This window comes from Artibeus jamaicensis, unplaced genomic scaffold (assembly GCF_021234435.1).
Source record: "Artibeus jamaicensis isolate MK-2021 breed Jamaican fruit bat unplaced genomic scaffold, CSHL_Jam_final scaffold_754, whole genome shotgun sequence".
Lineage (NCBI taxonomy): Eukaryota > Metazoa > Chordata > Mammalia > Chiroptera > Phyllostomidae > Artibeus > Artibeus jamaicensis.
In genome coordinates this window covers 7086985-7227789 of record NW_026522054.1, presented here as the reverse complement: position 1 = coordinate 7227789, position 140805 = coordinate 7086985, and the positions used below count along the sequence as shown (strand labels likewise).

Below are 140805 nucleotides of genomic sequence, written 5' to 3'. Positions count from 1 at the left end.
GGCAGCCGAGTTGCGGATTTACGAGCGTGTGGATCGCCGAGCACCGGCGCCAATGGCTGCGGAGACCCTGCCGGTCTCTACGGCCTTTGTGTTTTCCTCTGTTCTAACCACTTGGTTTGAAATATAATTTTGAAGATGCTCGTGAAAAGTGTAACAAATTCCCGGCGGGCCTCTGTTTAAATTATTTACTACCCTTCGGAACCATATCTTCATTGAGCTATGTTAAAAGTATTTTGTCGGGATGTTTCTTTATGGGGCCCATCGGGCTCCACAGACGGGCCGTTTAATAAGCCCCGCACCTGGCAGGATGGACGGCCTGACCCCCGTGCCCCCGCTCGGGTAGACGTAGTGCGAGATTGCTTTGTGAAATAAAGCTGTCGGTAACATTCACAAAATAAAAAATGATCGTATTCCAATACTCTCTGCTGAGGACCTGACAGAGCTGAAATATGGAATAAAATTGAAAGTAGATTAGTTTTGGGTCTTAAGTCATGTTTTGACAAGAAATAGGAGAGGAGAACATATCTTTGAACTTTTAGTTTTAAAGTTTTTTAATGAAAATATTTATCATTGTGCAAGGCTCCCTCTTCCTTGATCACAGCGAGGCTGCTCAGCCTTAAAACAATCCTTCTCTTACCGTGGAGGATGCGCAGGCCGTGTGACCTTCACACTCCACGCGGCGAAGGGGGCTCGTGCGGCCACGGACGGCGTGGCGCTCGCAGGTTTGGGAGCGCCGAGCAGGAGACAGGCTTATGGAGGAGGCCAGGGAATCAGTCATTAATAAGCCACATATTTTCCGGGCTACATAATGCATGTAAATGGCGGTGGCTGGCTGGCGCTGCTCCGGCTGGCCGGCGCTGCTCCGGCTGCACGGCGGTGCCCGCCTCCCCGACGGCCTGAGTCTGGAGAAGGAGGGCAAACCCGGCAGAGTGGCTGTGGTTGTCTTCCACCCGGAGGAAGGTGGCACGGAGGCCGTGTGCACAGTGGCATGGTGACTCCTTCACCGCCGGGCTTGTCTCTGAATCGGGTGAAATCGTGGCTCGCATGTGGTGTGGACGGTCAGCAGGTCAGCAGACGGCGTGGGCTGAGCGGGGGTCCAGAAATCTGCAAACATCCCCTGTGGTCCAGCGAGAGACTTAGCTCTTGAAATCACGGTGCTCCTCCCCCCAGGGTTTACACACGGAGCGGCTGCAGAGGGCGGGTGGGCAGGGCTCCCCCCATCTCAGAACGAACTCTCCTCTTTTCACCCGCTTCCCCTTAAAACGGGTCTGGGGCGCCTGGGCTCAGTGGCCCTGTGCCCAGGGTCACTCCAGAGCCTGTAACTGCGGCTTCTTTTAACAACAAAGTCTCAATGGACTTTCTCCCCCAATAACCGTGAGGCCCACGATGGGGTGAAAACTGGTCAGGCACAGAGGGTTGCTGCTTCTAGGCATGAAAAAGTCTGTGCACGCTAATCTTCATCTTCCCGTAGCCAGAGATTTTCAACGTAGACTGGAAAAGTCAAGATTGTTCCGGCTCAAAGTGCTGAAGAAGAAGTTTTTATAAGGTTTCAAACAATCTCTCCTGGGAAAATTGAAAGCCACAAAGCACATTAAAAAATGATTTAGAAGCATGTGAGTTACAGCTGTGTTTCTGAGTAGGTGAGGGTCACGCTGAGTCCTGTGAAAGCCCGGTACTCTCAGTCCTGAATTCGTTCCTTAACCGGTTTTAACCTTGACTTTGCCCAGTAATGTCGTCATGCAGGGCAGTGAGCTGCTGTCAGCGCTGGGCTGGATATGAATAACCAGTTATCGACGATCTAGGTGAAATTTGCATCTGATTCACTCACATGCTTTCCCGCCAAACGTGACTGGTCCAGTGGGGCCCAGGCTTCCTGGGAAGGGTCCGAGTCCGCTGCACCTGTGCAGTGAACAGTCACACCCAGGGTCCTCGGCTGGTAGGAGTCGCTGTGCCAAGAACGAGGTGCCGGTGGTTGTAGCGTTCTAGAAGCTAACGGAGGGGAGGTAAGTGTTGATGGAAATCTCACCATGACAACGGCAGAGAACGGGAAAGGGACTTTCAGGTCACTCGGTGTAAAGAGCTACCTGTGGACATAGGAGAGGGGACAGAGTGTCCACAGGGACGTCCGTTTATGCAAAAGCATCCCCTTGAATGCCAGCATGGGATTTGGGCGTTAATTCTGCCCCTAAGAACGGTGGTGCCTTTAGCAGAAGAAACCAACGGTCTTAAGTCAGGTGTATAATCTGTGAGACGGGGACCAGATGGAGGGGGCTGCACCTGTGTGTGAATTAAGCAAAATGACCCACAAGAAAGTGCCTGGCGTGGTGGCTGACCCACGGCCACCTGCCCTCTTCTGCGCTCTGAACTACAGACGTCCACTGGGGCTCTGCACCCCTATCTTACACAGGTTTGGGGGGCTGGATGACAGTGGGGGTGTTCCCTGTGATGGGGACCCAGGAGAAAAACCATGCTGGCTCCATTGTGGACAGATGACATTTGGGGTCCCTGCTGCCGACATTTTCTGTAACGCAAAGAACAGCGTCAGCGAGCGAACGCCTCCGGGCGCAATTTCACAGGTGTGGGGCCCATGCCCCACACCCACTGCTCTCCTCTAAAACACACTTTTACACGCCCGGGCTCACTTTATTCCCTGTACAGCAACACTTGGTGCCTGCGAACAAGCGTGCTGGAGGTCATTTGTGCCACGGGACCCGTGACTAAAGAGAGGGCCTCTCCAGTCCCAGGGTAACTGCCTCCAGAGCGTCAATGGGCAGGCAAACTCGTATGAGCCATCGTTAATTCTTCGTGTAATTAATGCAGGAAATGCATTAATTTCGTGTTGATGGGAAAGGAAACTCAAGCATCACAGTGGTCGTAGTGACGAGGTGCGCTGGCAATTACACGCGGCAGATGACCGTACAAGCCGCACTTTATTACACCAATAAAATGTGCGTGCTTGCGAGGCCCGCAGGAGCCTGTTCACTTGCTGTCAGCCGGGGAGCCCTCCCCCCAAGACGAGGAAGGTTGTTTTTCCACGGTGAATTACTGCATGTTGATGGAATAACACGTTCCATGACAGTTATCAGAGCCGCCAAACTCCAGCTCGGTGGGGACAGAAGGCAGAAGGAGAGACCCTCATGTTCCTCTGGGCGGACGGACAGGTCAGGTTGTCACCCCGGTTGTGATGACAGCTGCCTCTCGGCGTCCACGGCAGATACGGGGCGGGGGGATTTCATGGGGGAAGCGTGCCCCGCGGCAGGCGCCCCCGGGTTAACACGTGGCTGCGAGGACAGGTACAAGGCCCCGAGTGCTGAGTGACAGGACCAATCGATACCTCTTTAGGTGTCTGCCAGTCACTCCATTAGGGAGGGAGGCAGGCCGGATTAGTTCCGCCTCTTCTCAGATGCTCGAAGGACGTGCCAGCTCCCCCCGCCCCCCCGGGGTGGGAGGGGAGGCCCGGCTTCGTTTCCAGGAGGGGTGGGGAGCCCCGGGTCTGGCGGATGTGCAGAACAGCCCAGGGAAGCCGGGCTGCAGAAACGTTTGTGGGAATGCAGAGGATGTTTCTGTAAACAGACAAGCTGACCACGTGTGCCCGACCGGCCCCCCATCCAAACGCAGACGCCGCCAGTGGAGGCGTCAGGAGCTCAGTGATTCTGCTGGAAACACCCAGAATTTTCAGAGAGCCTTTCCCGTGGGTTAACGTTGAGAGGAGACCCCAGCTTCGTGGGCCCAGGGAGAAGCGAAGGGAGGTTTCTTTTCCCTTTCAATAACTATGAACTTGGAACTAAAAATCACTCGATTGCATTTTTTTCTCCCGAATCTTGCGTTTTAATTTCCCTCCCAGAATGCCCACTTTCTTCCACTTCACAGAAGTTCTGTATCGCCCAGAAAACCGTCGCTCCGCTGGGTGTGGGTGGGAAGGGCGTGGGGCCGGCTGGTGGGTGTCCAGAGCTGTCTGCCAACACCTTATGTGCGTGTGGTGTTTCCAGGGAAGGGCCCAGGGTGTTCTCGACTTTCTCTGAAGGGTCTGTGCGCCCCCCTCCTCACACAGGAGGGGCATGTTGGGACCCCAACCCACACCCAGCACGCAGACTACCTGCCTGGGTTCCTCTTGGTGGGTTCCCCTGGCCGCTCCTGGGATGTAGTTCCTTGGAAGGCCAACAGGTGGCGGCCTAGACACCGCCTGCAGCAGCCCCCTTCCCCTGACCCCAGAGGACTTGCAGGGGTAAATACAAGGACACAGGCACACGCCATCCCAGGGCAGGCTGGCGTTGGCTCGGGTGGACTGTGGATGTGGCCCATCAGACCTCCCCACGTACTCCGGGAGGAGGGAGTAGGAACTGAGCGGGCAGTTCTGCCTGCAAGTTCCCACACACTGAAAGACAGCACTGGCCGCGTGCAGTTTTTGTTTTGTTTGTTTGTTGGCTTCGTTAGGCAGTGGTGCCTTGTCCCCGAAAAGCACAGGACTTGATCCCGGGCTGACTCCAAAGCACTTACCCGCCATGAAACCAGGCGTCCTCCTTCGACCACACAGTATCACAGCATCATTGTGTAAACACCGTAGAAGCCGCTTTAAGATATCGGCTGATTATGAACAGTCTCTTGGCGCCTACACCAAAGACCTCTCAGTCCCTCCATGCCTCCGGGGGCTGAGAATGTCAGAAATAGGGAAGCTGTTTCCCACGTGCAGGTTCGGACTTTCTGTTTCGCTGCTGGCGTGTTCTGGAGAAGCAGGGGAAGAATAGGTGTTTGCTCACTGACTCGTAACCGCACGCACACAGGCCGGCTTTTCCCACCTTAGACCCACCTGCCAACTCAAGTGCTGGGCGGTTACAGAGCAGCCTCTGGGTCAGAGGGCTGGTGGCAGTGACGTTCCCTGGCAGACTCGTTTGTTTGGTGGTGCGTAAGGGGGCAGCTGAGGAAACAGCCCTTTGGTGGGCGTGCAGAGTGGGCTTTGCCCATCGTCACTATTCCTTTGAAAAGTTCCCATAAAATGCACCGCCATGAGGTAACAGCAACCGAAGATGCTTGGTTTTAGGCTGCTCTGTGTGGCAGAAGGTGGCGTTGGACCGCCGTCATCAAAGGTGATGCAGATTTTGTGGGCAGCGTCTGGGAAACACTGGCTGCCTGTGTCCGTTTGTTTTTCCGTCCGGTTCAAACTGTGAGGCTCCCAGCAAAGGAAAAAAAAAAAGAGTCTCCAGGGCAAACACGGCCTGAGCCCGGCTTCTTGCCAGTAACAAGTGACTTCAGAAGGGCCATTAGCGGATCAATTAGCTAATCAATTAATTGGTTGGTTTTTATTTTTTTTTGCCTAGTCCTCTGCTAAGTGTCATGAGGACTAGGAGACAGATTTCAGGCCTAATTTCTTAGTGATGCTTCGGGTGCCTTGGGGTGTGAGTGTCCAGTGTGTCTGGCAGACACTCCCCAGTGGGAGTCTCCGTGGGTGGGGCACTAAGGGCACTTTGTCACCTACTGTAACGTAAATACCTCTCTGTCCCCTTTCTGAGAGTGTCCATCTGCGCGAGAAGAGCAGAACTTAGCTGTTTCCCTTCGGCTTCTCCCCGCCACTTTCCACCCCGGTGTTCACACACCCGAGTTCCTCCTACAGAATGTCTTCACTGACCAAAGACTGGTCCAGAGGGGCTGCCAGTTCGGGCGTCTTGTTCTCAAGGATGACGTTTGTGTTGTTTTTTTCCTGTTAGCTCCGCCACATGGGAAAGAAAACGCACGAGAGGTTGTCCGCCACGCCGGTCTGGGAACACAGAGCCCGCTGGACTGCAAGGTTATCTTTTGGGGGTGAAGGTGGGATTCAGCCAGCACAGCGGGTTTGGAAGGGCAGCCCCCTCTCCTGGGCTCTGAATTCACCTCCCAGAGCACTGCGGGCTCTGTGTGGGACCGTTTTTAAACGGTCCAGGTGCACTGGGTGATGGAGAAGCTGACTCAACAAACTAGACCGACTGTACCCCACTTTGGGTGATAGTTTCCCTGGGAGAAAAGGGCTATTTCTGGAACCTTCTGATTCTATGTAGTTTCCATGGCTCTGACACAGTGTCTGTTCACGTGGACGTAAAGCATTAAGAAAAAAAAAAGCACAGTAGCTTTATGCAATTCACAAATAGCTTTCTCTTCATCCTCTAAAAGGAAAATGCTTCTGTGACATGTTGACTTACCTGTTTTATCAGACCTGTGGTTATTCCATGGGTTGGATGTTGAAGTCGCAAATTCCCGAAGCAGAACCCTAGGAACAAATGTTCCGCAGCACAGTCATACGTCTTGTTTGGAAAACGGTCCCACGTGCAAATCTGGGAAGGGCCAGGCGCCACGGGGCTTGGCCGCTTTCTTGGCCACGAGCCTTCGTGTGACCTGAAGACCCCCAAAGCAGAGGACGGGCAGGGCACCCCGGGGCACCGGCCACCTTTGTTCCCAGGGAGGGTCTCGCAGGACAGGTGCGCTAAGAATTTCACCTCGGGAGGCACATGTTCACAGATTTGTTCTTGTTCGAAAAACCTTGATCAGAGGAAATGTAGACTCAGCAGGGCAAAGATGGTGAAGGGTTTATTTTGACCGGTGAAACCTCTTTTAATTATACATCTTACCTTCCGTTCACAAAAACAAAAACAAACATATAAAAAAAAGCCAAACCTCAGGCCCAAAAGGCAACAGGCAGGTGTAAGTAGTGAAGGGGCACCTTAAAAGAAAATGCATGTTACCACGAGTTTTAAAACGTGCGTTTGGGGGAAACTGTAAAGAGGCATTAGAATAAGGCACCGTCTGAGGCACGGTTTAAAACCAGGGTCTCGTGCAGACCCCTGTTCTGAAGAGGCCCCTTTCCTGTAACAGGCTGGCAAGCCCGGGCCTCGAGTGCAAAACTTCCCAGGGGAGACCTCGACAGAAGGGGTCACGGGCGGCTGGGAGGAGCCTGCCCGGGTGGATGAACAAGTCAGGTCATTGCCAGGCAGTAGTTTCATTTCGTGGCAGTCTCCGAAGGCACTGCCCTAGTGGGAGGTGGCACTTCTGGTAGCAAACCACACGAAAAAGGACATTTTCACGTACGAGTGGGAGTGTGCAAGGAAGACTGGGGACGTGTTAATCGGCGGGCCTCGCATGCAGGTGTCAGCAGCCCTGGGCTGGGTGGGGGGCAAGGCCGGATCCACCCTGCAGGCTGGGCGGGGTGTTGGGGTGACAGAGAGCCTCTTGTCCCAGCTGGGTAAGTCTGGGAGACTACTGCAGGTGTCTCATGGGGGGCTTACTAATGCGCGTCTGCAAGAAGATCGTAGATAAACAGGCATGACACCAACTGTGTGGAAGGTGTCAGGATTCCCACCAATGGGCCTGCCAATGTGACAGCAACTCAGGTTCTAATTCTCACTCCCTGGGCAACGGGCAGAGCGACCTGGACTGAAACTCCGGAGCCTGCAGGAGCCTCTGAAGCCGAAGAGCGGTGCCTGTTGGGGGTGCGTTTCGGGAGGAGACAGCGCCACCTTTCTAACCGCCGCGGAATGATGGGCTGAAGGTGTGGACGGAAGTCACCGTAAAACCAGAAACGCGGGCCGCACTGCCTCCCTAGCGCTTCGCCACGTGGGGGCGCTTCTTCCGCGCAAGAGGGTTGGATAAGCACGTGCTCAAATCACACTCTGTCGCATTTGCAAAGAGCTCAGCGTCCTGACGAGGCTCAGAGTAGCCAGCCCGCGATGGATGGGCGCAGGACCGCCTGGCAGGGCATGCAGGCCTGGGGCCTGGGTCCGTGCCACGGGGGAGCGCAGAGTTCATGTAACATGAATGGATTTAACCTGCCGCGGTTTGTGCAGGTTCCTGGGCAGGCAGACCGGGCCAGCAGTGTGGCCGACACCTGGATCGCCCTCAGGGGACTGTGGGCTGGGACTTCAGCAACCGGCCCAAGATGTCACTGAGCCACGTGGAGCGCTCTGCACCTGTCGCTGGAGCCCCATGTAAACACCGAGGGCCAGGACGTCCTTGCCTGGCCCGTCTGCTTTTTATTGTAATGCAACATGGCGTCATCCAAGCGCTATTCCTGGAGACGGTGTTTGGGGGAAAGCTGAGCGACAGAGAAGAAACTCTTTCTCCCTCATCTCACTGTGAATACAAAGTCAGCATTTTGCAGACTTTGATGTATTTTAAAGAAAACCACGTGTTTTAGCAAGGCCGACACACCAAAAGGGGTAAGAAAGGGCACTGGTTCAGAGAGGGACCGGTCAGTGCTGAGCAGTCCCTCACTGTCCACCCCTCCCCCATTCCTGGAAGTGGTTTAACCCTGTCCACCACCTGCGGCACAGAGCCGGGTGGGGCCCTGGACCCCCGATCTGATGGAGTGGGCTGGCCGGGGGGCCCGGGCAGTGAGGTGCGCATTTTCATCGCTTCTGAATTTCCCTGCAACCTCCTTTCTTACAGAAACTGTGTTAGAAAATGGGTCCAGGTTCTAAAGTGAAGCCGTAAAGCCCGTCTAATCCGCACCCCTCCACGTCGAAGTACTGAGGGCCTGTCAGTGGGCAGTGTGCTGGGGCTCGCCCCGCTCCAGGCCGTGGGAGGTGCCAAGACGGCCCCTTAGAACTTAACGTTGTGGGAGAGTGGATGGCAGAGCCTGAGGAATCCGCGAGGAACTCCAGGGCCAGCCGGGGCCTCTGTAATATGACATGGGGACACTGTGTGCCCAGGGACCGTTTACCTGGGGAACACCGCTCTGTTCCAAACGACCGGGGACCATTCAAGGTGGCGAGTGAGAAAAGTCTGCTCTTTGCAGTAGCTTATATTTTATGTTTTCTGTGGATCAGGGTGTCAAACTCATCTTCACCAGGGGCTACATCAGCCTCACAGGTGCCTTCAAAGGGCCAAATGTGACTTTAGGACTGTGTAGGTGGAACTACTCCTTAACTAGGGGCAAGGAGCTTGGCGCTGCCTCCGGACAGAAACACGGTGCTGGGCCGGATCTGGCCTGTGGGCCTTGCTTGTGCCACCTGCAGGTTGGAATGTAAAAGACACATCGAATCCGTTTTCTTCTATTATGTTTGCAGGCAACGTTTTTACCCTCGAACAGCTCTTGCCGCCCCTCGACGGCTGGCCTTCTATGCTGGCCCTGGGAGTGCCTTCCCGTCCTGGGGTTTGAGAGTCAATGGCTCACAGGCTGGAGAGGGGCCCCCCATGGACACGCGTCGGGGGAGACTACAGAGAGGCCATCATGGCGTGTTTGAAGCAGGGTGTCCTCTTTAATCCGCGGCGTTTTATTTCTTGCACTGCTGTGTCTTCGGGGCCGTCCTCGTGGCCCGCAGCAGCACCACGAGGGGCGCTGAGTCGGTGCTGGCTGTGTGTCCAGCCCCCCACTTTGAGCTCCGCTCCGGAAGCTCTGCCTCGGAAGCTCTGGTCCACATGTTCTGGCAGAAACTAGTTCCTGCTAGACCTCGCTGGGGACAACAGCATGGGCCAGCATCCGAGACTTCTTTTTCTTTTTTGGTCTGTCAAACACAGAGTACTCTGCAGGTACCAGACCCTGTGCCGGACCTGGGGGACTCAGGCCCGATGACAAGGAGTCGCTGTCATCCTAGAATGTCAACTGGGAAGACACATGTCTAGGCTAATGATTAAGGAGCAATTATTGGGAACTTTGGAGCCAACAATGACCAGATTTGCATCGTAAAAATGGTTGCTTCAGCAGTGCAATGGAGAATGATTAGAGGGACAGGAGCAGAGGGGACTGGCTGGCTGGTGACATGACCCAGGGCCAGGGGCCACGAAAGGGGCCTGAGCAGGTGGTCGCGTTGGGGTCAGAGGGAACTGAGATCCAACAAACAGAACATGTGACATTGATTCCGAAGTGTGTTTGGAACACTGACGTGGTGCTGAGGCCCAGGTTCGGCCGTGGTGTCTGTTTTTTTTAGAGGCGTGTAAGACTGTGTGTGTGTGTGTGTGTGTGTGTGTGTGTGTGTGTGTGTGTGAGTGATGACCACTGGCCTCTTCCATGGGGTGGAGTTCGGTTTGTAGCAGATGAAACTTGCAGGACTTGGGGTGTCCCAGAACTCGAGGGCTGGGGGGACAGCAGCGGCTGAGTTGTGGGTCCCCGATTCCAGCTGAGAAAAGGCTGATGGGAACATTTTTTCCTCATCCTTTTCTTTTTTCTTTAATAGGCCAACTAGAAAAGTCGTTAGTTAGTACGTACCCGGAGCTGCGTTGCCAGGTTGAAAGGCTGTGGAGCGGACTATCTGCTGTTGACTGACGTCGCTGGCAGATGTGCCTTTGACACTAAGCTGGTTCTGGGTGTGGGCAGCGCCGTGCACCGCACTCCCCCCCCCCCCACCGGGCGGCGCTCCCCCAGCGGGGCAGTGTGTCCGCACTTCCTGCCGCCCGGCCGCACTCCTTTCCAGCGATTCCACCGTCTCCCCAGGACACAGTGACTTGAATTTGTACGTGGCCGACCACGTGTGATTCCAAGCATTTGCCATATTGGTATCTTTATGGCTCAGACGCTCTGGAATGTCCTGTCTTTCTCTGCCCGTCAGCAAAGCAGTTTGCATTCAGAATCACGCTCATGCAGGGACAGGGGTCATTGCGGGTAGAAATTGAGAGCACTAAGCCTTTGTCACCCAGCGGCCTGAGCTGGGAGGGTGTTTTTGGCTCAGGAATAACAGGCCGACAGGGAATAGTTGTCAGTCGCCCGAACAGGGAGTTCGGAGGTTCTGGGGATCCTGCCCCGGACTCGTCTCTGGCGAACTTGAAGCTTCTCCAGCTACTGTCTCCTCTCTGCCCTGCACGTGAACCTGGCAGTGGTGGAGGAGCCTGACACTGTACTCTGACCGAACACTTAACTCAGTGGCTGGACATTACATCTCTTATACTGCCTTTATGCAGGTGGTCATATTTTTTTTTAAATTTTTATTTATTTTAAAGCAGTTTTTCTTTTATTGATTCTAGAAAGAGGGGAAGGGAGGGAGAAGAAGAGGGGGAGGAGCATCGGCGTGAGAAAGAAGCCTGGGTGGGTAGCTCTCGCTCCCGCCCTGGCTGGGCATCAGACCCACAGTGGAGGCTTGCGCCCTGACCGTGAACTGAGCGGGTGCCCTTGTGATTCTCGGGGGCGAAGTGCCAACCCCCTGAGCCATGCCGTCAGGACTAAGACACTTTATTTGGGATGTGAGGAGCCGTGCTACTTGTCAGATTGATAGAGATTATCCTGGAGGCTGGTTGCACCCTGTGTGCTCTGGACAGAGCCACAGCGCGGCCTCACGTGCGGTGCGGCTGGCGCCACAGCAGAGTGTCATCGCCATGCACTGAGACAGGCTGAGGGGCCGGGGACACGCCCTCCTGCCACGTCCCCTCTGGCGCCTGCGGTTAGGAGGGAGAATGAGGATGCTGCGGACTGCATGGCCCGGTATCCAGGTCTCCCGGGGTGGACGTTAATGGTAAACGTCTTAGACTCTCATTGGCGACTTACAAACGTGTCCGTGCCGGAACACCGGGTCTGTCTCGGCTGTTCCTGGAACGTGCACACCGCGTTGTCGGCGATTCTGCAGGACAGTTAAAAGGAGGTAGCAGTAATGGGACATCGTCTTCAGTGAAAAGGCACAGGGGTGACCTGGTCATGAGATGGGGAGTTGCGACTTGGCGTGGTGTCGGTCGGGAAATGGACGTCCCTGGTCCAGCGTGGCGGGGCTGCTCCGGTCCCACCGCATTTCCGGGGGAGGTTTCTCGGTGCCACCTTCAACACGGCTCTCTCCTGAACTCCCAGTCAGTCCCACCTGTGTTCCTTCCGTCCAGAAACAGTCCCCGAGCCCTTGGGCACCAAGCCCTTCGGGTAGGCGAATGGGGCCTGTGGTGGCGCAGGCAGCATCCGGGGGGGCTTGGCTCAGAGGGGACAGAAGGGACGGCTGGTCCCCACCCCTGCTCTCCCAGGCTGGGCCCCTCCCGCCTCCTTCCTCTACCGCCCCCCAGTGGCCTCCTAGGAAAGTCCAGCCCCTTCTTGCTGCTAAGCCCTCTTCGAAGGCCCTCCCTCTGAGTCCCGTCTCTCACCTGTCCCCCTTTTTGTGGGAAAGTCGGAGGAGGGCTGAATGCAGGAAAACGGAGGGGACACGGGGTCTTCGGAGTGAGAAGGCCTGGATCCAATTTCCTGTGCTCCTCCTGACTCGGGACTCAGAGCAAGTTACTTCAAGTCTTCGAGCCTCCCCCCACCCTGTCGATGACGTCTGTGACCCTGAGGTGGCCGTGAGGAGTGACCGAGGTGACAGTTGCCTTGTTTCTGGGTGCAGACCCCAGCCCCTCTGTGGGGCTGCCCCTGGGCCCCGGGTGGGGCCAGTTCTGTGTTTGGCTTTGCAGTGTCTGTGCGTCCCGGCCCACGGGTCCCGTGAATTTGTGTGATTTTCCATTTCCGTGGGTGCCCAGGAGCCCGGTCGGATGGGGATTCTGCAGTTTTGTCAAACGGTTTGGGCTTCTCCCTCCCACAGGATCCCCTGCTTATTCTTCTAGGCAAGTCGACAGCCAGCTCAGCGGCCCCTCACTGGGCCTCTGGGCCTGCGTGTCCCTGGCAGGGGACCTGCAGTCGGAGCCGACAAGGGATGGGGCCTCCGCTCCCGTGAAAACTCGTCCGTGGCCTCAGAGTCTCTGCTCTGGCACTGCACGCAGGGACAGGAAAGGATGCCAACAGCTGACGTTCCCGAGTGTGATCATTTTATCTCTCTGTGGTTTTCCGATGCGGGGCTCGCGTGCCCGGCAGCTATGCCAACTGGCCCGACTGTTACTTACTGTGGAAAAGCGCCCGGCCCCTGGGAGAGTCTCCAGGAATTCAAGGCCCCCACCCCCCGCCACTGCGCCCTCCTCGTTGGGCCCTGGTTGGTCCTAACCAGGTTCCACACTCAGATGTGTTGGAAAAAGCTGGAATTGTTTCCTCTCTCTCTGGTGCTGGTTTTTCCTGGGTGTTAACTTCTCGGAGATATTTAAAAAGTGCCATGGACACCGTGCTGTCATTGTGTCCCATCAGCTGGAGGGTGGCGAGACCGGGGCTCCCCAGGGAGGGCGAGGCGGCCGGGACAGCTGCTGGTTGAGGCCTGTGAACTGTGACGGCATTGATGACCTGGAAAACACGTGGCACACAGTGAAGAGAGACATGGGGCGTGGTGTGGATGCCGAGGAGTCTGTTCCTAGGAGTCGGTTCTGCAGGAATAAAACCGCCCGTGCGTTTGGCTTCCTGCGCACACCTGCGCTGCAGCCTGGTTCCAGGTGGTAGGAAGCTGAGCCCCGCCTAAGGCGCCGTGGTATGAAGCGCTGGCACGAGCGGCTGAACATCACACTGTGGAATAGTATGCAGCCATCAACAAGTCCGAGTCCTCGCTGTGTCTGCTGACTGAGAGAAATGGCCACGGCATACTCTTAGAGGAAAGAAGCGAACTGCCGAGGTGTGGGTTATGGCTGCACTTCTGTTAAACTGGACCACCCCCCCGCCCCAGAAATGTTTGAGAGCCCTGTGACCCTGGGGAAAAGTGGGCGGCCGGAGGCTGCCCTTGCTGTTTGCAGGCCTCAGCTGCTGGGGGTGCAGAGAGATAAGGAAAAAGCCAGCAGCAAAGCCTAGAAGCCTGTCCCGTGGTGGACCCGTTCCACAGACAGCGAGGACACAAACAGGCCTCTTCTGGTGCCGCTTCATCTACGGAAACAATGAACATGTCAAACAGGCACCAGGCGGAGGCAGGAATGAAAGGAATCACGGCTACGAGGGTCAGCCACTGAGAGACAAGTACGGGCCCCGAGTGGCACCACCCCGAGATCCAAACCAACAAAGCGGGTGTTGACCACCTGGGGCTCGCTGCCCACAGGTGGGCAGACAGGGGACAGGGGCGAGTGGGGAAAGCAAAAGGGAATTTAAAAAATGAAGGAGAGGGCACACACAGGGCCCGGCAGAGGTAAGGTTGGTAGGGTAGTCATAGGGGTGTGTTAATGTGTAGTTTTAATTTGAGTGCTTCCCCTGAAATGTCACGCGGTGTGCTTGAGTGTGGTATTGGGATGTCACAGAATGACATGCTTATAATTTTGTGACAGCACATTTTATGAACAAGGGGCTTTACTTGTGCCAGACCCTGTGTGTTGAGCAGTGGAGGTAATGCCCAGGAAATCAAGGCGTCCCAGGGACTCTACTCTCCGCACCTGTGGTTAAAAAGTCACGTAGGTGCTTCCCCAGGGGCAGCGTAGGGAAACCACAGTTACTGTAAAAGCTACAAGTAGCAAGTGGTGCCTGGGACTAAGGACCGGCCTTTGCAAAGAGCACCGCTCAAGGCTGACCGTGGTCATGATTTGAGGGTCATGGGTGAGCCATCCCCCGGAGACAGGACAAGGAAAATTCAGGGAGGGCGTGAGACCTCCTGAGTGCCGTTCTCCTGCCCCACGTGGCTCGTCCCAGGCCTGTCCTCCGGGGACTCGGGGTAGCTGCCTGCGAGCCCCTGGGGGACCAGACCGTTCAGCCCTCGGTGGCTGGCTCTGGTGAGCAGGCCTTCGGGGAGGTGGCTCTGGGGAGAATGGCAGCCGTTCATCAGTCTCTGGCGTGAGACCTGTCTCCTTGGACGGCTCTGACTTGGGTCTTCTCTCCTTGTTTTTCCAGGCGCGCATCCGTCCAGGCCCGAGCGCTGAACCCTGCCCCAGTGGGTAAGTCGTTCCGTTGCGGGAAACGGCCTCCAGAAATAGACGCGCCCCGGGAGCGCCGGGCTTGTTTGTGACCGGCTGCAGCCCGGCGTCCAGCTTCTCAGGGCCCGTGGGGGCGGCCGACTTCCCCTCTTTGTCAGCTGCCCCCCATGTGTGGCATTCTCTCCAGGCAGCGATTTTCAGCCCGTGCCCCCAGAATGTGCAGGCCATGCAACACCTGGCTGTTGAGTCGGGGGGCAGACCTCCTTCCCCCCAATTAAAAAATGACAGCAGCCAACACAACAGCCTCTGTTTGTTGTGGACGAGACAAAATTAGACCTATGTTTTTTTCTGTCAGATTGGCAAGAAACAATATATTTTTTTGGTGTGCCGCAGGAGTTCAGGAATGGGTTCACAGTGCCATGAGGCTAAGAAGGTTGAGCCCTGGCTGGGCTGTCCCGATGCCCCAAGGTGGTGGGTTCAAATCCCAACCAGGGCACACACAGGGAGCAACCAATGATGCCTCAGTGAGTGGAACAACGAATTGGTGTTTCTCTCTCTGAAATCAATTTAAAAGAGGAAAAAGCTTGAGAATCGCTGTCTTGAGGTGTAAGCTGTGGTGTGTACATAAGCTGGGGTTGGCAGGCCTGATCGCGGGGCTGAGAGAAGCCACCCAGGACCCCAGCGGTGGGTCCCGGCGTGGGGGCCAACTGCCTGGCGTGCACTGCCCTGGCCCGAGCTCCGCGGCCGAGACAAAGACCTGGTTACTGCGGCGGCGGCTGCTGCTCGGCCGGAATGCATCCTTGACAATGGCTCTCATTATAGTTAATGAGCTGTTAGTGTTTCCATTAAGGGATTTTTTTAAGGGTTTATAACCTGGTAAGAACAATAATTTGTTTGAGCCCCAAACTGCAGTAACAGGTGAATGGCCCAGCCACGGAGTTCGCTCTTATTAATGCCGCCCAGGCAGGGGTGCAGGGCTCTGCCCGAGGGTGTAGCCCAGGAGAGGAAATATTTGGAGCTAGAGATCTCTCCCTGTTTTTCTTTCTTTTCCTTTCTTTTTTTTTTTTAACAATCAAATGGGGAGATAGCGTGATGTGCAGCTGGAGAGAGACGGGCGGTGATGGGGGGAGGTCAGAGCCACGGGGGGAGGGGACGGAGAGGCCACAGGAGACCGAGTCAAGTGCAGAGTGTCCTCATCAGCCTTGACCTTCCAAAAGCTCACCTGGGGCCTGAGTGAGGAATTCGGCGTCCGGGCAGGGCCGTGTGTCATCTGTCAGGAGGTCATTGCAGCAGTGCGGGTAGGAGGTGGCTGGCGTGTGGGTCGGAGGGGACGTGACTGGGAAGGGTGCCCTGGGGCAGAAACCCTAACTCCTGGTCAGTCCAGGAAGCCGGGCACCGCAGGGGTCAGGCCCTCATTGGCTAAAACCGCGGTAGCCGACGGCGGCCCGTCTGTGAGCCTGTCAGGTGCTTGGGGACATGGCGTGGCGCGGTGTCCTCTCCCTGTCCCCGCGAACACAGTGTGGTCACTTGCGTGTGCAGCTGTGGCCCTGGGGCCGGAGTCTGTCCTCACTGGTTGTCTCTGTAACGAAACCCTCTTCTTAAAGCAGAAATTCCCAGACTCCTGCTTGCGTGGGCTGGGGGTTGCTTGTCACGGGGATTCAGCCTGCGTGGCTATAAAATCGTCGTCACGTTATCGTGTCCACGAGACCTGGATCTCTGATTTGTAAACATTGGCAGCTATGGGTGTGCAGACGTCCAGTGTGTGGAGGGGTTTGTGCCCCTGCTGTGATGGGCACCTTGACTTTCCTGTCTTTAATTCTTTTTGGGGGCTTAAAATAGGTGTTTTAGACTCATAAAAGCAGGAAGTGAGCGAGACTTTATGTCTCTGTGCTGTGTCCAGAGCCCATCTGTGGGTCCCTGCTCCCCGGGGACGGCAGCAGCCTCAGCGTGGGGACAGCCACCATGTGACCAGTGTCCATGGCAGACGGTTATCCGTTCAGTTATTCATTTGTCCTTCCGGGTGGGACCTGTGACCACACAACACAGGTGGCAGAGACAGACAGGTTTCCTGGGTGAGCAAAGGTCTCTCGTAGATGGTGGTGGTGTCGGTGGTGGCCAGTGTCACCGGCGCCACTTTACTTGGGGCTTTTACTGGGGTCGGGTCAAGCCAACATCTTCATGTTGCCTTTGCCCCAACCGGTCCGCCTTCATTCCTCCCTCCTTTCCTGCCCCCTTCTCGCAGATGGAACAGTGACTAGTGCTGCATTTGATCTCTGTTGACTTTTATTGACACCTCTGTGTGTGTGTGTGTGTGTGTGTGTGTGTGTGTGTGTGTGTGTGTGTCTCCCCGTGGTGGCTTCGGGCATTTTAATATCACCGTCCACCCTCAGATGTCATGTGATTTCCTCGCTCCTGCTCTGGTTAATTTTTGATAGGATCACGAGGGGAAGAAATCAGTGCTTGGCCTGTGCTATTTATGTGAAGATCAGCTGTGCTCCGATTTGCATTTTGAAATCAATGAGCAGGTGGCTGAGGTCTCCTCTGACCAATCAGAGAATTGACCGTGCAGCCCCGCCCCCAGGTGGGTGGGTGCCCGGGGCGGCTTTCCCGGGGGCTTCTTTTCTTCAGAGGCAACTGGGCTGTTTCCCTGCTTTGAAACAACTGATGGACCCGAGGGGGGTCACGGGCAACCCTGAGTGGGGCCCTTCCTTGCTCCCCTTGAAAGGGGAGCTGAAGCAAGCCTGCTGGATGGTGACGTCACAGTCCTCACAGGCGGTGGGGCTCAGACGCTGGTGCCCCACGAAAGGGCTTGGGGGTCACTGACTCATGGTCTGTGAGTGTGAACAGACTCGAGGGGCCCTGTCCGGCAGCGCCTGCCGCGTGCCACCCTTGGGCGCTGGCATGTCACGTCTCTGGCAGAAGAAGTCCTCCTGGCCTTGCTGCCCCACAGAAGTGAGTGTCTTACGGGGCAGGAGGCAGGGGGCAGCTCCTGGTCTGGGGACAGCTGCCTGTGCCGGTGGCTCAGTGCAGATTAGCTGCCAGACATGGGCCTTAACGAACACACTGTTCCAATTCCCTCGATTGAGATGCTGCTCGTGCAGCCCGGCCACCCCTGAAACCAGCGTCCTTGGCCCAGAAAGGAACCGCTGTAGGCCATCGGGGGCCTTTACCAACCTCGGGGGGCAATACTGCCCTCGTTTATGCAAGGATTGGTTTTAGGTTCAAGTGCTGCCTCCTGGACCACCCTCCCCCCTCCCCCCCACCTCCCCCGTGTGGCTTTACAGGGGTTCATGGCACGTGTCCCCGCACAGTGAGCTTCATTTTCAAGGTGGCAACTTGGCAGCTTGTGATGCCTTCCAGGAGGGTGCACCCGAGCGGCCGTTCCAGCAGAATCAATAGGTGGGGAGAGCTGTGGTTGTGGGGAGGGGGGCAAAGGAGTGTGCGCTCTGTTTATGGCTCGGAACTGCGTTCCAAGGTGCGTCTTACCTGTTTAACACACACACACACACCCCACCCCCCACTGGTAACTATTCTGTTTTTAACTGCCTACCTGCCGTAGCTGTTCTTCTGGTTCTTATCAGGAGACGTAACCTTGAACTCACTGATGCGAACACCTCCTCCAAGCTCTACAGAGAGAAGCAGGATTTATGGAGCATTTGCCCCAAGCATTTGCCCCCCATCTGTTTTTTAGATAAGTCGTCACCTACCTGTTGTCTCCGACCCCTGGGGGAACGTGGAGTTATTGCATGTCCTCTGTCCATGGTAGCAGTGTTTCTGTCATCATTACCTGTGGGGACAGAACCGTGACACTGAGCTGTTTAAGGCAACGTCCAGGTCTCTACTGAGAAGAAGAAGAAAATGACGTCGGTGAGGGGACTAGAGGTGGAGTCTTCAGCTTTGAACTTGAGGCCTGGTTCCCCCTGCACCATGGCTCCCGGAAGCCAGTGCGCCAGTGTGGCTGGACCTGACGTGAGGGTTAGGTCAGCGGGCATGTTAGCACCGTGACTCGGGAGGGCTGATGTCTGCTTTCAGTGCCCATGTTGACAGTCTCAGTAAAGAAATGATGCGTTCACCCCCCTTGACACGGGGAAGCAGCAGCAGAGGGGGGGCCAGCTCCGGGAGGAAGCACATCAGGGGGACGGCCCCTGGAGCCCTCTCGGCAGCAGCAGCAGCGAGAGCCCGCAGTGCCGTCCCGGAGAGTGTGCATCTGTCAGTCTGTGGGCAGGGCCGACGGGCCCCCCAGGAGGGCAGCTGGGACGCCGGACACGGCAGAGGCCCATGCCCGGGGCCCTGACCAGACGTCCATGCTGCATGGGACGCCACTGTCTTCAGGCCACAAGGGATTGTTGGCGCCTCCACGACACAGACGAGAGACAACAAGAGCAAGCCGAGCGGTGCGTTTCACAGGGGCACGGACGACGACGCGCTTCTCCCGGAGCAGTCACCTGGGACCGTGTGAAGTCCCTCGCTCCTGGCCTCGGGGACAGACTCTGTCTTCCGGGCCATTTGGGCGCGTGGGACTGGCATGGACCGGGCCCCGGTGGGGTCCAGAGCACCGGGCGTCAAAAGCCTTTCCTGTTGGAAAGAAGAAGAGGCCCTGGATGTGTTTATAAAGGCTGGCATGAGGGACAGGCAGATGGGTCCCTCTCAGCTCGGACGCCGACCCTGTCTGTGGTCGGAGCAGCTTGGGACGCAGGGCGCTTGAGGCATTGCCAGGAGGGACACTGCACAGCTGGCGTGAACTTGTGTGGCTCAGCGGAGATCCTCTTTTTGTCCTAGTGGCCGGGGCCCCCTGGGCAGCGGGGTTGGAGGGACGGGGGGCGGGGGAGGCGTCTCCTCTTTGCACAAGTCCCTACCACGGTCACTGGGGTGCCAGTCAGGGACGGGAAAACCGCTGCCCTTACGGAGGCAGAATAGGTAGCAGCGAGGGGAGACCCCGAGAAAGGCAATTACCACACTTAGGAGCAGGTGCGGGGCAGCCTGACACGGCCAATCCTTCACGGGGCCTCTCCACGCTCTTCTCATTACAGGAGACGTGAGCGCGACCGCGTGGGGGCCGGCCGTCAGGGTTGGGGGCGAGCCGCCCGTGATGGATGGCGGCGCCGGGCGGAAAGTGCTTTGTGGCAGTTTTTAGACTCCCTTCCCCGAGGATCTCGAGCAGAAAACCCGCCCTGTACCCGTGCGCTGCGGCCCGTTTGGCTCCTCCGTGCACCCAGCCCTTTGCGGGCAGCGGAGGTCACTCTGGGAAATGGATTATTGACTCTTCCTAAAATATTACTTCCAGAGACGATGAGCCCGGGTCAGCCCTGGAGAAATAGAATCCAGGCTGATCCCCGTGGCTTGGGGGAGTTTCAGCAAAGGCAACATTGGGACCCCGGGGGTGTGTTCCCCTTCACTGACACCAACGTGGGTTTAGCAAGGGGACTGTGCTCTGAGTGCCGCAGGCCAGGTGACCGGAGGCGTGAGTGTCCTTCAGGCTCCGGACCGCAGACAAGATGAGGAAATGGGCTTGCGTTTTCCGAGGGGCCGAGGCCCTGGCTCCAGGTCCTGCATCTCAGAGATGGGTGTCCCCCAGGGCGGTGGGGGGGTGGCTTTCGGCCCACGCCCTGCGCTGGGTTCCTTCTTGGTTCTCATCTCCTCACGCCATCTTACCACACTCTTTTTGTGCCGGCGGTGTGTTTAACACCACACCCAAGGATGGAGGCTCCTGGGCCCTCATCCCCAGCCCCGGCGTCCAGAAGTCCTTTTGCGTCTTTGACGACTGGGCCGGAACAGGCCTTGGCTGGTGTGTGGGTATTTGTCACGTTTATTCTCAGCCCGGCAGGAACAACCAGACATCTCCCTGCACAGGGGCCTCGGTGTGCTTCCTTACGGGGGGGCTGCCCGAGGGCCCCCCACTGTGCAAATGTTACCTAACGTGGCTTATGCCCCCCATGACCCTGCCAAAATGGGAAGAAACCCGTGGCAGGCCTGGCTCTGAGGATGTGGGGTAGGGATGCTGCGGGGCCGCCGCGTCCACCATTTATAGGTGGGGGAAGGAGCACAGGCCGAGGGTGCGGGCTTGGGTGGGTGGGGTTTCCTGGTAGGGGCTTGTGCCAGAGGAGGCTGGAGCCCACCGAGCCCTGACGTGCGACTCAGGACCAGGGCCTCACGGGGCGGGGGCCCCCTGCGGCGGCTTCCAACTGTGCCCCACGATCGCCCACCGGAGGGGGAAGTCAGGCTGGGAGCAGAGCAGGAGTGAGGTGCAGACCAGCACCAAACAGGAGAAAAGGCTGCGCACCTTTGTGAGGCCCCTCCCTCGGCCGGGACCCCGATAGGACGGGCAGCTCGTGGCTGACCTCTGGACACCCACCTTTATTCCACCTGCGTGAAAGAGCCCGTTTCAGTGGTAACATTGCAAAAGCAACTTTTAAGTCATGAAGTTTGACCCTGGGAGGAGGCGGGTGCTCATGTTTTGACGCTGGGGGAGGGGGGGAGAGACAGAGAGCTGGGCAGCCGTGAACAGGGCGGATTCGGCAGAGATGGGTGGTCTCCCACCTGCTCTGCCGCAAGGATGAGGCCGCAGCCACCAGGGGAACCGGACGGTGGTCCCCGGTGTGACCGAGTGGCCCGGGGTCCCTGGGCGTTGTCAACGAGGCTTCCCCGGCTCCCTCGCAGGTTGTCACAGTGTTCGTTTCACACGCAGTGCCTTGAAAACCAGCTGGGGACAGGCCGGGGGGTCTGGCTGGCCAGAGGACTCTTGCTGTTGCCTCAACAATGAAGAGCAGAAGCTCCAGGCTGGACAATCGTCCTGGCCATTCCCACCGCGGCCACCGAGAGGCCGTGCCACAGTTGCTCCTGCAGTTTTGGGGTCCATTCGGGAGACCCCGAGTGTCACCCTGACACCAGGACGTCTGGCCAGCGGGCGGCACAGGTGGATGGGCCGCTGGGCTGGGCACCACCGGCGTCTCGGCGTCTTTCCGCGGTGAAGGCGATCCATCAGCGCCGGAATCTGCCGGAGCCGAGAGGTGACAGGGAGTAACGTCGCTTTCTCTTCCATCGACAGGGGCCATAACTCCTCGCTCTCGGGGGACAGATTGTAAAAGCCAATAGCCGGGAGCCGTGAAGCAGGCAGCAGGGAGGGCAGGAGAATGGAAAATTAAAGAGGGAGCAGAAATTCTGTGTCAGGCTTCGGGGACACAGGACGAGCCTTCCCACGTCAGCCTTTCGATCGTCTCGGGGTCGCTGTGGGGCCGATGATTACAATCGGGCGCCTCCCGCCCGTGTGGGTTTCTGCCTGTTGTGGGCATTTTCCCAGTGACTGTTGTTAAGACGCCGATACTTAGTCTCTGAGTGTCTTTGAAGTCACGGTTGGGAAGCACTTATTGACAATGTGTTTTGAAATACCACCACAAAGGCAGATGCCTGAGCCCACCTGGGCGCTTAAAATGTGTAACGGGACGTCTCTATTTCCTCTCCCAAACTTGTATACTCACCTTGCCAGGACACCAGGGCGTTCGGTGCATTTCCAAGCTGCTTTCAAATCCATCTAAATGCGTGTGGCTTCAGTCTTTGAGTGACAACCACTGACACACCCATAGCTCTTAGGGTCTGCGGTTTCAGTGAGAGCTCCCGGGCCCGGGCCCCGTGAATAAGTGAGTTTCGAGGGGGCCCAAGGCCTGCGTTCAGTGAAGCCAGTGTGCAGCCCACAGAAACATTCCCCAAAGAGGGGCCTCGGGACTCAGCCTGCTTCTGGGAGACGCTCTCCCTTCTCCTGTGTCGACAGCGGGGCTGGCGTTTAGCTCAGCCTCCGGGGGCTCCTCACCGCCGGTGACGGCCGTCGCTGGAGCTGCGGAGAGGTGGACGAGACAGCCCATTTTTCAGGCGGCGACAGCAGATCTTGTTAGAGGATCCGGAGCGGGGGTCAGTCAGGGCGAGCCTGTCGACGCCCGAGGGAGGGAGAGAAGTGAATTCATTCTGCTGCCGGCACTTCGTCAAGCGCCAGGGGCTCCCCATTGAGAGCCAGTCACCCATTCCAGGCTCACGGCCCCAGAGGTCACTCCCTCGCCATAAATCAGGGCGTCAGGGCGGCGCGGCCGCCTCCTGCCCCTGGGGACGGAGTGTGAAAGAGGACGCTGCTGGGGCGTGAGGATGACTCCGAACGTCCTACCACGTGTTGCTGCCCCGCAGGCCGAGTGCCCAGGAATCGATCCCCTGGATGCAGTCATTAAAATGCACAGTTTTTGTTTATTGGAATGAAGCAATTAAATGGTTCAGTTATGCCAGGCCTTACCTTTTCTGATGAAAACTATTGATTTCTTGCCACGGCTTTATAAGCGACAATATTTTTGATTACTCTTGACAAACCTCCTTGGAGTGTTAATTAAAACCGCACCACATGAGCAGGTGTGGGAGATCATTAGCTGGCGTGGACTGCCCGTTCTGCAGCCCTTGCATAATAAACGGAGCCGGGGGGGGGAGGGGGGCCAATATCTTCATCAGCAGAATTAGCGTCTTCCCGTCTGAAGAAACAGGGTGGCGTCCCACTTCGGGTCCCTGCGGCGGAGTCGTGGGCTCGCTCCTACCGCGGCCTGCGATCCCAATGTACTTTTGAGGTTCCGCTTTCATCCTCTGAGTGGCCGAGTGGCCGCCGTTCTTGTTTCTGAGATAGCAAATGTCTCAACACATATTGATACGGAAAACTGAGGACTCAAAGCTCTCTGTGAGCGTATGCAGATGGAGTCATGAATATTCATATGATTCCATTAAACACTTAAAAGTCCCTCAGTCAGAGACCTGCAACGTGATTTTAAGAAATATTTTACTACTTGTCTTCAGGACCTGCATAAAAAATGAATATTTGGGAATATGCTCTCTGGAAGACTACATTCTATTAATTTATCATCAGAGCTCTTTTTGAGGGGGTTATTTTTTTTTTGTTATAATAGCTACTATTGGGTTGTTACATTTTAAAAATTAAAAAAATAATGATTATTCATAGAACAGAGGCAAATACTATCCACGTTTTCCAGAAACAAATGTTCTTTACGTTAATGCTATTTGTTCTGAAACATGATTTAATGAGGAATTCACTAATAAGGCCATTCTTGTATAACACAGAGAGTGTAAGTCATCGAAATTAGACGCAAAGTCCTCTGTGAGCTGGTGCACGTCCGGAGCGAGGCGGCTGGTGTTTCTGGGCCACGGGAGCGTGCGGAGAACTCGGGGAGGCCATCTGACTCAATCCCTCGCTGCCGAAGCAGCTGTTTAAAAATGCACCATTTTTCATTAGTTTGGAATTTCAAAAAGGACTAATGAGTTTATAGATGCATTATTTACTATATTCTGATGATGTGTGTCTAGCTGGAGCTCACTGCTAGACTTTGAAATAAGTTTTTTTTTAATGCTTAAATCTCAACTTCTCTTGGTAGAGTGACTGGTGGTTTACGAAGGCTCTTTCTACTTTCATTCTCCCATTGGATTAACAACCAAGTTGCGTGTTTCAGGAAACGGTTGTGTACCTTTTTCTGATAAACCCCTGGCTCCTCGCACACACTGACTTAGTAATAATTATACACGGTAATCATTTGGTGCCACGTGGCTGTTTCGTAGCCTCTGCTGCGCAACTACAAGGTCAGTGTCACGGAAGCTGTGGAGTGTGTCCGCCCGGAAGTCTGACCCTGCACTTGTAACTTGGTGCCAGGCGGCACCTGTGATGATGTCACTAAGCAAAGTATTGGACACAATGCACATGAAGCGGCTTTGCAGGCGGTCAGCACCCCAGTCTTAGGGACTAGACCCATCTCTGCATAACGGATTGCCCCAGGTCATGGCTCCTCCGTCCGCTCCGAGTCCATCTGCGGGGAGGCTGGAGGGTCCACTTTGAAGGTGCCGGCTCGAAGGTTGGTGGTTCGCCGGTTGGCACTGGCTGTCAGCTGGGAGCTCAGCCAGGGCTGTGGGGTGGGGGGGCACTCCACGTGGGCCCCCACTGGCTACCCGGGTGGTCTTCTAGCAAGGCAGAAGGACACGGTATTTTAAAATTTGAGCCTTGGGTATCCCAGAGCATCAGCTGGGCCTTGGGTGAGGCTGGCTGAGGCAGTCCTGGGGGTCTACTTAAGTTCAAGCTCCTCCTGGAAAGAAGCAGGTTCAAGGTCAGGCGGTCGGACAGGGACCTGTGGAGGAGCCCGGGGATGATGGGCGGTGGCCCACAGTGGACGATCTGATTTGCCACAGAAGTCATGTGTTCAACACCTTTGACACACGTGTTATTTTGGATATGACTTCATTTGAGAGAGGTAAAAAGCAAATGGAAAATCAAATGGAATTTGAATAATCCAACTGTATTCTTTAAACAACATGCTCTACTTGTGTTTTATTTCAGAAAAAAAGGCCTAAAGATAGGTGGTTTTTAATGAGATAATTGGTGTGAAATCACTTTGAAATGTGTAAGCTATAAGAAAAGATACAGTGAGGACTACAAACCATGGATTAAAAAAAGTGTAGCAACTGCTGCATCAGCCCACACGGAACCATCCTCTGAAAGTCAGTTACACTCTGACGGAAGGGAGTTACACTGTTTCAGAAATTCCAACTATTTGGTCAGTTTCTATCAATTGTTACATTGGAACCTCCTGGTGCCCTTTGCTCTGACAATCCTGTTTGATGCTCGCTGAAATTTGAGATGTCTGTGGTGAAGAATTTTGTGCCTGGGACCTTTCACTCATTCCGGGAATATTTATCATGTTTCCAGAGTGAGCTGGGCTCTGTTCTCGCCACTTCAGAAGTTATTCTCAGGGAGGTGCTTTCGGCATGCACACTTTTATGCATACTTATGCACACACCCATTTTACTTCACAGATGTAATACCTTTTTTCTGCGTCCTTGTCTTTTGAACTGAAGTATAGGCTTTCTTCGTCTAATTTTTAATCATGAAAATAGTTAAGTGACTGGATTTTTAGTAGTGACCAGAAGGTGGATCATGTTCTCGGTACATAATTAACCCGTCCCTGGAAGCTGGAACGTTCGGTATAAATTGTTCAATAGACCATAGAGACCTCTTAAAAAAATCAGGAGCCATTTATTTAGGTATTTTAAAAATCATTGTTGAGGGTCCCTATCTGCCAGTATAACAACTGGACAGGACCCAATTCTCAGCATGAAGTTGCTGACACTGATATTTCCACCAGCATTCCTGGAGGTGCATCCCGCTGTCCCCAGCAGCTCGGGCTGCCTAGTGCGGTGCGTGCAGCCCCCAGTGGTGTGGGCGGGGCATGCCCACCGCACAGGTGACTTGTCTGCTCTCCTCTGTCCCTGCAGGAGTGCCCCGAACAGCACCACGCCGCTGGTGACGCTTGCTCTCTACCCACTATCTAAACTTTGTGCCCCGGGGGCCACGGGCACAGATGCCACTCGGGTATAAAGCTCTCTAGGGCTGTCCAACCCCCTTGGGAGGTCTGGCCGGTCCCCACACGGGGGTGTCATTATGTTTCTGACACAAACGATCTGACAGTGAGTTGTCCTGTACCCATTCTCCAGTTTCCAGGTCTTCTGCACGCAGTGACATTCCGTTTCTGAAACTGTGTTTACCTGGACATAGTAAAAAAAAAAAAATGAAAGCCACCAGCCTGAAGGGTGCCCAGGTGCCTGTGGGGTGTGCACACCTGCTCAGGTGGACGCGTGGAGCACTCTCTCTTCCGGGTGACACTTGTCGCTCCTGAATTGTCCCTCCTCGTGCCCCATTGGAGGGACACAGGAAGCGAGCACACAAGACAAAACTCTGCGCTTCCAGGGACTCTCTCCTCTTCTCTCTGGCACGCCCGCCGCCAGCTCTGCATTGGTCAGCCATTGCTGGGTGCTGTTTGCCGGCAGAGCCCGCACTCCCTGGGGTCTGTGGTTCTCCCTCCCCCGCCCCCTCCCCACGTGAAGAGGGTCCTGCCTGCCAGTGGTACCCCCCAGGCGTCCCTGCAGAGCTTTGGCACTGGTCCCCTGCCCTTTCCAGCAGTAAACGTGACACCGCCTTTGAGAGACTCTGGCAGGCAGCCTCGGGGGGGTGGGGGGAGGCAGGCGGCCGGGCTGGATCAGGCAGAATATTCCAGCACACACTGCAAACTTCTCCGTAAGGTCCCCAGGGGGGGTCCAGGCACTTTGCTGGGACTTCACATATATCAAGTCTCCTCCGGAGGCTGTTGGTGTGGGGCCAACACAACGGGCCGTCCAGACGGCCTAAACCAAGCCAGTGGCTGCTCGCTGCCACGAGAAGCTGTTGACGTCAGCCTCAGGGTCTCCGTGAGTGCGGTTCACACGGTGTCAGAGCAGAGCCGCTGGTCACTGTCCAGGAGGGCCGGCCCCTCACTCACCGCTGCCTTGCTCTCCAGGCCCCGGGGAGTGAACCTGAGTTAGGACTTTGCAGAGTGTCAGCCATGTTGTTTTCAGGGTTCCTAGTGACTGGCCCCCCGATTCTCTATATTGATCACGCACTGCAGCCTGGACCCAATAAACACAGAGCAGAGCCTCGTGTGCCTGGTGGGAGGCAGTCATGGGAGGTGGGGGAGGGGTCCCCACTATCTGCCTCTGCAGACAGGCCCCCGGCCCCTCCTCGACTCCTCTCAGGGGACATTTATGGGGCAAATGGCTTTGTTTTCTTCCTCCCAGTGGCGGGGATATCAGGGCCTGTCGTCTTCAGGATTAATATCCGTGACTGATAAACTTGCATTTCCCTCTCTTCCTCCTCCGACCTCCTGCACGAAGCCCCCGCGCCCTGCTGTGCTGCGCGGCTTGGTGGGGCCATCCCAACCACCGTGCGAACCCCAGGGGCCAGCCGATGCCCGGTTCGGGGACACACAGGAAGAGCCGTGTCTGCGATCGGCTTTGTGAGTCACTACCGATTTCTTCTGTTGTAACATACCTCAAAAAAAGAAAGAAAGGAAGAGACAAGTCCACTAAATGCAGCTGTTGATTCATCTGCACTGGAACTCGAAGTATTGGGTCGGCCCAAGAGTCCGTTTAGTGTTTCCATAAAATAAGACACTTTTTTTTTTCATTTTCACCAGTAACTTCACTGATTGGGATATTCTGAGTATGTCGGCTCTCTCCTGCTATTGGCTGCTAGTGGGCAGAGGCCGGGGAGCTGCTAAACGTCTTCCAATGCCTGAGACGGCCCCACAGCAAAGGACACGTGGCCAAAATGTCAATAGTTACCAAGAAACTTCGCAACCCACTTCTGACACGTTCAGCCAGTCACAGCACCTTCTCCACACACGGCACAAATCTTTTTTTTTTTTGCATTTCAGCTGGTTTTTACCTTTCTTGAAATAATAAAGCATAATACACCAAAAATGTTGTCTATATTCTTGCATCTTCAATATAAAAATGGCTGCCCAAAAATTCACCAATTTTTTCTTTTTATAAAAATTCACCAGTTTTGATAAACTCCTTTTAAACACACACTGATGTGACAGCTGCCACAATAGAGTGTAACAAAAATGCTTTAAATGAAGTTAAAGACAAGCACTACTAGACCATTGTACAGAAACAAACAAACATTTTGGCCAGTCAGTGTAACAAGAACAGAAAAGACCCTCACACATGTAAGCTCAGTAATCATCTGAGGAAATATTGTCTGTATAGAGAGACCATCTCAACCTAATTTTATATCACATTTGGGTTCCGTTTCATACATGTGGAAAAAGTTAAACAGCATTTGTTGCCTCATTTCTAAGAGCCCCACTGGGAGTTTTTTGATGTGTTTGTCAACATGGGTGAGCTCGTAAATGACGAAACTCAAGGGCTTGAGACAACATGACCTGCTGGCTGCTTTTCCCCAGAAATAACCTTCACTTAAGTCGAGAGCGAGATGGGTATCAGGCCGTGCCCTTTGCTGTGCCTACACACTGAGTCTTGTGATTTGCGTAATCCCCAAAGAAGGAGGGATGCGGGCTGGTAGGAACACAGGAACAGGGGGCGGCACCATCACGTGGGAACGCCTTCATTTTCACAGTCGTCCTGCAGAGTCCGAGCCTCTCAGTACATTTGTTAGGAACCGGGTTTGGGCCGCCTCTGTTTTTGTGGGGTTACAGATTTTCCTTGCACAGTCACCTGAGCGTCAAAGCTCTGGCTCTCATGTTTCAGCTTTGTAAAAAAATACATATTGTTTATAAATTGTTCAGTGAGACCAGTTACATTCTGTGTTCATGAGGAAGGACTTGGAAGTGTCCCCTGACCCCGCTTTGGCTGACGGCTGCGTGGGGGCAGCTCTGAGATCGGAACCAGAGAGACCGTTTTGTCAGGGGTTGGTGCGCGTGGTGTTTTCCGTGGATGGCTCAGAGCGACTGCATCGGATTTTGAAATGTACAGATAGTACAGATGGGAAAATAGAGTCAGCCAGACAAGAGCTTCGGCGCCTGCCAAGGGTCACGCACCGTGCCCACGGTGGACAGACCGCCGTCCGTCCGTCGGTCCACAGGCGAGCCGCCGCTTTCCTGTTTATGCCTGGGCAGAGTTCCGCTTCCTGTAGCTCGCCTTCAGCCCCAGGTTTTTCCGCTCACCCCAGGGGTTCTCTTCCTTCAAGCGGCTCATTATTTATCATTCAAGTAAGCCATTGGAATTTTGTTAATTCCTGTTTTACTTAGCACATGCAAAATGCTATCATTATCCGGGAGAAGATAATGGTAACTTGTAACTGTTACCCAGAGCACTCATTCAGCCACCTTTGCCAAACAAACCTGGTCAGGTGTCTGTGAAACGGGGCGAATGCCAAGGTGACGACCTTCCAGCCCCGGGGTGGGGTGGGGGGGCAGAATCTGAGGTTAACGATCACTAAGACCCGTCTAGCTATTAGGAGACGGTTTAGGCACTTCATTGTTACGAAACTGGTCAACATTTAGAAATCCCTGTCGCTTCAGCCAAATCCCGAGTCGGTCACAGTTCAGCTGGCATCCAGTCTCCCTCCATCCCTCCCCTCTCTGCTCCTTAGCAACACTCCGGAGTCTGGGAGAGAGAAAAGCATACTGCACAGTTGGCTTACTCGTCCGTCTTCACTGGAGCCATTTGCAGTTTAAGATAAGACACAATCCTCAGCTAAGGAAATGCGACTCTGGGGACTCGGGCTGCAGTCCCCTCGGAAGGAGAGGCATTTCTGGGGGCACACACGCAGTCCAGGGCCCTGGGATCACATCCCATCAGAACTTGTGTTTTCAAAGCCAGATCACCCACGTTTGTGGGCGGGGGTGGCACACCTCTCAAAACAATTTAAATTTAGAGGTAGTCCACGTTGAGACTGACCTCACCTGAGAAATTTGTCCCCCCCCACCCCACCAAAGTCTGATGATCTTATTTCCTAATTCTATCCCAACAGAAGGGGCATCTCAGATTTATTTTCTTCTTATTTCTCCGAAAACACACTATCCTGTCAAACGTTTTTGAATTTCACATTTATGAATGTTATGCACTCTTATAAATTATATTGACTTTTAAAAAATACCCATTTTTAAACCACAGCCGTAAATGCCACCCTGGTTTTCGGTATTCCCCTGTTCACTTAGTCCCATAAGCAGGTTCTATGTGTAACTGGGCGTCAGTTGCCACTCGAGTATTTTGGGGATAAAAGTACAAAACCAAGGGCGATGGGCTGTGGTTGAAAAGCCGACAAAAATGCGCATTCTGATTCGTGGCTTGTGTGCGTCCTTGCTCCTATAACACTACTGATATTTATTCGGAGCTTTGCCTTGATCACCCACCGAGAGGAACGCTTTTGCTCTGTAGCAGTTGGTGGAGAGACCCTTCGACACCTGGCTGTCTGATTCCTGAAGAGTGCCAGGTTAAAGCAGGGAAGATGGGGTTAATCTGCCACTGGGTTTCCCTATAACACACCTGATAGCTGGGGCGATGACGTTGGACACAAACTAAAAGTTTAAGGGCATGCGTCCCCGTATCATTTAAAAAAACCAAACAAACCGAGACTTGGCAGAGAACTAAACGCTCGGCGCTTCTGTAGCTGAGTCGGGCTGAGATACCCCAGGCTAAAGATATGGTTCTGTGGGAAGGAAAAGCTTGTGGCTGGAATTCCGCCAGGCCTTGGGGTGCAGCTGGCCACTGAAGCCTGCTGAGCCGGAAGGGCCCCTCGGGGTCCCAGGTTGCCCGACCTGGTCCCTTTCTCTGATTCCTTGCTTTTGTCTCCAGATGCGTGGAACTTGCCCAAACCTCCTCCTTTCAGAGTCTGCCGTTATATTCGGAACCCCGGATGGTATTGCTCGCCTCTGCCCCCCCCTTTTGTATTGTCTTAAAGAAAATTGCCATGAGTTGCCGCGGTTTGGGGTTCTTGCTGAAGAAGCAGCAGGGATTCAGGGTCTAGGTGAGTTCCGTGCCGCCAGCCGTGTGTGTGTGAACGCAGCTCGGAGAAAGCAGAGCAGGGTGTCCCGTGGGCCGCGGAACACCTAAACACGCCGTCCTTGGAGACTTGGGCCCACGTGTGGGGCCGTGCCGGCCCGCGTTTATCTGTCACCTGGAGAGGGCCCCATGGCCAGCTCCCCCACGGCCATCAAGGCCACGGGCGGGCAGAGGTCACATTCGCTGCAGAGGGATGTCCCAAGGAGCTGGAGAGCTTCAGGAGGCCGGCCTGCTGGCTGCGATAATGTCATTTCAATGAAATCTGACTTTCCCAGCTCCCTGCTGAGACGTCTGTTGCCTCTTTTCTGACAACATCCCGGCTCCTAATAACTTCTGTGTGGAGGCAGGAGCACGCAGTTTCCCGTATCGTTCATTACGCTGTACCTTTGCTTCCACTGGCTCGTTACAAGGTTGCTGTAAGGGTCGCTTGCCTCCCCACTCACAGTTTCAACAGCTTTTTTAGTAATTTTCATTAAAAAATTTAAAAGATTTTATTTATTTTTAGAGAAAGGGCAAGGAAAGGAGAAAGGGAGAGAAACATCGATCTCACGCGCCCCCAAACTGGGGACCCGGCCCACAGCCTAGGCAACTGTCCTGACTGGGAATCGAACCCGTGGCCCTTTAGTTCACAGGCCGGTTCTCAGTCCACTGAGCCACACCATCCAGGGCTTTTTCAGTAATTTTCACATTTGTTGCAGGCTGCGAAATAATTATTGGTATTCACAGGTGAATTTCTAAGAGTGACCAGGTGCCCTTGTGTGCGGTAGCTGGTCCTGCAAGTCCCCTACAGCCACAGGGTGACTCATACACGTGCTCAGCCCACGAATGTTCACGTAGACCTACTGTGTGCCATACACTGGGGACACAGCGGAGTACCTCACGGCTCGGGGGCAGACGTTCACACAATAGTGTGAAAAGCCAGAGGATCAGGTGCGACCTGCTTTCAGTGGCTGGGAGTCCCGGGGAAGGGCCTGTGTCTGCAGCAGCTGGGAGCCCGTCCTCTTAACCGGCCCGAGTCGGGCAGGTTCCTGGTGGCAGGAACAGCCTTGCGGATGCCGGACAGTGGGAGGGCGGGTGAGGGAGCCCCACAGCACCTGTGGGAGAGGAGCAGAGGAGGGTGGGCCAGCCGGCAGGGCTCGGAGTGCTCAGGCTCCCCAGGAGCCCCCGTGGGGCGTGAGGGGGTGACGGGATGTGACCAGAAAGGGGCCACGTGGGCGGCTGAGGGCTGTACTGGGTGGGCTTCAGTCCTACCCCCGTCTGTCACCTCAAATGTCTAGGTGCTCCTGTCGGGGGACAGCCCTGGCTCACAGGTTCTTGTGAGGATGAAGCGAGTGGATCCGTGCAAGGTTCGTTGGTAGTGCGGTGCGTTCCTAGCGTGGGGCGCGGTGAGGACTCCCGAACTCTCGTGGGGTCCTGTGCTGTGGGGCCACTGAGAGCCCCGGCGTCCCAAGGAGACGAGGGATAAAAAACTTCCTCTTTGTTTTCCTTTCAGCCTCCTTGTCCCAGGTTGCAATTCTACATGAAACGCTACATGTTTGAAAAATGTAAGAATTTCCAATGTATTGTTCCTGAGAGGAGAACTTCCCGCCGGTCCAATGTCCCTCATGAGTCCGACCGGGGACAAATAGACGTCACTCACCACGGGCAGCCAATCGACTGAGGCAGGGTCCGGGATGGGAGGGGCAGTGGGGGCTTTTCACTCAAGTTTAAGGAGACGACCGGGCCAGAAGCTTGGCAGACTGTGCCGTACGTTTTGGGGGGAGCTGAGCGAGAAGCGATGCCACGGGAGGTGGAAACGAAGCTCGTCCAAGGGTGGCCGAGGCCACGGCGCAGAGTCTGCAAACGGCCCCCCCGCCCCGGCCACCTTGGTGGCCTGTTGTGAAGTAGAGGCTGCCCCTCCCAGGCGGGCGGGGGGATGTGGACGCTGCTCCGCCCCGTTATTGATGGGTCAACAGAGTCGTGACCCGTCCCCTTCTGGGGTGTCCTCGAAACTCCTCCCGCACGTCTGAGGGTGCGGATGGGACCGGGCAGAGTCCTTTGTCCCTGACTCAGGGTGCGGGTCGAGCTTCGGGTCGTTCTGTTCAGTGGACTGGTTGCCTCTCCCACGCCCCCAACCGGGGACTTGTCCAGCAACCCAGGCCTGCGCCCTGACTGGGAATGGGACCGGTGACCTTTTGCTTTGCAGGCTGGCACTCAGTCCACTTGGCCACACCAGCCAGGGCTGATTTCTCTCTCTCTCTCTCTCTCTCTCTCTCTCTCTCTCTCTCTTAAACCTAGCTGCTCAATTTCCAGCACCTGCAATTTACACAATATTGATTTACTCTAGATGGTCTAAATGAATGCACATTTATTTCGTTTTTGTGTGTGATACTGTCTCTTTTTTTTTTTAAACGATGGCTCTGCTTTTTCCTTTCACCACAAACCCTAATTTAAGGTTTTTAGGGTCTCTTTTCTTGTTATGGTCCCTTGCACTGGGGGTGGGGGGGATATGGATCCCAACGTTCCTTTCTCCTTGTCGACAAGTGACGCTCTCTTTAAAGACCGGCGTTTTCTCACTCAGGGGTGCACACTTCACCTAAGCCACCTGTCTGGAGGCAACTCAGCCTCATGGATGGCCCCACGCAGACTCGTGGTATTTCTCACCACGGGGTCCCTGCAGCGGCATGGAAAAGGCCGCCGTGCCTGAGTGAGACCTGAGAGAGTGCGTTCGCCTGGCGACCTACTCAGTGGCTGCCTGACCTTCCTCGCTCCGCGGGTGAAACGGAGAATCTAACGAGGTGGAAGGCCTCAGAACCTGTGTGCTGCCCCGCAGACGGCCGCTGAGACAGAGAGGGAAAAACGAGGCAGGCAAAAAACATGTTTAGAAAGCAGCCTTATAATTTAGGATGCCGGTAAATTACTAGGAAGTTGCGCAACCCCTGTTTAATGGACACGGACTAATTATAGCCCGGGAGCGGCAAGGCTCATCCTGCGGATGTGCAATATGATTCCTTTTGGAGAAGCAGCAACATGCAGTGAACACCGTCCATGTCAGCTTATAGACCCGCAGTTCCAAAGGGATTTCTGAAAAAGGGGCGAAGAGCCGGCGTGTAGCGACCCCGGCTTCGGACTTGGAACTGGTCTCGGGCAGCTGTTTTTGTAAATGGAGCCACGTGACTCAAAATTCAGAGTCCCGGTTCTCTCCTGGGTGACATTTGTATTTTGAAACAACTCCCTCTGTTTCTTAATGAGAAGGAGACTTGACTCTTTGCTCAGTGGTTCATACGCCTGAGCTTGCCGAGGGCTGCCAAGAGCTCTGAAAGGCGCCGTGCCGTTGTTTACAACAGGTGGGAGACGGTCACTGAGGTTTGGGGACTTGTCTGGAGTCACACGGGCACTGAGCGGAGGCCCCCAGACCTGACGTGTCACGGACCTGGGTCGGGGTGGTTAGCTGTCCCGTGGACGGTTCCGGGGCCGGGTGACTTTCCCCGTGTCCCCGAGCCCTCAGGGAGTTGGTTGCTCTCAGGAGACCCAGAAGGGATGCGTTTTCCGGTCCTGCCCAAAGGCTGCCCCAGGACAAGACGGGGTGTGCACACCTAGTGGGTTTTCTAGTTGGTTTCGAAGCACTGTCTGCACATTTTCAGTTTCTGACTCAGATGGAGGAACTTGCAGTGTTCGTTCGTTCATTCATTCATTCACTCGCTCGTCCTCTCCCAGGGGCCAGTGGCGTTTGGGCTCCGGGGAAAAGGCCGTGAATGAGGCTCAGACGAGGCCTGCACCCTGTCCAGGTTCGGGTTCCGGTGGCAGCGGAGTGACAATGGGAAGTACAGGCATACGGCGGCAGGCCAGGGGCATGAGCCAGGCAGCGAATTGATCTTGAGTAGTGAGTTCGTTTAGACTCCCTGGCACGGGGTGGCTTGTCTCATGAAGCAACCTGCAGCTGAGCTGCGAGTGATGGGCGGCAGCACCCTGCTACTTGAGGACAACATTTGGGGCGGGAAGGAGCCGAGCCTGTTCGAGGGAGAGAGAGGGCGGTGCCTGGGCCGTGGAGGCCGGGAGGGAGCTGGCTCGATCCACACCCAGCTTCCCGTGTGGGAGCTTGCGTCTGCCGTCCATCTCAAACCCTCAGGTGTCTTGGCGTTCAGAGGTCATGTCCACTGCACATGCCACACAGGTGTGGTGTGGACGTGGCTGTGTGGCGTGCAGTGGTGGGTGCTGGAGACGGTGATGAGCGTGCTCCTGCCCCTGGGGCGCCTCCGCCCTGGGAGGCAGCTCAAGCAGGAAGCAGACCTGCATTGCTGTGCAATGCTGATGTGACAAGGGACAGCTGTGGGCGGAGGGACAGGGCAGGCAGGGACAGCAGGCGAGGCTGCAGGGGAGGGAAGCCCAGTTTGAGGCTGCAGGTGCCGGCAGGCCTGGGCCCGGCAAAGGGTGGAAGGAGAGGGTGGCGGGAAGTCAGATGTGGGCGGGGCTGGTGTGGGGGGCACAGAGTGCGAGGGGACAGAGCCGCCAGTGAGCTGGGGGCTGGCCGAGCAGGGCGTGCCTGTCGCGCCTGATAGAGTGATGAGCAAGTGCATCTTCTGATGTTTTATCCTCAGGCCAGGACATTTTTTCATTGCTTCTTAGAGAGGGGGGAGGGAGAAAGAGAGAGAGGGGGAGACAGAGAAACATCTACACAAGAGAGAAGCCCATTGATTGGCTGCCTCCCATACGTGCGGGGATCGAACCCGCAACCTTTTGGTGTGCAGGACAATGCTCACCATAGCGTGGCCAGGGCGAGTGTATCTTTTAAATGGAGGCCTTCTTGGCCGGTGACATTCTGCTAGTTTCAGGGGCACCACCCAGCGATCTGACATCCGTATACACTGTGACGACCACCATGGTAAGTCTAGTCGATACCTATGCACCAGGCTCACACACACACACACCCCTTTATGTTTCAGAAACAACGTACAAAGTGTTGGGAAAGGCTCAAGACCAGAGACAGGGAGGCCATTTAAAGCATCTGTGGTTTTCAGAGCAGGTGTGTGACTCCGGCGTGGGCGGTCAGATTCTTGCACCCAAGCGACAGCCAGGTTCAAGCTCAGAGGGGAGCGTCGTCTTCGGCTCCTGGTTTGCCCCTGGCATCCCGGTGGGACTGCTGCCTCCCACCGGGTAGAGCTGGGGTCCCTGGTCTCAGTAGACGGTACAGGCGCTTTCACAAACAACTTATCTCGGTCATAAAGGCTGTAACAGTAGCAGGAAGGAAGGTCAAGAAGAGACTTGAGTTATGGGGGAAGCGTGGCTTGCCTGACCGTGTTTCCCTCCACCCCTGCCCCAGGCAGAAGTCCTTTGCCTCTGAAAAGGGTCATGTGCCCTCACCGTGTCCGTCCAGTGGACGCCCCAGGCAGAGGCGCTGGAAATGCAGTGTGTCTACCTGCCCGGCTCACACCGGCCCTGGAAAGTGAACTCGGGAAGGCATCTGCCAGTTGGACATGAACCCAAACTGCTACTTCCTGCCCCTGGTGGGAAGCAGTTTTGTGCGTTTTTTCTGTTCAGCCCTGAGTGCATCTGGATGTGGCAGAAAAGACGGTGGCCGCCAGTGCGCGGCAGAATTCAGCCGGGGGCCTGATGCGCTGTGAGGTGTTGCTGGCTGGTGTTCAGCCTCCTGTTAATGTGCGACATATTTAAACTGAGGAGCTGCGGACCCGCGTCCCACAGGCTCCCTCCTAAGGACGCGTTTCATCACTTTGAAAGATGGGCCCGTGGGTGGGCCTTTTCTTAGATTATGGTGATGTTCTCCGGAGTGCTCACACTGGCTTGTGGGACGCATTACAAGAATTAAGGAACAGTCCCGTTGGGATGAGTGTGAACAGCTTCTGTTTACCCGGAGTCATTCACTTATGTGTGTTCAGAAAGACCAGACTCCGCAGGAAACTGTATAATAATGTTTGTTTCCTGGGAAGAATTCTGATAAAACCACCCATTTCTCATGTTCTTGGCAGAAGCCAGACAAAAATGCCGAGTCCTTTGTAGTCTCTAGATGTGTGGGTGTTTCCAAGTTTCCTTTCTGGGGGAGAAACTGTAGCGTGCACGTGTCTCTAAGTGTCTAGTGACACTTTGTGTAGCTGACCGCACCCAAAAAGGACACTGTAACCATCCAACGCGAAACCCTAGGGAGGAACGATTAGCCTGTGACAGTGAAGAGAGGGCAGAGGTTTTATTCTGAGCCCCGGTTTGAGGGACTTGCAAGTACAGCTTCCTTCCTCTTTGTAAATAACTGACACGGGTTATCCCCGAAGTCAGGAAACAGACAAATATGTGTGATATACATTCAGAGTATCTTCGGTCTTTACGAGAGATGTGCCCATGTTCAACGTCTGCTTTGAGGAAGGTGCTTTGCAAGGGCAGCACACAGCACATGGCAGGCCCGCTTCTCTGCCCCCAGAGAAAGTGCTTTGACCCCTCTGACCACCACATCTGGCCCTGTGAGGGGCAGGCTCATGTGTTGCCCCCCCCCCCCCACCAGGGTGCTCTTTCTGAAGTTGAAGTTACTGGACATCATTTAGAAAGGGCAAGTGGTAACACAAAGTAGCAAACGAGGAAAGCTAACAGGTAGACAGCATTGGGGGAAGTCAGGAAGGCTTCCTGGAGGAGGTGGCACTTAGGTTTGACTTTTAAAGGAGCAGCAGGGCTTGGCCAAGTGCAGAAAGTGAGAGTGGGTGATCCTTCTGGGCAGAGAAGAACTTCTTTTCCTATTTGAGTGCCACAGAGTGTAGTGATCATGAACCCTTCTCCCCCCCTCCCCCACCCCAAACCGAAGCCCTCCGGAAAGGCAGGAGCCACTAGCCTGTCGTGTGCCTCACTGCTGAAACCAGGGACTGGACTCCCGTCTCCGAAGCTCCCGGCAGCTCTGTGGTTAGTTGTGGTTTGTGAGGGACTGGGCCCCCCAGTTCCCTGCAAGAACAAACAGGAACATTTGCTATGCTTTTTCTTCCACCCACCCTTGCCATAAAGCAATCGTCCCGATTTTGACATGGGGATCTCTCTCACCCTCCCCTCTTCTGGCGTGACTCTGCTTGTCCCGCCCCCAAGGCTTTCTCCCTTTCTCTCTGCTGACGGACACTAAGCCGATGTTGGAGGGAGCACAGGACAGGAAGGGGAGCTGAGTCATCATTCCTGTTCGCTCCGGCCCAGAGGAAGACAGCAGGGGACAGAATTCAGTCCCCAGGTCCAGCACTCGGAACAAGCAGGGGCTTTCCTGCCCTGGGTGGGGGCAGTTCACGGGGCGGGGGGGGATGAGAGATTTACTCCAAAGCTGGGCAAAGGGCGAGGGACGACGCCCTGTGTGGAGACCAGGCTGGTGCGAGCAGTTGCCTGGATGCTCCTGGATTTCGCAACCGGCCAACGCTGAGTTGAACAGGATTCCTGAGAAATCCAGAAAGGGGTTCCCACCTCCGCCCCCGACCAGGCTGCCCCTCGCTCGCTGAGTGACACTAGTTCCAAAGTTTCTTACCAATTCGTTTTTAAGGGTTGAATCCCAGAGGCTGCGGTGAGTAGGACGTCAGGGTCTTCTGGGCAGGCCGGCTTGGGGGCCAGCTTGGCCGCCGAGGCATCTCCGCCTGACCCTGCGCATGTTCAGGTCATTCCCCAGCGAGCTAGACAGGTGGGTTTGCCGTGCGGGTCTGGGCTGTAGGCTTACCGGCCATTACTGGTACAGTTACCGAGGCAGTCGGGACGATTCTACATTCTCCCTTTGCCGGTTCTCCTCGTGCTAAAAATAGGGGGAGACTGGAGATTTAGATTTAAGTCCCTCCGGCATATTGGGAGAACAGCCGTGTTGCACACACGTGCACAGATGTACAAGCACACACACTCATGTGGCAGCAAGACGGGCGGGGACAGCTCCGATGTCACGTACGGAAACCTGGCTGGCCTGTGAGTCTCCGGACGACACTGCCACCCAGATACGGTCCTGCCCAGTCTAGGGTCCTTTGGAGAGTTGGCTGCAGAAGGCTGGAACTGCCACTGGAGGTACACCTTTCTTGTCACTGCGGCCGCCTCAAGCCAGGGACCCCGGACACGGCACAGAGTTGTGCGTTCAGCAGCCATGCCCGTTCTTGGGGAGATTCGGGCAGGTTGTCGGGGAGTGAACTTGGGAGAGCAGGTTCGCCGGTCGGCCGTGGAAGAAGGATGCCCAGGGAAACATCACAGCGCCTTTCAGATCGTGCGTCCCGGGAACACATATTCTATTGTGGAAACTTAAGAAATCGTATTTACCAAGAGTACGTTTAAAAACCACAAAACTTATCTTGATTTTTCTAGCCGTTGCTATGGTTTTGCATAATCCATCACGAAAGCCCAGGCACTGCCGTGATGGATGCAAGCCATCCGTCTCAGCCGGGCCACGGCTCCGATGATCTATTGGAACCATACATCGTCACGGCGCCGTCGGCCTCGTGATGCATGACGGCGCGCCGCCGTCGCCGCCGCCTGGGTCCGCACACTGGGGCCTGTGTGTCCGGGGCAGGGAGGTGGCGGGCGGGCGGTTCTGGGCTGAAATGCAGGTGAAGTTTGCAGAGCGGTGACGTCCACAAAAGCACGTCTGTGGGACTGGACCAGCTTTGGAGCCCCGCTCGCCCCGGGGGACGGGTGCAGCAGAGAGTGAAGGGTGGCCACGGAGTCACATGCTCTGAGTCGGAGTGGACCTGTGCCCGGGCCGCGCCTCCATCAGAGGTGGGGGTGGGGGCAGGGACCAGCCCGGGCTTCCCCGGCCCCCAGACCCACACGGCTCGTCTGAGTCGTTTGATCCCCACGGAAGGGCCACCAGCCATTCTTCGCCTGGTTTGGTTGTTTCATTTATTTATTTTTAAATAGTTTGTAGTTATTTTTAGAGAGAGGGGAAGGGAGGGAGAAAGGAGGGTGGAACATCATTTGGTTGCCTCTCCTGTGCGCCCCAACGGGGGACCACACCTGCAGCCCCAGCCTGTGCCCTGGTGAGGAATCGAACCCACGGCCTTTTGCTTTGAGGGACGACGCCCGACCCACTGAGCCACACTGGTCAGGGGTAGGGACCTGACTTCAGACATTGTTGTTTCATTTCTGTCTCCCCTCCCTTAGGAGGGAAAACTGCCTGCCCCGCACCCTTCCTCACCCGCCACCCGATCTGGAGATAAGGCCTTGGAGAGCGGGATCTGGTCCAGCCCAGGCCGAGCCGGGTGGGCTCCTGGCTTCCGTCTGCCCTCTGAGCCTGACCACCGCCTGCTGGGGCGGAGGGAGGCGCGGCCCCGAGGGCAGCCCTGCGGGGGCCTTGGCTGCGCCGTTCTGGTCATTCTGCCAGGCAGCCGGCTCCCGGCAGCCGTGCCCCCGCCACACACTGGTCCCGTGTGCAGCAGCTGGAGTGGCTGCTTCTAAACATGGACCCCGTCCCGTCACCCGCGGCCACTGCAGTGGCTTCTCACAGCAGATAGAGTGGCACCCAGGCTCGTGCCCTTGGCCCGAAGTCCAGGTGCTTGTAAGGCCACCGGGTCTTTCTTCTGCCCCTTGAACAAGCTCCCTGCTGTCTTGGGCTTTTACACTCATCCGTGATCTTGACGGGCTTCGAGGCTGCTTTGTTGTCACTGAGGCCTCGCCCTGGGCGCGCCCTTCCCGGAGGCTCTCCTGGATCCCCGCTGCTCCCGTCTTCTCTCTCCCCCAGTGCTGGTTGTTTATTTATCTGTTTATGGTTCCCCTTGCGGACCCTGCAGTCTGTGGAAAGCCTGACCTTGTCTCGAGTGCCCTTGGCTGTGTCCCCAAGTGCTTCCGACGGGAAGCTCACCAGTAATGACTAAAACCCAAGGCTCTGTGTGTGTGTTGATGGGTTGACTGAAAGTGAGGACAGCAGTAGGGGGTGAGAAGTACAAGATGGGGGTTACAGGGGGGGGGGCGGGACAGAGGTCGTCACAGCTCGTCAAGGGCCCGGGGAAGGGAGCTGACAGACCCGTGACACGTAAGGGACGGGGCCTTTGTGCAGGAATGAGGAGAGAGAGCCGGACTCGAATTGGGGCCCATCCTGTGCCTGCCATGGCCATACGTGGTGACATTTATCTTCCGGCTGCCGGAGACCGGCGCAGATTTGGAAAAGCCACTCACACGCCCCGCGTCACGCCGGGGGGGGGGGCAGTTGCAGCCGCCGGGGGCCTTCTGTGTTCGTCACAATCGCGGGTAGTTTCGATGTCTACTTCTGTGTATTTTTCTTCCCTTTTAGAAATGTCTACTAAAAATGTTTTCCCCGATGACAGCCAGCGTTCATTATTATTCTGTGTCAGTTTCGGGTGCACAGCGTGGCGGTTAGACAGTCGTGCCCTCCAGAGAGTGGCCCCCGATGTTTCCAGTGCCCACCGAGCCAGAGTTGTTCCGATGCGGGTTGACCAGCTTCCCTGTGCTGGGCTCCGCGTCCCCAGGACTGCTCCCCACGACTGCTCTGAAAATAGCCATCTCTACCCCTCAGTCCCTTCCCCCTCCCCCCGGCCCCCAGCCTGGATTCCATCTCTGGCTGAAAGTACGTCATGGAGCCGTCAGAATGGAGAACCGGTGTGTGATGGTGGACAGGTATTTCCATCGGATGGTAGAAAACTAATTAATGTCAAGTAACCCTTACATCTTACCAGGGAAGGAAGTGTACCTTCTAACTGATTACAACTATCCCTTGTCAGAGAAAGCGCTCGGAGCCTGGGGTGGGGGTGAAGAGGGACATTTCTGGAGCTTTCTCCCCCTGTAGAATTCATCTGTTCTTTGTCCTGTTTTCTTGGGGTCTTGCGAAGCCACTGACTTTTCAATCTCGGGTAAATTAACTCCCACTGAGATGCTATTGATTTAGCTCATCCCCCTTCCCAGAGACATTCGCGGTTAGCACAATCCCCGAGGGATCTCGGCGGACTAGGGGCAAGCAGGCAGCATTTAGACAGCGCCTCCAGGAAGGAGGTCCTGGTGGACTGGCCCTTGGTCAGCACGCGCCCTGATTACCCCAGCCTGTAGGGGCACCACCCCTGTGCTCAGCGTTTGGGACTCGGGTGACCCAGATCGGACGCCGTCTCTGTTCTCGTGATGTGTCCATCACCACCCCCCACCCATCCTGAGCCTGGGAAGGACCAAAAGGTGCGTGAGGCTTGGCCGGTGGAGCCCAGGCAGGACTTTATCTGCCATCATGCCAAGCCCATACATGACCTTTTGAGGAAAATAACATCATGGAATCCAGCTGGGCCTGATTCCAAACCTCGTGTTCAGCGGGTGGCGCGGGGGGAGGGGGCCGTCAAGGACAGGTGTGCCTGGGTAGGGGGACAGGGACCAGCAGGGGAAGGGACAGCGACTGTAGCTGAACGAGGGGGGAAGGGAGGGAAGGACAGGGGTTCGAGAGGAGACAGGCAGGGGACGGCGGAGGGGCGCACCTGTGTGTGCAAGAGCATTTCTTGGCTGCGTGAGCGTCCAAGATGCGTGAGGGTCAAGATGCAGGGCCCGGGGCTCTTCCTTGCAGGCACGTCCCTGTCACCTGGGTTTCATCGTGGCCCCGGGTGTTTTCCTGCTCCCGTGGGGAGCAGGACCCCGAGACGCCACAGGGTGCCCCCAGGGTCAGGGCAGGCCCCAGGTAGATGTCACGGGGCCGCAGGACCGGGGACCGAAATGTGCCAGCAGTGTTTCTCTTCCGGGTTTCCCCTTGCCTTCCTTTCACACCTGCCTTTGAGTGGACTGAGACCAGGGAGCCCAACACAGGCACAGGCAGCCGGCACCTCTGGGGTGCCCAGGAGTCCCACGTGTCCACGCGGTCAGGGGGCTGGCACCTGCGGGAGCGGCTGCAGGTCACAGCCTGCTGGTCCCTTTGCAGGCGAAGCCACAGGGGCCCGGTTGGAGCTGACAGATGCCGCTCAGTTATTCCCTTTGATCCATGCCCATTGCCCACCGGCATCGCACTGTGGTGCCCCCTCTGCTGCAGGCCTTGTCTGCGGGGGGGTCCGAGTCTGCAGTGGGGGTGGCAAGGGGCTCTGGTGTCTTCCCCGCCCCTGCCCCGCAGGGCCCCCAGATCTCCCCGGGTTTGTGCGTGGTTGGCTTCCGGGCCGTGATGGACCGTGACCCCCATGAGGAGAGACACACGGGCATCTTCCGACGGCCTGTGGCAGTTGCTTGTGCCAGTTCTCAGATGGCTGGGTTGGCCAGTGGGCTAGAGAGTCCCACAGAGTAGGGCTGGTCCCGAGCGTTTCGGGTGCCGTGGGATTTCCGGGTCACGCACAGCAGGCCCTGTGTGTGGTTACTACCAGCACACAAAGACTATTCTTTTATTAGTGGCATAATATCCCGTGAAATGGGTACACTGTGGCTTATTTCATCATTTTCCTGTTGATGGATCCTGGTGTTACAGCCACGGCTGTAGTTCAGAGGGCTCTGTCCCATCTGTTCCTGGGCGCACTCCTCAGCAGGCTCATGCAAGCGTGTCTGTGAGCCGGGTTCCTAGAAGTGAAGTTGCTTGTTCTCTGGGTTACGTGAATTTTGTTGCACAAGCCGTCAGCGTTGAGAATGCCAGCTTCCCCCAGCCCCTCACCGCGGGTATCTAAACTTCCCATCTTTGCTCATCTGGCAGGTGCAGATGGGTTATCATTGTGCTCACTTGCATTTTAAGATTGAAAAGGAAGTCGAGCATCTTTTAATATGTCGAGCCACTTAGAGAATTGGTCCCTTGTAGCCGCGCTGAAATGGTGGTGCCGGACTATACCGTACAGTGTTTCCCCCTTGGCATTTAGTCCTGGGCGTGGAGGATGGGTGCTCATGGGGTCCCGAGATGTCAGGGCTGAGGGAACCCTGAGACCCTTCACCGAGCTGTCCTTGGACACCGATGAGGAGGCAGAGGTCCAGGCACACTGGGCCCAAAGCAGGGCGGTGCCTTGTGCATACTAACGGGAGCTCTGCCTGGGAAATTCAAACCACTCATTTTAATCTGTTACCACCCCAGTGAGTTTCTTATGGCCGTACACGCCAACCCCATGAGCCTGCGTCTCTGGCCACAGTGTCCCCCTTCACAGAGCGTTTTGTCACAGCTGAGTAACCCAGAGGCCAGGTCAGCTCTTCGAGAGCAGCCATTAAATGTTCTGCAGGGTGTGTGGGCTCAGTCAGCACCCACTCAAGACAAATCAAGTGAGAAAAATCAATTTTCTCGCTCCTGCCATCACTTGCTGTTTTCATGGATTATTTAATACAATGAAGTCGTTACAGGACACACAAAAAAATTCCGAAACTCCGAATTGTGTTCTCATCATTGTAGAGTGATGCCTCGTGAAAGGACACCCGTTTAATTTCCACCTCGGGGCTAGAATTTTCCCTTCCTTCCACTCCTCACGGGGCCCTTAAACGGTTACTGAAATCGGAGTTCGTTATTACAGGCGTTTAAAGACGGGGCTTGGTGTGTCCCCCAGAGCACCCCAGCCTTCACCACTCCTGATGCGCTGCGTAGGGCTTCTTCTATGGAAGGAGTTAGACACGTCTGGGTCTTCTTGTCTTCAACTAAGTGTTCAGAAAAATTCAGAGCAGCTGGAACCTGTCAGCTGCAAAGTTGTCGACAGGACCTTCTGAGGGATGAGAAGCATAAGGGTTTGAAGGAGAGAATTGAAGAAAACAAAAATAAATGGCAGTTTAATATTTAAGTTACATGTTTCCAAGTCGCCCTCATGAGGAAGCCAAAAAAAAATAGTAAGGTTCGAGTGTTCAAAACAGAAATCGGGGGTGCGCGCTTTGAATGCTGTGACCAGGAGCCTGCCCTTTGATCTGTGGTCTCAAGTGGCTGCTTTTTCACCCAGATGCTGAGTCCAGCCGGGGTCTGCATTGAGGGGACCGAGCGCACTACCTTTGTTTTCCAAGCGTCGTTTTATTTTACCTCTTTCCCTTTTTGGATTCCAGGTTCTGGTTGGTTAAGTACTGGGATGCCGAACACTGTGCCCTCGTGCTCGAAAGTCCCTGACTTGCGCGTGGGCCGTGCAGACACGGGGAGTTCTGTTTTACTGACCTCCTCTCCAAGTATATTCCTAAGAAACGGTTTAAATCAATTGAATTGTACCTTTGGTTTCAGCTAAATGCAACTTGGGACTGGCTTGTTAAATGCTAATACAAATGCTCCTGCTTTCAGAAGTTAACTTTGTGAAAATGGTGGCAAACAGGGATGTTTCTAATACATCCTCGAAAACACAGATGTCTAAGGAAAAGCTAAGGCTGAGGCTGATGCGGCCGGGGCGGGGCGGGGGGCTGTGCCACGCCTCTGTCCCCGGTTCTTCTGCCGGAGCCGCCAAGCCCGAAGAGCTGGCCTGGGACCGAGGCCCGGCGCACCGAGGAAAGGCCCAGGGCCTGGTGATGACTCGGAAGCAGGGCACAGTGCGAGGCAAGTGCTGAAGCTGTGGGTTGGGGCGCGTGTCACCAGGCAATGGCGGTGCCTTACTGGGGGCTTGGGAACCCGTGGGGACAACTGGGGCAGACGGACAACCTCGTCTCTGGGATCTGGGCAGGCCGAGGGGGAGGGGCTCAGGGGGTACCATTCAGGACCAGGACAGTCGAGAAAATGGGGGCCCCTGAGGGAGTCAGAGAGGCAGGTGTGGCCGCGTGGGATTCGGGGCGTGGAGGATGGGAGTGACTTGAGCCGGGAGGGGACAGTGGGTCCCCCTCAACGGGGTGTGCGTGTGTGTGTCTCGGGGACAGAGGTGTGTGGCGTTAGTGTCCCCGACCTACACAGCATCACCCTGTGACGTTGGCCAGGTAACTGGGTTCGGCAGCCCAGCTGACACGTAAATCTTAGGAATGGGGTCCATGGAGAAGGGGGGTCCTGGGACCCTGCGGTTTCCATGAAGACCAGTGGGAGGGGGGATGTCCCGAGGGGTGTGAAGACCCAGCGTGCCGCTGGGCGCAGACTGGCCACGGAAGGTGACGTGAACCGACCGAAAACCATGAAGGAAAAGGGGCTCGACGGTGCCCCCTGTGGCTGTGGAGGGACAAGTGTGACCCGCACCCTCTACCTGACACCTCTGCTGGGCCAGGGGACCCTCCCGGGGTGTAGGGAAGCGCGAGGGGCCAAGGGCGGCAGATCCCTGTGCCCTGCCTCTCAGGGCACGTCCATCGGCTCTGCCCTTAGAACCCCGCCCTCCCTGTGACTAGCAGGTGGCTTTCTACGGTGTTATTAACTGTTGCCGACTTTGCTACAATTCACACAGGAAGTGGCTTTCAGGGGCGTGCAAGCCAGCCAGTCTAGGCAGGCATGGCCACCTGTGGAAGCCATGTCCCAAACGCCAGCGTTTTTGGTGGCCAGGCTTTGTTTACACTTGGAAAGCACAGGTTTGCTTAGAAGGAGTGACCGCTGGCCCTGTGACTTCTCAGGGACAAAGGGTCACACAAGGCATGGTGAACATGGGGTGGAGAGGCGCTGCCGTGGGGCGGGTCGCCCCACAGTTCCTGTCTCTGACCTCAGCTCTCCCCTCTGTCAAATGGGTACAGAGTAGCTCCTCAGGAGAGGCTGGGAACCGGCCAAGTGCGGGCTGCCGTCATGGCGACATGTGGCCACTCCTTCCTCTGTTCACACATCATCCCAGTGCCATTCGGGCTGTTAGTGTGTCCTCAACACTGGGGGAAGAGCCTGGGGTCTTTCCGGATGAAAACTTGCTCATCGGCCACTGCTCGTGTCTGGCTTCTCCACCAGCGTGATGTTCATCCAGACTTCCCCTCGGCGGTCCGGCGGCCGCCCCGTGGGATGAGAGCCACGGCCGCGGGCGTGTTTGTTCCCCATCTGGCCTCCTTTTTCCCTGGGCTGCTCCCGTCCCCGCAAACAAACTGCACGGCTTCTGTCTGGTGACCGTTTGCCTGCTGGTTTGTTTTATTCTTTCCTCCGTTGAGGCCAAAGTCCTGCCCTCGCCTGACACTGAAAAGTCTCAGGAATTCAGGCTGTAATGTAGGTGTGAACACGGTTTCTCGGGAGCAGTGTGCCCTGAGTTGTGGGTGACCTGTGGCTGCCGTGCTCGTGCTCAGGGCTGCTGCAAAGCCCGGCGTGGCCGTCACGGCGGGCGTGGCTGCTGTGGTCACGCCCGCTCACACGCAGCGGTAAAGGCCTGCGAAGTCACCATCGTCTGCATCCATGTGGAAGGCGTGGTTTTTTTAGGGTGGAGATGATTCTGAATTTTACCCTCCGGGTTTTATGGGCTAATTAATTGTGTTAGGATATAAAATATTATCCTCCTTATGCAAGAAAAGTTTTTCAAGCTCCAGGCAGGGGGACTCTGTTCCGCAGCCTTCACGGCGTCACGGCTCTGACTCTCGGGTTCATCTGAACTGGCGGCTCCTTGGGACGGGCGTGCGTGTCCTGTCCCGGATTAGAGGGAGGTTTCCATGGTTTCCATGGTTTCCGACCGCACCCCCCTGTCCCCCGCCCCACAGCCTGTCCCTGCGGTGAGCGCTACAGTGTCAGAACCTGGTTCTCCGACGTCCTGTGACCGCCGTCCGGTCCTCCCCGCGCCCCACCTCGGCCTCCTCTCCCGCCCTCTGTCACCGGCACCCTGTCTTGGTCACCCTGCACGGCCTGCGGTGACGAGGGACACATGGGTGGCCGGTGCCATCTGTGCCCCTGCGTGCCCGTCTGTCGGGAACGTCCTCTGCTCTGAGACCTCTTCCTGGGGACTGTTTTAAGGTGCAACTCCCACATCACCCCCACATCCCGCCCCACCCTTCCTCTGGGCCCCCAAAGTCCCTGTATCTGCGATAGTGTCAAATGTCGATGATACTTTATATTTTTCAGGATAAATTACTTCTAAAATGTTCATGCTAGTGTTTTAGTAAAAACCTCTTTAGGAAAAAACAAAGTTGCCTTACTTTCTGTTACCTGCAGCGGGGCCTTCAGGACCCAAAGGTGTGTGTGTGTGTGTGCTCACCTGGAGGCCTTGTTAGTGTTCGGGGTGGGGCCAGGGCGGGGCCGGCTCTCTGCCGCCCTGCGCAGCCCGCAGGTGACGCAGTGGGTCCTCAGAGCACACTTCCAGGAGCAGGGACCTAGAACCCGAGAGACTGGGCCAAAGAGGCGTCCTTTTCAGAGCGAAGTCAGCAAACAGACAGGAGTTGTTTATTCAGGAAGTTCTGCTGCTAAGGGTACACAGTGTGTTAGGTGCTGGGGCCCCGTGGGGTGCACCTCCCGGTCTGAAGGGGGCGAAACCACATAAATGATGTTGGGGCTGTGGGTGCCCTGATGGGGATAGACTGTGTTTGGGGGTGAAGATAGACTGGGCCAGTGTGGGAGGGCGATGGGCTGATTTTGGCGCGGCCAACCACACCCAGGAGCGTGGGGACGGGCGGTGGGGACAGGTGCCCTGTCCCTCCATCTCTAGGAGCCTGACAGTTTCAATCACACGCAGTACGTGTGCCCCTCAGCCCATGCCTGCGAAGCCACAGTCACGCCCTTCCCTGACCGCTACACTCCTGACCCAGGCAGCCACCGAGGCCGCGGGCCGCATGCCGCACGTGGGCATGGTCGTGAGGGCCCGAGGCGTCCCGTGCCTGACCGTGGGAGGAACCCCGGCGGGAGGCGGAGCGCACTCTGGTGCCCTCTGCTCGGGGCTCCGAGGGGCCCAGGGAGGTGACTGACAACGGGTGCCTGCTGGCTGCGCGCAAACAGCTCCCGCCTTCCCATTTCCTGCGACAGCAGTGAACCGCGCTCGGGTGCTCACACACACAAGCTCGAGGTGGCCCAGTGCGTGCCAGTGGCCGCCCCGTCCTCCCTCGGACCCTCGCTCTGCGGACAGCGCGGCAGCTTTGGGCAAGTTTCCTGCGGCGGCGGGAAAACAGGAAGCTGGCTTCTCCGCGGCCGTAAATCAGCGAGGATGGAAAGCCCCTTCCCTGCCCCCCGAGTGCCCGAGCTCCGCGGCCCCGGCGGAGGGGACACAGGAAGTGCCGAGTGTGCTTCGGGTGTGCACCTCAGCCCGCCCGCCGCAGTCCCCCCAGCAGCGCTGCCCTGCGTGGCCGCAGTTCTCCACCGCAGGCGGCAATGGGGGCTGCTTGGGCATCGTGAAGGACGTGCCCTTCTCACTGGTGCCTGGCTGGTCCCCCCTTACAGGGTTTTCTTTTGTGAGTGTGACAGCCTCCTCCAGCCTCCTTTAAAAAAGTCCCTCCGTGTTTCAAGCTCCTGCCCAGGGGCTGGTCTGCTGGCCCCGTGTGTCCTGGTCTGGGAGGACCCTCTCGTGGTCACCGGTCACCCAGCCTTGGTCAGCAGCCTCCGCACCAAACGTGGCCCCTCTGCCAGCTTCTCTCTGACAGTCGGTCGCTTTTTCGGGGGCCGTCTGCCTGCAAGAGGCTCCTGTGTTTTCTTGTCGAGTGGAGACCAGGTTTTGGTCAGAGGCCGGTGCACATCACGACAGAGCGAAACACACACGCAAAACGCAGAAAAAGCAGCATCACAGTAGAAACCGCTGGGCCATGCTGCCCTGACTTTGGGTCTAGTCACGCCAAGGGGCCCGTTTTCAAGGACACGGGCTGACCACGCGGCGATGGGGCGATGTTGGGAAGGGAGCAGTGTGGACACGGAAGGTCAGAGGAGAAGTGGACGAGCCTCTAAGCACCTGTCTGGCCGGCGTTGCGTTTCACAGACCCTGCGCCACTCCAGACGGAGACGTGCGCCCGGCCCGGGTAAGACACCCGGCTGAGTGGCCCCCAACCAGCGGTGTGACCTCCAGGAGTGTCCGGTCCTGAGGCCTCGGCTTCCTCATCCACAAGGGACCCCGGATCCCACCTTCTTCGGGGCTGTTGTGAGAACTGAGGGGGTGATGGAGGTAACGGAGAGCTCAGCACCTTCAGGGGCAAAAATCACCGTCCATCATCGTCGTCCTTGTTTTCGCGAGAGACCTGGGTGCAGCTGGGGGCTGGGATGGTGGCCGGGTGCTGAGTGTCCGACAGTCCCCGTCCCCCACCCAGGTGGGGCCACTGCTTTCAGGCTCCGGTGACAAGGGCGCGGGGAGGGTGAGCAGGCACCGGCCGGCACTGCCCGGGGAGCTTGGCCCGAGTCCAGGCCACACAATGCTCAGAGGGACGCTGGGCACTCAACAAAGGCCACACGGGGGGAGCGAAGGGGACATCAAACCTGGGACGGCAGTGCTCGGGGGCTGGGGGCACCTGCTTCCGCATGTATTTACAGAAAGACGCTCACTCCGCCCCAGAGTGGGGCTGCCCAGGGCCTCACTTATTCCTGGGGAACCTCGTCCGGACAGGATTTATTTTCTTTAAACAGTGAGAACTTGAGACATGGAGCCAGGGCAGTGGGGGTGAGCAGAAGGACCGGCACAGGACCTCTTCTCTCTGCACATGCTGCGGCTATTCTCCTAGCCCCCCGCGCTTCTGCCATGGGGGCGCTTCTCCAACAACCAGGGAAGCGACGGGTCTCACTGGGGCCTGAGAAAACCCGGGTGACTCTTCACATGGGGACGAGTATGTGGGCCGGGCGAGACGGTTATGGTGACGTCTCCCACCGGGAGTGGACGCCTGCTCCGGCCGGATGCCAAGCACAGGTTTGTTTTTGGTGTTATCACTTAGAAAAACACGCCTGTCAGCGCCGCCTGTTTTGACTCTGAAGGTAATGCACCGTTAGTGAGTGAAGGTCGGCCCTGCGGGGGGCTGCGGCCCAGGCTCCGGGGAAGGCCCCGCAGCCCAGGCTGGAGAGCACGGGGCTTACGACCACCCGGAGCTGAGGGACCCCCGTCCCATCACCACCCACATCTCTGCTGTGGGATGGTCGGCGGCTCCTCAGTCCCGACGAGATGGGGTTGTGCAGAGGATGCGAAAAAATCACTTTTGGGCGTCAGGGTGAATGCTGTCCTTTGGAGACAGAGGCCCCCAGACACAGCGGCTTAAAGAAGAGCAGTTTCTTTCTCCCCCCGCCCCGCCCCCCAGGTCTCACCAGGGCACCGAGGGTCCAGGCTGGGGCGTGTGAATAGAATCTCGCAGTCGGGTCTGGGGGTCGCTAAGGGCAACCTACCTGGCTGGAACGTGAGACGCAAACCAGGTGCTGCCTGTCTCCCTGGACGGACGACTCCATCTCCGACTCCATCTCCCCTTGGCTCCTTCTCTTCGGACGGACGTGGCCTGAGGACAGTCTCAGATCTAGTGGCCCAGGGGGTCCAGCCTGGGGCCTGCAGCCCCAGGGCTCTGCTCCACGCTGGCCCCCGCTCAGGCATGGAGTGGGGCCGGCCCCGCACCCTCGACTCTGCAGGGTACCCAGTCCTCTGTGTCGCACTCACTTCAGGGAGACACAGTAAGTCGTCCAATTCCACCCCCTTTGTGCCTCGGTCCCTCTCTCCTGGTGACAGACACGCAGCGTTTCCGGTCGGCTCTCAGCCTGTCTGCAGACAGAACCACAGCCGTGGCCCGAGATGGGCCCCCGTGTCACTGACCCTTCACCGGACACGAAGCTGGTGCCTCCGGGAAACGCAGAGCTGCAGGGACAGTTCCGCGGAGGATTCCACTCAGCCCTCCCCAGGTGGCGCGAGGGAGGCTGGGCTGTGAGATCCCAGGGAAGTGTCAAGACCACTAAGTCTCACTGCGCTTTGACCTGCGCGGGGCCGCACACGCTCTCCAAGGGTTTCTGGTAAAAATACCCATCAGAGGTGGCTTCAGACCGAATGTCAAACTCAGTTAGAGGGACGAGCCTCTTCCAAGTCATCATGAGTATCGGCTGCAACAATCCAGGGCCTGCCGGCTGCCCCCCCTCCCCCACTGATGGATCTAGCAACTCCGGGACTGTTGTTCCAAGGGCTGGCGGCTCGGCCCCGCTCCCGCACCGTGACCCCCGCTGGCCGTGCCTGGGGCTTTCCAGAGCCTCCCTCCCGCCTCCTTTAAAAACCACACGTGGCCACCGATGAGGACGTTTTGAAGATGACGTCCTGTGTCTGCTTGACCCGTGTGACGATTACCTGGGTGCGTTCAGCTGTAGGAATGGATCCCAGTGCGCTCTGTCTGGGATGCCAGTCCAGTTAAATATGAATATATGTTTATATTCCCTGGAATGTCAACCATTATTTTTGTAAAGTTCTTCCAAGTAAGAGGTTAACGAGGGAGGTGTGGTTTGCCATAAGGAAGTAGTTGCCTCAAAGAAGTCTTGGTTCTGTAGGTTCTGTATGTTTGGATCCGGTCCCTGGGGATCTTTTACAAGACCCTGAGAAGTCTGTGTGGTGAAAGGGGAGGGGATGACTCCGGCTCACCTGAGCGGAGGTGGGGGATGAGGGGCGGGGCGAGGGGAGGGCTGGACCACCCAGGTGCATGCAGTGTGAAGGGCTTTGCAGCTCTTGTACTACCACTCTGTAATAAAGGTGATTATTAACACCCAGAACGGATGTCTGCAGGTTATTTTCTGGCTGCAAACATCCCCGAAGACTCAGTTGTCCAGAAGGAGGCTAATTTCTAGAACACACATGTGCTGCTTCTCAGGGTTAAATCCCCCAGGGTGCAAAGCTTGAGTGACGTGTGTGTGTGTGTGTGTGTGTGTGTGTGTGTGTGTGTGTGAGTGGCGACTGGCTGCCTGGATTCCCATGGTCGTCTCTCTCTGGAGCAAACCCTGAGGGTGACCCTGGGTTACGGACGGTGGGGTGTGGCCAACAGCACAGACCCTGGGGCCACTCCGCCTGGGTTCAAACCTGCCTCCACCAACGGGGGCTTTGCGTCCAGCAAGCAGCTTTCAGACGAAGAAACGGCAGCTCCCAGGGCTGCTCTGAGGCCGAAGGGAGTTAACCAAGCCCTTGGGAGAACTGGTAGAGCGCGGCAGGCAGCTCGACCACAACAATTAGATGCCGTGAGATGGCTCTGCCCCTCCGTTCTAACAGCGAGTGACATACATTGTTTCACTTCGTGCGTAGAGACATGTGATGCCCACGTTGAGTCGGAAGCTTCAAGCATCCCACTGAGGACGCTGGACCACTCCAGGAAACATCCGGACAGGAAATGTATCTGTTTGCCTGGAATTCCTTCGACTCCCTCCCCAGTCCAGTGCCCCCACCCCCGCCGGAGCTCCCGTCTCCCGTCTCCTGAGAACAGAACGGCAATGCACAAATGGCGGGCTGCACATATCAATGTTTATTGAAATACTGGGGGGGGGGAATAAACATTTTGTTGACAAATTCCTGGCAAGAACGGACATGACAATGTGCATTTCACTGGTACAGTAAGAAGACGTCAGCACGTAACTGATGGCACACTCTGGACGTGGGTTTGGGCCCCAGGCAGCAGAGTGTGCGGACACTTGGACATCCCAGGTGTCTGCGGGCAGACGGACTCACTGCCGTCAACCAGGCTGAGCCGTAACCCTTTCTCTCGGGTCTGCTTTTCCTAAGAAGTCCTGTCATGCGTCGGAGACGCAGTTGCTAAGGAGCTGTCTGGTGACCAAGGTCAACGATGAACACTGGGGACGTTTTACCTGCCGGCTCCGGGGGGGCCACCAGCAGTGTGGAGGGGCCTCTCTGTGTTGCCCAGGGTGTAGTTCACTAGGCTGACAGCACACTCATGTTCAACATTTTTTAGGTTCCTTATGCACTGGGGAGGGTTTTTGTTTGTTTGCAATGTTCACGACCCTCCGAATAACTTCCCCTCAGTCTCCTGAGTGTCCTCCGTACGTGACAGAACCGTTTCATTGGCTGTTGATGCTCCTCCCCCGCGGTGTCTTCCGGCTAACCGGGTGTGAACCGGAGAGAAGTACGCAGCTGCCCTGCTTACTGCTTTGGACACGGGCTCCGATCCACCCCTTCCTGCCGTCCCGTGGGCCGAGACTCTGCGTGAGGGAGGGGCTGCGGACACTCAGCGTGATGAATGTGTACCCTTCAAATGGACAAGGAGGAGAGGTGGTTGACCGAAATAACAAAACAACCCTCTTTGCACACACACAGAAGTAGTAACTAATATCTTTGGTCTACACCTTACGATGCTCGGGCAGGAGAACCAGGAGAGATGCCGCCCTCGCGAAACTCGCTTGAAAACAGGAAGCCACAAGTCACATAACTTACAATAGACGTTAAATAAACTACAGAAATAATTAGGAAGATTTACAGACATGTAATCAAGTGAACGATTTTAATTCATTAAGACCCTTCTCTGTCCCTGAACCGTGTTCCACCAACTTGAAGACATGTCGCAGTGCACACACACAAACACACACACATATTTGGTTTCTTTCTTCTTGGCTGTATCTGTACAGAGGCGAGACCAAGGAGCAATAAATTAGCATCATAGTTGTCTACAGTGGAAACTATGATATACAATATAAATAAACTATTCCAAAGCCAGAAACATTTATGAAAAAATTAAGGGACTAGAAGATACTTATTTTTTTTTTTTTTACAGTTTCTACAAGTGATTGTGCCGCTGATAATCTCAAAAAAAAAAAAAAAAGAAATCAAAGTCTTAAATGCAATTCCCGTTTTTGATTTTAGTGTCTCACGACGATAATTCAGCACTTTTCAAAACAATCACCAATCCGAGAAATGGCATTAAGGACGTGACTGCTTGAGCTACTTTGTCCTATCACAGCCCCTCCCCACCCGCCCACAGGACCTAAAGAATGTAAACACTATATTTTAGGTGACTTTTAAAGTGTTCATACTTTATTTTAAATGTTGATTCACATCGGCACAGCCCCCGTCCAGATGTGTGAAATAAGGCAAGACTTCCATCCCTGGGTCATTGCGTGTCAGGGACGCCGAGAGCGGCCTTTGGCAGGCGGTTCGGCGGTTCTCTGCCCGCCAGGGTTGGTTCTCCAGACTTCAGTCTGTGATGCAGAAAGGTCAGGGTCGCTCTCTTCCTTTCCTGTGCGGCAAGGCCCTACATCATGCTCACGTCTTTCCAGCCACAGGTAAAACCCTCGTTTCCGCCCCGTGTTAGGGGACATCCGAGCGAGTTGACTGATTGATCAGTTCACCTGTCTCTCCTGTCTGCATGGCTTCCAGTGTGCTCCGGTTGCTTTAAACTTTTTACAACTGTGACGAGGAGACATCGCAGCCAAAGAGGACGTGTGTTTTCTTTTTAAATGGACTGTGAACTTGGATGCATGTAGAGACTGACGTATCCTCGCAAGCCTTCCAGCCAGGAATTTTTCAATGAAATCCAACCATGCCAAAGCCGCGTTTTGGGAACAGTAGCAGAAATAAGGTCTAGCTTGCTTCGGCGGGGGGGTGCCTGTGTTTGAAAGTGTGTAGTCATTTCCCTTAACACTGACGAACGCTATTTGTGTTCGATCAGAACAGGGATACTGCCTGCTTTTTTTAAACATTATGAACACGTGACAAAACAAACCAGGACATATTTAAGCGGCAAGCTCATGTGTGTTGCTGGACTGTTCTTTTTAGCTCTTGGCCCGTCTCAGACACAGACACTGAAGATCAGGCTTTTTGAGATTTGGCGGAGCTGGTAGTGGCTGTGGCTGCGTCCTTGGTACAAGCTCCACGATCGCAGGACAGAAGGTGCCAGGTCCTTGAGGGGAAGAGGGAGGGACTGTTCCAGGGGTAGCCGACGGGGCCTCGAGCAGAGTTTCAGGTCGGCTTCACCGAGGAGGAGCTGTGGAGCTCAGATCGCCGCTGCAGGGGCCTAGTTAGCGGCTTCCTTGCAGAGGGGCGCTGGAATGCCCAGCGATGGCGCGGACGGCCCTCTGTCTCCTGGGTCCGTCTGAGGGCTCACTGCACTCTGCAGCAGCCTCCCCCGTGGCCACCTTGGGGGCCTCGAAGCCCTCGATTCACAGTTGACAGTACAAATACCCTGATACATCACTTGTTTGCTATGAAGTATTTGATTATTACACCTTTTCCAACTCGGTCCCTTGGAGTCCAGTTTTCCGCTGGTGCGGCTGGGAGCAGTTCAGAGTGTTTTCCTTCCTTCGTTCTTCCCGTTCCCCCCGCCCACCCCTGCCAGCCCCTCCTCCCGATCCCGGAGCGGAGCTGGGCAGGGGCGCCGGGGCTCAGGCCCTCTTGGCGTGCAGCATCTCGATGAGGAGGTTGTTGTACGGCACGTCGCCGTTCAGGTGCTTGTAGTACAGGTACTCCTCTGCCTGCACGCTGAGGGCCCGGATCTCCGGCAGGCGTAGCAGCAGCTGCCCGAACTTCTCCGCCTGCTGCGGGTAGTTGCAGGTGGTGTAGTCCAGCAGGGCGGCGTTGACTTGCTCCTGTACCCCTTCCACCAGCTGGAAGTTCTCCAGGTTTTTGACATCTGGATTTAAAGAAAAAGAAAAAGAAAAGAAAAAAGAAAACAGAGCATGTGATTTCCATGGCGTTTCATTTCTGTGTCCTACTGCTGTGGGCTCCGTTCAGGGAGGTGTTTTCCTCCCGACAGGCGGCGCCGTCAGCCCCACGCACCCAGGTCCCCGGGCGGGTGGTCAGAAATGGGCCTCGGGGAGAGCGCCTGTTTGGAAGTCTGCCTGTACCTCCTGTCAGTCAGACACCGGCGGGTTTGGGGCAAGGTCAGCTTTTTGCAAGTGTCACCGAAGGAAAGGGTTCAGGTTTGGGAGGAAGAGGGACCGTCACAGTGCTGGCAAATGGGTCCCCAGAGGGAGACCCATCTTGGCCAGTGTGTCGCGGGGTTCCTGCAATTCTGCATTAATTCTCCTGACCCAAGGTGAAGTCTGTGCCCAGGGTCTGATGTAGTGAATTCTAATAAGAAGTGACAGGGTTCTTGTTTCTGTTTGACATTTTCCAAATGACTCTGAACGCCTCCGACTCGCCGAGCCTATGCTAATGGGCCATCTGGCACACTCCAGTGACCGCCGGCAGGGCCTGGCTCCCGGGGAGGGCTCAGACGCACATCTCAGCGGCTAATGATCTTGTGCGAACGAACGCCTGGTCCCTTAGGCGGAGCGCCCGCCAGGATGGCCGGTGCCCTTTCACCTGCGTTGGGGGCGGGCTCCAGCCGGACACTTCGCTTTTCTCTGCATCCCGGGCCACTCAGGTAGAGATGACGGACACTGGCCCTTCATTCAGCCAGTGGTCACCTCCTGGTGACCATCCCATTGTTTTAAGGCACTGCCCTCAAGGTCCTTATAGTCACTGAGTGATGGGGGGCAGAGTCTAGACAAAGAGACTGACATCCAAGTCCCCACGCACACAGAGTGAGGGCGGGAAAACGGTCATGGTGCCTTCCTCTTCTGAAGTTTACTGAGAGGTTAACAACTCGGCTTCCAGACAGGGGTCTGCAGAGGCCCCCGGAGGGAAGTGCGGAGACGTGCATACCTGTTTACTCACATCGGGCTGGGGATGCCAACCGAGCCGGCCGCTCCCCACCCTGCCGCTTTCTCGGCTGGCTGGCTGCGTCGTGCCATGACTCAAAAGTTAAGCGTGCAAACTCAGCCTGCAGTTACCACGGCGATGCCTACGCACCGGTTTAGGCACTTCTTGCCGGGAGAGTTAGCCCGGGCAGGGCGCATGCCCCTGCTGGGGCCTCCGGATGCTTCGACAATAAGTCCGATGAAATGGGTTCCTGGTGATTCCCATGTTTACATCTGAGCCGTTAATTTTGGATTCAACATGCTCCCGCCACCCATCCCCCCACCTCTGCCCCAGAGTAAAACCAGTGAGGAGCTGGTGCTGAAACAGCTCCTGTGAGCCTTGGATGCAACATGTATCTCAAGGTGAGATGGGAGAATCAAAAACCGTTGGTTTTTTATTAGTGAAAAGGACGCCGGACGCTGCACCCTTGGGACCTCTGGCCTCTAAGCTGACCGAGCACCCCCACAACGCTCGGCTGGTCCAGCATTCCCATCTGTCTTACTGAAAATATGTGGGCGTGATTCAAAATGGATTAAAAGTACTCACATACAAACTTTGGCTCCATCCTACAAAGTGTAAACCACTGGAAACACCTTGGCTGTGCCGTGCCTGGGTCCACGACAGAAAATCTGACACTGGACTTGGCTGTGTCTCTGCCCGACCTGTTGAACTTCTACAGGTTCACCTGCTTGGGGACATTGGTCCCTCCCAAGTATCACGGCAGAGGACCAAGGTGTTGAACACCAGTTCACCTGGATTCCGACCAGCTTCTCCAGGCTGCCCTTCTCTGCCCTCTGCATAGCCGAGAGGAGACCGGATGTAGCTTCCTCTTGTGCGTAAGGCAAGGGGGTTACGACAGAAAACCAGCAGCATCCAGAGTTACAGGGATTTAAACACATTTGCAGGAAAAAATAGAAATGGAGGGTTATTTTGTGCTGCAATGAAAGCTATTCTCACGGCAAGAAAAGCTGGCAATGGTCACAGAAGTTAAGACGGAGGATGGAGACACACGTGGGAAATGTAAGACACACAAATAATTCTCTTTAGGATGCTGGTTTTGAAACTTTCTTTTTCTGATAAATGTGCTTTTGAGAAACTAGGTTCTGTCTCCTATGATAAATCATGGCACTTCATTAAGAAAGAAAAAAAAAACTACTAAGAAATGTAAACCGAAGCCTGGGTCAAATTCCAGCTTAGCTTATTCTGTTGTTGCAGAGAATAAAGTCTTTAGATAAGCACTTTTGTCTACAACGCTTAAAAATAGACACAGTTCCCTTCCGAAGAAAATGTACAGATTTTCCATACTTGGCCATAGATGCAACTTTTCTCTGAAGTTCATCCGAGTTGAATCCACACAACTGAATTAATAATTATCCATTCAGCTACTTCTCTGAGTTTGTTACTAAATATAATGGGACAGGTGCTGCTCATTTCCCCAAAGGTGGTTGGTCACTGACCTGCTGTCCCTTTTGTTTCTGTGTCCATTCAGACGATTTGTAATTTGGTGGCGAAACCCTGCTATGTAAGCCATAAGGTTAAACGAAGAAAGAGAAAGATTTGGACGCACTCACTTCCTGACCCCACGGTTCCTGGACCTTCGCTCTGCTCTGGGCTCTCCTCAGCTGGGTGTCCCCTTCACCGAATGGCACCCTGTTTTACTAACTGTCCAGTGTGGGGTGAGGACTATGTCTCCTTCAAGGTCCCCGGTCCCCGGAGAAAATGTTTGCTTTGTATTGTTGGCACACTCACCCAAGGGGGATGAAAGTGTGAAAACACCTGTTACGTGAGCTGTCTTACAAGCCAACTTCCTTCCTCTTCCTAAGTCCGAGCCCGCTTTCAAAAGCGGCCGTCCAGACCGGAGCTCTCCCTGACCAACGGGGACACAGATGACACCGCTCTCAGGAGACTTGGCACGTCCCCCTTTCCACCGTTCACTTGTGCCCACTTCTGAGGAAGCGTCAGAAACCTGAGTGTGCTCCCGGGATGCCCGTGGAATTAGCTTTTCTGTGAAGCCACGCCCCTGCATGAAGATTTAAACAGGAGATGCACCGAAGTCACAACTGCGTCCTCTGCGACGTTCCTCCTGCAAACCAGACCCCCCCCCTCCCCCCGGAGAATAGCTGCATCTTAGCTCATCCATGGCAGGAGGTTGTCGCACCAAAAGTCACCAACGGACTGACATTAAATTGCACAAAAAAACAAAATCTGGAGGAAGGACTACCTGTGTGTTCTTGAGGTCGGCTGTTGGGCTCCCACACTCCCACCCAAATGGGGTGCAATAATATGCACCCCATTTGGAATTTAGAGGAGGACCAGAGGTGGTCCCAGGATCCGCAACACTGCACGCCACCCCAGTCTTCTGTGGCTTCTTGGGCTGGATCTCATAGCCGCTCACATTGGGCACGCCTGCGACCTTTGAAATGTATGTACACTTCACTTTCATACAATTAGAAAGCACACGTTAACGAGCCTGAGTGTGACACATTTGGGGTGGAACTCGGCATGTGAACCATCAGAAGCACTTTCTCAGGCCCTGTCTTGGGCGCCGTTAAATTTTGATGACGGGCTGGGCACTTCCTGCTGCTCCTCCAAGTTCCAGTGTCTTAGCTACCCCACTCCGTGCACTTGGGGACTAATTACCCACTTTCTATGTGCGATAAGCTTGCAGTGGGTGCTCAGATGTGTGCCGTCCTCGTTGGAAAGGAAACCCTGAGGTCTTCTTGAATACATTACGGCCCAACTGTGTGGGGCCGTGTGCAGCGCCGGGCACCGTCTGTGGAGGGAGACGCTGGTTTCTGCTGTCCTGGCCCCTGCCAGGTGGCTCAGCCGGGACCCCCAGCCCGGTCAGCGCTTTCCAGCGGCTGGTCCTTTACTGAGCAAGGGGTGGAGTACGGGCTGGGTGCCCCCCACGGAGGGTGCTGTCTTCTGAGAAGACTAATATCTTTGTTAGTTTTTCACACGAGTAGGGGGGGAAAGTCCCATCTGGCCCTTTAAAAGATAGGAAAGTGAGGACCACTTCCCCTTGAGGTTTTCGGAAGGAGGACAGTCTGCAAACTGGCACACTCTGTCCTCAGGAAACCCTGTGCTTTGAGATAAACCAGGGCCGGGGAGAGGAAATGCATTTTCTGCAAGGAGTTCATTTTGAAAATCAGTTTAAAGGGCGCCATTGAGGTACTTTGTGAAGCGAATCTGGTAGGAATGGTTGGAGAGCCACATGCTGGGCCCCTCCGTCCACTTGCCACTTGCCGGAGCGCGGCGGCTGTTTGGGGGGCTGGAGGCGGAAGGCCGGGCGGTTCCCAGAAAAACGGGACACCCACGGCTTCCGACTCATCCCGGTTAAGTCCTTTGCACACGTGTCTTCCGAGCCTGCTCTGTCTCCTGTTCTTTTCCATTCCGTCCGCCCGTCACGCAGGATTGGGTGTCACCTGGTTTCCTGATGGACACACGCCAGTGGGAGGGCCCCGGGAAGGACGCACCACCTTCGCCCGCCCCGCACGGTGCCCGGACAGAGTGCAAACCCCTTCCACGACCGTTGATGGAAAGACTCTATTTGCGCCTCAGTTCATACACCCCCCCTTGCTGGTGTCTGGAAGGTCTTCCAAATGTGTCCAACTGCGTCTTCCTTGTAAAGCTTTTCTGGGTTTGGGCCCGGCCGCTCCCCCCCAGCCCCCGCCCCCGCCCCGCTGGATTGCATTCTCCTAGAAGGCAGGGAGCCGGTCTGCTGTCTCCAATTGCACACGCAGCACAAGTATGTACAGAGCCGCGCAGAAGGACACGGAACACGCGCTGTGAAACGTGCTAACTTGAAGTAAGCCCCACGATGATGACAAAGCCCCTGCAAACTAACTCTCCGTCTCTGTGACCCCCCAACCCCAGGCACAGGGTCTGGCTGCCTTTACGCTGCCCCCCTCGCAACGCCCAGCACCAGTGTCGGGTCCGACAGGACACAGCTCTGTCCCCAGAGGAGCCCAACGTGACTCAAACTGAAGCCGTCCAGTGGGAGGCTGGGAGCAGGAGGGACCTTGGAGTGTCTGACGCTCTGACCTGGTGCTGTGGACCCGTCGGGGGCCGCGCTGCGTGAGGGTCTGCGTGGCCACGTGCAGCCCCCCACTCCCCGTCTTCCTGGGAGGAGAAAATGAGGAAGGAAGGTTATGTAAAGTGGGTTGAAGTTCATGAATGGAGGCAAGTGTGTCTTCGCCGTTGTCTATGTCCCAGATGGCAGAGAAGCCACAGATAAGCGCATGAAAAATCGAAGGCAAACATAAGGTCTCTGGCTGGGGATCGATGGGATATTTTGAGCCAGAAAACAGAATGGCAAGGGGTGCAGGATGAGGCAACGCCCCGTGGTCCCCCCGAGTTTCAATGCAGGGGATGCTGGGCAGACCAAACACTAAGGGCAAAGGCAGTGTCTGCTAAGCGGGTAGCATTCGCCGGCTCCTGAGTCGCAGAATTGCAGCTGCCCCAACCTCGGGCTGTGGGGGTCACCGTCCTTCTCTTCCTAGGATGACCACCTGTCCCTCTGACCCCGAAACGTCCCCTTCACCCAGAGCAGCCCTTCCTCAGACACAAGCTTGCCCCTCCGTTCTGCGGCCACATCCTGATGCAGGTTTTGCGTCGCAGGGGGGCACCGATTTGCACCCAGACACTGCGGGGCTTTCCGCCAAGTTCTGTTCTCTCAGATCAGGTGCGAGGTTCGGTCTGTTCAGGTGGCAGGCCAGGACTACGGATAAACCGACGTTACCATATGAAAGAGAATTAAACAGGCACATCCAAGTGGGGATATATTAAACCAAATTTCAGCTCCGGAGGTTGAGTTTAGCCTGCGCTAGATGTCTGGTTTGCCTCGGGATAAATTCAGCTTTCCAGCTAATCGAAGGGGGAAAACCGCCTCGGGTGTGATAAAATTTACAAGAGAGGCTGCCGAACACGTCTTGTTAAAAATATTAGCTTAAAGGCATTCTTATTGTCTCTGGGATGAAGACTGTATTTGCATTTAATTATTTGATTTCAAACTTTTATGAGCCCGGATCAAATATTAGCTTCGCCAATTAAAACATTACCCCGTGTGCGTGTGGCTCCGGGCCCAGATGCCGCGTGTGCGAGTCAGGCGTGTCCGCAGCCCTCGCACCGGCTCTCTGGGGGGTGCCCCTCGGAGGGCAGCGGAGGTCACGCTGGGGAATGCAAATGTGCGTTTAGCAGACGAGGCACGATATCCGAATCGTTGACTTGAAACCCGTCTCCACATGGCAGTGGCAGTCGGGGGGAGGCCCGCTCCCAGGCACTTGCGCCCGGTCAATCGATACTGCTCCATAATTCAGCATCTGACAGAAGCCCCTTTCTTTTAAACGGCTCGCGTCAGCCACAGCTCACTTGCAGGGCCGGGAGCAGCTTCCTGTCGGCCTTTCCCCCTGTGGCCGGCTGGCCGGCTCCAGCAGCTTTCGCTTCTGTAGGTTTTAGAGGTGGCCAGGGATCGGGGCTCGGGCAGAAGGGGGGCCGGGGTGAGCAGGGAGGAGGGTCCATCGGGAAAGAGGTTGATGGGCAGTTACAGGGCAGAACACGCTTCAGACGCGTTCGCCACATGGAACCGTGGAGGAAGCATTCACAATCCCCAGGCATCGCCGGCCGGCTGCCGACAACCGTGCTCCGTGCACCGCGGCACCGCAGTGTGGGGTCGGGTGGGAAACCTCATCACGTCTTTCCTGGGACTTAGACTGCGGCGACCACAGACCCTCCCGCCGACGCGTCACTGGGTGTGAGCGAGCCACAGTCTTGGGACTCACCTCCCTGTCTCAGCAGAAGGCTGCTCCCAAGACAGGAACGTGACATCCTTGTCACTCGAAAGCATCAGCGTGGGTCACTTTAACAGGGTGAAACACGCAAAAGTCAAGGTCACACAAGGGCGCGTGGCCCCGCAGGAAATGCCGCCTCCGGAGCAGCCAGGATGGTAGAAGCCAGAACTCCTTGCACAGCTCTCCGGCCGGGTTACTAAATGGACGCGGCCGCTGCTCCTCCCCCCCCCACCCCGGTGCACTGGGTCTCCTTCCAGTCGGAAGTTCTGAGAACCCTGTCTGTCTGGACCCCGAGCCTCTCGCTCATGAGAAATACACTCTACTCAGACCGGCCGCCGGAGCAGAAGTTCCGGGAACGGAGAGGGTGGTGAATGGCTCGCCTATTCGACAACCTAATTTTAATCATGGAAGACCTTTCATAAGGTGTTTTACAAAACACAACCTTGGTGTCACAGTCTCTGAGGACAACACATTTGTTTAGTTCTTTGGACTTGCATCAAAGCCCTTTCCTCTGCTTACTGAGCATCTCCCAGCATTTCTGGGAAGGCTAGTCTCGTCTGTTTTGAGAGACACACGAGGAATTAATGGGAGAACTGGGAGGGACAGTGGGGGCTTCAGGGTCACATCGGATGCTCCCCAACTCTTTTAAGGGGACCTCATAGTGCCGGCCACAGTATGCAAAACAAAGCACTGGGTCGAGGCCACCAAAATCGTGTTTCTTCCCTGACACCTAAGTCCGGCTTTTTGCTGCCAGGCCGACCGGTTCTGAACTAGTGAGCTGCATTGGGCGTTGCACACCCTGTTTCCACTGGTAGCAAAAAGTAGCATCGCCCTCAGCAACAGTTCTGCACACCTGCACACCCATGCCATGACTGTGCGTCTGTTCTGTGACTGCAGCTTTTTCAGGCTGCAGAGCAGGAATAAAACCGCTCTTGAAGAACTCTATTCCTTCTTCTTAGGTCAGTCCCGGGGCTTATTAAGAGTTGGCTCACTGGGATCAGGGGTTGAAGTGAAGGGTGGAAATCACTGAGGTGACACACACCTCCTCGGATTTGTCTGGGCTGCAACCACAACAGAGGCCTTCGGAGGAGAGAAACAAGGGGAAAGCAAACTGGTCACCCGACAAGATCATGAAAGCCAAACACTTATCAATTTTTTGCATAACTGAAATTAATAATTCATCCAATGGCTCAGGGTTATGGATTTGTATGCGAAAGACAGAAAATCCATATTACCCATGTGTTTTGTGGTTTTTAACCATGCAACAGAGAAAAGAACAGGAAAGTTTAGTTTAAAAGAGCTTAAGACATTTCGCAAAGGAAGCTACCCTCTAATTGTGATTTTTTTTTACGTGTACCCATGGATTTTGCTAAGGCAGTGGTCCTGGTGGCACTGAAACACTGTGTCGGGTGGTGTTGGTTTTATCCCAGGCGACACTCAGTTCTGAGCCCGTGTGGGGGGGGCCCTGAGCACAGTGGTCACCCCGCCCTTGCACACCCAGACATCACTAATTGACCAGGTGGAAGCTGTGCACTTTCTGAGAAGTTATCAGTCTGCATTTCCACAGCTGAGAGACATGAAAGGAGGGGATTTTAAATCTGTGAAACACGCACTCACACGTACGTGCCGGGACTCTGCATCCCGCTCACACTCACTTGTGCAACCTCAGGACTGTGGCTCACATCGTGCGGGGCTGCGCACCGGGGGTGGCGAGGAGAACACTGTCACACGCGTGACGACGGTCCGGTTACAGTTGTCAGATAATCGGCATAAATCGTGCATTAACACAGCTGGATCCCAGAGTGATGCTTTGGCTGGTGCAATTTCAGAACATCCCCCCCTCCGCCCCCCGACATGCGTGGACTTCTTTGCTTTTCCTTCATTAGGAAGAAAATTCAAATCTGGTGACTAGGGAATGAAAGGACTGGAGTGGAATTTCTACTCCCTCCCTGTCTCTGTCTCCCGATTATCCGCTGTCATGATCACCTCATTCTCCCCAACCCTCTGTCCCTCACAAACCACGCCCTCTCACTCTGCTTCTGAGACGCCCTCGGCCCCTGCTGCCGCCCAGGGAGTCCGACCTCGGCCTCTGGGGCGGGGAGCCAGGTGTGTCCGCAGCGAACTTGCTGTCCTGCTGGATTCCCCCAGGAGCCCGACCCCACGGGGCTCAGGAGCCTGGCCTGGGAAGACCCAGCGGTGCAGAGCCCCTGCTCCAGGTTGTCCCGCAGCAGGAGGGGGTCAGTGGGGATGTCGCCAATGCTCAGGGCCGTGGGAGCGGATGTCCCCTGGGCAGCCAGGGAGGCAGCCCCGGGGTGTTCGGCGTGCGGGTTTGGCGTGCCGAAGACCGACTCTCGAGACGAAGTGAGTGGGGAGAAGGTACTTAGCTGCCAGACGACAGGCTTATTAAAACGAGTGTGAGCGTGACCAGGAGGGAGATCCCGTAATCCCGCCTGGTCGAAAACCATCCGAACGATACGCCCTTACCCTCGGACCTCTGATTACAGTCAGGGCAACCACAGGGAAGTAGGTTACAAAAATAAACGAATACTGCTCATAAGGAAACAGGGAGAGAGATAAACGGAAGTCACGTTATACTTCACGATTGGACTACCTGAGTTGTTTTTACAGTGTTAATTGTTAGGGGTCTTGGCGAGTGGAAGCACCAATAACCTGGTGGCTTCCGCTGTTCCTGGCTGCCCAGGCGCGGGGCTCTGAGGCCCCGGCCTCAGGGGCGCCCAGGGTGGGTGTTGTAGCCTTTCTCACTCCTTAGGACCATGTAAATGTCAAGTAGTGGCCAGAACTGAGTGTCAGTTCCTTTTGTCCCCAGAGTGGATGTCAATGGGGGATTTAAAATCCCCTTTAGCATTTCTGGTTGCATAGAAATGTGGAGGGAAAAAAACCCCAGAAGTTGGTAAAATTATATGACAAGATGGGACATTTGAAAAATTTGTCCCTGAAAACAACCGTCCGTCCCCCAGCAAACCCACCCACTTGCGCGGCCCATCAGCGCCGTTCAGCGGTGTTTGGGGAGGTGGGTGAGCTTCAGGTTCTTCTTTGTTGTCGCTGGGATGTTTCCAGAAGATATTTGTGCTGCTCCTTAAGATTCTCACATGAATGCAAACAATTAGCAAGGGTCAGGTTTCCGCCTTCCTCCTCAACGTACCCAGTCTGAAGACGATTCTGATAACCAGGGCTGGGAGCTGGACCCGAAGGGTGAAATATGAAAAACCCGTGTGCAGATTTCCCATCGGAAATCAGTGTGTGTGTGTGTGTGTGTGTGTTTGAATGCACTTCACGGTGCACGTTTCTGAGACCGGGGATTCAAGAGGCCTCCCGGCTTCACGGGGCTCCGATTCAGGACTTACTGGGGTCTCCTTTGGAGATCTCCCCTTCCTGCGGACGAATTGATGCTGGAGCACGCAGCCAGCCGGAGGCCTTGACCAGCCCCCAGGCACACAGAGTGCTCCGTTTTTTGTTTCTCAGCTTCTTGATTTACATGCACTAATTGGTAGCTAATGTGCTCCCCAAGGCAGGCGCAGGTATTTGTTGCCTCCCAAGTCTTTTTCCTTTCTCCTCTTCTGCTTTGAAAGGGAATTAAACTTCATGCCGGTGTCGGTCTGGGGGCTGGGTCCTCGAGGTCAGATTCCAGCCGATCCGCTCTATCCGCTTGTTTTTTTCCAGAGTGGCCGCTCAGCTGGTGTTGAGTGGGTCCACCCAGCAGTTACGCCCAGGGCCCGAGTGACCCCAAGGAGAGGGTCGCAAGACAGAAGGCATGGCCTTGCGTCTGCATGCCCGTGTGGGCAAGGCTGCTCTCATTTGGAAACACGGCTGTGTCCCCTGTCCCTGCCCTGTGCATGGCCCTCCCAGGCTCTCCCTTCTTCCATTTGCAAGAAAGCCGCACGTCTTCAACTCCCTACAGGTGGCCTGTCGGGCTCTGCAGTCTTCATTTAGGCTGAAGACCCCACCTTTTGTGCGGATGTAACTATGTAACTAACGAGGCGCGCCCCTGCAGCCCGGATCTGCACGTGATGCGCACCATCAAGAAAGCTCCTATTGATTTTTCTGTAGCTGTTTGTAACTATTAGAGTTGATACATCAATAGCGGAGCAAAGCGCAGTGTTTCACTGGAGGCAGAAACCAGGGATTTGTGGCGTTTGGACAGTAAATCGCGGCAGCGTCTGCAGGGCAGACCGCTGGTCCCTGAAACAGCTGCCCTGGCGCCGCCCGGAGTGTCCCAACAGGCACAGGACAACGTGTCATCCTCCAAAGGAGGCTGTTTTTGCTCCTCGGGATGGGGGCAGGGCAGTGGCGGTGGGGGCACCTTGCAGCTCGGTGGTTGCCCTCCCCCAACCCCCTTTCTAGAGCCCGAATGTCACAGACTTTAAGGCAGCTCAGAGTGTGGGCCTCTCCTGGGGACAGTGAGCAGGGGGGGACACACAAGCTGCCATTGGTTCTGACCCTGCGAGGGCCTGGAACCAGGGACAGAGCTCCCACGGGGCTTGGGCAGTGTCTGTGGGGGATTCCGGTCACTGGGTCAGGGAAGGTGGCCCGGCAGGCGGGACTTCCGCTCTAGCGGTTCATGCTTCCCAGAAAGGAACCAGGAGACCCGTGACTCCCAGCTGATGCACTTATTTGACTGGAGACAGGCTTAAAAAATGGCTGGGGCATCTAGGATTCGGCATTCTGCCTTATAGAGCCTCTTAAAACTCTTAATCAATAATAACAAGCCTCTGAATTGGTGTGATCACTTATTTCCACCACCCCCTTCTCTCTTTCTCTCTCTCTCTCTTCCCCTCCCTGCGTCCACCACCTTCATTGAACGTTTAACCACATTTATAGACACAGGGTTAACTCTAAAACAATTACACCTATGCTGTACTTTTAGTGTTTAAGCCACTTTACAAGCATCTTGTAATCAGTCCATTAATTACTGAGCTCTGAGCATTGCCTGAAGCTCACCCCCCTCAAATATATTAATTATTTACCAAGGAGCCGTATTTTTAAGTGGTGCTGATAATCATCCAGGGTTTTACTGTTCCTAACACAGAGGCATTAAATATAAATGATACTCACTGGTGTTCAGGACTGTTTTTGCCTTCCTACTAGACTGAGATGAGTGATGGATACACTGGTTTACCTAAGAACTCCTTGTACAAAGAACACGAGTTCTTATTTCCTGCAATAAGTATCCACCTGGGATAAAGAAAAAGGCATTAGGTTCTTAGTTCTCCATTTGGCTTTGGTTTCCTTTTATGTGTCATTCTGGGGAGCGAGGGAACTGGGACAGCATGAGAGGAAGTGTGCAGAGAGGGTGCAGACTGGTATGTTTTCTGATCAGTGAGTGTCCCATCCGTCCATCATCCGTCCATCATCCGTCCATCATCCATCCATCATCCATCCATCCACCCACCCACCCAGTCCATGCAGTTTGAGCACCCACTCTGTGCTGAGCTTTGGCGTACAGACTTCAGACAAGCAATGCAATCCCTGGCACAAACACATCGTGGGGGAGTCACGCAGGCAGCTTCAAAGAGGCAACATTTGGGCTCCACATGATCAGTGTGTGTGTGCGTACGTGTGCGTGCGTGCATGCTGGTGTTGGTCATGGGGGACTGAGGGATGTCAGGACCCCCAAGTTCATCTCTAAACGTATGCAGTTCTATTCGAATTCCCAACTAGGTTCTTTGTGGAGTTCAGCAAACCAACCCCAAAACGTACATGGAAAGGCAAAGTGTAAGATCGTTTTGAAACAAAAGATAGAGGGACTGCTCAACTGCACATCGAGACTGATTTTTTAAAAAGGCTTAAAATGTGTGATTCGCACTGTGAGGATGAAGTAGATCAGTGGGACAACGTCGAACGTCCAGAAAGCAGCACACAGGTCGTGAGAGAAAGGGCAGCATGAGGAACGGCAGGGGAGGACAGGCCACTCAGCAGCCGGGACAGCAGCCGGCTGCAGGGAAAAGGAGACCGAGGGAGACATGGACGCCTCCCCTGCTCCTGCCCTCGAAAGCCGGTTCTGTGCACGGTTTTAACACATTTGGAAAAAGGCTAAAGGGGAATGAACTTTGTGACTTTCAAGGTAGGATTTCCTAGAGAGACTACAACCCCCACCCCCGCCAGAAGATGGCTACGTCTGTGGAAGAACAGATCTATAATAAGGTGAAAAGAAAAGCCACCGTAACCTAGTGTAGCCTAACCTAACTGATCCGTTGAAGGGGGACCTTCAGATCAACGAGGAAAGGCACAGCGTCCAGTGGGCGAAGGACGGAACAGGTACTTCAGAGAGACGGAAAGAACGACTCCACATCTCGCTCGTCTGCAGAACGCGCATTAACCCAGAATGACAGCGCTTCCGTCACGGTGCTGGTGGCTTGCAGAAATGGGGCTGCTCCTGACCTGTTCCCCACGGTGGCCAGGAAGCACAGCCACCGGGAGAACGACGGGGGGATTTCTAGAATTGGAAGGACTGCGCAGGCAAGTGTGTGCAGGAAGAAAGGAGACAAAGCTCCCTCGGCGTGGCTGGGCACGGACACGCAGCAGCCGGAGCGCGGAGCCACGCCTCGTGCGGTGCATTTAGTCAGGAAACGCCACAGGCCAGTGAAAATGGCACCCAGCCCCTGTACTGGGAGCAAGAAAGTGAGTGACAATGTCTTCCATCCTAGAAGCCGTGGTGTTTGTTTTTTTTTTGGTCAGATAAGAGCAAGCTTCTGCAGCCCCCTCGCTGCGAGAGGAAGTTCCTCGAAGTTATAATTAGAAATGATACTGTTACAGTGTCCCCGCTGCCCGCCCTTTGCACACGGCCCTGGACCACGGCCAGCGCACGCGGAGATCCAGTTTCTCCTGTGATCCCGTGCGGCCAGTGAGGACAACAACTTAAACAAAAAAAAAATTTTTTTAAAGAAATCGCACATTCCCAAAACTCTATCCTCACTGTATCAGAAATGCACTGAGGATTTTATGGAGCAAGTTTGATTTTCGTGTGCTAGAAGTACTTAAAAACATGCACGAATCCACTGTTTGAGTCCCATTTCCTACCCTCCCACTCGACACCGTCCAGTCCCTCGGGTCAGAGGTCAGCCATCGCAGGAAATGGAGGCGCTGGGGACAGCCCACACGAAGTGGCTCCGGTAAAGGGTCCGAGCCCACTCACAACCAAGATTCCCGAGGAGGCAGGTGTGTGGACACTAGGTGCTCCTTCCCCTTAACGAGAAAATCCGCACAGAACCGGCAGGTCAGCACGAGACGCACACGCTCTGTCCTCTCCACGGTGCTTCGCGCTTGGCACTGACCTGCATCCCGTTCCTGAGACCGGGGAGTAGAAGCGGCCCCGGACGCGACCCCGCTGGGCACCTGCAGGGGTGTCGGCGAGGGGCACTGCTACCCCCAAGAGGGCACTTTCAAGAAAAAGTATCAGATGCAACGGACAAGGACCTGACTCCCTCTGGATTCCTGCCACGTCTGGTCACGACACACGGCCTCCTCAGCAGTGGCGGATGCGGTCCAGTGGGACGCGTGCGCACCTCTGCCCCCCCCCCCAGCTGGGTGTCCTGCTCTGATCCCGGGGACGGTACACCGGGAAAGGCCAGCCATACTCATCCTCTGGGGCTCACCGTGGGGGTCAGAAAAAACACGTATCGGGGACTCAGGCTCAAAAAGCAAGCACTGCTCTCCATTGGGATGGCGCTCGGTGCCGGGAACACGGGTGGAGACGAGGCCGCACGTTCCCGAGGCGGGATGGCCCCAGCAAACACGAGTTAACAATCGGGGCTGGGGGCGATTTCTCAAGCCGCAGCAGGAGTTCAGAGGAGGAAGGGCAGGTCGGCCTGGGAAGCCGGCGCAGACTCCTCGGGCCCTGCACCTGGGATGCGGGGGCGACCTCCACACCAGCACCTTCGAGGTCTGGACCCCCGTGCGCGGTTCGCCAGGTAGGAGACGGCGGCATTTCCCACGCCTCCGCGGGCCCTGGTTCTGCTTCTGAAGACCCCAGGGCTGTGACCTGCAAAGCCTCACGTCCTGGAAAATGGTTTAATATGGGCTCATGTCCATGTTTGACCCCCAACTCCACACAGCCCCCTGAGAGGGGAGAAGCTGCTAATTTTACCTTTACACGGTTACTACTGACAACTATTTATAAGGCATTGTAACGTTTTGTTTAAAATTTGTAAAAGACCACAGTTAACTTCTCTAAAAGGTTCCAGCTCTCAGGTTCCGACAATTCCCTTGGAAGGAGTCCGTTATCAAGGAATTAGTTACCAGAGAACGGGGCTCTCCTCTATGTGAAATCTTCAATTTTCTGTGCTCGCAGCCGTAATTTCTACTGAGCCATTAGGTTTAGAGACGGAGTATGAATAAGTCGGAAAGGAGGACGGACAACCTCACTTGTAAAGTCGCCCATGAAGAATTCACAGCGCAAAGGCCGAAGCCTTTCCCGGCGTGAGCGCCACCCGACTAAGACCTGAGGGCGCTTTCGTCAGCATTCGACTTCGGTTTGATTCCGGGATGTGCGGTAGATAAAATAAAAGGGGGGTGGCTTCCTGTGACACAGGTCCAAGTCCCCAGGGTCCTGAAGGCGCCTGCGGCGAGCGGGTCAAACTTCCCAAGCTTGACCGGCCGAGGGACCAGGGCAGTTGCCCCAGACACGGGGAGACCGTCCCCTGCACCCCGTCCCCCAGAGGTGGTGTTGGGCCCCCAGTGACCTGACTTCGTTTTAATGCTTTACTTACTTATTTTCAGAGAGGGGGGAAGGGAGGGAAGAGAGGGGGAGAGAAACATCGACCGCTTGTCTCTCACGTGCCCCGACTGGGGACCAAGCCTGCAGCGCGGGCATGCGCCCTGACCGGGTTGCAGTGGCGACTTTTGCTCTGTGGGACGATGCCCGGCCCCCCAGCTCCTCCTTTCTGAGCACAGGCTGCACTCGAAACCCCAGACGCTTGACTCACTCGTGGGTTCTGCCGACGTTGGCACAGGTGCCTCAAGGGAGATAATTCACGAGCACCACGTGCTGGGTGTCGTCCTGAGTCGTTCGCAAAACCCTCCCTTCCTGCATCGCCTTGACCCGGACCACGAGGCGCCTGTCCTGCGGGGCACAGCCGGGGGCCCAGGTCTGGTTCTGAAAGCCTGCCCGGGGGTGGACCACACCCTGGATCCGGTCACATTCTGTACAGCCTCTGTCCCTTGTGATGTTACTACGTGACTGGCAAAAAATCTGACTCCGCCAAAAATGTCCCGCACAGCCGGCAGCAATGCTGGGACAGAGGGTGGGGACAGAGGAAGGGCTATTTCAGGTATGTTATCGGTCTCCACAAACATGCCTCCAAGACAGAACGGGATGACTCGGCTGGAATGTGGTCACCCCCCCGAGAGAGGAGGCGGCACTGCCCGATCCGAGGTCAGCACGGTCACCGGCTTGCCGAGGCCTCCACGCGGGGCACGGAACCCCCTGCGCCCCCCACCCCGGAGTCGGGCGGCGCCATGCTCCACAAGGGTGACACTTTTAGATTTCATCTGAGGGGCAGGCCGAGGACTCTCTAGACCTGATTTTGGAAATAAGGCAGACACGGCGTCTCGGTCACGGCAGGAACCAGGCCTGGGCTCCTTCTGCAGTGGGGCCTGGACACTTCAGCTGAGACCCTGACTCCAAGTCCAACCCAAGGGGGTGCACCTGGCAATAGCACGGGCCCCTCTCTAAGGTTCTGGGGTTGGCCGTCCCATTCAGGGCTGAGGCCAGAGTCTCTGTTAACAATCGGGGAGCTCGGGGTGTGGGGGTTGGGGCCAGCGGTTCCCACTGAGGCCCCCGGAGGTGACCCTGTGCCCAAGTTCCAGCTCTTTTCGCGAGAGGGTCTGGTCTGTCCCCCGTAAGGTCTGTGTGACTCGAGAAAGAGGTTTCCACTCACGACACAGGCCTGACGCCCGCCTCTCGTGGGGAAGGTGCATAATTGGGCTCACGGGGGAGAGAGCAGGGTGCTGGGTGTGCCGCGCCTGCTTCGGAACAACGTCCCCAGGTCCAAAGTGCGTTCCGAGTCCCGCTGAGGGGCCCCTCTCTTTGGAAAGACCGCACGCTGCCGGTGCCTACACTGTCCTTTACGATGGTTTTGCTCCTTCGGTCGCTGGGTCTGTTTTGTGAAATTTCATCTTTGAAAGGAACGAAGGCCATTAGCATTCAGGGTAGCCTGTGGCGCCTGGCCTGACCCAGTCTGTCTGGAATTTAACCCTCTGAACCAAACAGCACCCTTTCCTGCTGGGTGTTATCGGGGAAGCGGAGAGGGGTGGGTGGGTGACTGGGCTGTGAGTCATGGGTGGATCGAGCCTGTTCTAGAACGTACCCAAGGCCCCAGCGGTCCAGCCCGCGGGATCCGGGCTGACCAGGTTGACCACCCCAGCTCTGGTGGTGAGGCGAGGACAGGAGTGGACTCGGAGCCACCAGGGCAGGACACTGCTTCTAAAGCAGGGGCAGAGACCCACCTGTCTCCCAGGAGTCATCCCATCCAAAGCAGGAATTCGTGAAATGACAGTGTTGGTATTAACACCCCCCAAAGTAGTAAACATTTCTAAGTATAAGCTCTTCAGAAATATGCCTGGATAAGGGCTGCTTAGGCAATTACATTCCTGGGCCAGCAGATAAGAAATGACGGTCCCTTCTTCTGCGGCTGTAAGTACATATTGATTAAGTTCAAACTTAGAACTCCAAAATGAATTATCTCTGGTCCTGGCTAAACTGCTTTGCTCGCTGCAAGGAAGGAAAAACCCACACAACACCTATTACAGTGCATTTAATTAAGACAAGCATCAACTTTATGTGCTGTTATTTGCTCTGGCCGGCTCTCTGTGGTGTAAATATTGAGCGGCGGCCTCGCCGGGTTGCTGATCAATGCCCCTGACCTCCCGCTGCGGGCTTCCGTTGGAGGCAGGGTCTACCCGCCAGCCCCCGGCCTGCCAGCGAAGCTCTGCCATAGGGACGTGTGCGGTGGTTTGACAAGCGTCTAGTGAGTGTTGTTTTAAGTCGGAATAGCCCACGGGAGATGGTAAAAAGGGAGATCAGGAGCGAATGGTAAGAAGAACCCTGGGGGTCAGCGTTGCCCACCTGGCCTCACGGGAACCAGGGAACCGACACCTGGCAGAAGGCAGGGGGTGGACTCGCCGACCCTCGTTTGCTGACCCTCAACTCTGAGAGCACGTGTGATGTGTGTGCGTGAGCTGTGAGCATGTGTGAGTGTGTGCAGTTGTGATCACGGCAGACTACAGTTAGGGCTATCCCAAAGCAAGCTTCTCCTGTGTGTGCTGCCCAGGGGACCAGTTGGCAGTTTGAGGAGGCATCTAATGTCGAGACCTTCCCGGGTGAGACCGCCTCAAACCTGGCACAACTGCGCACCTGAGGCGTAGGCTCCCGAGTTGGCTTGAGGGACTCTGCCCACACCAAGGAGCCGCGCCCCTTCCCCAGCGGCCGTTGGTTGGTGTGGGTGGAGATCTGGTGGGCTTGTACTTGCTGGGACTGTCGTGCATTTTCTGGGACGTTGGCTTTCCCAAAGAGCTCATAAGGGAGCACCCCCCCGCCCCCTCGCCGTACACTGAGGGAATGCAAACTAGTAACAGGATAGTTTAGCGTTAAGGAGATATCTGGTGGAGATTGTTTGGGAGAACTAGTCCCAGAAAACTAACCTACACTCAATACAAGTCCTTTCAACCAAACCGCCCCCGAGTTACGTATCACAAACTACTTTGGTAAAGGCTTTGCTTTGGGTTTAGAATGAAATCGGGCCGCCTGTGCCCCTGTGTTCTCAGCACCATTTCCTGAGCCCCCAGGTGATTGCCCAGCGCTGTGCTGGGAGCCTGGGATTGACAGAAAGAAGCCCAAGAGAGACGGAGTCCCCAGCGGGAGCCCTCCTGCCCAGAAGCACTCAGAGAGCTGAGCAGAGTCCACCCACTGCTGGTGACTCAGCCTGGAGCGAGGGCTGCGTCCCAGGCTGGGAAACCCCTCAGTGAAAGGAACCATCGCCGCGACTATCTCTTGGACCTGACTGGGGACGAGGAATTATCTCCAGGGGTCCTGGCTGGTCGGGAAACACAGTGACTCACAGCAGGTCAAGGCTGTTCAAGGGGAAACAGGATGTGACAGGCCCCCCCGGGGCTGCCTCTAGCCACTGGGGACGTGCAAGAGCCCCGCCATGTCCAGCCATTGGGTCTCCAGGCTAAGAAGACTCAAGTGCTGGAGGAACATCTGAGTTGGCCAAGTCCGGTCACTCAAGGCACGTCGGCCACATTGGTGTCCCCGACGGCTTCGATTCGGGACAGCAGGTTCAGATGCTGCGGTACGAACCTGGGGGCTGCTCCCCAGCTCTGCTTGTTTTCTGGGGACCCAGGGGCAGGAATCTGACCACACCCTATCTCCTCTCACCAAATCTACTGCAAAACACACCTTCATCTCTCACCCGGGGTGGGCGGTGCTGTGCAGCCCTCTCTCACCCCTGCCCTGGCCCCTGAGGGGTCAGCGAGGCTGGGTTGGGATCACACGTTTTGGGGTCCAGACATGGGGAGCAAGGTTTGGGGACAGCAGATCCTGGCTTTGGACCTGGGCTTGGCTTTTGAGGTCAAGCAGCCACTTGCGGGCTAGCCCAGGGACCTGAGGGTTCAGCGCCCATGTATTTCAACCAAGTTGTCCCTCCCAGGCCAAGATTGATTATTTTTTTGTTTCTAGAATGGAGGAAAAAGTCTTCCCTTCACAAACTGGGAACTATGCTAACTTTACTACTTAATATGGTGTATCTGCTTCTTTAAAAATAAACTCTTGGCTAAAACTATTTATCTCTTTTCTGAAAGCTGTGCTTTTCTTTCTTCTTTAAATACTAGGCAGAGTTTTAAGGGGCTTCCAGGCTAGTAAGTCACTGGTGCCTGGGCTGCTGAGACAGTCACATGCATTAGACAGCAGAAGGGATGGTAGACACACTCATTCAACAGGAGAAGGGATGGTAGACACAGGCATTCAACTGGAGAAGGGATGGTAGGCACATGGCCCCATCGCTCTGGAAAGCCAGGCATGAGGTTCAGTGCTCCCCGAATTCTGGGGTATTGACAGAGAATATAATAATTTTGAAAGATGATGACGGGAAGATAAAAGTGATGAAAACCGAACCTGGTTCACGATTCCCCCCTACTTCTCCAAAGGCCATGCAGTGATCCAACTAATTTAAAATACCACTGATGGGTGATAACTAAAAGTATTTTACCACAGAGCTGCTGGAAGATTTCTTACCCAGAGATGCAAACACACAAACCGAAGAGACGAATCTCTCGTCATAACCCAGAACAGTCTAGGCGACTGCAGCTAGCAGGGCTGCGCCATCGTCCTCTTGGTTTATCTAAAATCTGTTCTTGGGTAGAAGACGGAGACTTGCTTGGCTAGGGCTTCCCCGTTTATTGTGGTCACTGTGGAAACCACACAGGACTCAGCCTAGATGTTGTAAACCTTTGAACACCACATCTATAAAACTCCGTTGTCTCTTCAAATTTTCAGCAACATTTCTCTCCTCTATATTTACCACATTTTCCAAAATATAAAAATGTTCTTTCTACTTTACATGTTGACTACATGTGAAAAATTAACTCCGGTTCTATTACTTCCAAGTATTCTTTTATGTCGTGCACGGACGTCAAGGAGAATTTTCCAACCGAAGCACCGAGTTGGGAGAGTGGACACATCTGTTTTACGTTGCAGTTTGTTTTATTTTATTTCTCAGGATATGAATTCACAACTATCTTATAACTGAAGACTAAAGAAAAAACATATGTTGGTAAATCTGATTTCTGCATTTTTTCATTCAAGGGAAGTTGCCTCCCTCAGCCGTCTGCCAATAAGTAATAAATGGACTTGGCAAAAAGTTTATTTAAGTTGGCTTTATTAAGCCAGGAAAGTGCAGAAATCAAGTCTGGGACCGGCAGAAAAATCTGTTCCTTTGAAGTCAATAAAAATCCATCTCCTTAATCCTTTTTTTATTGCAAGGAGTGGTGATTTTTCTCATCTGACTCACCGAGAACCTTGATTTGGCTAATCGGTCTTGCTTTGTTATCTTCCTCCTCCCAAGCTTCCCCAACAGCGAGTCCCTCCCCCTGACAAGGGCCACCTTCGGCACGTGCACAGTGGCCCCTCTGGTCATAACCGCTCTCCAGTTCACCCTCATGGAGACTGACGGCGCAGGTTCCTAATTACTATCCATCTTGACAAGAATAAACACAGCAGCAGGCGGCAAGCTAAAACGCAAGACTCATGGAGACAACCCACAAACAAATGACAGAAAGATGGCTCGGATCTGATGCCATCTCTCTTTCCCAAGCTGTCTCCGTTACACCTTCTGTCACAACTTCCCGTGACTGCCGCCTCCCCGGTATGACCACTAAGGAAGAAAAATCAGGACCCCCGCCTCCTAACTCCCCTTCCACACCCCAACCTGCCCACTGCGGCATTCTAGTCACAGTGGACGATTTGACAGTTTGGAAAGAAGGGCATGATCTTGATAGCACAAAAACAGGTACGAGCCCTGGCTGGTGTGGCTCAGTGGATTGAGCACAATAGGCCTGAGAACCAAAGGATTGTGGTTCGATCCCCAGTCAGGGCACATGCCTGGGTTGCAGGCCAGTTCCCAGTGGGGGACACGTGAGAGGCAACCACACACTGATATTTCTCTCCCTCTCTCCTTCCCTTCCCCTCTAAAGATAAATGAATAAAATCTTTAAAAACAAACAAACAAAAAACATGCACGAAATTGAAGACACGCAGAGCCCGGGAGCCCGCCGTGACGTCTGGCTGGACGCGGCAATGAGGACGAGATTCCTTACCTAAGCTAAAGAGCACCAAGAATTTCAGACACACGAACTCCCGCTGGTCGAACTGGAGAGAGCGCAGCTTGGCCACCAGCTCCTGGGCATGGCTCATGAGGTTGTTCAGGGTGGTCCCAGCCTGCGATGCTATCATAGCGTAATCCACCTGCAACACAGAATGACGGTCGAGCTCAGGAAGGCACAGTTCCCTCGAGCCCTTGCCCACTTGTGATGCGGACTTGTAACAGGTGGCTTTCCCCAGACAAGGAGCTGAAGACACATTGTATCATTAGAAAAGGAACCGCAATGAGTCTGATGGGTCTAATTGTCTTATAGCTTTGGAGAGAATAGTTTTTTACTAAATTACATATCTATATCTCTTTTCTATTGTGAAATTGCATTATCACACAGGATTAAGACATTACGTCTCATGAACAAGTTCAAAGACATTGTCCATGAAAAGCGAGTTCATTCAACACAGCATTCTGAGCACACAGTGCTTGGTGTAAATGAGCCCTCGAGGAATAGGGAGGCGGAAATACCTTTCTATTCAGAGACTCTGTTTCAAAGACCTCATAGATCGCATGCTTGTGGGCACTGACAGCGTCCCAGTTACATTGTTTCAAAGCGTGTGGCTTCCTACAAAGCTACAAGGACTGTTGCCACGTGATTTCGGATACATTTCTCTCTAGAGACAGCCACGGTCTTGTTTCTAAGGAGAATTTCTCGACTGAGGAAACAAAACAAAAAAAAGGCTTATGTTCTTTCTTGTCAGAACTGATGCCGCGATGCACCAATCTGGGGTTATTCACGGGGACACAGGAGGTCGCTTTTCTGATAACAAGATGTTGGGCTGGTCGTCAGTGACCAGTTACAGTCTAACAGGAAAGCCCCGCCGGTACCTGGCGTGCCCCCCTTCTTCGCCGCTGTGCTCTCGGGCACACGCCTCTTTCAGGTGTGTTTAATATTGCAGAGGCAGCAAATCTGTCTGGGAGGCGAGGGCTCGTGTGCCAGTCAGCTGGAGCAGGCTGTATGAAATTTTTATATGTATTGACATTTCATTACCATAATTGACTGCGCTCGCCTGTCTAGGAACCAGCACGGGCCGCCTCCCGAGCAGGCCGGCTGGTCCCCGGAGGAGAATTTGCAATTAAAAACGAGGCAGAATGGATTTTGTTTTTATTGTGTAAATATGATGAGTTGAATTTTCAACTTTACTGAGAGAACCCTGGGTGTGCAGAAACACTCTTCAAGAGTGAGAAAAATTATGAGTCCGTGGAAAGACGACCCCCAGAGGTGTCAATCAGTTTGTGCAGAGTCAACGAGGCATGAAAACGCCGCCGTGCGTGTGCCCGCCGGGGGGGGGGGGCTGCCTGCCCTGGGGCGCCTGTGGCTTCCGTCCCGGACGCCTGCGCATCGGGGGTCCTAGGGGCGCCTTCAACTTCTGTCTCCAGTGTGTGAAGGAGGAGCCTTGAGCTGGGAGCAGGTGGACCCTGGGGGCCCCCAGTGGTCAACTGCCCGGCACAAAAGGCCAGGTTGGCGATCCTTTTGCCAGTTCCCTTACAGAAATGTCCACTCCAAGGAAGGTTTTCCTGTGTAAAGTGGTGCCTGCGCTCTGCATCTCTCGGGAACTGTTCTTGCTCTAACGGCTCCAGATCAGGGTGACAGAGACCCTGCAGAAGCAAACAGGATGGGACAGTGGAGGACAGTCGGGGCCGCAGAGGTGGAACGAGCCCCGGAAACAGCAGCGCAAGACCTTGGCCAAGGGCAAGTCATCCGACGTCTCTGCCCCTCAGAGCTCCCGGAAAAAGGCTGTGAAGCCAGATGGTGATGAGGCTTCTCCCCTCCTGTGATTCTCAGGGAGGGGAGCAGTGGGAACAGCGGGGAAGGTGGCTGTTCAGAGCCACCAGGCTGGGGAAGGTGCCCCAACACCACAGACATGCTGGCGTTAACTTGGCGGTGAAGACGGAGTCCGCCCGGTTTGTGTGCCGTTGCGACAGGTGTGCCGTAAGTTCAAACCCTAGATCCTCACACTTACAGAGTAGTGCCCTGTAACTGCAGAGAGCCTAACTAGCCGATTTTCCTGTGACGAGATGGGTCCGTTCAAACTTGAGGAGCGTGGTGTTCTGGAGAGCGTGAAGGAACAGGCGTAACCGCTCCAGGCTCCTCTGTGCGGTGGCTGTTGCACGGGCCCAGTGCCTGGTGGGGCGGACTCAGGAACCCACGGGCGCACCAGCACCTTCCGAGCTGGACATGCGTTTACATACCGACCGGAGAGCCCAGACACGCTTGTTATTAAACGGGGGCTCCGATAACACTGCCCTCGAGGATAATTTATCAAATTCCGAGGCTCCGAAGGAGGCCACGCGATGTATTTGCAGACCAGTGCCCACGGCCACGCCGTCCTCACGTTTTATTGCAAACGTAATTACATTCTCGTCGTCGAAGGCAGAGTGCGCGCCCGTCTCAGGGGACGCTGGCCTTGCCTTTTATGTACTTAGTAAAATTAATCGATCGCCTTCTTTCCCGTCGTCTGCGCGCCCCGAGACTCGAGGCGGGGATGGGAGAGATACCGGCGGCTGGTGTCGTTCTCTTCCGATGAATTCACCCATCGTGAGCGTAGGAACGGCGTGAGCTAAATGGCTTTCGGTTCTAACAGCCGAGACTTTTGATGAGTTGAATGTTGTAAGATGCCTGTCATTTTAACACGGTCCGCCCTAGTAGAACACAGTAAGTCGCCGGCAGACCTGAGGGTGATGTGACAGTGGCTGGTCATTAGCTACGATGTGAAAGACTAAAAGCGGTCTCAACACAGAGTGTCTGTTGTATCTTGTGTATGTTTTGGGTGTACTTAGTTCTACAGTGTTGGGTGGAAATGGATCCTTGCCATAATTGTAGGACACCACACACACAGAATTGGTCTGATGATGCTTTACTGTTTCTGACCATCGTTACTTCCTTTTTGGGTGACCAGGTTATTTAGTAGGTACTTATATGGATGCCTGCTTACGAGACAGAGTGAAAACACAGTAGCTGACTTTCGTCCTGGCTGGTGTGGCTCAGTGGACTGAGTGTTTGCCTGCGAACCAAAAGGTTGCAGGTTTGAATCCTGGTCGGGGCGTGTGCCTGTCTTGTGGGCCAGGTCTCCAGTTGGGGGCATGCGAGAGGCAACCACACACTGATGTTTCTCTCCCTCTCCTTCTCTCTCCCTTCTCCTCTCTCTGAAAATAAATAAATAAATCTAACAAAAAAAGAACCCATGCAAATAAACATTTTCAGCTGTTCAGAAGGGATCGTCACAGGGCCATGGAGAAAAGTCTCGAAGCGAACCTGGAAATTTGCGATGAGTGACCAGGGAGTGCTTCTGGTTGAACCTGAGAAGGGGGTGGGTTCGAGTTCAAGTTTTGCCCAGCAGTTCCTTGTCACCTAGCCTCGGGAGGGGGACAGTGGTCAGCGCCCCCACCCCCCTGGGGATAAGGCACCCAGACAGGTTCGAAGGCCCCTCAGATTCTCCAGGACCTTCCTCCTCAGCCCCTTCCTCCCAGCTCAGCTGAGCCGGGCCGCGGGGCCCACCTGGGGGAGCCTGGGGGCCCGGCCCCAGCCAGTGGGGTGGGTCATACCCATTATAGTGCCAGGTGGGGAGCAGAGTCCAGGGCTTCCCCTCCACATCTGCACGTCCCTTCACCGACTGGCGGTCAGACACGGCCTCAGACCACACGGGAGTCATCCCCGCCCGGGCAGTGGGTGGTCGGGTGTTCTGCACGCTTCTTAGAAATCACGCCGTTTAACTTTTCCCTGTGAGAGTGCTGTGCTGATTTCACAGGACCCGTCAGAGAAACAGGCTTCTGTCCTGGCTTCACAGCTCACATGCTGCACAAATCCCGGCCAGGGGGTCGACGTGCCTCTGTGACAGATGGGGAACTCGATTTAGGAAAGTAAGAACCCCCCCAGCATGTTTACTCTAAAGCCTGGGAGAGAACCCAGCAGAAATGGCTGATTTGGGGAGGTGGCATTAGGAAAGACCCCCCATTTTTAAGGGGATTTATTGCTGCAGGAGCCTGGTGGTGTCTAAGCCTCGCGAGAAGGAGCCGGAGGTGGCAGGTGGGTGGGATGAGGTGTGGGGGCAGACACCCTGGGTCTTGAGGCCGAGTTAACTCGTTTTCATCGAGCAATTGGGTTGGGGATACATTCAGTCCCAAGTCAGTCCACGCAGCTGGAGTTTATCACGAGCCCGACACCCTCAGCATGACCCAGGTGTCGTGGGGCTATGAAAGGTGTCCAGCACCTGGGTGAAAATTCCTTCCTCCCCCTTTGCTTTGGAACGCCCTCATTGTCCTTTCCATCTCAGAAATCGCAGACAGCGCAGAGATCTCTTGAAAATGTTTTATCCCGCTGGTTCCGTGAAAGGCGAGACTTGCTTCAGTAAATGGGAACAGCTGGTGGAAGGAGCCCTTGCTAGGCTACCCACCTGGGCCAGGTGGGAAAGGGCAGGTGGGGCGGCGACGGAGATGCGGCTCCGTTGGAAAGCGCGTGCGCCTAGTCGGTCGTATCGTAGGAACTAGGCAGCGTGCCAGCAGCACGCAGGTGGTCACTTCGTGCGCATCTTAAACATCGGGTCCCTCGGTGCACCTGCAACTAACATGGCGTTTAACGTCAACTGTCATTTTAAAATAGTCTTTGAGAAAAGCGTGGTGGGGGAGCAGCCCTAGGCTGCAGGGGCCCGTGAGGAGGGGACCCCTCCCCCCAGCGGTGGGGGCCGAGCCCCGGGCAGCAGCGGCCCAGGCAGGAGACCACAAATAGCATCTGTGCCTGGGCTGTTCTTGGTTCGGAACAGAAAGACAAGAAATGCACTTTCTCTACTTTTTAAATGGTAATTACGCCTGCCCAGGGGCAGCACTTAAGGGAAAATGAAATGTGAAATAAGGAATATTTCTAAAGAGCCGGAATGGAAGTGCTCTGGGAGAGAATGGCAGAGCCCATTTCGTTTCTGAAACTCGGAAGGAAATGAAATCACATTAATTTGTGGGCTGAGTCCCGTCCTCCTAATGCAGCTCCGAGCTCGGTGAGGGTGGGAGGGGGCTGGGAGGCAGAGCCGTGAGACTCTGGAAATGGGTACGTTCCCTGCAAAGACAGGGGTCACGGGGCGGGAGCCCCAAGCCAACCCTGGGGAGCACGGCCAGGCGGCCCCACGGAGGCTCCGCTCCCTAATCTAGCAGCTTTCCCCAGCAGAGACCCAGAAAGCAGGGGCCGGTGGCCACAAAGAGGCTGGAACGGACTCAGTTTGCAGCACCCCAGGAACGGCGCTTGCCTTTCATCGGATTGGGAAAACACGACGTATTTATAATGGCAGACGGCGTGGAGACAGCCTCTTGCTCCCAGAGTTTCTCAGCACAGCAGCGTTTACGGCTGCTGTCCTGGCGCCAGGTACAGGACGGCCGAAGTGTGGCTGAACGCCACAGCAACGGCTGAGCAGGGACAGTGCCCCCCACGGAGAGGCCCCCGGTGTCCTGTGTGTGTATTTTGGTGACAGCTCAGTCACAGGAGGGGGGGTCAGAAATACGAGGGCATGGCCCGGTCCCTTGAGGTTGGAAAGGGTTCCCCTGAGCCGGTGTCCTCTGCCCCAGACACCCACCCAGCCAGCCGTCTCCCCTCCGTCAGGTCTGTGCTGACGTCCCTTTCTGCGGTGACCCTTTTCTGTTCTCTTCACCAGCACCCTGGCCTCTGCGAAGGTCCAGGTCCGTTTATGGGGGTTATTTGCTGCCTGCCCGCTGCTCCCTGAGACAACCCCGATTTCCAGGAGGGCGCCGTCCTTCCTGTCTACCCGCGAACACGTGCCGAAGCCCCAGAACAGAGCGCCCCACAAACAGTTGTTCACAGCACAGGGAACTCTTCAAAAAGCAGCAGGAACCAGCAGCAACTTCTTCTTCCCACCTTCCTGTTGAATGACACCCTGTTCTGGACGACGCCCCCCGACCCTCCTCGCTCCCCTGCCGGGAGGCTGAACACGCGGATTGTATGTGGCATCTGAGCCCGCCCCTTCCACCCACGTGAACCCAGAGCTTCAGGGTTCCACGGTTGACACGGTTTTCTAGTCGCCAACACACAAATGAAACAAGTAGAAGAAGCTCCAGGAAGAAACCCTGGGTCCCCTCGATCTCTTTGGCTTAGCGATCATTTTGACCCTGTGCAGCCCGGCAGGCCGGCTGCGGCCGTGTCTCTGAGATTCCGTCTGCCCGGTCAAGTTCAACCGTAACCTCTGGGGCAGGAACACGGTGCACCAGTCAGCCTTCTCCATTCCCCGAAGCGCATCTCGCCCTTTATAGCACAAGAGCACTCCTGACCCAGTTACGTCCCTGCCGTTCCGAACATGCTTAATAAAAAGACACTGTTTGGTCTCCGCACTCACTTGTTGCCCGGTAACCAGGAAGATGCACCCTTCCTTCCCGTGGACCACCTGCCGGTAAACGTGGTCGAGAATCAGGAGCTCACTCCAGCAGTTCTGAAGCAGCTTCATCTGGTCGTCCACCTGCAGCAGAGACAGAAAAGCCGACACGGTTACCCCCACGCTGCTGTTTTCCCACAGTTTCTCTGCATCAGAGAGCCCCCCAGAAGCAGGGGGGGTCCCCACCAATGGCCACCAAAGCGGGGATGCTCAGAGTTTACAACATCACTCCTGAAAATCATCATCTCATCCAGGCAAATACTTTTTTGTCCACGTAGAAGTACTTAACGCTAAGTATTTACAATCGGCGAGTTGCTGGGAAAAGTCGCTTCAGGACATCGGTCTGCCTGACGTGAACAGAACTGGTAGAGTCTCCTGGTGGGGGTGCAGGCGCCCGCCCTCCATACCCGCCCCTGGAACGGCCCCGGGTAGCTCGTGCGCATGGGTCTGGAGGTTAACTCACAGAATCGAGGCGGACCCCCACCAGCTGCCCACCCGGAGGATTTATACAGAGGACAGCTAGCCTCACAGCCCCAGGGACTTTGGAGGTGGGGGACACCCTGCCACTGTTGGCAAAACCAAGTGTCCAGGTTGTGCCAGACTCTGCGCAGAGCAGGGCGGGCCTGCGGCTCCCTGGCCGGCTCCTGTGTCCGCAAACAGCGCCTGGTGAGGCTGTGGATCTGAGTCCCAGGACGCACCCTGGGAGTGAGCAGACCCGGTGCCCCTAGGGTCCCAGGGAGGGTCGGCGGCCGCCCCAGCGCCGCCTCCGCTCACGCACCAGCCTCTCTCCAGGTCATGTTAGGAGTCACTGGAATTTTAGAAACCACGTAAACCTGACTCACTTTTAACACATTCTCTTGGAAGAGGCCACACTGTGCCACTCTGGATAAAACAGAGCTGGATGAGTCTTAGGATGGCTCCCCTTGCACATTAGCGGCGGCACGGCCCTGCGGCTCTTTCCATGAGTCAGTGACCCAGGGACCATGGTCCCCAGCCCCTGTGGTCCCCAGCCCTGAGCTCAGCGCTGTGACAAGGATTAGAGGCGCAGCCCTGTGGTCTCTACCTGTGAGGGCCGGGCTGGGCCCTGCCTTCTCTGAGCCAGCCTCTCCACCTGAACCCACGAGACGGTTCTCATCACGAGGTGGGAGCGCAATGGTGGGTGCAGACCCCTTCGTGGGGTGTGAAACTGTACACACTGAATGGACACACGTGCCCCGTTCGACGTGTCAACAGGACCGTGGAGGTCGCAGCGACAGCCAGGCCCTGTGATCGGGAGGGCCTCAGGTGGACACCTCCGCCAGCTGGTCTGTCCCCACCCACAGAGGTCTCTTTGTTCAGTACATAGACGTGCGAGGGCCAGGCCTGGGCTCAGCGCCGTCCCCTCCCTGTGATGCCGCCACTCGGGGGCGATGGTCAGTGCCAGGCACTGCTCCTTGTTTCTGGGGAAGGTCTCCAGGGGGTTGTGTGGTGTCGTGGGTGGGACTCGGGCAGCCAGCGGGCACCGCTGCCCCAGAGGCTGGGGGAGCTTTCAGATCAGAGTGCTCAGCTCGCGGCGGGGGGGGGGGGCAGGCACCGTGTTCTCCAGACAGCTGACACCCCCTCCGCGTCGCAGCTGAAGTGTGTGGACCTGGGAGGGCCACTCAGCATCATGACACACGTTTTTCCCTGTGACCTGAAGCTCCAGAGATTTCTTCAGGTCTCTTTTCGGGAGGCCGAAAACACCGCGCTCTGCAATCACCTTCCCCAAAACAGTTACCGCGCAGGTTAATGTCGCCGACAATTTCAAGTCAGGCGGGGGAAAGGGGAGGCCCCGGTGCGTTTAGGGGAACCGGGGGTGTGCCAGTGTGTGGGCCTATTCACACAGCGAGGGCCTGTCTGGTTTCCTCTGTGCAGGTGGAGGACGAAGGAGCCGAGAGTCTGCACCGGCCACACGGGCGGGGAAGGCGAGCACGAGGGACAGGAGGGGCCAGGTCGCAGGCCCCCACCCTCCGTTGGCCCGGAGAGCCCCCAACCTTCACGTGCCACGGAACGCCGGTCCTTCCCATTGCGAGGTAAGAACTGAGGTTTCCCGGCCGCCTGTTCTTTGGGGGTGTTGAACGTTGCAAAGACGGATGCGGTTTGATGTCACGTTCAGAACAGGAGTCAGGGGCACGGTCTTCAGTCCCTGTTCCCGACTCTCTCCCTCGGGAAGGGGGGTGGGGAGAGACCGACCAGTTGTCCTGGAAGGAGGGAAGGCTCCGTTCTCCTGGAGCCTCCAGTGCCTCACTAGGGGCGGACGTGGTCTGGCCCCCTTCTGCCTTACGTGGGCACCTGCTTCCTGCCGTCGGTGCTGTGCTGGGTGGTGTCTGTCCTCACTCCTCCTGGAGGGTCTCTGTGATGGCCTCGTCTGCACAGGTCCTGTGGGGGCGTGGTCACCTGTCTGCATCCCTCGGGTGGGGCTGGAGGACCGGGCGGTCGCCTGTGCAGTGTCTGCCCTGGTGCCGGTGCCGGGCGGAAACGGTGCGTTTTGTAAGAGCTTGTGCAGCAACAGGATGAACGATGGGACAGCCTTCGGTTCTGTGTGTTCCCGCTCTTCCCTGAGCGTCTCTGGCCCGAGTCCCCGGCTGAGCGAGCAGCGGCCGAGGAGGCTCTGGGAGGGCTGCCCTGTGCACGGGACCCTGCACACGGCCACGGGTCTGGACCCACCGTCCTGGGGCCCTGGGTGACACCTTCCTGACCGACTGCACTTTTAACCCCCCTCCTGAGCCGCTGACTCCTATTTCACCACCTTCCGAGGCGGCTTCCAAGCCAACTGTCTGTCTCATCATTTTCCATAATTGGTGATGTCCCATTTTCTGTTCTCTGGACACTGGCGGGGACACAGCTCCGAGGGGCTGTGGGTGACATCGTTTTTGCACATCTCTGAATAAAAGGATGAGGTGGATTTGATGGCCAACTTGTTCCTCATCTCCAGATAAGGAAGGTTGGCGATTTAGAAGATCCTCTTGGGTGGGGCTCCGGAGAAAAACAGCCTGCATCTTGCAGTACATTTTTCACCTGCCCACGCCATCAATAAACAATTTGAGAGGGGCCATTTGGGGAGGGGGACCGATGGCATGTACCTCCCCAGAACTGAGCAATCACCGCCCCATACAGCCAGTCCTGGGTTATCAGCTGTAATAAAAAGCAGGCTTATCTCAGAAGCCTCCTCACTCTTCGGGGAAGCTGTTTGCACCGACGCCGTAGACCAGTGTGGGAAGGAGCACAAGCCCCGTATTGTTGCCGAGTTCAGCTCCCACAGCCCAGAAGGTTAATCATTAGAAACCTGCGCTTTCTCATAAGAACGGGCCAGTGGGCAAACAGCCCGAGGAAGAAAAATGTGTAGATCTTTCTCAAGCCCACGTTTAACTTGTCAAAACCTTTTGGTCGCCCCTTCCCTTTCCCGTTCAACCGTCCGGCAGCCGGGCTGGGGTTCGCTCTTGCTGGGCATTGGAAGGGGGCATGGCGATTCTTTGTGGCTGAGCTTCGAGAAGGAGGCTCAGGGGACAATATTCTTCAGAACTGCACCCATTTCTTAAATCTGCTCCCTGAGCCGGTGTGCCAGGCCGTGGGTGAGAACCTTGATGGCAAATCGGTGACTCACACAGCCGCTGCCTTCAAGGACAGGAGACTGAAGTGCCACTGGCTGCCATAATTGCAGGTCACTGGGAGCCACAGCACCTTCCTTGGTTCCTGGGGAGGTGCCCAGGGGCTCCCGGAGCGTCCGAGGGGGCCAGCCTCAGCGGCTTCTGCGTTACAGAAGCGCCCAGCAAATGCTTTCTCGCGGAGCTTCCGTCAGAAATCTTGGAACGAGGTACTTAAAAGGTGATGTGACGGGGCTTCAGACTCATCAGAGATGAGGTCCAGCTGTTGCTGTTAGTATCCTTGTTACTTTTGCTTTTTGGCAGAAAGTAAACAAAAGTTCCTGGAGGTGGGTCCCCATTTACTCATTTATGCCCTGACTGGGAATCGAACCCACGGCCTTTAAGCTTGCAGGATGATGCCCAGCCCCCCACAAGTCACGCTGGCTGGGGTCCCCATCTCTTTTACACTTCCTTCTGTGGTGACGGCGACATCGATGGGGGTCTGTGCCGAAGTGGGTGGGGGGAGAAACTAACCGGAGACCAATCAGAAGCAACCTCACCGCCCTCAGGGAGAACCGCCCGGGGGCCAGGCAACCCCCTCGCTCACCTGCCACTGTTTATACAAAGCACCCGATGACCAAACTGCTACAAAGTCCAAGAAAGAAAGGAGCTCACAGGAGCAATGATTAAACCGGCGCGAAGAACAACACTGCAAGAGAAGCCACGGCAGGGAGGGCTCCCTGCGGGCTGTTGGGATACCGGGTGGATTTATGGCCAGCCGCCCTTCCCGGCTCCAGATAAGAGATTCGGGCGCCGGGGACTCTGCTGTCAACACACAGCCTGGAGCTGCCTGCTTCCCGCCCCTCTCCACTCGCCGGGGCAGGGGCGCAGGGTGCTTCCTGCCCCTGGACGCAGACTCCCGTTGGGCCGCAGAAGGCGGAGGCAGAGGCGTTAACTCCATGACCCCTGCCCCTTTCCGCCCCAAAGCCCGGCTGAGTGGAGCTCCCTGCAGCTCCCACCCTGGATAGGCCCAGCTGCTCACCCTCCCCACGTTCCGACGCAGCCGCTGGAACCGCCTGCCAGCCCTTCGGACAAAAACTCGTCCTGAATTCCCCGTGTTTCCCTCTCAGGGTCTCTGCCCGAGCAGGCGGACCTCCAGAGCCAGTGTGAACTGGAATGAGCCCCCGTCTGCTGCCCTGGTGGCCTCGGGCGGCCCCCATGGCAGCAACCCAGCAGGTGAGGGTGGGAAGTGGCTGTCACACAGCTGAGTCCTTAACCTCCGGGGAAGGGGGACATCCTGGTCCCGCCCCACCTCCACACGATCGGGTGTAACATGAAAGCGAGAACAGGGATTGGGTAACAGATGAGGGGAGAGTGCCCAGGAAGCAACCCCCAGCCTCCACCTCTTACACCTGCACCTGAGCGGCCGGGACACTCAGAGGCCCTGAGGGAACGGCCTTAATGGGGGTCTCACAGCAGGTGCCCACAACCGCGAGTCACTGGACAGGCCGTGTGAGCAGTCAGGGCCCCGTGGGGTTTCTGTCCTGCCCTCACAGCCCTGCTCCGCCCTGGGGACGCAGCCTGGGGCCCCTTTCATGGAGTCTGTCCACCTCCCAGCCGGTCACCTCCTTCCCGCTGCCTCTGTTGTCCGTCCCCAGCGCGCCCGTCTTGTCCGACATCGCTGCCTCCTCACGAGGAGCCCCGAGTAGGGCGGCCTCAGCGTCGCCGCCCTGCCACCGTCCCTGCTGCTGTGGGGTCACCACAGCGCACAGCTTCAAAGTCCCCGCAGGCACGCGTCTGTACAGAGACGAGGTTTGTGCAACTGATAACCAGAACGCGAGCATCTCTATCTGTTGTTACATGTACATGCGTGTACAGCCACACCCTTAAGAAAGGCGGGAAGCAGGTTATAGGCATGGAGGACGCAAGACCAATGGGGAAGCCCAGGAGGACGAGGACGTCGAGGGGAGGTGAGGGCGGAGACACAAGTGACGCGAGAGCAGCACCAGCCCCCAAAGGAGACACCTGGGAAGGGCAGTCGGACCTCGATCTGGACAAACAGGAGAGGCAAACGGTGAGGGAGCAGAGTGACAGGGGACTCAGAAGGGCCCCTCGGGGCCTGGGAGAGGTCGGCCGATGAGGAGAAGCAAAACTGTTCTCCGGTGGGCTCTGCGGGGACGTGTCGGCAGAGCCTTTTCCTCGCCGGGGGCTGTTTCCCTGCCCCCCACACCCAGCGCTGTCCCCTGGCTAATTGAAGGGACGTGCTCCGACCAGGCAGACATCGCCGAGCTGTGACGGTGAAGCCCTGTAACACGACAGATTTTCTTTTGCGGGCGGAACATCCCGAAAGCATGTAGTTACGGTCGTCATTTCTGGACTAAGGGGGCGGGGGCGCGTCTGTGACCTTCGGGTCCCAGGCACGTTCTGCCAGGAGTGTGGCGGGCCCGTCCCCTCCCTGGACGCCCGTGATTACGGTGTAAACTGAGGAGGGCGTGGGCCGCCCCACGCCGGGGGGCGTGGACCCACACGGAGGTTCTTGGGGAAGAGATGGGCAGGCGAGGCCCCGGCGCGACTCCTCTGTGGCCTCCACGCCACGTCTCCCTTTGTGGACTGCATCTCAGAGCCTGAAACAACCTTCCTAGAGGGGAAAACAACGCCCTTGGGTCCCGCTGGCCGGCTGCTTCCTGTGGGCGGGTGGCCAAGGGGAGAGGAAGGGGCCCAAGTGGCCGGAATGTCACTCATTAAAAATACAAGCGAAAGGAGGGCAGAGGCGAAGGTGCGGTCCCTGCGGACGGCGTGGTGACGGGGACAGCTGGGAACAGGGCTCCCGGGAGCCCCCCTCTGCGCGGTCCCCGTGACGGCGGGGGACACACTCCCTCCACCCAGCTCGGGTTCTCCCTCCAGGCCGTGGTGCCGAGTGGACACATGGACAGTTTATGCCTCAGAGACCCCGGACGGGGACTTGTGGGGTCAAAGGGTCAGCCCCCAGGTGCAGGGTGGCTGTGTCAGGTAACCCCCCCATTCCTGCTGTGGGCACGTGAACCCCCAGATGTGTATGTTGCAGAGTGCGTTACCGATGCCGACAGCTCCCACTGGACCCCCGGGCTCGGATGCTGTGGACGGCGCCCCTGCTGGTGGGGGGAGAGCACCCCATGCTGTTCCACTGTGAACCCCCCTCCCCAGCTCTGGACCGATTGTAGGGGCTTAATTAGCATTCGATCAATCAGCACAGAAGGCACCTGGCGTCCCCTCTGGTTCCTTCACTTCACAGGGGACACTTACGCCCACTGCGATGTCGACAGGGTGGCTCGGGTGACGGGAAGAGGGGGGAATCCAGGTGTCGAGACCCCAGCCCACGGCTCCGTCGCTGGGCCCCTCTACCTGGGATGACAGGCAACTTCCTTCTCTTCTCTCTGGAAGGTTCTTTTTTAAATATAGCGTCGCCTTGGTTTCCTTCCCGCCAGGGATCCCGCTCACGGAGATTTGATTTTGCTACTGGAAGCGTGCGGGGAGTTTGTAATTTGAGGACCAGTGCCCTTCGAGGACGCAGACAGAGCCGCCAGGGTGCGGGCCTGGCCGGGCCTGGACGTGGAGTCCAAACGGAAGCTCTTGGCTCTCGGAGTTGGGGGGAGGAGGGGGGAGGCTCTGAAGGCGACTGGGATGGGGGTGCGCGAACTGAGACCTCGCACCGGCCGGCTCCCCAGGGGCCCGTGTGGACACGGGGGCAGGTCTGCGGCTCTGCCGGGCAGACCAGCACCAAGACCAACACGGAGCCCAGAGACACAGGCAGCGCTCCTTCCCGAGTGTCGAACGGGCACTGATTATTACCCGATGGGGCCGACTGGATGTTTCTGAGGATGCATCTAGGGGAACAAACACTTACTCTGAGGCCGGGACCTTTCCCACAGGCACCCACAGGCAGCCTCATCAGGGCGAGTCCTGTGTGTCCCCACAGAGTGCGGGACACTGCCCTGCTGTCCCCACTGGGCCAGCACTGGGGGTCAACTCTGCACCAGGGAGCACCCGGCTTCTCAGGGTCCCTGGGAGACACTGAGTCGTCACCTCGCTGCTGGTGGCAGGAGCCCTTCCCGCAGCCCAGCCAGGTGGCGTGCAGGGCTCCCCCCCACTGATCGACTGCAACCCGGAAGGAGGGACGTTACTCCCTGGAAACACGCAGCTCGGACACTGTCGCGCTGCCCGCCCCTGCCCACTTCTGACCAATGTTTTATTTCCCCAGGGCTGGACGGTTAAGGGGGGTCGTGTCCTGCAGCAGGTGCAAGGCAATAATTTGCAGGTCAGAGAAAAACACAAACAAAAACAAACAGGAATAACTGTGGTTCACTCGCACCGGACAGCTGTCGGGTTGGCTGCTGTGGTTTTCTGATCTGACCATCGAAGGGACCTGAGGTTGTGCCTCTGACCAAACGGCCAGGCAGTGAGGAGCCGGTTGAGAAGCGCCGGCTTAGAGGTGCGCCCGGGGCTTGCCCGCCTGCTCCTGCCGCTCCTTGCGACTCTGATGCCACGAGGCAGGCTGCACCCCAGAGGGGCTGCTGGGGGCTGTGGACTGGTCGGTTCTTCCCTTTCGAACAAGGAAGAAGTTCAGCCAACCCATGAAGTCGGTAAATTTTTGAACTGACCTGACCGCCCGCTTCCCGCTGTGTAGACAGGCAGAGCCTAGAGATGGGTGGCCAGGCTCACGCCCAGCAGTCCTGTGTTCACAGTCAGCTACACCGTCACCGCCGCTGCTCCTGGGTGTCCGGGGTGGGCGGGGTCCTGGCTGCGGAACCAGGGCACGTGGTGCCGAGTGCGTATTCCCAAAATCAGCCCGGCACATGCCCTTGCCTCAGTGACGCTGGCCGTTCCCCACCAGCGAGGACGCAAAGCCTCCCCTATTGTTTCTGAATGACCCGTTAGGGCGTCTCACTGCCAAAAAACATGCCCAAAGTCTTGACTATGAGTCGGAACCTGGACATGGACCAGATAATACCTGTGACTCACTCGCAGGACAGTGTCCCCGAGAGATCCCCCCAGAGTGGGGTCCAGCCAGGTGTAAGGCAATTCTGGGTGTGGCTGCCACGCTCAACCCTCTGTGCTGGGGTCGGTGGGGGGATTCAGGGGCAAGTCAGGGGTGGGGACGAGTCGGGGACAGACATACATGTCAGCAACGCCCGTGGTGGAAGGGGGTTGTAGCTATAAATTTATGATCTCTGCGCATCCAGATTTTGTCAGAGAGCCCCAAACAGCCCGCGAGCCCATGCAGACAAATCGATGGCCTTGAGTGTGGGGGGTGGTGTGTCTCCGACGGCGGCAGAGGTAGGGTGCCAGGTGCCCGCGTGGAAAATGGCACAGCGGTCCATCCCTATTAACAAGAGTAGACTCTGTGTTTTCTGTGCTCACACCTGGAAACCTGCTTTTGCCCCACCTGTTCTATTCGCCGAAACAGAAGAACAAGCAAAACACTGTTCATATAGGAAAGAGGGCGGTTAATTCCAGATCAGGGCGACGAGCGGAGGGTCTTGGAGTCGGCGCTGATGCTCACTCAGCCCTGTCCGGTCAGTGTTGGGGCAGGTGCGCCAGAGCACAGGTGTGGGGACAGAGGGGAGGGTCTGTGTGGAGTCGGGGCGTGAGCTGGAGTCGGGGTGCATGGAGAGGTGGCAGAGGCGGGAACCTGTCCAGGAGCCCTCGCTCTTTTTGTCGGTGCCGCGGGACACGCAGAGTGACTTGAGCAAATCGGGAGACTGGGGCTGACAGGGGAGGGACGGGACCCCTGAAGACACAGGAAGGGAGGTGACGTTGGTGATGACGGCTTGCGAGCTCAAGCCGTGCCAGACGCCACGCGGAGTCCAGGAGAAAGGTGTCTCTGTGTTCGTGGGTGAAATCCACGTGAGAAGGAAGGGGAACTTGCAGGAAAACGAGGTTTCCGGGCTGAGGAGCGGGAGAGGGGCCCGGGAGAAGGCCAGCAGGGTGCAGTCGGAGAAGAACAAGGGGCAGGACCTGGGCGTCTGGAGGGAAGGCGTCTCGGGGACACAAGATGGGGAGGAGGTTGAGAAGATGCGGCCAAGGTCACCGATGAGGTTTCAGGTCGAGCCTAGTTTGCTGCCTGTTGTGCTCCGAGTTTGTCTAGTTCTGGTATTAACAAATCAATGGGCTGGAGAACTTTCAACCGAAGGGCCCCGCCTCTTCTTCAGTAAAACCAAATGTCATACGTAAGTCCTCCTTCTCTGAAACTGATGGGCGTACCCAGAGCTGATGGGAGTGTGAACCTCAGGGGTTCAGCTGTAAGACGGAAAACTTCCTCAAGATTCCACCAGCTTTAAAGTCATTGTTTATTCACATGATGTCCACCCTCCTCTGAAATAAGTTCATCTATGGAAAGTTACTGACTGTAAATGCAAGGAAAACACTATTATTTTCCTTAGTCCTTACTGGGGGCACAGAAACATCCCATCATTTGCTGTGTTTTTCATCCTGAACTGGCCAGTTTGCTGCTGAATCATAAATACTTCTGATAAGTTCGCATGGGCAGAAATACTCGTGATCAGTGAAACACATAGAAAATAAAACCTGTCCCTCCAGACAGGGGACTTGCTTGCGCTCTCTGGGAGGGGTGTCCGCGTCTTCCAAGCCGACCGCCACACAAGTGACACTGGGTAAGGAGTCACCAGACAGAGGGACCCGACAACCTCTGACCCCCCTGCGGTAGTGAACCCGTCCCCATTGGGGTCGGGAAACCGGGGCCCCCTGGCGCTCCCCTGGGGCCCCGGCAGGCACCTGTGGTCTCATGCTACTCAGACATCCTGACCCAGGCCAGTCGGCAGCTGGCCTATGTCACCATTCAAATTGGTGTTGAGACCAGGGATACTCGCTCACATATTTAAATTTTAAATTACTATGAAATGATAAGAAACTTAGAGGAAACATCAAATGAGAATTGCTTTGAGAATTATTTGAATTACAAATGAGAATATTTGCTACTTCAGAAGAGGCGGCTTTGGAATTAATGCTTCCGGATGAAATGAATTGGTTTGAATTTCAGAAACATAGTAAATGGAATGACTGTATACATTTCCTTTAAAATTTCTTCGTACGCTGCCATACCCCACGTGTAGGTTAAAACAATAAACATTGCTTCTCTATTGACAAACTATGACAGTAAAGTTATGATACTATTTCACACAGGTGACAGCATGATACAAAGTTACCACTAGCAATCTGAGCTCTGAAAAAACTGGTAGAGAAATTGTGACTTTTCCCCTTTAAACGAAAATACATGTCATTATTTAAAAAGCAGAATTTCACAGTCCAGAACCTCCTGGACTTGAAAAACTGAGAGGCAATTCGTCTGGTCTGAGTTTAGTTTCTCAGGGCTTATGCCAGAGAGGCATCTTAATTTCAGGAAAAAAAATGCTTTTCCAATAACTCGCATACATTTTTAGATTAAAAACTGATTACTAAATATAAAAGCTTTGTAGATTCACAGCCAAGTGTTTTGGGGAGCTTAGGTTGAAAGGCTGATAGCTAATTATAAAAGCTTGCCGGGACGAATCAATTACTCAGATCAACATTAGGTGCCTTTTATACATGTAGACATGGGAATTATATTTCCCCGAAGTCACGTGTGAAAATTGCGGGTCAGAAACCTTCCAACGTGAAAGAGGGAGGCATAGCATCTCAGTACACCAGGGCAGTCTGTCCCAGCGAAGAGCTGACTGTCTGTGTTCCTCAGACCCATTGGGGACGGGCTCACTTCTCCAGTCGAATTCCTAGTCTCACAGTGACAACTGCAAGCCAAATAACGAACTGACGATACCGAGTCCCCTGGAGCAAAACATCAAACGCGACTGTTGCCATAACGACAACGGAAAACCATGTTTTGTTCTTCGGGGAACTTTCAGACTCATACACACAACTGCAGTGCAGATTTCTGGAACGTAAACACCGTCATCTTTTCGAAGGCATGTCTCTCGTGCCCGAGTTCCTTTTCAGCATCCTTCCCACAAGCCAGAGATTTTCCTAGACTCATGGTGACAGCGCTGTGCTCCCACAAACAAGGTTTTGGGGAGCGGCTGCCCGTCCAGTATATGCTGTTCCTCCCTCCAGTGGGATTGGTCTGTGTCCCTCTGGCATCTGGGGGGGGGGGGCAAGCTCTGAAATACAGAGTCGCACCGCAGGGAGACCAGAACTAGATGCAACCAGACACCTGCTGACAAACAGTGACAAATCCCAGTGCCACGGCGCTGACCTCCAGTTAGTCAAGATTTAATTAAGGGCATAATTAAGTCAGTGGAACAGAACACTAATGAGTGTTTTTTTTTTTAATACGGGTAATTACACGTACAAATACAAAGTGTGGTGGAGACCGAGATATGTCATTAAAACGAACAGCAGAGGAGAACAGAGCGCGGAGCAGGCCTCTTGCCTGGCTGTTTAAAAAACAAGTTGAACACGTCTCAGGTTGGATAATGCGCAGGCAAGTTTATGGTGGCTTCACGCTGGGAGCATTTGTTATTCTAATTCTGCGACAATCAGCGACTCTGTGTATTGAGATCCTGGTTCCATTGGCTTTGAAGTCTTTCTGTGTTGAACGTTTTGTCCGACTGCAAATGAGCGGTAGGGGCCTGTGGCAAGCACTGGGCTTCCTGCGGATCGGCTTAGAGAGGGGTCCCCCTGGGCTGGGACATGGACAGATGTGGGGGACTGAGTCCCTGCCTGGTTCAGAAGGAGCTTCCGCTCTCTGAGCCCCTTTGATTGGAGCTGGGCTTTTGGCAGGGACAGGACCACAGGATCGTGGTCCAGGGGAGGGTGAAGGGGACTGAAATTGAGTTGGTAACTTTTCACATGTGAAAAAGAGGCGTTCAGGCCACAGATCCTCTGCGACTGGGAAGCTGGCCTGTGCGGTGTGGGACCCGCCCTTCTGCGGGGATGGTTTCAGCCCCCCTCCCCCACCATGGGAGGGCGGGGCAGGGGCTGGCGTGTCCAGCAAGCTCTTTATGCGCTGGTCCTAGCAACAGGTGGATGACAGGCAGGCCTCCGGCGTCACGACGCCTGCCACGCGACTCTGGGTTGCTCCTGAGTCCGAAGCTTTCCTTTAAAAACAGTGTCAGACCTTCTCCCTGTGGCGGCGAACGCAACTCCGCGGTCTCCCCGGTGCAGACCGTGCTTTCGGGAATTCCAGAGGAAGAAGGAGGGACGGCTTTGCAGCCCCAACAGCCCATAGTCTCCCGGCATGTGATCAGCCGTCCTGGCCGATGGTCAGACACCCCGTCCCTCCCCGAGGGCTGGGCCCGCTGCGTCTGCATACAGATGGGGTGGGGGTGCCCCACCCGTGTCTGTGGGTCCCTCGGTGACCTGTCAGGCAGCGTGTCCCTCCCTCAAAAATTAAGTGCCCATCAGTCCTTACGTACTACCAGGTCGGTTGCCCGATATTAACTTCTTAGAAATACCTATGCATCCCCAGTGATCATGGGGATATTGTCCACGTGAAGAGTTTGCTTTCGACCAGGCCATTTGGGGTCAACGTGTCTGCTCACGGGATTTGGACATTTTATATGGTGGGGTGAGAGGTCTCCAGACACAAGGGCACTGGGGACACAAAAGAACAGGAAAACTCATCTTCTGTTCGGATCGGAGTTGACGGAGGTCACTGTCCCTTCCCACTTTCCATAAAGTCAGCACCGTCTCCCCAGCACGGTTGGCGTCCGTCATCAGAATTTGGCAAGTCCAGGTTCCATGTACACACATGTACACATACACATATACATATATGTACATATACATAGACACACACATATGTATATCTCCCCCAAACTGGAGTAATAATTAATTTTGGATCACTCACAAATCAAGGCAGAGTCGAATTCCTAAAGTGTTGATTACATTACTGAATCTGCGGACACTAGGAGGCAGGGGCCCAGGGCCTTTGGCCATCTTAGCCGTGACACAGCTTTGGAGAGGCCACGCGGGGTGAACTCCAGCCGAACTCATCTGTCCCCTGTGAGCCCTCAGATGCGGTTTCTGGAGGCACTGCCCAGCGGCTCCGGCACACCCGTCATCGCTCCCCATGTAGAAGCATCTTTTTCCCACCTGCCTGTCCTTGCCCTGTCCCCAGACCACTTCAAAGCCGTTTGTCAAAAGCTCGGGGGGAGTGCAAAGCAGCTGTTCGGCGGCAGCGGCCACCTTCTGCGCACACGACGTTTGAAACCCAGGCCCACGCTTGTGTCTGATCCCCCACACCCTCGACACCCCTTTTTGGGGGCGCAGACTCCTCAGCAAGTTATATGTGAATGAACACAGGTGCCTTTCACCCCCCTCGCCTCCCGGTTTGAAAGGAGCGGCCAGAAGAGCAGCGGCAAAGCCCCGCGCCCGCCGCCGCTGCTGCCGCACCCCATTGGTAAGGCCGGCGAGGGGTTGGAGAGCTCAGCAGAATTTTTATGTCCGGGAGCCTGAGGAAGCCTCGCACGCCGCGGCCGACTGCGGACGGGGGTCATCTATCAGCAGACAAACGCAGGGACTCCAGAATGTCTCTGCTCAAATGAAATAATATATCTTTGAAAGCCAATGCCCGTTTCAGACCCGAGGCCCATATATCAAGGCTGAGAGGCTGGCGGAATGGCTGCAGGGCCATTAACCTTCCACCTGTTCCCCTTGTCCTTCAGGATGAGACCCTGCCCTTGGATTTCCTTCCTGCCCCTGTTCATCTCCCGGCGCAGAGTAAATGTGAAGCAGCGGGCCCGGGAAATAACTCAGAGGCAATGGACCAGGGGCACGGCCACAAATCTCTGCCACAGGCACTGTGACTTATGCAGGCAGTTTGTCACACATGAGCCAGGTGACCTCTGTGACATAACAGAGAAAAATACCACCAAGATCGAAGGCGGGCCGCGGAGGCTCCGGGGGACTCTGCCCTGCACTCGGCGGGCATCCAGTCTCCCGGGACGTCCCCTTCTTCCAGGAACAGCCGTGCAGGTGACCCCGGGAAGACAGGGCAGGGACTTCCGACCGAAGTCACGTCTGACAGACACCGGGGGCTTCCCGGTGACACCGGGGTCGGAGCTTCTGTGTTGTTGATACTGCCTCACGGCCGCCGCAGATGCCAGCAACGGGCACCGTGAACCTGCTTTCTCCCGAATGCGGAGAAATTAGGGGCAGATGCGGAGCGTGAGCCCATGAACACTTCGTCGGCTTGAGAACAGAGAAGGACGGTGAGGGAGGTAAAAACAAAGTTTCGCTCAAGCTAAGGGGCTCGCTGCATTTTGCACCAGACCGAATCGCAGGGGTTCAGTTACTGACGCCTCGCGTGTAAACAAACACGGCAGTAAAGGCTCAAACAAAATCGTGCACACGCAAGTCTGCCGTCCAGAGCTCTCTACCCATGACATTGGAGTTTGGGAACAGGCAGGCGCACCGATGCGCAGCTGGGAGAAACCAACAGATGTGTTTCCTGGGAGGAAGCGGCCCGTGTAAATATTCTTACATTGGAATTAGAAGGAATTTCTGGTTGTGTTTGCTACTTCACTGCCTGCTTCCTCTAGTCACCGTGGGTGTTCTGTGTTGAACTGGTCATCCCCGGGCCCCTCACCTCTGTGACGGGGGCACGTGATTGCATTTTCTGTAACTTAAACGCCACCCCCAGCACCAGTCTCGGCTCACTGAGTGACAGGCACCGAGTGACAGGCACCTCAGTTGATTCACTTCCTGTTCCAAAGCAAGGACAGGCGTCCTTGTCCCCCTGCACCCCCCCCCCGGGGCACACACGGTGTCTCTTTTGAGTTCACACTGGTCTTTAGTTGGCCAACGTGTGTGTTGCCATCTCTCACAAGCGCTGACACCAAGCGTCTAATTTCTAACATCTGAAAATGTCCGGAAGTAAAAATAAGCTAAAAAACAAACAAACACGAGAAAGTTCTGATGCTAAAGCAGAGTCCGACCTTCGCAGAAACGCGAGGATTCCCAGCTTTTCTCCGTGGCCCAGGGCTTCACCGTGGAACCCACCAGCTGGGAAGCCGCGGGGTTTTCCCGCAGACCCCCCCGCCCCCTCCCCCGTTCATGTGTCTCCCCGGGAGGAGGCGCCTCTTTTTCGTCAGATGCCCAGGGCAGTTTCCGTTCAAAGAAGTCCCCAGAGCAGAATGGGAGGGCCTCGAAGTTTTCACCCAACAACTAGAAGCAAAACCTGGGCTGGCCCCGAAGGACCCCAAGGTCACCCAGCCTGACCACCAGTCACCTTCCAGACACAGAAAAGACGGAGCATGAGGGAGCCCCCCACCACTAAGAGGACAACTGGCAGAAGTGGGGGGACTGCAGCCCCTTCTTCCTCCTCTGAGCAGCCCCGACGCAGGCCAGCATCATCGCCCCCACTGCTGTGCACAAGCCAGCTTCTGTCTCCTGTCCCTGAAAGTCCTTTTCCTGATGGACACAGAAACCTCAGCGTAAGAACTGTCTGTGCATTTAGAACGACAAAACACGCCTCACGATGGCCGTGGGCATCTGTTCGGAATAAACGCCCCAGGTCCTTCCCTTGTGGACCACACGTTGTCGGTAGGAACAGCAGCAGCAGGAGGACAGTGTGCCTGAACCCGTGTTCGGCCTGCTTCCCGCCAACACGGGTGTGCACGTGTGCCATGGGACACGGTGGGTCTCGTGTTCGGGGAGCTCCGTCCTGCATGTTCCGTTGCAAGCAGTTTAAGCTTCTCTATAAATTAATATTTAATTGGCCCAGATCAATCCATCGTCTGACAGTGTCAGTCAGCATGTGGCCCTTTGCAAGAGTCATGAAAATTTCCAACCGGGCTCACGCGATGCCACCTATTACCAATAAATACGTTTCTCCTTCAAGTCTGGTTACTTTGAATTCTTTACACACATTACTCACAAAATGAAAACAAATAACAGAGTTATTTACAAAAACACTAACCAAGGCATGTCATCATGTCTCTGAATTTGCAGGTAGAAATAAGGCATTTACTATTTCCAGTAAACCACCTAAAACACTCCTTTCCTTTGAGAAGGAAATACTGGCCCCCCCAAATGGAAAAGACACTCTAATAGTGAAGTTATCCTCACGTTCTAGGATTTAAAACAAATAAAATATGGTTTGCCTGCAGCCAAAAGAAAAAAAAAAGAAAGAAAAAAGAATTCCTGGGCACGAATCACTGCCCACATTCTTTTCCATCCGCAAACAATCTCGTTTGGGGAAGTTGCCACATCACATCCACAGTGACAACAAATAGCATTGTCCCTCCCGCGGACATCTGTTTCCGACCCCCACACGGATACCGTTGCCAGCCCGCGGGAGCTCGGCCCTCTTCACAAGTCGCTGAGCCCAGAGGAACTGGGAATCGCGGCCGCTGGTTTTATTATTGGAACACAGGAAAACTTGATCACCGTGCTGGGAAGTTCTGCCTCTTTTGAAATATGGGAGCCGGGGTTACGTTAGCACATTCAACCACGCAGAAGGCTGCTTCTGAGGAAAAGGGAGGGGAGAAGTGCTTTCTCGTCTGTTTTGTCCTTGGGCTGAAGTTCCCACTCACCTTCATCTAAACCACCCCCCCCCAGCTGAAAACTGTTTTGTTTCTTAAAGATGTTATTGAGTCGAGCTGCTTGTTCAAATTGAAAGGACCCAACACCAAAGACATTCTAAGCTAAATATGACAAATAAACACTATTGTTTCTAACAAAAATCAAACAAAACCAGAAGAGCTTTTATACACGCCTGTGGGGTTTTTTTTCTAAATTCAAACCACCAAGCTCCTATTTTCCGAGGACCTGAGGACAAGGGCCCAGAGCCTTCTGCCCCCAGGACCCTCGGCCCAGCCCGGTGGGGTGACAGTGCAGAGAGAAGCCGAGAGACACGCCAGTGGGGTGGGGCAGGCGGGGAGGCGGCCGCCGGACACCGCACGGGACTCTCTCCTCTGCCCTTGAACTTGGGCTGTAAATCAATACCTGTGCAAGTGCACAGGGCCGCTTCCCGCCCTCCTTTACGCCTTCTCGTGGGTGGCTTTTCCTTCCAACAAAAGGCAAAAACGGAGGTGCCAGGCGTCCACCGTGCTGATTCGACACCGACGTCCGCTCCAAATTAATTTGCGTTCTGCCGGAGCAAGGAGGCTCTTCCTGCTATTCCGCGGTTAAAAGTGTATTCACGTGTTCATGGAAATGCTGGTGGGGGGAGGGGAGGTGCAGTCAGCCTCGGACCCGCCTGTGTTTTTTAAATGTTCCTAAAAGATGCCGGAGCACAGCGTCTAACGTGTTGTTCACCGTGTCCGACACTGCATGAAGAGGCTCTCAAAAATACTGGGAATAAATCATGAGATGAAACAGTCACAGAGCCGTGTGACTGAACACGGGTGATGATAAAATTCTGTGGGCAGGAGAGAATTCTAGCCCCTATTTTGCTTGGCAGACGATCCCTTTCTCAGCCGGAATACACCCGGGGTGGGTGACGAAGTAACGGAGGCTTAGAAAAGGGTCTTCTAACTCTGTCCGGCATCTACAGAAGTTCACGTCCCGAAAACCACCCCTGACAGGCGGGTTTGAAATTGATGGCTACCTTTACTGCTTACAGGGAAATGTATCCGAACTCGGGGGAGCTATTTGCTCTTCATCCGACGCCGGTCTGCCTGGGTCAGATGGAAAACCCAGCGTAACGCACCTGCTTGCGATTTGGGTGTCTCTGCCTCTCTCTGCAGCTTTACCACCAGTTCTCAAATGATGACGCTCCCAGTTATACAAAAAGGAAAATATCGATCCACAGACAACCGGAAGTTAGAAGCTGTGTCGTGTTGGTGCACCCGAGCCCTCTCGTTACAGAAATGGGGTACGGCACAGGCGTGTGGGGTGCCGCACAGGACAAGGGCAGTCTGTGTGCACTGCGTCTCTTTCATGGCCTCTCACCAGCTCCCCACAGGCCTCCTGCGATGAGAAATTCCTGTTTCCTCTGAGGCTTTCTGCAAGACTGAGCTGATTCCAGCGGCCCGTCTCTGTAGGTTTCCCTGGTGCCCCTCCACAGACGGAGCAGCTCCGGGCCCTCGTGCATGTATCATCCCCGTGATACATTCTTTGTAAATTGTAACTATGTGTTTGCAAGTCTGTCCCTCCAGGTATTTTTAGGTGCTTTGTCTTCCCACTGCTCGGCAGTGTGACGGGACTGCTGGGGGCTCCATTGCTGCTTACTAACCGGTCCATCAGGAAAATGGGCGCAGGGATTACACGAAGCTCTGCCCAGGTCCTGGAGCTCCCTGGTGGCTCAGGGGAAAAGGGGACCTGGCTCCTGGTCGAGGGCTATGCCCTGCACAGCACACCCCGCGCCCCCTTCCATCTGAAGCTGTTGGAACAGTTGCTCTGTGGGTGCCATCTGCTAATAACCAAATAAGCTCCCAGAGGGGGAGTCGTCAGGGCTGACTTCAGTGAGGAAGTGCAGATAAAATTCTTCATCGCACCTCACGTCCCCAGAGGAAGCACTGGCCTGCCCATTCCACAAACACGCTGGTGAAAGAATTTCCTTGGCAAACAGACGGCATGGAAATGTCCTTTTTAAACACCCATGAACCCCCTCGATTCACGAGCTCGCTAGAAACATTTCCGATGCAGGGGAATAGGAGGCTCACCATCTTGCTCTTCCCTTTCTATTTCTGGAATCTTCTTTTGTTCACTGATGCTAATAATAGAGGCAGAGCTAGGGGGTTATTTATAGTCCCCTGAGCAACGGGACTCTGGGAGCAATTTATTCATGTATAGTTCCGGTGTTTTTTGTTGCCTTACCTTTCTGGTAATTAAAAGTGTTCCTCCAGGAATTTATTTAGTAACACATCACCTGTAAATAGCTTTTCTTTTAATATATGAAAGCCTATATTTAGCCTCAATAAAATATTTTACTCCCATTTCCGATGCACTAAAAACAGATTTCAATGGGGGGGGAGGTATACGATTGTGTTTTCTTTCCAACTTTTACACGAAACATTATTTGACCTTTAGCTGTTTTGATGAAAAGAATCTCACTTTCTGAGGTAGGTCATGTATTCTCAAATTGCTCAAGATTTGTCTTTTGATATTGAAACAACATAGCCATAACAGCTAATCCATGAAGAATGTGTTAATCAACAAACTATTGAGTTAAAAAACATATTGGATTGCTATATAATGTAGTTAGAAAATACAACATTTAAAAATGCCTCCTCTTCCCCCAACCCCCAGCCCCCAACTGCTGACGGAAATACACATCCCTACAAATGGCCGCACACAGAAGTTCCCTTTGAAGACGATGAGTTTTCCGATATGAGAAGCATCCAAAATCAGAAAGGTCAATTCTGCTGCTTTTCTTCCCTGTGACCCCTGTACCTGGATTTCTGACAAGGCTGGAAGACCCGGCCCCTTTTTCAGTATCTCCTTGTGGAGACAGATGCAGCAAAGATAAGTCAATGTCTACCCTGTGTCTAGAAAATGCACAGAAATTCGCAACTGGGGACCAGCCCCCAACGCGAGGCATGACCTGGTTGGACTGGTTTGGCCTCAGAGTCAAGGCAGGTGGGGCATGACCCTGCCAAAGTATCTGCAGTTCAGACCTTTGGGGGAAAAGGTGTGCTCCGTGCAAGGACTGGCCCTGTCCCGGGGCTGAGAGGCTGAGTCACACAGGTGGCCCTGGCCCTCCCCCAGTGCCAGGGAACACAGGGAACATCCGCCCAGCTTCCCCTCACAACCCCCCCCCCCGCACCCACGAGAATGGAGATAATTAGGTTTTTTTTGTCTAAAGGTCTATTGAGAGAAGGAGCCAGCCATTAATTCAAGCATTCCATCTCAAAAGCCCCTTTTGAAACAGAAATACTTTTTCCTCTTCTGCTCTAAAATGGATCGAACTGAGAATGGGGGGAAGTGGGAGCGATTATGTGGCCGTTATTCACTGATTCTTGTCCGGGACGGTTTGACACATCTGTGTGCCCTGCACCGTGGGGAAGGGAGCTGGGGACACCCTCTTGCTGTGCCGGTTCAGTGTGACCCACGGACTTGGTTCCGACGGAGGGAAAGGGAAGCAGATGCTCCTTGGCTCAGAACCCTCAGTGCAGCAACCTGTGTTCAGATGCCGGCCACTGGTCATGGCCTCCGGCCCTTTCCGGCTTCTAACCTGAAGTGGGGCGGGGCCCACAGCAGGTCTGAGTTCGCTCGGCCCAAACTCGTGCAGTGATCTTCTCTGGGTCTGAGCTTCTCTCTCGGAAGAGATCAGGTGTTTGTAAAATGCTCAAAAGAGAAGGTACCATGTTTGTATCCTCTTCCACCCAGAGCTTCCCGAATGGCTCGGATTCCAAGGTCCGTAAACCTGGGACCACTTCCTGCTGTCAGTGACCCTGGACTTGGGGCCATGAATGACCATGCAAGAAGTTGTTTCGACCACAGAGATATCAGACAAAAGCGTATCAGTCCCCTCCCCCCACTCCTCCCCGCCCCAACGGCTGCAGTGAGTGAAGTCGGGTTCTTAGTGGTGAGAGACCAGGCTCCTTCCGGAATACGGGGAGATTTAAGAATTAGCATAGATAAAACACTCATTATTAGCAGAGTTATCGATTCTAGCATGTAGGACATATTCATGCTCATCTATAATGTTGTAGATAAATCCCTGGATTTGTTTTATAATCCAAACACCGCCCAGAGCTCTATGTGGCGGGGAAAGAAGCATCGAAAAGAAAAAAAAAAAAAAAAACAGAACAAAACACACAACTAGCTTGGCTATGCTGTGTTACTGTAGGGAAAAAAATGGAAGAGTCCTCAGCACAGCAACAGCGATTGCTAAGGGGTCGGGCAGAAAGCTTAGAGAGGACACTTAAAAGCATGAGCTTATCCTCATGGAGAGGACTGAGGGGGGGACCCGCACCCCGTCCAGGCACCGACCGCCCAAGCTCTGGGTCCTCACCTCCCCCAGACTCTGTTTTAGGCAAGAAAAGTACTGCCAGCAGTATCATTCACCCCTTTGACACCCAGGGGCTCCAGGCGCCCCTCTTCCTTCACCTCGAAGCCAGTCTCAGGAGGGGGTGTCCCGGGTGACCAGCACCTTAGGACGGGCTGGGAGTTTCCCCGTGTGCCGCCGCCGCCCGAATTTGCAACCTGGCCAGTTTGTCGGCCCAGGGTCCCCTCTGAACAAGACCCCTCAGACTGGATTGCTGAGGGACGCCGGGGTCCCTTCATGACCGAGTGCTTCTGGGTGTCCATGCAGCTATAGCTGAGGAGCCGTGTCTGAGGTTGGCCCCGAGCGAAGAAGGGTGGCTGCAGGTCTGCCTGGGTGAGGGATGTGGGGGGCGTGGCCCGCGCTGCTGAGGGAAGGACCCGAGTCCCATAGAAGGACAAGGTCTCCATCCAGCTCCGTCAGGTCTGGTCTGGGTGGCTGGGGACTTGTGGGGAGTCCTGGCCTTTGAGAAGAGCTTGACTTCATATCTGCCCAGGGTGGCTTTGCCGTGTTCTCTGGAATAAAAGTGGGGCTGGGAGCAATCTGAGGCCCCGGGGGAGCCTCCAAGGACAAGTTCTGGTGGCTGCGACCAGGGAGCTCTGTAGGGAATTTGCGGGCCTTGCCCCTGGGGACTCTGGTGCCCGTCCCCACCAAGGGCTCTCAGTGGCTCAAGCCAAAACCTAATCTTGCTTGTCTCGCCTTTTTATCCTGAAGCAAATTCCGCTGGATTGATGCGCACACGTGTCCCGTCCTCAGTCCCGCCCTGGTCAGAGCTGCCGTCCCCTCTCCCCGGGATCACCGCACCCCCACTCCCTTCTCGCTTCCCTTCCCTGCATTTCCCTTATAGTGCGAGTCCGACAAGGTCACTCCGTGGCTTAGAACCCTCCTCCGAGTTCCGGGGCCAAATGGACTAGAACCCGAGCCCTGCCTCAGCCGGACCAGGTCAGCCCGTCGGACCCCATTGGGAGCTGGTCTCTGGGGCGCTGGCTGTCCTCGGGGCTCCTGGAGACGCCAAGCGCTCCACCCCCGAGGCCACCGCACCAGCTGACCCTGTGTCTGGATGGCAGGGCTCTGCCCTGCTCTTGAGAGCCCAGGGCCAGTGTCAAATCGTTTTTTTATTATTATTTTAAAGATTATATTTAGAGAGAGGGGAAGGGAAGGAGAAAGAGAGGGAGAGAAACATCACTCTCTGGTTGCCTCTTAGGTAGCCCCTCCTGGGGACCTGGCCTTCAACCCAGGCATGTGCCCTGGCTGGGCATTGAACCAGCGACCCTTTGGCTCACATGGCAGTGCTCAATCCACTGAGCTACACCAGCCAGGGCACCAGAGTCAACTCCTCAGAGATGTGAACCCCTTCAGAGACGTTCGCCCTCCCTGTACCTCCTCCACTCTTTTGTTCTATCATCATCATCGTCATCATCTTATTAGCCTTGGCACGGTGGGCATTTGATTGACACGTGCTGAGCGAATGGATGGACGCTCCGTCGGGGCGGAGGTGGGGCCTGGGAGCAGGTCACTGGACACGCGGGCATGTGGTCACTCTGCCTCCGCCGGGCCAGACCCCGCCCTGCCCATGTGTGACTCAGGAGGCTGTTCGGTGCCGTCGAACTGATGACGAGGAAGTAAACAGCAACAGATCCGTCCGAGGTCAAAAGAAACCAATACCAAAACATTTATCTGTTGTTTTGTTATACCAAAGACAGTTTAAAACATCACCTTTGCTTAAATTAAACACAAAACAAGAACCAAGACCTCAAGCACCTACAGGTCGCGAAGGGCGGCTGGTGCTTGCCATGGAGACAGTGTCCCCTGGAAAGAATAAGCAGAGTCACTAAGTTCCTCAGAGGCACCCGCTACCCGCCTTCTCCGAGGCAGCAGCAAAAAGAGCGGGACCCACTAAAATGAGGTTCCAGCACACTTTTAGGAGACGACAGGAAAGCCCTGCCCAGGCCAGAGCACTCGCTGGTCCCCTGTCCTCCTCTCCTTTGCCTCTGAGAAACAAAGATAGGGCCTGGCTCACCTGCCTGCCGGAGCCCGTCAGTGTCCTCGCACGCTGGCCCTCACGGCCACGGAGTGACACAGTCCCCCCACGCCTGCACTCCCCAAGTTCACTGCCAGTGCCTCTGTTTTCCCACAAGTCCTTCTCTGTGAGGAACGCCTCCCTGAGCCCTCGTTCCCACCTGCTCATCGGGCCCCCACTCCTGCTCACCCCCCAGGGCCCCCCGTGCCCTGGGGCCAAGCACCCCCAGAGGGTTTGCACTGCATTTTGGGCCAGTGTCTGATTTTGCTTGAAGCGTCGTTGGACTGAGGACATGATTCTGAAGGGGTGGCCTGCTCTCTAGGAGAGTTAAGTGGCCGTTGTCAGTTCAGATGGAATCTCGGCCACCAGCGCATGCATGGTGGGGGTCATCTGTGTGTCTGTCACGCGTACTGGCCTCCGAGTCAGGGTCCCACTGAGGAAAGTACGGGGGGAACGCACTTGTTTGGGGGACGCGGCCTCCGTCCTGACCCACAGGAACCCAGCTCAGGGGTGGGCATTTGGCCGGAGCCCAAACGTCGGAGGCGTGCTACGGAACAGGGACTCAGTAAGTGCACCAAACCCGAGTCTGGCCTAACACGAGGTCACAGCTGAGCAGTGACGCCCGGGAAGGCTTAGGGACACTCGGGGGTGGGCTTCCGCTTGAAAGAAAAGCACCACCCTGGTGAAGAGCACGGACACTGTCTTGATCCTTTCTAAAGGCTACCACCTCAGCCGGAGCCCCCCCATCATGTGCGTGGAACGAAGTGACATGTTCCAGGCGGCCACGAGCCACTGAGGAGACCGCAGAAGGTCCCCTCGTGGTCCAACACAGCGCCTTGACACCACTCGGAGCCATGGGCCCCAACGGGCGGGTGCGAGCTATCCGTGCGTGTGGAGCAAACCATCCCCCCCAAAGTGAGAGGGCGACCGTTTTCCCTGCGGTCACTGGGCACGACTCGAGTGCCAGTGGTCCCCTCCCTGCACCCCAGAGTCTCCCCTCTGTAACCTTCTCGACACACGGATCCAGGGTTTGTTTTTTCCCCTCTCTCCAAAGCTGGAGCAAGAGTCAATCAAAACATGACATGATGCGTTCGCCAGCTCACACCGCAGCTCACGGGCCAGGGCGTTTCGGAGCCGGTCGCGTTGCTCTCTCTCTCTCTCTCTCTCTCTCTCTCTCTCTCTCTCTCTCTCTCTCTCTCTCTCTCGGTGTCAGATCAGATCCACCGGGGAGAGGGTGCGAGAGCGGCCTTTCATCCGCTCCGCCGGCCCCGCGTCCGCTTTGATGCTGCCTGAGAGGCCGAGGCACTTGAAGCCGCCCATTGCGTTTGATCAGCGAGCCCGTTACATTTGCACAGCAGAGCAGCCCTGCGTCTCCCAGAGGGCAGCCTGTGAAGGCCTCTGTCACCAGCCGCGCCGCACGCACACCCATCTGTGCCATTATCTCACAAGGGGACCTGCGGTATTTCCTAACTTTTGGTTTTTGTTAATTAGGCGATGCACAAAGCCTGCTCCGTCGCAACTTGAGGTCAAGAAAGCGCAAGTGTGGGGGTGGACGGCGTCGGTGGGGAGGGCAGGTGGCACAGAGGACCCTCGCATGAACCCGCATTTCAGCCCTGGCCGGTGTGGCTCAGCGGGTTGGACGTCTTCCCGCAAGGCGAGAGGTCACCGGTTCGATTCCTGGTCGGGGCACGTGCCTGGGTCGAGGGTTTGGTCCCAGGTTGGGGTCCGTGAGAGAGGCAACCGGTCAACGTTTCTCTCTCATGTCGGTGTCTCTCTCCCTTCCTTCCCCTCTCGCTAAAAATAAGTAGGTAAAATCTTAAGGAAAAGGACCAACCACATTTCAGAGAACGTGCCTGGAATCACGGGGCTCAGAGCTCTGACTCAGTGGGCGTCTCGGGGCGGCCGGGGCTGTGTTCCGGCAGAAGCGCACTTCCTGTCTACGTGCGGCCGAGCTCCTGCCCCTCCAGGTAGAACATCAGTCAGCAGGTTATTCACCGAGGTGCTGACTCACGGGAAGTGGGGGGGGGGGGGTCCCTGCCTGGACACTGTGTCCCCTTGACCCAAGGCCTGTGACATCTGTGCCCCGAGTGAAAGGCAGGGCAGAGTCCAGAGCCTTGGAAGGGCCTAGGCGCTGGGGACGCCCTGCCCCCGAAACGCCCCCATGCTGACGGAGGAGGGCAGACTGCAGACCCCCCAGTCGGCCCTTGTCACCCTTTCCACTGTGTGAAGAAAGAGCGTCCTCAGGAATGGGGGGTCGATCGAGTCGGTTGTCGCGTTAACCGAGTGTTGCGCAACCCTAGTGAGGTTTCCAAACTTTCGAGGACACCCGGTTTCCTCTGCGTCTCCCGGCTCCGGGTCTCCCCAGAGCAACACACGTGAAGACACGGAGTCTGTCCCAGTGGTCACACCAGGGCGCGAGAGCGTGACTTTCAAGGGGGGAGTTAAGAGCGAAGACAACACGGGTGCCCACGGTGGGACCACGCTCGGACGCCCCCGCAGCTTTGGGAGAACAAGAGGGTCTTAAGGTCGTTTCTGCAAAGTCACACAGGTCCACACCTGCTGAGCCCGTGGCCTCCAAATCCCTTCTCGCCCTTGACTCTCGGCACCGACCTGACGCTCCCACAGAAAGTGCCACCGCGCGGTGTCACCTTGCACGTTGGACAGACCCACGCGTTCTGTCCGCTGCCGGCGAATCCAGCCCCTTTCTACGCCGACCGCTCTGCCCAGGGTTTCTATGCCTCCCCCACCCCTGCTCAGACCTGCAGGCCTGCGGCCGCCCTCCAACACGCGGCGTCTTTCGCAGCAGGCGCCGCGGAGGGCGGGCGAGCCACCGCCCGTGTGGCCCCTGGACCCACCACGCTGGGGGGCGGCCTGCGGCAGGAGGGGAAGGAAGGGAGCTAAGAGAGGCAGCCCGGACAGACAGACAAGGTGGGGTGGCGGGGGCAGGGCGTGGAGAAGGCGAGAAAGCGGGGCAGGGGTCGGCGTCTCCGAGGTGCCCAGCCCCGGCCGCTCCGGCTGCGCCTGCTGCAGGGGACACAGGAGCAGCAGGGGCTGGGTCTGAAGTGTGAGGAAGGCCCGGCCGCCGCCTCGGTGATGGAGAGCGCGCGTCTGCCCCAGTCCCGCGGTGTCCTCGGGTTAGAGAGCAACGCCTTGAACGTGAAGAGCAGCCGAGACGCCCGACTTCCGGGCGGCCGTTCTGCAAGTGGATGCCGAGCCCTCCGAGGTCTGTGTGACCCGCCGCCCGGGGGGGCAGGGGAATAATCATTCTCCACGCAGCTCAGCCCGGAGAAGCGAGAGCGTCACACCTTGTGGGCTTGTCGGGCTCGCCCGTCAGACGTGTGCCGAGGGGCTCACACGTGAATCACGTTTCTGGTGGTTCTTTTTTCACCCACGACCTGACTTGGTGGCAGTGGGTGCCGTGCGCAGGGAGGGCCCAGGGGCTGGGGGACTGCGTGGCCCGACCGGGAGCAGCTCACACGGGCGGACTTCCTGTAGAATCTGGGGCGTTTCCTGTGTCCTGATTATTCCCCCCACACAGTGAGTAACAAGCAGACAGACGAGTCTACTGCTGACGCCGGGCCTGGTGGGGGCTGGTGGGGGCAGCTGGGGGGGGACCACACGGCCTGCCGCCCCCTGCAGTCACAGCCGGCTCACCCGTGAAGGCCAAGCAGCCCTGGGGTCACTTGCCTCGGCCTCCGAGGACTCATGACCGATGCTTCCCAGGGGAACTCGGCAGTTCCGGATGGTCCCTACAATGTCCCCTCTGGTGAAGGAAAACCCAACACCTCCTTGGGCCAGTGTAAGATAAACTGTTCTCTGTGCTCGGAGGTGACGCAGGTCCTGGAAGAGCTGTCATTGCAAAGGGGTGCTGGGGACCAGTGATGGCGGCGACCTTGATAAAGGGCCTGACCTTTTCCAGACACCGCGCCCACCCCCTTTTCGTCTGGGCGTGGCATCTCTGCGTGTTAGCGGTGTGACTTGGGGCAAGTCAGGACCTGTGTCCGGGTCTCGGGACGCAGTCCCATCTGAGCAGCAGGAACACTCACCCCTCCGGCTGGGGGACCCCCCGGCATTGAATGAGGTAACAGGTAAAGCCCATAACAGTCATCTGACTCATCACACATCCCCACTGACGGCGGCCCGTGTTATCACCCATCATCGGAACCGGAGCCCGGAGGGCGGCTGGAGGTCTTTTCCGTCCCCTAAACCTTCACCGGGGAAAGGGACTTCGTGCCTCAGGGCAGGACCTGAGCCTGACCCTTTCCCCCTGCGCTGGCCTCGTCCCCACCTGTCCCCACCTGTCCCCTGCCCTGTCTTCCTTGTTCCTGCTGCCAGGACCTCAGGCTGAGTTGTGTGCCCTGGTCAACGTTGCTGAACTAACAGACTGATTTGGTTAAAAACTAGTCAGCAACCTTTCACGAATGGGCAAACGTGGTGTCCCAGTGGGTCACCACCACCCCGAGCATGAGAAGGGATGGACGGGCGTGGTGCCTGGCCCAGGCGTGTGGCTTGGCAGCAAAAGTCGGAGGCTGCTTGTCCACTCTCCCTGTGAAGGACGCCCGGGGACCAGAGAAGGACCCCAGGGCCCTGGGCTCTGCAGCAGGGGGACCGGGAGCACCTGGTCAGCTCCTTCTCCTCCGTCCCCTCTGCCACCTGGCCCAGAGCAGAGCGAGGGAAACGGCTCTGTTCACACCGGGGCCCCTGACAGTGACCAGGAAGGTTCAAGTTCAGCTCTCCCCACGACCCTGGGAGAGAGTGAACAGATGGGCGGGAGCTTAGCGAGCCCAGCGTGACGCGGTGATCACCGCCACCGGGGCTCCTGCGACTGGCCCGGCTGCCCAGGGAGGGCGGGACTCCTACGCACGGGAGCTGCCGGCGCACAGCTGGCCGACGCGGACCATGGACAGGACAGGGGACGAGGGTGCACTGAGCCTGCCTCGCAGCGGTCGGTCGACTCACCGACGGACGCAAATGGAGCACCTGAGAAGGTTCTTCGGCGGCGCGCTCCCACGGCGGCTGCCTGGGGACTTGGGGGACCCCTCCGTGCAGGACAGGGCGGAGGCACCTCGTCACAGTCAGGGGGCCTTCCCACTGAAGGACGAGCCGCACACACAGGAGAAGTGCCCGCTCAGTGGCTAGTGCACAAGGAGCTGAAATCGCAGGTCCGTGCATCAGTGGTAGACGCATGTGCAGTGACACCCGTGTGGGCACGTGGCTTCTCAACACGCCTGGCCGGACCAGAGGCCCCACGGCTTGGAGGAAGTCCTCAGAGCGGACCTTGGACACCTGAAGCCCCGAGAGACCGGGTCGCGCCTGCCACTCCAGCACTGCCTCCAAGCCCCCAAGACGAGAGGACGCCCGCGCCCACCTCCCGGTCCACCCGGGGCGGCTGCACTTGTCTGACTCTGCTGCCGCCGGCCACCCGGGCTCCCTGTCCCGTCTGCAGTGGGCGTCTTCCTGCTTCCGGGGTTTGCGTCCTGCTGCCCGACCCCTCCCAGGGGTGACCCCTTAGCATCTGGAGGAGTGAAAGCAGGTGCAGCGGAGCGGCCGCCAGGACTCTGGGTGTCACGGCAGCCTGCAGGGGTGCCGGTGGGACTCCAGACGCCGGACCGCCGTCCTCAGGCGAAGGGGGGGGGGCACCGTGCAGACGCCCCTCCCACCCCCAACCACTTCCTCACGCACAGAAAAGAAGGGCTAACTAAGCCCTGGCTGGTGGGGCTCGGTAGACTGATTGCTGGCTTGCAAACTGAAGGGTCCCCAGTTTGAAACCCAGTCAGGGCACATGCCTGGATTGCTGGCCAGGTCCCCAGTAGGGGGCATGTGAAAGGCAACCACACACTGATGTTTCTCTCCCTCTTTTTCTTCCTCCCTTCCCCTCTCTCTAAAAATAAATAGGTAAAATTTTAAAAAATGAAAAGAAAGCAGGGATAACTAAATAGACTACAGAATGTAGCGGACCATTTGGGGCAGAGCCATTAAACTTGGGACTGCAGACCTGCCCTGGTTGGCTGAAGTGAACACAGCTTGGAAAAGGCATCTAGACTGTTCAAAAAAATAAAGGAAGCTCTGCTCAGAAAGCTTCTCAATGGACCAGAGAAAGAGAAGGTCTCCGCCCCTCCCCGCCGCACCCCGACTGTAGAGAGAGCTGTGCTGAGGGACTGGCTTCTGCTCCCCCCGCAGGCTCCCCAAGTCTGCGGGGCTGTTTTCCGGGGACATGCGGGCTGGGTGTTTCACACAGGGTTAATCTCAGGTGCTTTTTTTATTCCTCCAAGTATCAGAATCATTTGTGGAGGGCAAGTTCTTCTCGCTTGGTTCCCAGAATCCTCTCAGGACATCTGGTCTCATTAGAAGATCAAATAGATGCTGCAAGTTCATTACTCATCGACAAGCGAGTCGGGGGGGTGGGTGGGCGGTGGTGGGTTCGGGGCCCAGAGGAGAGAAGAATCACAGGCAGAACAGCAGCAGCTTCTTGACTCACAAAGACGGCTCTTTCAATGGGGGGGGGGCCCCGGCATCTGCTCTTCACGTCCCCCCAGGACCCGAGGAAGAAGTCAAGAGCACAGGCTGCCGTCAGACAAAACTGGGTGTGCGACTGGGAGGTGCGTTGAAAGTGAGGCATTGTATTCAATGTGGCGACGAAACGTTCCTAATATTTTCACAACCCGCTGCTCATCTGTCACCTGGCCTCAGTCTGGCGGCCTCTTCCTGCCTATTTTCACAAACACACGGAGACCCCAACCCAGGGGCTCTCGGAGCCAAAACCTCCCAGGGGACAAGCTCCCGGCGGACGGTGAGGCGTGGAGCCGTTGGGGAGACCCAGTCGCTGAGCGACCCCCCGATGGCCTGAAGGAATTACTGTAGCTTCTGAAGTGACTCACGCTCTCCCCGGGGGTCATCTGGGCTCGGAGGAGACCTGTCTCACAGATGGCCAGTGATTTAGTCATTGAGGACTTCCGATAACCCGGAGATCTGCCTTGACCTCCCCGGGCAAGGCCTGTGTGCTCAGGGTAGAAGGGAATACTGTGTGTGTGTGTGTGTGTGCTGGGATGGGGGTGGCCAAGGCGGGGGGGGCGCTCATCAACACGCTGCCCCTTTGGCTTGGCATCTGCCAGTCCCCACGCTGCCACTCCGTCGCCGTATAATATTGGGCAAGTCATGTTCCCTCGCCTGCCTCTGTTTCTTCAAATATGAAGGAGGCGGTGGGGTCCAAGCCCCTCCCCCACCTCTCCCGGCTCTGAAAACCCCCTGCTTTCTAGGCCAGGGGCCGCTGAGGCCCATGAGCTGTTTCGGCAGCTGCCTGTTGCAAAGCCTCTATCCCTTTGTGCCCTGGCTGGGGGCGCCGACCAGAATGACCTTCGCGGGCGCAGAGCGAGGCTGAGCGGCCTCTGAGCCTTTTCCCCCATGGCCTGCAGCTCTGAAATGGCGGTTTGTCCGTGAGCGCTCTGTCCCCATTTCTGTGGCTATACATGCCACAAGCTGCAAGCTCGGGGGCCGCGAACTCCTCCTCCTCCTCATTCCAGCATTTTGGACCGAGCCCAGGTATCTTTTCTGCACCCCGTAAACATGTGGAAATACTAACCAACCCACCACATTCCCCTTGGCCCTCTGTCCCCTTAAATAGCAAGCAAATGAACTCTCTGGATTCTCTCGCATCCAGGGCAGAGAAAGCAGGGCTGGGAGAGGGAGCAAGGGGTCATTTGCAAAATTGCCTCATTATCCTATTACTCTCCGGGAGCCAATGGGTGACTTTTCATCTTGGGGTGGGTGGCACAGTCATAAGCAATCTGCCCTGTGTGTTTATCTCTTGATGGCTAATTTGCTGTGAAGTTGAAAGAAAAAGACTAATGTTTAAAGGGAAGGATTCATCTTTCTCTCTGACATTTGAAGACTGGAAGTTCTGCAGGTATGTAGGTATGCTGAGGACTGGACCGCGGGCTCCAGGGGGGCTGGGAGGCCACTCCGGGAGGAAGAGGCCTTTCTGGGGGGCAGGCCTCACCCGAGGCAGGTAGGTGAGGCCTGGGGGACACCCCTTGCCTGGGGTGGGGTTTCCTGGGCTACTGGTCATGCCTCATTAGTGCCTCGTCAAATCAGTTTAGCGGGTCACGACCAGGAGTTTTTTAAGAACGTGAAATAAGCAGGTTGAATGTACCAGAAAGTGTCAGAGCGCAGAAAAGGTGGTATGTGCTGTCTAGTGAGACTTTGGTTCTGTGTGTGTGTGTGTGTGGCACGCTTGGTTCACCAAATTCTAGTGCAAAATATATTTCCTGCCGTGGGTCAGAGTTAAAAACTTTTGAAAGCCACAGCCTTGGAGAAGTTCACGCCCGGCTGTCGCTCGGTGCTGGGTTCAAACACCCGGCGCTGCTTTCCGACCGAGTCCCTTCATAAACAGAAGGACAAGGGATTCTTTCTGAACGGGAAGGTCACCCGACGGCTCTACATTGAACCCTTTCTTGGTTATTCTGAATTCTACGTTTCCTCTGAAAAACACTTCAGTTGAATCGCTCCTTCCGATGGAAGCCCAAGGCAGGCGGGGTCAAGTTGGTCTTTCTTTGTTTTTTGGGGGGGGGGTAGCGCGCCTCCCGCACCCTGCAGAAGCCCCCAGTGGTTTGGGCTCCCTCTACCTTTCAAACTACGGGCTCCCCACACCCTGGTCCCCCGTCACACAGCCGCGTAGGAATGCTTAGCGCTGCTTTAGTATGCCGGTTCCCAGAGGCACTTATATTTTAGCCAAACAGCAAACCTCACGCTCTGTTAAAGACTCTCAGAATTTAGCGACGGCGGAGGAAGAGAGAAGTTTGGAGAGAAAGTGTGTTTTCCCAGCAGCCCTGAAGTCCTCACCGGTGGCCGTGTATGTTTCCTTCCCTACGTTGGCTTGTTACCTAAAAACAACGCGCTGATTTTTTTCCCTCTGGATTTGCGAAATACAACTTCAGGGTCTTCGGGTTTTTTTCATAGTTATTTACAAAACTGTCTTCTCATAACACCTTTGAGAGGCGATATTTTGTCTTACTGAACCCAGCCTTCATCTGACACCCGGCTCTCTCTGCCTGGCAACCGGCGGGTCACGGCAGTGAGTGGTTAACGACTGTTTATCACACAAAAACAGTCCTCCAAACAGAGGCGGCAACATTGTTTCTGTGCGTAGAGCTAGGAAGAGAGGACGCCTGCCTGCTCCTTCCTGAACAGACCTGCAGCCTTGCAGAGCCTCCATGGGCACTGGTCCCAGTGCAGCAAGCGCGCCCATTGGCTGAGTCACCACCTTCTGTGTGCCGGCCCCCAGGACTGGGCGCCGTGCCCACAGGGTCTCCTTCACTCCTTGCAAAGCCTTTCCAAGCGTTGCTCCCTCCTGCCTCCTGCCCCTAAACGCCACGTGCAAAGTCCAACAGCTGAGAACACCAGCCTGCAGGAGGGACCGACCCCCCGCCCCCCAACAGGGATGGAGGGGCGGCGAAGTCACAGCCAGTGCATCGCGAAGCTGCATCTAAAACATCATTCTTACCCTCACTTTCAAAGACCTGCCCTGTTCTCATCCAGGCAAAGAAATAGTAAAGGTGAGAACACCAGACAGATTTTGTCTGTGATGAAAACTCGGTGATGGGCACCGAACATCAGTCCCTCAGGCTGCTGCTGGCCTGGCGCTGCTCTGGACCTGCCTCCAGAGCCCCTGACTCCCGCACTGTCGACTGCGAGAAAGCACCGGGGACCGCAGACCGGTGGGCCTCAGCTGTCCCCACGCATGCTGCCAGGCTTCTCCAACGCATGCGGATCCATTCAGATGAAACTTCCCCACGTACGGGACCCACTGCAGGACGCAGGATGCCCCACGCCCACGCCGACCCCCCAGCCCCCTGTCCTTCTCCACGGACAGTTTTTGGCTGAAACCCTGTGGAGGTGAACCCTGCTTCGCCTCATCCTCACATGGGTTTAAAGCCCTCCCCAGCCGTCCCAGGAGCTCAGAGACCGCGAATATCAAGCAGGCACGTCACCCGACCGCGACAGCCAAGGGAGGACCTTGTTCTCGTGATGCATACACTTGGAAATCCAATCCAGAATTCACTTTTGTTTTCACACCAGAGAACAAAACCGCGGACTCCCGAGTGGGCTCTGTAACTATATACAGGTTCCCAGCATCTATATAACTCTCCCATATTAATTCAGTCTTAAGTTTCAGGAAATAAAATAATTATGTAGTTAAACAGAGATCCTTACGCAAACAAGCACGGTGTTTACAATGTACCGATCCATTAGCATCAACGACAGACCTAACCCCGCGCCAAGCAGACCGGCCCTGAGCAGGGGCTGCCCCTCTGCAGAGCCAGTAAACATCCTTTTAGTGGAATTTGCCCCCAAACAAGGCTTCGCCAACCGCAAGTCAAGGCAAACAGGTAGTAAATACCGACCTGACACCGCTGACCAGCCGCGCAATCTGGGTTGAACCACAGCTCAATGTTGGCACTTCTTTTTTTCTTTTCAAATGACACCATTATAAGCTAGCTCTTCACTCGGTCAGTTGTTTTTTCAAGTTTACTAGGTGCTGTTTCCCATTGACTTAAATTATCTAGCCATAAACCATCTGAGTTAAAGGGAATAAATAAAGACCTTGTACTTTCCAGGAAAAAAAAAAAGAGCCTGTTTACCATAATTTACCTTAAACGTCACCCTATAAATTAAGAGCTACACAGCAGCCCCACAAGGTCGAACCGCATGCACCCTGAAGCCAGGGCTCATCTCTGCAAGTCACCAAAGAGGGGGCACGACGGAGGACATCGAAACCGGCAGGCGCGCGGCCCCGGGAGCACGCTGAATAGGAAGAGAGCAGGGCCTCGCTCGCCGGGGCCCCACACGCGGTGGCGGCTGGTGACATACCTTCAGCTCCCGGAAGAAGATGCTGCTCCTGGCCCACTCCACGATGGAGAACAGCGTCTGGTCTGCCATCTTGCACATCAGCCCGAAGGTGCTCAGCTTCTCGTGCCTGCTCCGGTTTGCCTGCTCCTGCTGCAAATAGGCCATGATCTTGGCCTGCACTTGCGGCTCGTCCGGCTCGCACTTCAGAAGTTCCAGGATCAGGTGCGGGATGCTGGCCGGGGAGCTGGTCTGGTAGCCGTCCATGTACGGGTAGCCCAGGAGAGACTCCGGGGAGCTGGTGTAGGGGTCGGGGTACTCGGACTTGATGGCCCGGCTGGGGAAGTGGCCGTAGGTCTGGTAACCCTGCAGGCTGCCGTGAGGTGGCATGGTCATGCTGATGGGGGAGGTGACAAAGGGGCTCCGGTCGTAGTCTGTGGGAGGCAAGGCGGCGTGGCTCAGAGGTAGGCCCTTGGCGGCGGGGTGGGCGTTCTGAATGGCGGAGGAGAGGCCCAGCTCGGCCGGCACCGCCTGGATCACCTGGGACATGGCTTCCAGCTTCAGCCCGTTGGCGCGGATGAGGGCTTTCTTCTGCTGCTTCAGGGCTCTGTCCCTCTTGTACATCGGCCCGAATTTATTCCTCCCTCCGCGCATGCGGTCGGCCCTCACCGCTGTTGGGGCGGCAAAGGAGTCAGGGTATCAGTCAGGTGTGAGTTATTAGCGCTCCCCAGCTAGCCCTCGGTTTCAAAACACGAACACTGCCCAGAGTGGTATATGTGGTTTTCTTTGCAACAGTCCTCAATGATCCCCCTCAAAACCTTGTTCTCAATATTTATGAATTGTTTCCTCCAAGGGTGTTTATCACCAAAACAATATTTGGGATACGGAGGGACCTAGTAGCCCGGGGCCCGAGGCAGAGATGCCTGCACCCCTGGCAGACACTTTGTTGCCACCCCTAGAGGACACTTTGTGTCGCTCAGGTGGGTCCATTTTACTCCTAAGCGTCAGCTGTTACTATACCAGTTACATTGTGATTCTCTTGCCCAGAGGAAAAAAGACATCCCAATAACCCATTTCTAGCTGGAACTGTGAATGTTTTCTCACAGAACATCCTCCTCCTTCAAAGCCACGTTGGCGAATTTGCTGCGAAAGGGTTGGGAACACACTTCTCTTTACACAATGATTTTCCCCTGGACTTGATGGACACAGACAGGTCACCTGATCTGGCAATTGTTTCTAAGCTTAGCCAGACCGGACATAATGAAAGCAAATTCCCTTCAGCAGCGGTCCTCACAGTCCACCGTCACAGTGCGGCCTGGAGTCCGGGGCCGCGTCCACTACGCTGGTCAATCTCCCCTAGCCCACGGTGGCCAGTGGCGATTATACAGACACCAGTGACCTCTGACAGCTTGTGACATGCTGAAATGGTCGGAGGTGACGTTTTTGAGGTTTTTATCTCAGGATTAGTACAGCATTAACAATCTATGGCAAATACCAAGCATCCGGAGAGAGCAGAGTTCCCCGTGTGGGTGACAATTTACCGAATGCTCAGTTTTTCCACTGCACTGGGAATGCAAGTGACTTACAGTTAAGAAAGTATATATATATATATATATATATATATATATATATATATATGTATATTTTTCAGGTAAAGACATGCAACCTTTTTCTCTTGTTAAAAAAAAAAAATCAGTGACATCCTAGGAAACCACAACATGGAGCTTCTGACATTCTATTTTCTAGTTCTCCTACTACAGTAAACCTCTCCGACAGTATTTGGCTTTTGAAAAAGAACTGATTGCTGATAAAGAAATTAATAAACACCCATTACTTCCTTTCAATCTCTTCTTAAAAGTAACACAGACGGAACAAGGCTTGTGACAACCACACCAGCTGCTTCTATGAGGAAGGAGTCTATTGGCCGTTCGGCAGATTTGCCGGGAGTTTTGGGTACGTCTGGCCAGTCTGCTTCTGCGCAACAGAACCAACGCCAACACCGCCGGCCAGGCCTCACCAATCCGACAGCGGTCTCTTGTGCTGGCGGGTGCCTGCCCTGTGCGTTGCCTCTACTGAGTCATTTGCAGCCTACACAATCTGTGTGTGTGTGTGGTGGGGGGGGGTCGGTAGGTGTCTGAAGAGCAGCGACACACCATAGTCACCCACAAATGACAAGTTATGAGCGGCAGGCACACAGGAGCTTCCCCCGCCTGCCGATCTGCACAGTCATGGTCGGGCCTGGCTCTGCTCTTTCAACGTCAAGTTGAAGGTGGCTTTCGAACTGTTTGTTATTTTTCAAGTTTCCTGCTTCTTGACTTTTTTTTTTTTTTTTTAATATTTTGCAGGCTCAGTCATGATCTTTACTTTTTTAAAAAAGTGTTTTCCCACACTATCCAAATTGACACTCTCCACGAGACGGTCCTTTGGACGGTGAGTGGCTTTCATCCTTAGCCAGGAAGCGTGCAATCGGTAGCCACACAAACACCGGGCCTATTGACTCAGAAAAAGGTTCCAGTCAAACTTTTACACGGGCATTCTGAGTCGAAAGCCTGAGGATTGTTATTTTGCAGATTATTTTTATTTGTTCTCAGTTGAATTGCTTGTGTCTTATTTTCATGTAGCCTATTTTAATTTTTACCATCAAATGCAGCTCCTCCCCCACCCCCCCAAAAAACCACCAAAGGGGGGCCCAGCTCCTATTAAATTGTTTTCCTGGCTGATTTCACCAGGGTTAAAATGAAACTCCGTCTCTTTTCGTCTCTTCCGTGGAGGAAACACCAAGTCTTACATCACTGTCAGTGGTGGTAGAGCACTAGGACAATGATGTTGCTACATTGCAGATACAACGTTGCTTTAAATCCCGTGTCCGGGGGGGGGGGGTGCTCACGGGCAGGTGTGTCTGGAGGCATCTTACCTTCTAGCTTCATCCCCACACTCAGACATTTTTGGAATCGGCAGTAAGGGCAGCGCTTCCTCTGTGTTTTGTCAATCTGACAGTTCTGGTTTTCTATACACGTGTACCTCTTGTTATTTTGGACTGTCCGCTTAAAAAAACCCTGGAAGACAGAGAAAAGTGTGAGGCACGTTCTACATCGAACCCTCGTCTCTCTCCCATTGTTTCCTTTTTAAGGATCTTTACGTTGCCCGGTCCGGGCTCTTTGTGGGTCTCTGGTTTGTTTCACGTTTTAACAAGGGGGAGCCCCCCCCCCCAAAGTGCCAGGGCCCCATCTAGGGTTTTCTGGCACCAGAGGTCTGTTCCTGAAGAGTCACATCAAATCTGGGGAGGGTCTGGCCGACCACCACTTCATGGCAACAGTCAGAGAAAAATACATCTCGTAGGGAACCGGGCTTTCCCCCCACTGCCCTGCACACTCAGCTAGAGGCCGTGGGGCCGGCCGGCCCGGTTCCCGGCATCGTCACAATTCCGGTGACAGACCATCTCGAAGTGCCGGTGCGAAACGGACCAGCAGAACACCGCAGATCCTTACAAATGTCAACACGGGGCGGTTAAAAGCACAAGGATTTAAAGAGTGAAAATGGGAAAATGTTCATAATTCCACTGGAATGTATTCCAGTGTGGGAACGGCTTAAAAAAAAAAGTGAAACTAATAGGAGGGCAAGCAGAGCAGAGAGATGGGGCTTAATGCAGAGCGTGTGCTGGCCTTGTATTTCACTCCAGAGTCCCCGAAAACAAAGGCCGTGGCTTTATGATCCCATAACGGTGTTAGGCCGGGCTCTCCAGTCTTTCTGCTCACCCTCCAAGCCATAAAGCGAAAGGAGCTTTGTTGTTCAGAGGGGAGGCATTTTCCTGGCAGAGGTTTAAGTAATTGTACTGAGTTTTCCACTTCAAAAAAAAAAATGTTGAAAAACAGCGAGTATCAAATATACTGGGAATATATATATATATATATAAAAGGTCGGAGATAAACCCTTCACGACTAACTGATATTAGTAACAACATAGTACTTTTCTCAGATTGCCTCCTTCCACTTAAATAGGTCATATATTCATGAAAACTATTCTATTACAAACTAAGACCCGGTTTCTCATTCTTTCACAATATAAATTTCCAAAAATCTTAAAAATTATTTGTGGAGTAAATCAGGGTGAAATCACAGAGGCGGGAATTTGGACTTTTACGCCTGGGGATAATAAATGTTGGGACCAGCAGCACAGCGGGGCTCTGAAGTGAAAAGGTGTTTGGGAAACACTCCGTCATGGCCCCTCTCAAGAACAACGATGCTTTAAATATATATAAGTCAAGCAAAATCAATACCCAGGACTGTTCGAAAAAGAAGTATCTCTACAGCTACATCACTCCCCTGCAGTAAAATACTCCCAAGCCACGAGAATGGCAGTTTTCTAAACAGCACACATTTCTTTGCCTTTTCGACTCAATCAGACACACATCTCTGAGAAGCATTTCCTCAGGACCGAGGCCTTCTCTCTCCTGTTTTTAATTGGGTCTACAACGGACAGCCCCCTCCGAGCGGCCCGAGCCACCCGGTGGCTGACCGGGTCCCCAGCACCCCACTTCTCTGGCAGCGTCGTGAACCCCACCTTGCAGCTCTCGCAGGTGAGGAGCCCATAGTGGTACCCAGACACTCTGTCCCCGCACACCGGGCAGAGCTCCTCCAGGTCTTCGTCGTAGGAGTAGTTCACCATTTTAAACTGAGACACTGCAAGAGAAGACAGAGGGACACAGGGGCCCAGTTAATTCCCTCCAGCGGCTTCCACCCCGAACAGCATGATGGGGGCTGGTGGGCGAACACCGAGGGAGGATACAATGTAACAATCATTTCTGCCCGGGGTTCTTTAGAGACCTGCTCTGCAGTGGAGGTAGAGACTCTCTGGCACCCCGGAGTGTGCAGTTCACATACCTTTTTAAACTTAAAAATGACTCCAATGTCTCCAACATCTACCCACCGACCTCGGTGGAACACACGCCGGCAATGCGACCCATCCAACTAGAGAGAGGAATTGCCCAACTAACAGTTTCGGATTTCTTTGCAACTTCCTTAAAAGTTCCAACAAATGTCACCTTTGCCCGAGGGACAGAAACGAGCACACCCAATGTTCCCCCCTCTGGGAGGAAGTTCGTGGCCCGCACGTCGCCACGAGGCACTGCTGGCCCTTGGCGGAGAAACTCAATCTGACCCCGGAAACCGGGGTCTGGGCAGCCCCCTCCCCGACAGCCAGCCCCCCTCCAAGTTCAGGGCTGTGGGGATTCACGAAACCGGGTCTCCCCGATGCGGATACCCTCCTCGCTGCCCATCTGAAAATCTTCTGTAAAAGGGAAAAGGGAAGGCGCGAGAAGGGAGGTGGGGAAAAAAGAAAAAAAAGAGACACTGGAGGGTTTGGGCTCGTCCCAGCCACGGAAGTCCTGGCATGAACTTCACCTGTTTTTCGATCGTTACTGCAAAATATAAACACCCTGAGACCGCCCTGTTCCAGTCAGCCCGAAATGAGGCCGCGGGCCGCACTGCGGGGCTCGGGCGACCGCCTCTCCAGGACGAGCCCCGCCGCCGCGCTGAGCACCTTCGCTCGGCGGAGGTGGGTTGTCCGTGCCCACAAGGGCAGTGGCCGGAGCGGCCCCAGACCGTACCTGGTCCAGTCCCTGCCCGAGACTCCGAGTCTGCGCGGCCCGCACGGGTCGCGCGCCCTCGGGCACCGTCCTGTGAACCCGCGGGACGGACTAGCCTCTCACAGTTGCTCAACCTCCGCGAACACAGGCGCGCAAACACCGGCTGGGTTTGTTTTAAGTTAATCAGTGGCATTCGCAGGGGGCGGGGTACAGGGGGATGGGGAACCGGTGACCCAGCCGAAGTTTCCTGATTTGTTTACCAAAAAGGAAAGAGAGGTGGCCGCCCCCATCTCCAAATACCTGGCCGCTCCGTCTCCTTAGTGGCCTCCTTGCCAGGATTTGCTCTTTCTCTCTCTGTTTTTTTTTTTCTTTTTCTTTTTTCCCTACTAGGATTCTGTGGGCCCCGGAAGGGGCCGCGGGAAGGGGCAGAGCTTGGTGGCGGGGCACCCAGCACAGCAAACTCAGAGCCCTGGGCTGGGGTTTAACCTGGAGTCAGGCACAGTTTGCCGGGGGCGAATTGGGGGAAAAGTGTTCCCGCAGAGCCAGCTGCTGGGCTCCGGGGACAGAAATAAGAAGCCCCCAGCCTGGCATGGCCCTCTGGGGTGCCAGCTTGAGTCCCTGTCGGAAGCGGGTGGCCCCCGGTTTTGAGAACCTGGGGTTCGGGGAGGTGGAAGATTGGAGAAGTTCGACACAGCCCCATGTTTTCTAAAGCTCGTGACCAGCGTCTGCGGCAGGTTTTAGGGACGGAGAAAAAGTGTACTTTACCACGCCGGGAACTTCCTACCCCCCTGCCTGCCAAAAGTTAAGGCCAACTTCGCATAAGGGGCGCGAGAGACCGCCGTTTCCAGGGGACTCGGAGGCCACTGTGGGAACCCTGCACCGAAAAGGCCGGGCCTGGCGTGGGGACACTCTTGGAAAATTCAAACACGGAAGCCTCGCAGAGAGACCGACGCCTTTGTGTGACACCCGGGTGTCTCTCAGAGCCCCCCGGGCGGTGCAACCCAGGAGGGCGTTTGGAGAACGGAATCTGTCGCGACAAAGAAGTCCCTATCTTGAGAAAGTGGAGGGGAGGTGGGGCCTTGGAAAGCTGGGGCCTCCGAGGCCCTCGGAGAAGTTCCCCCGAAGTTGGGCGCGCGGCGCTGTGCAGCCCGCTCTCCCCTCGCCTCGGACTTTGGCGCGTCGCAGGCTGAAACCCAGAGCAAATGTGGGGATGGGGTCCGCGTCCCGATGGGCTCCTCTCGGGCGTGTGGCCTAGAGGAAGCCTGGGCGGGCGCTTTGGTGCCCAAGGCTAAGCGTGAGGGCGGGCGGCCAGCGGCTCCTCCGGAGCCCGGGGCGCAGGGAAAATGACCGCTCTGCTTTGGGGTGGAAACTCGTGTCAAGAACGCCCCTCTCAAACTTTACAAAGAAAATGTTCTAAGTATTTTCCTCCCATTTCCCCCTCAAACTTCAGACTCTAGCGTCTGCATGGGTCCCTCGGAAACACACGAGTCCGGATGAGAAGCAGAAACTTCCCTTTTGGACTCAAAAATCGTGCCGGCCTCACGGTCGCCCAAAGGAATCCTCTTCCCTCGGCAGCTGGCGGCTGAGGGTCCCCAGAGAGGGCTTCCCTGGCGGCAGACCGGCTTTTCCTCGCCGCGCCCCCAAGCCGCCACTGCGTGGGGACCCCGGGGACCACCACGAAAGGCCACTTTGGGCCAACCCGGTTCCCCTACGTTGGTCCCAGGGGCCTCAGCCCAGGGGACTTCCACAGCCCTTCCTGGAGGGTTGGAGGGACCCCAGGATCGCAGAGACCCTAGGCTGGACGCACACCAACGCCCCCAGCCCCCAGCCCCCGCCCGCCGGTTTCCTCAGCGCCGCCGAGCGGTGAGCTCACCAGCCCTGAACTGCGCTCCCGAAACCTCCCGGCCCTTTCAAGTTCGCTCTGGGGACGGCAGGAAGCGTTCAGGGATCGCAGGCTGGCCTGCCCGTACATCCTGCGAGCGCGCCGGCAGGGGCGAGTATGGAGACCCATAACTCTTCCGAGCGTTCATTGTTCCCTGCCGGGCCCAGGGCCACTGCGGCAAACTTCTGAAGGGCTTCTTGCAGCCAGAGCCAGAGTCGTGATTTGGGAATTCGGTAGAAACGCAGCCAGCGAGAGCCGCTGTTTTTGTTAGCGATCCGGAGCCGGGAGAAATACACAGGACCAACATGTGCCCCAGCTCTCGGGCTGCGACCAGGTGTGAGGCTCCACGGCCCCACCCTCCCGTACCCCTTCCAGAAGGGCTCGCGCAGAGCATGGGGTCAGGGCCACGTCTGGTCCTTCAGTTTTGCCCGCTCTTCTGAGCTTGCCCGGGCCCCGGGGGCGTCCATCCGCATTCTAACGCCCGAGACAGGCCTTGTCGCGGTCACCTTCTCTCTCCGCGGGGGACCTTCCTGAGCACACTGCGCTCCTCCACACCAGCGCACTGGTCACCTCCCCACCGATTCCGGGGACCGAGAGCCTGCTCGAGTTCCCAGTGACTCACTCCTTTCCATTCTCAACTACCTTGAGCTTGAAGCCTCCACTCGGGCGGCCGGAGCCCTCGAAGCTTCTGTCTTCTGAATTAGAAGCGCCTAATTAGGCATTACTTGGAAAACGTGCCCCCCGCCCCGAATGGTTCTAGAGCCAGGAACTTTTATGCCCGCCTGGAGAGGGGGCCTGACGCCCGCGCGTGGCTGCCCAGCCACACCAGGCGCGAGGAGTCCGGGCGCTGCGGCCGCTGGAGCCGGAGCGCCGCGCCGCTTACCTTGCATATTTTCCGGCATCTGCCCCTGGTCTCCATGCGATCGAGCCAGGCCCAGGGCTTCCGTCTCCACTTTAGGCAGCATGACAAGGTGGCTGCGGGCGGGGAGAGGGGCTTGGTGGCCGTGAGGAAGCCTCGCGCCTGGGCGCGACCACAGATTCAGCTCCGGCGGTAAGAACGAAAGGGTGCCGGGGGTCCGCTCGCCCGCCCGCTCGCTGGAGTGTGCCTCCGCCTCCTCCGGGTCTGCGAGTCCGGACCCCTGTGCTCCGTCCAGTACCGCAGTTTTGAGCCTCCCGGAGCCGCGAGGAGGAGACAGAGGTCTTGAGACCCGGCGGAGCCCGAGCGCGCTGGTTCGGCTCGGCGAGGGCGGCGGCGGCGGCTAGGGCGCAGCTGCCCGGGGCGCGGATCCGGACGCGCCGAGCTCTCGGTGCGGGGCAGCGGGGCTGCAGCACGGGCAGCGGGGCGGACGTGCCGCCGCACAGCCGGGCCGCGGTCTCTGCTTCGGATCAGCTCCGCGACTCTCACCCTCCCTGCGCCTCCGAGCTCTGGATCGGCCGGGGTCTCTCCGGCGCGCGCTGCACTTCTCTCCTCTCCGCCCCTTCCCTGTCCCTGGCGCGCGCAGTCACAAGTGTGGAGTGTGAAGTTCCAGCCTCGCTCTCCCGCCTCCTTCACACCTCCCGTGGGTCCCAGGGCAGCTCTTTGCAGCCCGGAGGGTGGCGGTGCAGGAAGGGAAGAGGGGACCAGGGGGAGAAGGGAGGTAAGTGGGCCGGGGGCAGGGGAGCCTGCGCTGAGGGCTGATGACAGTGACCGGGGACTCGGGTTCCGGACTCGGGTCGGACCCCAAGCGCCAGCCAATGAGGAGGCGGCGCACGCCCCAGTCCCCGCGCCAGCCCCAACCTCTTCACCCCGCCTAACCCCCCTCCCACCGCACCCTGGCCCGGGGCGGGGGACCGGGATGCTTCCGGGTCTTACAGCGGGCGAGAGGCGACCTCTGTCTGAATGCAGCTGCGGCGGCTGGAAGGCCGGGGCTGCGATTTCCGTGAGCCGAGGGGGAGCGGAGGGATGGGGTGTGGGGTGCGCCCTCGTGTGTACGTCGGTGAGGGGCTGAAGGTGGGGGGTGGTTTAAACACCCTATTCAACCATCTAAAGGGGAAAGATGTTGCATTCAGCTGGCCGCTCTTTTCAAAAGCAGAGCTCACTGCCTCGCTAGGGTCTCCAGGCTCCTTCCCAGAGACTCAGTCCGCGCGGGTCCCCGGCGCCCTGGCGTGGCGGAGCAGCTCGGCTCACGGAGGGGACAGCCACGCCGCCGCCGAGAGTTCCCTCACTTGCCGGAAATCGTAGGAACACCTACCCCCGTTTCTCTCTTTCAGTTCCTTTACTCACTTAAAGACGCCTCCCCGCCGCCCGCCCCGCACCCCAACTCGAGATTTTCTTGGCGACAGGGCTTCCTAGGTTTTGTGGAACTGCGCCCCGTGTAGGACGCAAAGGTCAGCCTGGGCTATCCCCGTCCACTGCGGTGTCTCGCAGCGGGCCGGGCCGCAGGAGGCCCAGAGGCCCAGCACTGCCCAAAGTTTTAATGGGGCGTCTGTTGGGCGAGTTCCTCGGCCACCGGCTCAGCCCCTCTCGCGGGCTTCCAGATCCCGCCCGGCGGGATGCAGCCAGTTTGTTCGAGCCTCCTGGTGGCCTGGGAGACGCCTCCTGGTCAGTGTGTGGTGGGACTCGGGTGATGGCCCGAGCCCACGCAAGTGGGGGTGGGTTCGAATCTCAAAAGATCTGCGTGTCTTCGGTTCGAACGGCCGGGCGGTGTGCGGCGCACGGAGAGAGCTCAGACCTCCGCTGCGCACGACCGCACTCGGCGAGGGAAGCGTCGTTCCCCACCCACGCGCGCGCGCCTCCGACGGCCGGCGCCGGCCCTCTGCGCCGACTGGCCGCTTTGCTCCTGGGTATCTAGTCACAATTTACTGAAATTTCGGTTTGAGTCGCAGCCTCAGGTTTCATGGAAACATTGAAACTGGGGGGGGGGGGGGGGGGAGCGCTGTACAGTTTGCAAAGGGGCGTGTGCGCTGGAGTTGCCACGACTAGTGATTAAGATGCTCGAACTTTCCTGGTATGTCGGCCCATTTTCAGTACACGACTACTTGTTTTGAATATCACTCAAAATTATATATATATTTCAGAACAGGGATTAATTTCAGGGCCCCAAATCAGGGCTTTGCCTGTGGATTCAGGTGAACTTTGAAAATCAGCAAATCAGTTTGGCGCAAAGCCTTAGTTTAGGACGGGGTCCCTCCCCTGCCATCAGAGAGCTTGTGGGGGCACCGAGGCTGCCTCCCCAACTCGTGCTGGCAGCCGGGTCCCCTGGCGGGAGGGGCGGGAGGAGGAGGGGGAAGAGTGGAAAGGCGCAGAGCCATGGTGAGGGCCGAACGCGGCGTCTGGACTCCAGGCAGGGCCGACCCAGCCCTGGAGAGCTTCGTGTTCAGGACTAACACAGAGCGACCTTCAGGGCCAAGCCCGTGCGCCCTCGCACCTTGGCCCCTCCCCCAAAGATGGGGGCCGTTGGGGATGGAAGGCCGGCTGGCGTTCCTTGACCTCCTCACTCAAAGAAAGGGGCGAGGGGCGTTCAGGAGCAAGCAGGGCTGGGGCCCCGGTTTTAAAGATCCGGCCTGAGAACCGTGCGCAGCCCTGGGAAGGGGGAGAGGCCCCGGGCTTTCGGCTTTCGCCCAAGGTCCAGCGCAGGCCACGCCCCGCTTGGTGGGCAGCAAAACCGAGGAGCACCGAAGGCGCAGGAGGCCTCCTGCTGACCAGGGCCAGTCCCACCCAGATGCCCTAGGTGACCTCGGAATCCCTCCCCATCTCCCCCATCGGGCCAGGCGCGGTGGGGATGGGGGCTCTTCTGCTGGCGCCGGCTCTGCTCAGAGAGGACAGGACGCGCTCCGGTCTCCTGGGTCTCTCAGCAGTGGAGTCCTGGCCCCGAGGCGACGCAGGGGGAGGGGCGGTGGCTGGCTTCCTCCGCCAGGCTCCTGTGACCCGTTACCTCTGGTCCCTTGAGCCCTCCATGCCGCTGCGTGTCCCCCCACCCCACGTCCAGAACCGGGCACCCACTTGCCCTGTGCCGTGTGCTGAGTCCGGGCGTCCCAGAACACCCTCCCCACGAGAGCTGGAGAGGAGCCGCGCTGCAGGCGCTGCCTTGGGTTTGTCACCGGGGAATGGGTCCAGGTGGCAGAGGCCGCAGGGCGAGCAGGACGGGGAGGCCGAGAGGCGGGGCGGGGCCGGGCGGTGTGGTCTGGGCTGCCCGGCAGATGCACACACCGGTTTGAAGGGACAAGGCACCCCCTTCCCCCGGGACGCCGCCCGTTGGTGGGGACAAGCTCAGACACCCACAGGCCTAGGGCTGGATCTGAGGGTCTTCCTTGCGCGCCTGCCCGCTTGGGGCAGCCCCCCTCCCCGGCCTTCTTTCTGACCAGGCGGGGGTGGGGGTCTCCAGGGCTCCTCCACGGGGTTCCCGCGGGCCGAAAGCGTTGACTGACGGTTGCGATTATAAAGGCTGAGGGCTCGGGGAGGCTCCGGCAGCCTGGACGAGCGCGGGGAGCGCGGTCCTGGCATATTTTATCCCGGCTCCGCGTCGCAGGCCGTGCGCCGCCGCCCAGAGGGTCTCGCACTCCCCACCCGCCGGCTCTCAACCGCGCCCGCAGCTCGGGGAACGGCCTGCCCTTGACCTGAACGCCGACGGCTGCAAAGGGACACGACGTCAAGGTCCTCAGCGGCGGTTCAAGTGTCCTGGGCTCCGCCAACTCAGGCTGCCGCAGACGCGAGTGGAAGACGCATCTGCCCCGCGGTTGGGGGGACCTCACCGGACCCCCGCCCCCACCAGACTTGCGCGAATCTACATCCTTGGAAACAATTCCTAAAGCTTCTTTTCGGTGCCCTACTTTTTGGTGTTTTTCGAGAAACCAGAATAATGCATTGCTTTTCTCATAGCATGTGTCTACTTTTTCAGCCCCAGAAAAACAAGTCTAGATTCCTCCACTGCCCCCCCCCCGCCGGAAAATCTCTAACCAGAAACTCCAGAAGAGGCGGCTTCTCAGCGCCCGGACCTCGGGCTTGCCTAACTGACCCGCCCTTTCCACTCAAAAAGCCCGAGAGAAGGGCTTCGCTTTTCTCCAAAAATGAAGTTCAGCACGAGCTCCGGAGTCCGCTGCGAAGCGCGGGGCGCCGGGCTGTCTGACCCCCTCACGTCCCCCACGCGGAGTCCCCCACACCAGATTTTAAGTAAATAATTAAATTGCAGCTCAAATCTATGAATTACAAGGAACGTCGTATTGGCTGAGGCTTTGAAGAGATGAACTTGAATACGCGAGAAGCCCTGCTTTGTTTAAAAAACAAGACAAAACAAGCCTTTTCTACCGTCTGTGAGAATGCGGCGGCCCGCGGGGCCGCTGTCCGCGCGCCGGGGGGCGCCGCTCTGGCCGCGCCTGCCCGGCCCTGTCCATCCCTGGATCCAGGTTTGGCCTGGATTTTGGCGATCCCGGCTCCCGGTAGAGGCTTCCCTCGAGCACTTTCCCGCTTTATTTTCTCCCGGGCGCCCTGTGCCCGCCCAGGGGCCCAGCACCTCCCGCCTTGGGGACTCCCATGACTTTCTGAGGGACCTCGGGGAGATGGGTGGCTGGAGACACAAGTCCGGACGGCGGTCCAATTGAATCCCCCTCTTCCTCTCTCTGATTGAAATGGAGATCGGCCTTGGCTCCAACCCGGAACCGGGGCCACCCGCTCATCCTCGGGACAAGGAGTGGCCGTCTGGAGCGCCACCGTGGCACCAGCAGGCCATCCAGCCCTCAGTGAAGCCAGTGGAGCCCTGGGGTCCCATTCCCCTCGTCCCCCAAGCCCCTCCTCAACCTGGCCTGGTTGTTCCCGCCTCGAGGTCACCAGAGCTCGGCTGGACTGGAAGATGCCGGAGGGAACACTTGCTAATGGCGGGTCACTCGGGGCTGCTGCCCGGGGAGTTCCAAGCCTAGGGTCGCTGGGTCTGAAAGTTGTACAATGACAGGTGTCAAGCTGTGGCATCGAGCAGTCGGGGTCCTTCTTGGGCAGCGAGGACAGTGGGTGTTGGCAGGGCCTGGGGAGGCACGGTCTCCGAGTACTTGGGGACATGTTGGGGTGGTGCGGTTGGGGAGGGGCGCGTCCACTCCCCTCTGACCTACAGACAGCATCTGTGACTCAGACGGTGGCTACTGTGCCCTGAGGTGGGGGCAAGTCCTTTCGATTTTCCCCCAGGTTTCCGGTCTGGACACTGGGAAGTCACTTCAGGGGACCTGACGGGGGTGGGGGGCGGTCCTCTCTGGACCCTGGGAGCAGGTGGGGCGCCAGCTACGGAGTCTGGAATGCAGATGGAGAGACTGGGGGGAGCACCGAGGGAGAGTGCGGGCAGGCTTGGGACCCGCATGGCTCTGCTGGAGACACACCCAGACTCGTCACCAGTGCTTAGGAAAAGGGTGGTGGCACTAACAGGACCTCTCCCTGTCCCATCCCCCTGGGGACCTCGGGTTGGTTCTTTAGGGGCAAGTCCTCTTCTTTCGAAGGGCAGTCACTCATTTCGAGTGGGTCCCTGCCATCCTCAGACCTGCCAATTACAACCCTCAGAGGCACTGAATTGTCTCCTCGTGTCCTCTCCTGCTCTGTCTGTTGCCACCGTGCCACTGAAACTGCATCCCGCCCTGCTGGGCCCCAGAGCACCCAGGGCTGTCCCCACCCTGGGGCCCACCTATGGGGGATTCAAGTCTCATTTCCCCTGTGGGATGAACAGGGAGATAAGGAGCTGTGGACGAATCCCTTTCTTAATCCCAAATGCCTTTCTGAAGAGGGTCTGAATCCAGCCACTTGTTTTAGGTTGAAACCCATTCGTGGCAGTGAGGTGGGGGGGGGGTAAGGCGCCCCTTCGAGGAGAGAGCAAGCGCCTCAGATTCCGATTCACATCCCGAGTTCTGTTTGCAGTTTGCTCTCCTGACAAGCTGTGTGGCCCTGGGTAAAGCGCTCAACCTTTCTGTTGCGCTTTCCCCAGTAAAACAGGGTTTTCACAAAGTCAACCATACAGGCTCACCTGACCAAACCAGGATAGCAGCATCGATGCCCGGGGTTCAGCTCTGCTCTTCGTCACTCCCTCTTCTCCCCTGATCTCCCCCAAATGCAGCTCCGCCGGGAAACTGGCCGGAGGGGGCCCTTGGGCCGCGATGCTGACTAAGGTGACTGTCTGGCCAGAGTGCTCCCCGTCCTCAGGGACCAGCCCCTCCCCCGAGCCGAAACTGCTCGCCGGGCTGCCTCCGCCCTTCTGTGGTCAGGGCATTTGGAGTTGAGAAGTTGGGTTTGTGTCTTTTCCTCACTCGCCCAAAGCACACCTAACAGCTTCCCCCAAGGCTTAGGAAGCGGGGCCGTCAGGGATGTGTCTGGCCACTTTCGGTCCTCATGGGCCCCCCAGGTTTGCACAAGCTCCCTGGTCAGAGCTCACCTCTTCTCTGGGTCTCCCCAGACCACAGTGCCCCCCTAACCCCCATAGTTCCTGGAAGCCAGCTGGGTTTCTCTGGGAAGTTTTTGTTCCAAGAAGGGGCCAAGTGAGGTCTGGCAGCCCCCCAAAGTAGCTTTACCCTGCGGCAGGTTCTGGGCTGGGGGCGGGGCTGATTCCTGCTCTGTGAGGACAGTCCCTGGGGGTGCTGGTGGGGGCTGGGCCTCCAGGTGGCGGCCTTCCCAGGGCCCTTCTCTGGCTGGGCTCAAGTTCAAGGCTGAGTCCCAGATAACACTAGACGGGGTGTCTGGGTGAAAGGGTCAAGTGAAAAGCATTGCCAGGCCTCTGTCCTCCCTTCCTCCACAAACCTTTCCGTTTATTCAGAGAGGCGCTAAAGAAACCCTTTAGCTCGAGTCCCAGCTGTGGGCGGAGGTTCCCGGAAGCACCGGCGGGTGTTGGGCTGGGAAGGAGAGGGGGTGGCAGAGCTCAGCTTCCAGTAGCCAGAGCCTGGGCGACTGTCATTCTAAGGGTGACACACAGGTTCTCGATTTCCACCACTGAGCGTCTCATGGGCACAGGGCTTCCCAGAGCTGGCCCTTGCAATACAAAGAGACTCCAGGAGGTGAAGGGGACCAAGAAGCAGGGCACCCTCGTGCCCAGCAGGGACCCAGAGAGACAGCTTTTAAACAGAGGCCCACGTGCAGGAGACACACGGAATTAATGTGGAGTCCGCAATGCTGACCGGCCCCTCTGTACCCTGGGCTCAGTTTTGAGAACCGCTCCGTCCCCTGTCCCATCTCAACGCTGCCAGGCGTCCTCAGACACTGTGAACAGCTGTGGCCAGGGGTTCTGCCTAGTGGGCCAGCCCTGGGCAGTCCGAGCGCAGTCCGGGAGTCAGAACGCCACGGGGGTCCACCTCTTGGGTTCAACTGTTCAGTCTGATGACTCCGAACTGGCCCCCTTCCTCTCAGTCAGCCCTTTGGGTGACTCTGTCCAGCCAAGAACCGGGGACTGATGGACTCCCCAGTCTGCCCCGAGGCTGCCCCGGGGACGCATGGGCTCTGCCAGCAGCCTCCTCTGGGTGACTCAGAGGTTCCAACTCGGGACATCTCAACCACCCGTAGGGCTGCAATACCAGGGAACGGGGCGGAGTGTGTCGGGCCGGGAAGGGGCGGGTGGCTGCGCGCAAGATCCGGCAAGAAGTCCTAGTTTACCGGGAAATGGCCTGGAATTTTGTTCCCCCGGGGTCCGGCGCAGGGAAGCGAGCGGACCCCGGGGTTACACGTTCAGGGTGCTGGGGAGGCTGGCTGGGCGCCTCCCTCGGTACTTTCTCCCGGCCCCGCGGACGTCCCGCGCGTTCCCGGGCCCCGCCGCCAGCCGACCCCCCAGCAGCAGGTGTTCCGCGCGCTGGGAACGGACGCCCCCGCCGCTCCGGCGCGGGTGGCGGTAGTCGAGGGAAATGCAAGCGCGCCTCCTCCCACCCCTGACCCCGCGGAACCCCCCGGCGGCCCGAGCGCTGCGCCCGGCGACCCGCGTGTGTGGTCTCGCGGCCCCGCCCCGCGCGCGCGCCGCTCGCGTCCCCGGCTGAGCTCGCCCTCCCCGCGCGCCCCCGAGGCCGAGCCCACAGATCGCCCCTCGCGGCCGCCGCCTGCAGGGACTTGTCTCTCCCGCGGAAGCGACTTGGAACGGTCCGGTGCTCCCCTGTCAGCCCCGTTCCTGTGCCCGCAGCTTCTTTTATCTGCCGGGCAATCGATCCCCCCGTGCGCCCTGCGTGCCAATCCCGGGCGTTCGTTTTCCTAAGTACAGGACGTCTTTTTGGTAACCATTTCCTCATTGATACACTCCCGGGTGTAGTGCGCCCATAAAAAAGCAATCACTGCGCTCAGTGGGGTCAGCTGGTCTTCCGGGCAGCGGGCGGGGGCGCCCGGGCTCGGCGGTCCTCCTGGGCCGGCAGAGGCTGGGGCCCGAGCGCAGGGCCGCCCAGGACAGAGCCCAGGAAAAGGCCTTCAAAACCCGGGGCGGGGAGAGGCACTGGACCCCCAAGAGGCCGGTCACTGCAGACCTCTGGGGTTCGATCCCCTCTGGTCCCCGGCTTTCGGGCCGATCCAGTGCGTTCTTGCTGAGACATTAACAAGTTCTTGACTTTTTTAAAAATGAAAATTATCATTATGGGCTTACTCAAACTTATAAAAACAAGACAGACAGTAATCCTTAACTAAGGATTGTTTGTGGGTTTTTTTGTATGACTTTTACTTGCCAGAAAAACAAATGTTTTTCTATGGTATACGCTATGAATGAGACAGGGAGCTGTGGTATGGCCCGAAACCTCACGAATGTTTGAAAGCCATGCGGTTAAGTTTGATCAACGATCGATCGGGCATATGGTTAATTTATTTCAAGTTCAAATTTTATCTTATTGTTTCTGATTCAAAGTCTCAGAAAATATCAGGGATGAAATGGACATATTTCCCCAGCTATTTTAGGCTAATAGAATTATATCCAACAATAGTGCATATAGTAAATAAGAGTTGAAATATCCATTTGCTTTTGTTGAACTTCAGGAAAGATAAATGTGGGATACAGACGGGCGTGTGTGCTTTCAATAAACAGTGGGAAAGCGGTGACAATAGTAAAAGCATCAGCGAGATTAAATACCACATATTCAAGTAAGAAGCCAATAATCAGTAGATAGTTAATAGACTTTTACTTACCAGCGGGTGCACGCCTGTGCTTCAGAGAGTCCTGTAACCCCCCCGAATCCACACCAGAAGACATTCTCAGTGGAAGCACAGGTGGTCCTTTGGTGCACAGCAGAAATCATTGGGCTTAAGGAAAAGGGCAGCTCGTCAAATCTGGTGGACTTTGGAGAGGACACAGCTGACCACAATGACCCATACTGAATGCATGAAAGAAGCAAAAAAAAAAAAAAATCCAAGAATTCAGAAAGTTCCAAGTAAGTCTCTCCCTGGACTCTGTACTTTTTTTAGCATTCGTGACCTGCCGTAAACCACACATCCAGTTTCCCGATGGTATCTAATTAGAAAAATGGAAACTTTTCATAGGCTCGGTGGGGTCACATGACTCTACGCAGGTTGATAAGGGGACCCTGTTATAAAGTGACAGCAAAACAGATAAGAACTCTTGGCAGATAGTGGTAAAGAAATGATTAACCCAGAGGTGGAGAGGCGCTGGGCTGAGCCGAGCCGGGAAGGCTGCCGGGCTGAGGGGTCAGGGGATCAGAGCAGTGGGTAAAACCGCACACCGGCTCAGCCCGGGCTTGTGACACGGCCTCTGATGTCATCGCCCCTTTGCAGAGGGGCGGGCAGATGCAGCTCCTTGGGCCTCGGTAAATATGTTTTGCGTGATAACGCTGGCAGATATCAGTCCTGTAAGTGCTGGGGAGAGATAGGGCTGACACTTGGAGACTTCGCAGGCCGCCCTGCCCGTGTTTGTCCAGTGGCGTTTGCGTCGGGCCCGTATGCCTGCCCAGAGGTGGAGAGGCAGCTTGTCTTCTTACCCCCAGTGAAAGAAAAGGTATCCGTTGAAGTGAATGCTGGCAAAGTGATGACCGTGTAGTACATTTCCCATGATCCAAGTCACTCTTTGCTCAGATCCAGGGGAGAGGCTGGATCAAGGAACTGTCACCCAAACGAACAAGAGCCTTTCTAGGTTTTCCTGACTTATCCCCGTCATTCCTCGGAGCAGGAAGATCTGGATTCTTCAGAGCAATGCGTGTGTTTTCTGATTTGTTTTGATGTTGCTAGTGGGGCAAACTTTTTTTGGTCTGACTTCCTATTTGGAAAACTCAAATTGTTTATGAACAGCATTTTCCCCATCAGAACTGTATTTCAGGGGATTAGATTTCACTGCATGTAACAGAGAAACCAGAATAGCAAGTAACAAGGAAGGCTTACACAGGACATTTATTTCTCTCTCATAAATGAAGTTCAGAATCCAAGGCTCGCACAACAGCTCCCCAGAGTTGTCAGGAACCTGGTTCCTTCCAGCTACTATCCCCCAAGTCCTCATGTTCCAAAAGAGCTGCTAGAGTTCTTGCCATCACTGCCGGGAAGCAGTGTGGAGGACGGGGAGACAAGGCCTGGCCCTTTATAAGGCACTTCCTGGAAGTACCGCTAAGTGCTGCTTACATCCCACTAGGCAGAAATTCAACCTGTACTCACGCTTAGCTGCAAGGGAGGCTGGGTAAAGAAGTATTTTAGCTGGACCAGTAACTGTGTATTTTAAACAAAAAAGACTTGGGTGATTATAATCATTCATGTTGGTCCTTGGCAGTTATTTCTTTAAATAATCAAAGAACAACATGGCACCACTAAAAACATTCTTTTGTATGTCTTAAAGGACCTAAAGCAATGTCACACTCGACTTCTCTAAAGCTTGAATTCTTCATAATAAAAATGACAAGAACCGTGGGCTCCAGTCCTGTTTCTTGGTGAGAAGTGGATGAGACAAACATAAAGAAAGTGCTCCATGTCATGACTGAAAGTGCCTTCTTTACACGTGCTCAGATGTCCTGTAAAGCCAGTGTGGACATGTGACTTGGGCCCTGGGGAGAGACACGGCCCCCTTGGTGACCTGGGAAGACCTCCGCACTTCCTTTTCTTCACCGTGTGCCAGCCCCGGACGCCACCTGGCACCGTTCGGAAGGTCTCATAGGGTTCCTCTAGTTGAAGGCATTAGAGGGGTTTGATTTGATCCTCCTTCTCTTTGAACGAGGCTCATAACACAGGCAACAACAGAACGACTGGACTTCACGCGTCGTTCTGCGCTCGACTAGACAGAATAATTTTACGAGACTCGCAAGGAATGACGAGAGCTGATAGACGGCGTTACCAGGTTCTTACTCAGTCCTTCGAGAATCTTACAGAAACAGGATTTGTCGCCCTGTGACTCCTGTCCCTGCAGAGCTGACCGGCGTGCTGTGGGAACACTAACAAGTTAGTTGGGTCTTCGGAAGCTTATCTCGCCAGTGAACAGAGACAGATTTTCAGTGGGCTGTGAGAAACGAACATGTTTTTGTGAAAGAGAACCTGGAGTGGCGGTCACGTGTGGCACCAACCGCAGGTGCTGGGAACTCGGAACTTCCGTCCCCCTCCTCCCCCCGGAACCAGGGGAAGAAGGCAAAACCTATTGCAGCCTCAGGTCTTAGTGACCCCTTTTCTCGGTCAAGGCACAGTCGGGCCACTTCCTGTTGGCAGCTGCAGGCATTTTCCAGTCCCTCCTTCTGTTCCAGGTGCCCTCAGACAGCGGCCGCCCGTGGAGAAGGAGAGAGTGGAATGGATAGGACGGCGTCTGCCCGCTGATGTCAGGAAGGGCTCTCGAATGACTGACAGCTAACTTATGCATCCAAGCCGTCTTTGCCAAAATCCGAAAGGCCTCTGACAATGTCATGCACACCCATATATTGTGTGATGGTGTTCAAGTTCAGTTAATGAGTTACAGTCACTGCCAACTTCCTGAGAACTCTCACCGAAGGCCTGGCGACGGGCCAGTCACAAGTGACGTTCTCGTAACGTTGGAACTCTGGCGGGCACACGCAGGGGCACCCATGGGAGGGCCCCTTCAGTGTGCCCGTAATTCGGGGGTGTTAAGAACCAGCACCTAAATCTCTCGTCATTCAAATGCACTGGTTGCCTTGAATATTGCCGGCCGGTGGGGGGGGGGGGCGGCGGTGCTTTGCAGAAAATATAGAAATGCAGAACAAGTCAGTCCCTGCCAAACTATTGCTGGGCGGTGCCCTTGGGCTTGTCCCCTTACCTAACAGACATTTGTCACTGATTTTGTTTAGGACCTGGGCTATTTGACACTTAAAAAAAAATCGGCTACCTTGACCACTCCCCTGGTCCCCGAACTTATTAGTAACTGTGAGAAATGTGTCACCTGGCCGGAGAGATAAGCAACTTGGACACCGTACTGTTGCGGCCAGGCGAAGATTACTCACTCTTTATGGCACTAATCATTAAACAGCCTCGCTCACTCCTGGCCACCGCGGCGTCTACGGCTTGCTCCTCCGGGAGGCCTGGTCCGGCTCCCCACGGTTACCGCAGCCTGCGGTGCTTGTCCGATGCCTCGCGGCTCCCGTCTTTATTCAGAGTAGAGGAAACAGACTCAGGATCCTAGTGTTTCCATGCAGGACCGTTCAAAACACTTAGGCAAGTAGCCGAACCCCCCGTGGAGCCTGCACTGTGACGTCTCTGCGAGTCACACAGCAATTAGTTTAAAACGTGGACCCGCCAAGCAGGCGTCAGGCGTCTTTGGTCTGTGACATGGAATGTCGCGGGTTACCTGGCGTCGTCTGGGAGGCCACCTGCATGGACTGGTCTTTTGGTCCTGCCTTCCTCTGGGGTGGAGCGGTGTGTTTGGGGGAGTCCTCTGTGGGGCTGCAGGACTCGATCTTGAATGCGCTTCAGTTATTCTAATGGACTATGTTTGACCTCTCATGCCTTGCTGAAAAGGGGAACGTTTAATCAGAAATGGTAAATAAGGTAGAATTTAAAAATCCCTGTCCTCTACACAGTTTCTCAACACACAGAAATCTATGACTGACCCAGACATCACTCCGTAATAAAGGCATAAGTATGCTATAGTTTCCTTTGTATTTTGGGAAAGACGAGAAAAAGCCCGAAGAGAAAGGATCACTTGAAAAGACAAAACCACCAAGATACTTAGAAAGGCCATTCCTACGATGCCGTGGCAAGAATGAAAATGCGTTGCCAAGATGTGGGCTTACTCCAGGAATCGAACAAGTTACAGCTTCAAGCCATCGAGCAGGATTTACTATGGACACTGGCATAGTGTGGATGTTTTGAAGTCCTTTTGCTGCACTGAACACGCGGCACGTGTGGCATCTGAGACACACGGGGCCACCGGGCTCGGCAAGGGCCGTCCTCGGGCTCACGCACGTCACTCCGCTGGAGCACGTCTCCCTCCGCATCGGGGCGGCCTCTGTCCTCTCTCATCTGCTCGCTGACACATGCGTCTCCCATTTGTCCAGCCCAGCGCCCGGCGCGGTGGCTCAGACAAAGAAGATTCAACGTCATTCAGGGAACAGAGAGGAAAGAGCAACAGACGAATGACCCCGGGAAGGGGGTCAAACTGTTAAGGGGGCAGAGGAGGCCAGGCAGGGAAAGTACTGGAAGGTAATGGGAGGGGCGTGGGCTCTGGTGGTGGCCGGGCCGGTCACTGGGGGGGATGAACTGAGCGAGATGACCATACGAGATGACCGCCTCGTGCCGAAGGCGAGCAGGCTCCGGGCTGCGCTCGGACACGGGAGGCCTCATTTCACCTAAGCCCCCACATTAGGTTGATGGTGTTCGTTCCCCCATGGGGCA

The 140805-nt window shown here is 56.1% G+C and overlaps 1 protein-coding gene across 5 annotated transcripts; it reads right to left on the bottom strand.

Moving 5' to 3' along the window:
* Positions 1 to 54484: 54484 nt before the first annotated feature.
* Positions 54485 to 136469, bottom strand: NR5A2 (nuclear receptor subfamily 5 group A member 2). 5 transcript variants are annotated; one of them, XM_037160874.2, is made up of 8 exons: positions 136168 to 136469; positions 126967 to 127104; positions 123178 to 123296; positions 121532 to 121673; positions 118642 to 119288; positions 84195 to 84314; positions 77807 to 77954; positions 54485 to 56136 (listed from the first exon to the last, which is right to left on the bottom strand). In XM_037160874.2, exons 1-8 carry the CDS (start codon positions 136229 to 136231, stop codon positions 55889 to 55891), a joined length of 1626 nt encoding a protein of 541 aa, XP_037016769.2. In that variant the 5' UTR covers positions 136232 to 136469; the 3' UTR covers positions 54485 to 55888. The 5 variants fall into 5 exon arrangements, with proteins under 5 accessions (XP_037016769.2, XP_037016766.2, XP_037016768.2 ...); XM_037160871.2 differs by lacking the exon at positions 126967 to 127104; XM_037160873.2 differs by lacking the exon at positions 136168 to 136469 and having other exon boundaries at positions 126967 to 127331.
* Positions 136470 to 140805: the final 4336 nt, after the last annotated feature.

Excerpts from the sequence above, each read along its gene's own strand:
- NR5A2 (XM_037160874.2), bottom strand. The coding sequence starts at position 136,231 with ATGTCTTCTGGTGTGGATTCGGGGGGGTTACAGGACTCTCTGAAGCAC. Across the intron at positions 127,105-136,167 it reads GCACAGGCGTGCACCCGCTG|GCGCGAGGCTTCCTCACGGC; the intron begins GTAAGTAAAAGT and ends GGTCGCGCCCAG. Across the intron at positions 123,297-126,966 it reads GATGCCGGAAAATATGCAAG|TGTCTCAGTTTAAAATGGTG; the intron begins GTAAGCGGCGCG and ends CTTCTCTTGCAG.